The sequence below is a fragment of the Gossypium raimondii genome, chromosome 3, assembly GCF_025698545.1.
Source record: "Gossypium raimondii isolate GPD5lz chromosome 3, ASM2569854v1, whole genome shotgun sequence".
NCBI classification, from domain to species: Eukaryota; Viridiplantae; Streptophyta; class Magnoliopsida; order Malvales; family Malvaceae; genus Gossypium; species Gossypium raimondii.
In genome coordinates, this window is record NC_068567.1 from 59,940,308 (window position 1) to 60,083,278 (window position 142,971).

Genomic DNA, 142,971 nt, shown 5'->3' on the forward strand with positions numbered 1-142,971 from the left:
GTAAAATTTTAAGAAGATTGAGGATGGATTTGGATGGGCGGTGCATTTATCTGCAATTAGTGTAAAAATAGCGGTGGCGGTGAGATTAGATATTATAGTGATACTGTAGCATGAGACAAAAAGTAAGCTAAACACACCGGACCGTGCCGCCCATCCAAACCCACACTGAACGTATTTGTTACAAAAACACACCTTTACTAACACCAGAACCCCAAATACAAATAATGCAGACATGTATAGTTTGCTACTGATCGCATAACTTAGAGTTAATCAATCAAACTATATTAATGTTCGCCTCAAATGTTAACATACCAAAATAAAATCAACCAATACAAATTAATTACCCCCTCTACAGAGTGCTACATCACTAAGATGATAAAACATAACTCACTAACAATGACTACTTATCCAAAGAAAAAAAACACCAACAACAGTCATTTTCCTTTAATTGGAATCTAATGAGTAGAAATGTTAATGATAACACCATCTTTTTGTAACTTTAAAGACAGTACTGCAATTCAAAATAACTCGGAGAAAAAGCTTTAGAAAGAAATATTCACAATTAATATAGATAAGAAATTCAGTTAACAACTACAAGAATTGATAATGCAAATAATAACATTGTACAAACCTAATTAAAATTAGTTTCCAATACATTATGGCTAACTAACAACAACCTAACACAATTAAAGCTACCTCATATACAAAGAGAAGAATCATAGACTAGCAATTTTGATTTAACCTCCATTAAGCTAAAGCACCCGAGAAAGAAAACATTATGGTCTAACAAGATGAATCCAGATAGCAGGTCTTTAGACAGCAATTCCCCTTCTTAAATGTATATTTTCATCATTTGAAAACATAATCAGTATTCTTGCTCTTTTTTTTCACTAGTCCAAAAATATTCTCGCTAAATTCCAACTCATTTTTCATCATATCAGCACTACTACTACCCCTTGACAATTTAACCATATAATCTGTTTTTCATAGAGCAAAGCCCTAATTCACTGCGAGTCGACTATCTAACGGCTAAGGCCAACGGCCTCAATCCACAAAAAATAAAAAAATAAAACGCATTTCTCCTCCATAAATTAAGAAATACCAGCATTAACAAAATCAAGAAAACAAAAATTTTTAGTGATAATTTTTAGTTTCTTGGGTGCAATTCCAGTGTCAGAAAAAGAGAGGCATAGTACACTACAGTACTCTTTCCGAAAGAAGGATTTAAATAGATAAGAAAAACAAATAAATAAAAAAGTATACACTAGCAAACAGAGAGTCATCAGATTGCAATAATACGCAGTGTCATTAATTCAACGCGGTTAGTGACGAAAACATGTCAAGCTCAGGACACCGCAGAAGAAGAAAATCAAGCAACCTAGACGATAAAACCATACGTGAACTTATATTCAGAAAGTAAAACAAATTATGACAATAACTAAAAACTTAGAAATAAAGAAGCGCGAAGAAACATAAAAAGCATATAACTAAGCACTTCCTCAAAGAATAAGCTTCACAAGCCATTGACCTAATCGATTCCTAAAAAACATTGGAAAACTGTATATCAGAACAGAAAAAAAGGTAGAGAATCAAGAACAAAGAGTAAAGCCTTAACACAGCTATCAACATGCAGCGAGAGATATCGCCATGAAAGTTCTCAAAACAAAGCAACTCGACGGACATAAAAAAGGATTCATCATGAAAGTGAAGACGAAGCCAACGAATTAAGCAGTGGAAAGGAGGGCGTATGAAGACGGATCTGGTCTGGTCTTTTCTTTTCCCTCCTCTTGGAACCAAAAGGTGCTGTACGCCTGGATTATCAAAAGCGTCGTAATGTGGAGAGAGAAGAAAATATCTTCGCCAACTTACACGAATGACGAATCCTTGTTGATATGCACAAGGAAACAGATGAACCCATAAATAGAAAAAAAAAAAAACACAACAGGCTTTTTATATTCTCTGCAAACATAATTAGGTGAACTACGTGTACATGGACAGCTGTCTCTCTTTTATAATTAGGCTCTTTTTTTTTCGGCCAGTTCTGTCTCTCTTTTAGTTTCCCGAGTTATATCTAAAAATCTGGCTTTGACATTCATAACTGTAGAGATGTCCATACCCATGCCCTGGCCGGGCCTTGATTTTTAAGAAAAATAAGCTTGAATTTGAGCTTGGCCCGGCTCAGTTTATAAAAAAAAAACTTATATTATTGTTTAAAAAGCAATAAAATATGTAATTTTTATAATTAAATTTAAATAAAAATATATAATATTTTATTTTATTTAAATTTAGGTTTGCGTAGATAAAAAAATTTATATAAGCCCCACCCAGACCATCCAAAATAACTAAATGGCCATCATTTAGGTTCTTATTATATTTGTTTTTTTATACCTTTTTCAACCTTTAAATAGGAGAATAATGTATTTCAATGCTCTTGAATCTATATTCTCCTGCACTGGCAACAATGTCGATACCAACCGAGCTAAAACTCAATCGACTTTCTTACTTGAGAGATAAGGATTGTCACGTGTAAACATTTTATTGGTGATTGTTCCACTTATGTCATTGAAAATGTAATATTATAAATTGGTGATATGATATCGTAAGGTAATTTGATAAGTAATTGGTTATTTTGTCATATTTGAAGAGATCTAAATGTTGAGTGCCAACTGGTCTCGCTTTTGCAAAGGTGACTGATGGTGAACATGCACTTGATGGGATGATGTTGAAAGGTGATATGCAAAGGTGGTACAACAAGTATTGAAACTATATATTATCAATAATAAATAACAATTGATATTATAAATCAAAACGCCATAAAAAATACCATGTGCCTCTCTTTTTTTTAAATTTTTAAAATATTTCACTATATCCTTATAGGATAATTGTCAATCTTTTAATCTTATTTGTCTAATCTAAAATTACATGACAATATACCAAATATTTTTCATTTTATAATTAATAATCATATTTAAAATAATGGGATAAAGCAATATTTACTTTTTGAATTTGATAAATTTTCTTCATAACAACCCTGAAATTTATTAATTTTTTAATTTTAGCTCATGTGAAGACGAATTCTTATATTATGCTATACTATCACCTAAAAGTATTCTAATTTTTTAAAATTGTCAAAATTTAACAACTATACGTTATTTTATCAATATTCTTGTATAATTTCTTTTTCTTTTAGTCGGAAAGCAGCCTCTGCAGTTGAACTATATATTACTTTACAAATTTCAATCGAATAGATACTTAGTTAAAAGAGCTAATTGCATCATTTGATCTAACGGCATAATTTGGTTTTTTTGTTCGATAAAGACATCATCATCATCATCATTATTATTATCATTATTATTCATAAAGATCACTTTTTAAGTATGACATGTCGATTTTAATTACGATCAATCAAATAAATCGGTTGGAATCAAAGTATTTGAACAATTTATACAGTTACTAAAATTAAATTAAATTATATTTTAATATAAAATTAATTTTAATTTTTATGATATAAAATAAATATTTTATATTTAAAATAATAAAAATAATTTAAAAATCTTAAAATCTTATTATTTTTAAAAATATTTATAAAAAGACCTTAAAATTTTGTCAAATAATATTTATAAGCTACAGAATAAAGCTCATTTTATTAAAATAAGTCTAAAAATCATAATAAAAATTAATATGAAAAAATTGAAAAAGAAACTAAATTATGAACGATTTAAAAAATTACCCAATCGAATGATTTGGTTGTTTATAAATACTACAGGGCATTAAATCCAAAAAATATTTGAAAGAAGGAAAGGGGACAGGGAAGCAAATTACTAATTATAGAATTTATGTGAGACAAATAATTCTCAAAACAAGCAATTGAAAATCTCGATTAAATTCCATCTGCACAATGTCCAACCTTATCAACCCACCACAATCATAAAATAAATATATTATATTTGTAAATAAGACTTCAAAAGCTTTCATCTTGATTTTTCATTTTAGGGTCTGTTTGATTGCCAGTAAAATATTTTTCGTAAAATGATTTCGGGAAAATGTTTTACTTTTCTGTAAAATGATTTACTGGAAACTATTTTCTGGTGTTTGATTGAATCTGTGTAAAATAGTTTTATTGTTTGGCGATTTCTGAAATATTTTTCAAAAAATTGTTTTACATATATTGATATGTATTGATAAATTTTTATATTTTAAATTATTTTTACATATATTGCAATGATTTATTTATAATAATACTCAATTATTAAGTTACAATATTAATCGTTATTTGAATAATTAAAAAACAAGTTACTGGAAAATCGATAAACAGAAGCAATTTTCTACCGGAAATGAAGGAAGGAATGAAGGAGGCGATAGAGAGGAGAGCGCGGAAAATGTCTTACTGAAATTGAAAATGTAAGACATTTTCCCTAAAATATAACATATTTTCTCTTGTTTTGGAGTTCATTTTCCAAATGGAAAATGTTTTCCGCCAATCAAACGCTGGAAAAGTTGGAAATGATTTTCCGGAAAATTAATTCCTTCAATCAAACAGACCCTTATTATACGAATTGTAAAATGCATAAAATTAGTGTATTTTTTTTAATTTAAATAATGTTTAAATAAAAAAGAAAACCACGACAATTATATATGCTTTATTATATAATTCTATATTATTTGTAAAATCCAAATTGCCAAACAATGTTTTGTTGGAATTCACAAAAGTTGGTTTCTATAGTGTTAATATTTACCCAAGTAAGGCAAGTTGAACATTTAGTATTCCTAGTAGACGTAGTAGTCAGCTCTCGAAGTGTCTTTTGAGATAATGAAATATGATGTGAAAAAAAAAAAAAACATGTCGGCAAATTATTGAATTTTTAATTTTAATTTTAATTTTAATGATTAAATTTAATAACTTTAAATTTAAAATGTTAATATTGTTGCCTACTTTTGTCTTAACTAGTATGATTGTTCATCCATACGTCGCATTGGGTTTGTTGATAAGAATATCAATAAGGAAAGAGATTTAAGGAAGGCTAATTCACTCTAATTAAGCGAAGAGTCGAAGGAAGTAAGTAAGGAGGTTGAGTACACAAAAGAGAAGGGCTAAGGACAGTACAGTGGCTAGAATGCTTAAGGGTCGATCCTTTCTTCATCGAGCCAGGGTATATATAGTGGAAGTTTCGTGCTCGGAGATGACATCATTGCAGAGCGTATAGGAAGGATGTATGTGATGAGACTCATTCTGCCATTCCTTTTAGTTGACAGTATGTGGTTGTTGCTGTAACACCCCCAACCCGTATCCCTCGCCAGAACCGGGTTACAGAGCATTACCGGAGATTACAGATCAAACAGACAGAAATCTCAAACATTTTATATCATCAAAGTAAATCATCAAAGCATCATTTTAATCCAAATTATAAACTCTCCAAAATATATCTTATAACTTCATTTACAATCAAACCACAAAATAACTAATATTTAGACACTCTAGGTACATGCCGACACAGAGAAATAAACATCACCATATTTGAGTTCGGGATCGTTGTTGGATGTTAAATCAGTGATCAAACTTAAGTACTTAACCTGCGTATGGAAAACAAAACCGTACGCTGAGTAAAAACTCAGTGGTATTTCTATAATCCGAATTTTTTAAAAATAAAACAAATAAAATATGTATAATAAAAATGTTAAGCACAATTGAACATTTAAAATCACACAATACTCAATTGTCATCACTTGCTATATATAATACATTTCCATAATTTATTCACGTATTATTTAAACAATGGCACTATCCATTCCACAATCAATTTATGAATATATAACTCGTGTATTCCATGTATTTACAACATATTTCACATTCTATTTTCAGTTTACTATCTCACATTCTTAGCCCAAAGTAGATTTTATAAAACACATCGGATATACGGAATAAATACAGAGGTGCATTATTATGCACTAATGAACAGAGAGCACAAATGTGCTAAACAGAAAGCATTGTCGTGCTAGTAATCAGAGAGCACCAACATGCTAATAATCAGAGAGCGCGCTAAAGTTCCTTAATGGCATGCCACTAATATCCCAGTAGTTCTAAATTCCGTCTACTTGGGAATTAAAACTGAATTTTATACATATAAAAAATAATTCAATTATCATATTTGCACAATTTCAAATTTACACATATATATTCATAATATATATTCCAATTCAATTCAACCAATATAATTTCATCATATATCAAGACAATCCATTTCAATTGTAAAAACATAATAATTCCCACATCAATCACTTACTATAACATTTAATCAAAATACAACAATTAATAATTAGGTTCGATTATAGAAATACAAACCGAAATTTCGACCTATTCCTCTTCAACTATATTTTTTTCCTTTTTAGTCGAGAATTCGATACAACGCTAGCTATGGAATTAAAACAATTAAAATCATCAATACAACACCATTCAATCTCACATTAAATATTTTAATTTTTACTCAATATTTGCCTAAATTTTAATTTAGTCCCTGAATGAGACTAACTTTTATTCTCAAAACTAAATTCATATTTTCATTCCATTCCCACTTTAAACTAATTTAACTCTCTAATTTCACCATAAATCCCTAATTTTGAAATTCTCTCAATTTAGTCCCTACTATTCAAAACTTATATTTTATTTTACAAACCAACCCTTTACTAACTCCTAACTTGAAATTCAATGAATTTAACCCTAATTCATCAATTAATTCAACATGAACAACATCTAAAAATTTACTAACTTTCAAATTTTCAACTTAAATCAAGTAGTATTTTGTTCTAGGATTCCAAAACATCAAAATTATAAGAAAATAGACTAATTTGACTTACCAAATTAAGCTTGGAACTTCAAAACCCCAATTTTCCCTTTTCTTTCTTTCTTTTCTTCTTTCATTCTCTGTTTCGTTTTTCAATTCTGTTTCTTCATTCTTTTCTATTTGTTTGTTTTTATTATATAATATAATATAATATATATTCTTAACTTTTAAGTAATATTATTATATTATAATATATTTTAACTTTAGATTTTTAAATAAATATCTACTTATGCCGCCTCAACTTTAAGTAATGGCATAATTGCTTCTTTGATCCCTTTAATTTTTTTCTATTCGAATAGAGGTCTCGTCCCGACGAAGTGCCTCACAATGTCGTATTAACACGAAAAAATTCTGATTCTTATAAGTTTGAAGCTGTTTTGGATCTGTTTAGGGTTTCACCCGACCCTGAGGTACCCTCACCATATCAGTTAACTAATTATAAGTTGGCAAAAGGAAAATGAGAGAAATCTGACCACCACAAAAATATTGTGAAGGAAACCTAGTGGCTTATGCTCTAAATGTTGCCGAGAGCGTTGTTTCTACCAAACCTTCGTGTTATTATGAGGCAGTTCTTTCCTTCACAGTGACCTTGAGGAGGACATCTACATGCAATAGTCAGAAGACTTCAAATTTGAAGGTAAAGAAGATTATGTTTGTCTTTATAAAAGTCTTTGTATGGTTTGAAGCAGTCTCCTCGATAGTGGTATAAAAAGTTTGACTCTTTCATGTTGAGTATTGGTTTTTCCTGAAGCAAATCTACAATGTCTGATGATGATTCTTTTATATATTTGTTACTTTATGTTGATGATATGTTAATTGCAGCTGGTATTGGTTATCTTAAAACCATGCTTAACTCTAAGTTCGAGATGAAAGATTTAGGTGCAACAAAGAAAATTTTGGGGATGAAAATTTTGAGTGTAACACCCTATAAACTTTCACAATCAAATTAATTTAGTCATTTTATCTAATTAACCTTAATTAAGTCAAACTCACCTAATCAAAACCTAATTAACTACACAACTAGCTTCATAAATATTTATAATAAATATTTGCAAATCCGATTTATAGTAACGGAGTCCCGAAAATGTATTTTTTTTAAAAGATCACATTTGACTCGTAAATATTAATAATATTTACGAACTTACTCGTCGGATTTAGTGGCCTCGAACTACTATTTCCGACACCACTGAAAATCGGGCTGTTACAATTGCACTTAGGTGGCATTTGGTGGCCTAAAGGTTATGTTCTCTACTGAAGAGCGGGTGCCTTGAGGAATGGGTGGCTTGTTCATAGAGAGGGGTAAACAAGACCATTCCGAAGAGAGTGGATGGTTCATTTGTAGGGATGAGCAATTAGGATCCTTCCGGAAAAACTGAGATGTCTGGTAGAAGTAAACCTTTTGAGACGTTGGTGATTTGGTGACCTCCGAGACGATAGAGAGCGGAGGGTCGTTCACGGGTGTCTTTTCAATCACTTCTCATGTTGCCACATGTCCTAAGGCTGAGGGGGTATAACCATGGTAGTCAATTTCATTCTAATACTGTCCATTTCTGCCAAAATGATCCGCTCCAGTAATAAATTGAAACAATAAACTTTAGGTTTCGTTCTAATGCAAATTCAATCAATACTGGTCGTGCCAATGCATACTAATCATAATATGGTGTACCGGTCAATACAAAAATATATTTTTTTAATTTTAATTTATTTTTTAATTATTTTTTACCAAAAATATATTTTAAATTTAATTTTTTATTATTTATTTTAGATTTGTTGAATTATGAATTGTTACAAGGTTTAAATTGTAAATGGATTGTTATTTGAAATGTAAGAAGTGTGTATATGGCTACAGGGATTGTAATGAATTGCAAATGATAAAAAATGCCCTTGTGAATGTATTAAAGGATATGATACAATTGGCATGCTAATATGGTTAATTTGCGCGCTGTATGAGATATATGTGATAGTACGAAGATATTACTGATTATATAGGAATCCAACATTTGTTGCGGATTATCGAGTTATACTGGTGTGGTGGAGGAATGTATTGATATTAATTATATGATGTCTACGAGCTTTGCACTTCGGTGCCTTGATGTGTTATAGTTTGAGATCTTACGAGCAAATATGGTATGGTGTAGTTACACGTATATTCGAATCTATCTATTATAGTTTATCGGACTACTAGATTAATGAAAAACAGAAATGATAGTGAAATGATACGAGTCTCATGCTCAAATGGTTATATGATGAATAAACGATACAAATGGTATTGTATTGTGGAATTTATGTGTATGGTAATATATTGAATAGTATATTACATGTTACAATGCCATATCACTTTATATTATGTTGAACTCGCTCTATTACTGTAAAATGCTATGTCAGACTAAATTGTATCAAGTTATTAGAGTGATATGTTTACAAAATGAGCAAAGTTGAATGGCATGACATAAAATGGCATGGTTGTGCTTGTATATGAATTGAGTACTAACTTACTGGTGATTTCGTGAAGTTGTATATGCATGTAAAATGATGCCAAAATGTCATGTTTTGTACAATTGCGTTTCAATTAATTAAACTAGTTGAAATGTCAATGTATGTTAAGTTATTTTTATATGGAATGACTAAGCATTTGATTTGCGGAACTTGTCAGTCAGATTAACTCGAAGACCACACTATCCAACCTTTGATTCAGTTTTATTTGAACGCTTTATGTCTAGTTATGTGGCATTTATATAGGGTTAATAAATGTGTTTGTTTTGCATATGATTTTAATTTGAACTTTTGTTTTGCATATGATTTTAATTTGAACTTTGATGAATTTTGGATTTTGGTTGATAGTGGTTATATAAACACGTGAATATGATGGTAGATATATTTGATACATGATGTTGGGGATAAACTCGATTAAGCAACAAACAAGTAAAAATTAGCGGAAGAAATTAAGAAATTGAACACACAAATTTAACATGGAAAAATCCTCCAAAGATGATAAAATTAAATCATGGGCAAAAGATAATTTTACTATAATGGCAAAAAAATGAAGAGTACAAAATATGAAGATAAAAACTAAACCCCAAAATCCAAAAACAAATAACCCTCAAAACGTAAACATAAAATTATCCAAAAGTGTTATGAGTTCTAATCTTTTAATGCTTGTATTTTTTTCTAAGGTTGTAAAACAGTCTATTTATAGGCTAAATTCGTAGGTCAAATAATAATAAAATAATCTAGACTAATCAGAATTCGACTGAAATAAATAAACAGAGTTTAACTAGGAGATTATCTATCAAATTTGACTAAAATATGACGCATACTCAACAAATCTCCACCTTGACTTATATTTCCACAACGTCATCTTTGCCAAAACCTGCCACAGGCCTATTTTGAATTATGCAGGGAATTAACTGAGTCGAATCTGTATTTAGAAGCTAGAAGACTTCTAACCTTCGACTTGTGCACTGCCAAATCAAAACTAACCTGAGACTGATTTTCACGAACATGGTGCCCTAACTTTTCAAAATTGCATCTAAAAGAGAACCTCTCTTCAACGAAATGGTCATACATTTTTCCCTCCTATGATCAAGTTAGATTCGCTCCAAATGAATTGAGTTTGACCCCGTAACGAACGAGGGATGTCCAGTTTCACTGGTCACTGTAGAACCTTCCAGAATATAAAGACTGCCAATCATTTTACCTTTTAACAAAACGAGAGCCCAACAAGACACCTTAATGTCGCTCGACTTGATGTTGATTCTGCAACATTTTGAGTCTAAAATACTCAAGAAGATGAGATTCTTTCGTAAACCAAGTACATACCTGACATTTGATAGTATCCTAATCATCTCACTGTGCATCCTAATTTTAACAGTACCAATACCAATTACATTACTGTATGAATTGTTTCCCATGCGGACAACTCTACCTTCAACCGAACTGTATGTGGAGAACCATTTTCTGTTAGGACACATGTGGAAAGAACATCCCGAATTTAGGATGCACTCGGACGTAGGCTTAAAGCTATCGCTCGTTGACACTAATAAGAAATTATCATCGCTTTCATCGTCCAAATTAGCACCAGCTACATCTTACTTGTTACTCTAAGCAATCATTTTATTTCGCAGTTCATAAATCTGCTTTGACGTGACCTAACTCCTTACAATAGCAACACCTTTTATCTCGCTTCTTTGATGCTACTAAAACGGAAGCTTGTCTATCTACCTTGCTATCCAAATCAAACTCATTGTCGAGCTTGTCTTTACCCAACAACAATTATATGGGCAACGACACGGTTATTGTTCGGTTTCATTCTATAATTTCTTAATTCCTCCGCCAAAATGTCAGCATCCTCTTGTTGTTGTTCAGTTTTTATCTTTTCCGTAGTTCAGGTAATACTGACAATTTTTCTCTGCACAAGACATTTACAAATCACCCGTATTTATTACAATATAGACCTTAAACCTTAAACCTTAAACCATCTAACCATTTCATATTAAGCCTAATTGTCAAGTTCAACTGCCAAAATTGATATTAAGCCTTTATTTATTTATTTTGTGTAATTGTCTTGAGTATGATACATCTCCAAAGCACTTAATTGACAATTATATAGTACAATAAAAGTAAACAAGTAGATCATCTCATCTCTAGTATCCTTGTTTGCCTGGACATGCATTTTCATTTCTATTGTTCACTACCTGACATACAACACTCATTTGAAAGTTCATCAAACTTCTTTTGTATTTCATGAACAATTCCCAAATTGAAACATCATCTGGTGCCGACTATGATTTTTCTTTGGACATAAAGTTTGTATTCGGCTAAGGAATAAATCCTAAGAATGAATCTTAAGGAAAGTTATTTTGGAACAACGATCTTACATGTAACATTGGAAATTGTGTAGACACCTTAAGGTTTTAACTATACTAATTTCATATTCCTTGCTAATTCTATGGTGTGCAACTCTTGAATGATTTTATCAGAGGAGTGCATTCATTACTTAACTGGACAACCATCAACCATTATTCCCTTGGCTGTTGGACAAGTTGCTAACTTACAATGTTCACCTTCCGTGCCCCACCACGTCACACTTCTATTTTCCATTCCCACTGAAAAGTACAATAGTATTGCCATGAAAGCTACCCCAGCATCCAGAGCTGCCGAGAGAATGTAATTGTACCTTTGCCACCACTTCTTCCTGTAACGGAATACGAAGAAGTTGAAAATGGTTCCAACTAAAATCCAGGCATTGTAGTTTAATGGTGTTGCTGGTGGCATCATTCCTGTTGCTCCTAGAAGAACCGGAAGGTTAATTAGGGGAATCCAAGATTGCTTGGGAAATGTCTTGTGCAAGAGCCAAACAATGACGGGTCCTAATGCTCCTCCTAAAAAGAACCAATTCATAGCTGGATAGTTTCCTAGAGATCCAAAGATCCGCTTCGGGCCAACCAAACCCCATATAACTGATGCATCAAAGAAGACTCGATCACCAGGACATGTCCAGGGACTATCGGCAGGGAGGAGATCATCCTGGCATATGTTCTCGATAGAGTTCAGCAACCACCATGCCACTGCTATGTTGATGGTTCCAGCAAGAATTGTTCCTATGAACTAGATAAGCAGATGGAAATGCAACAAAAATAAACTGTATCAGCTGTTGTGCACTTAGAGAGATGACAGGGAAACCATAAAATCCTTAGATAAGTTAATATTAATTTCAAATGAAAACCATATTATCTATCTGATTAGGAAGATTTCATTCTGTTATCATTTGTTTTCCTGCTTTGAATCCTGTTTCCTTCTTGGAAGTCCTTTGAATTCTTAGTGATAGTTCTTCTCTATAAATATTTGTCAACAACTACTACTGGCATTTTATCTTCTTTCATTGAGATATATGTTGATGCATCATAGTCCATAGGTAGAAGAAAAGTACCTGAACTAAGAACATGGATCTTGGAGGTATCTTCATATAGTGTCCTAGCTTGAAATCATTGAGGAAGGAGACTGCTTGAGCCATGCTCATATAACCATAGGTTTTGAAGCAGACATTCGCTATAGGCCTTCCAGGATATATGAGACCCATGACATACTCTGTGATAATGTTCAAACCAGGTGTCTGTACATGATGAGTGAAAGCAGTATTAGGAAAATAGCAGATTTCCCAAGATTGGTAATATTATTAATTTGTCGTGATCTCGTCCTGGGGCTGGATGGAGTTTTAATTTTATTTTCTAAATGAATTGATTTACCTGGTTTGTTGTAGCAGTTATGATACTAATTGGAAGGGTGAAGATAAAGGCCATTGCACCAGCAAAGAGGAGTCCCCACCATGGCATCTGCACCTGGTCATTCAAGAAGATGCAGAGCACCAGTGATACTACAAAAGTTGCAGCAAGCAAAGCGTAAAACCACCAGGAAGGTATGTCCTTGTATTTTCTCATCAACCTTGTATGAATATCCTCCTTTCCCGTGTGAGAAGCACGATACCGGTCATATATCTCTCTGTTGATAACAATTTGACAGTAGTGATTTTTCTGAAAATCTAAATTTCTTAATCTAAGAACATGAATTACTTTTAGGGTTAGTTTGTCTTTTCAATAGGTTGACATGGAAAAAATCTCTGCTTCTGCCTTCTGCTACTGCAAATAAAGTTTTCCATAATTGGAAGAAATAACTTATTTCTAGCGTGGGAGTAAAGGAGGGGAGTAATGTTGAGAGTGATAGATATATATTTTTGGAAATATTGGTTTATGACTAAGTTCAGTTATGCAAATTAAAAAATGAAGTCTCATGTAAAGAAGCGTATAAGAATGACGAGTATAAGTTTACCTTCCATAGAAGAGGGCCACATGAGTCATTGTCGATGCAATAGTGGCAAAACCGAACCCATAAGTGAGAGCGAAGAACATGCTTAGATTAATTCGACCCTGCTCTTCATACTTGGCTAAATCAATCTCAAACTTGTCATTAACGATAGCTGTTATGTTGTACTTTTGTCCTTGGGCTGTAAACAAGTGAGAAGAGAATATGGGAAATCTACTAGCATTGTACAAATCTAGGCCCCAATAAGCTACAGGGATTGCTATGTAAATTATCAGTACATAGCCCACAAAAACATTAGCAATGGCAAAGAAAGGACTGATGAGTGGACTGAACAAGAAAGATGCCACAGCAGACCAATCAAGCGTGAAGGCTCCTAGTCCAAGTCCCCTCAGACCTGAACCGATTTGCTGTGCAGTAACTGACTTGGAGAAAATCCAGCAGATCCATGAGATGCTGGTAAGGGTTGTGAAGAGGTAACCCGGGACCAGGTACCATACGAAGCTGCAAATTAGTATAATGAGGAAGAACTTTGCCCTTGTCATCCGTCGATCATTTTTATCATCTTTCTCATGCAAAGCCCTGCAAATCCAGATCAAAGAATTCACAATTCAAGGTACCACTATTTTGCTTAGCCATATCCTGAATGCCTGCATATTAGCATATACAAGTTTAACATGTGATTTAATGAGCATATATACTTTCATTTTTTAGCATCATATGGTTTAAACATCATGAAGTGGAATGACTGTAGGATTTCCATGATCCAACAGACATGCATGACAGTATGAAACTGTTTCATGTCATTTATTAGTGATTTTTACTAAATATTCATCACTAATTTTAGGTGCTAATCTGAAAATGATATTACGCTACAAATCAAACGTGCTAATTTTCATTTATTTGACCTATTTGTAAACATATATATATATGTATGTATGTAAACATGCTTTTTCGGTTTCTCCACTCGGGTTCCTCCCATGCAGTTTTGTCAAACAAAACGGAATGGTTTTGCCGGCCCATTTGTAGTTTTGTTCGTTGACTCCAGCTGGTAGGCTTGTTTGAGTTGACTAGAGTCGCTAACACTAGTTAAATTATTCAATTTACTCTAAAGTGAAAATTTAAGGGTTAAAACTTAAAAGATTAAGTTATAAAATCTATTTAGTATACTACTTAAAATTAAGTATAAAATATAATTAAGATGTTTAATTAATATATTTTTTTAAAAGTAAAGTTAAAGTATTTAAAGGATAATGAAATAAAATAAAAATAATTGAAAACTTTTACATTTAAATCGTTACATGATCTAAGGTAAGATTTTTTTTTAAGATTATGATTTGCTAAATAAAAATGATTTAAATTGAAAAATAATATTTTTAACAATGAATACTAAAGTAGACTCGCTTTTGCTTTGGCTTTGAGCAAATGGGGATGAAAATCATGGTCCACCTCACGCGAAGGAGGCGCCGCAAGAGAGGGACATGGATGGCATGTGATACGATCCAATGACCATCTCCAGCGGTGCTACCATTGACTTACAACAATTACATACGCAGATATCAAAAATCAGGCCAACCAAGCAACGTATTGATAGTGTCCTATATTCCTTAGTGCTTAGCCATTATATGGTTGATTTTGCACGCCATATGAGCCAAAAAACGAATAGATAAACCTAAAAGACAAAGGGCATGCAAGTGGGAAAGCTCAGTAATGATTTAATATTCGAAAATGCCTTGAATATTGAACCATCAATCCCTGTAAACCTCTTGATGCCTACGGATTACACAGTGTCTTCTTTGTTGCTTCTTACATTTTCTAGTCCATGATTGAAGCTCTGATCAATTTTAGAGTAGACTTCACTGGGTGAAAAATAATATATTTCAAAAGAGAAATAGTTTTTTTAATTGAATATTAGTTTTAATTAAAATAATATATTTTTTAATAAAATAATAATTATTAATATAATGACATTTTTGTTTTGTACTAATTGTTTATGAAATGTTTAAATAAAACAACTATAAAAGAGATATCTAAATATTAAACTCGAGTCTGAGCAAATTTATTTATAAATATCTTACCACTATTTATATAGATATAATTTTAATATTTATTTATTTTTACTCACATAATGAATGTGACAAAATCTAATAATATGCTGCGATACCAAATTTACTGTTAATAGCGTATAGATAAGTTACACCAATGCCGGAAATTAGGAACTTACCGGAAAAGAGAGACCTGCACCAAAGTGCTAGGCCACCACATGTGAGCTGGCTCCACCACATACTTCCTCAGCAGCCCAGCCCAGCCATAGCCTAGTACCTGCACCAGTCCCCATCATGATAACCCATAGATTAGCAATAGCACTTTCTTTGGACTATCTTTAGTTTTAATTAGTGACATAAATGATAAATCCAGCTAATTAATAATTAACAAAGCAAACCCATGATTGATTGACTATGACAATCTAACAACCAACTAATAAAGCTTATTAATTACCAATTGGAATTAACTTTTTCCCCCAAGGACCTGGGAATTTGCTTTTCTTGCATTTGAAACCAGTAAAATTAAAGAAGGAATCAAATTTAATAACTATTCTTTTTTTACGAACAAGCAAAGCTTAGCTTAGCTATGTCATTTTAGTACCTGAGTGGTGATAATGAGAAGCCAACCGGCTAAGAACGATATGTTCCGACCATAAAACGCTTTGATAATGTTAACTATACCAATCGCATAAGCCGACCCGTTACCGAAAGCACTTCCGGCATTGGCAAAGATGCAAATGAGAACATGCTCTTTCATGTTGAATGGACCAGGGTTCAAAGAAAATCTTTTCGACCCGAAACCCGGGATACCGAACTGGGTTTTGGGTAAGACAGAAGCCATGAAATGGCCAATGGGAAGTGTGGAAACTTGGACTGTGATTTGGGTTATAATGAGAGGCTCTGTTCTGTAAGAGAAGAATTGGTTGAGAAAAGAGAGAAGGGCGCATGAGAACAAGCCTAAGAACCACATTCGGAAGGTCCATACAGGCAACGTCGGGTCATCGGTGTTGGTTACGGTTAGCCGGACTTGTTCGATAGGGGAGATCTCGTCGTCTTCGACGTCGTGGTTTCCGCCGCTGGTGGCATCATGTTTCTCAGGGTCTGGATATTTGGTGATGGGATGAGGGGCTTGTATTTCCATTGAACACAGGGTTAGAGCTTGGAAATGAAAGTCGAAAGAGATTGGGTAGAGCTTAGAATAGACGGTTGTATTTATTAATTCAAGATGTGAATTTGTAAGAGTAAATTATTGGGTGTGTGGGACTTTGGAGCCTCAACCCTCAACCGGCATAAAAACACATTCTCTTGTTCCATGCCAATGAGAAAATGAGTTTTTCTACTCAAATTTCCGATCACATAATTAAAAAATAAGATAAATAAATAAACCGACACTTTTAACCAAGGTTAAGTTTTTTTTTCTCATCATATTTGTGTGTTTTGTTTTTTTTTTTTTCACTTAATCCGATTTTTCGTTCACTATGCATTATATTGTAGTTAATTTAACATGCATTTATGTGTAACATATACTTATAATTACACTTTCTTTCTACTAGTAAAACTTTCAAAACAAATTCTCTCTTCTACTTTTTTTTTGTTATTTTCTAAAAGGACTTCATTAGAGAAAATACCTTTCCTTGTACAACTTTTTACTCAAATATAAAATTAATAATTTTTAATTCTAAGATTAAATATAAATATTTTATCATTTTATTTATAATTGAACAGATAAAATATTGTTAGAGTTTATATGACCAAATCTTGTTAAAGAAATAATACAATGGTAAAATCAATAGATCATGTAGGGTTTAAGGTATAGACTGTTGCACAAGTAAAATCCGTATAAAAATACACTTAATCTATTTTACATTTATTAGAATAAAATTTTCAACCTTTAAATAGATGTAATCGAAACTCTTCTTGTATCTTTTGATTTTCAATAATAGTGAATTTTCTCCATTCTCTATCCATGATTTTATTTCGAAAGAATTTTTACTTTATTTTCTTTATTATTATTTTGTGATGATTCTATATTACTACTATAAACGTTGAATATTATCCAACAAAGTTGGGGAAGATGACTAGGACTCATTATCTGATTGTCTATCAAGGTAAAAAAGAAGTATGCTAAATTAAAGGCCAATTCATATGATAATGTCGGCTGACATCAGAGTTGAAGTTGTGCCGTTACAAGTGGAACAGGCTGCGAATTTTTTCACTATTTCTTTTAATGAGATGAGAAAGACGTCATAATTAAATAAAGCATATTTTCAGTAAGAGATTATCAAAAGCTAAAAGTTTGTCAATTTATATGAAGAGATTTCCAATGAAGATATTATGCTTTCTCATTCTTAGACAACAAAAAGTTGGGAATTGTTTTACTTTATCTATACATAGCTTTAAGGGATTGTTTTATTTCTTAGAGATGCGGTTTGTGTATTTCAGGCTAGGGTTGAGTATTCGATCGGATCGAGTCGAATCGCGTAAAAAAATTTCGAGTTAGTTAAATTGACGAAATATATTTTAACAACTGAACTCAATTTAATTTTTCTTTCAAATCAAATCGAATCGAGTAAAAAATTTTCTAATCAAGTCCAGTCGAGTTAACGAATCATATTATTTATACTTAATATTGCATTTATATAGATCGATTATGTAACTAATAGACGAAATACAAAATTATTTACCTACATAAACAATATAATGATTTTGCTTTTAACTTAATGGGTAAACATTTATCAAAACGACGTAGTTTTGCCTTTTCTTATTCAGATTTTCGCATAACTTGAATTGTGTAATTAATATTCGAGTTAAACCAAAATCTTGGTTTTTATTAGAGTTTATCCGAATAACTCAATTAATTCAAATAACTCGAACTATTTAATTCAAAATTTAATTTTTTATTGAGTTTTTGAATCAAATCGGATTTTACTCACTATTATTTCAGGCCACCAAAAAACAAATATTAAATTTAAATGAAATAAAAATATTAAATAAATAGATAAATTAAAATGAATAAAATTGGTAAATATGAATTTTGTTTCAATTCACAAAAACATATTTATTTACATATTTGTAAAATGAAGTCATATAATAAAGGATTTTAGGTGAAAAAATTAAGCCCTTTTAAAATATGAGTCGTTCGAGTTTAAATATTTAAGGCTCAAGTCCGGTTTGTTTTTAAGTTTATAATATTTTATATTATGTTATTTTTATATATTATGTAATTTATAACACATTAAAAAATAAAACTATACTAAATATATAATACTATTCTAATGTAAACATCAAAATAATGTTAAGATGACTATATAAAATTTAAATAAATAGAAAATTATATAAAATTATTAAATATTAAATTAAAATAATATAAATGATTTTTTTAAATTAAAAATAATATTGGCGGAATTAAAATGGGTTTAAATTAATCTTTTGCAAATATAGACAAGTTTGAGCAAAATATTATGCCTATTTTTTAGATCTGGCCGACTTGAACAAAGATAAAATATGATAACATTATACTTAGATCAAATCAGACTTAACCCGAACCCAACCCGACTCAGTTCATGAACACCTCTACCAACCATCGCAAATTGTCAAAGAAGTAACTAATTAAATACTTTAAAACAGTTAAAAAGAAAATTGAATCTCCCAAAAAGAATGATCAATTTACCTGAGTGGTGATGATGAGCAGCCAACCAGCCAAAAACGATATTTTACGTTGATAAAAGGCTTTGATAATAGTAACAATCCCAACCGCATAAGCAGAGCCACTCCCAAACGCACTGCCAGCGTTTGCAAATATAGAAATAAGTACGTGTTCTTTCATGTTGAACGGACCAGGGTTCAATGAAAACTTTCTCGACCCTACACCCGGAAGCTTGAACTGCCTCCTCGGCAGCACCGCCGCCATGAACTGTCCTATCGGCAGTGTGGCTACTTGGACTGTGATTTGGGTTATTATTAGTGGTTCGGTTCTGTAGGCAAAGAATTGGTTGAGAAAAGAGAGGAGAGCACATGATATGAGGCCCAAAAACCACATCCGGAAGGTCCATACTGGGAGCGTCGGGTCGTCCGTGTTGGTAACGGTTAGCCGGACTTCTTCTATAGGGGAGAGCTCATCGTCATCGGCTGCGGCGTTTTCACCTTTGATGGCATGGTTTTCGGGGTCTAAGGTGGTGGGGTGAGGAGGGACTTGTAATTCAAGAGAGGTCATTATGAAGAGCAAGTCGGTGGTTGGCAGATTGGTTCCGTAGGAAAGACTAACATGGTTTTATACATATAGGATTGCCATTTTATCTTAAAACTATATTTTTTACTAAGAATTATATTTTACTCTCTACTTAGAAAATAGATAAATTAATTTTTATACATTGGATCAAAGAATAAATTGATTCTTTTATTAAAAATTTCATCAATTTTTACTGTTAAAAATCGATCCTTATACATCAACATGAGCACATGTCACTGCTTGATTATTCCGTCTATCATGCCAATTTTTAATTGTACATGGATTAATTTGTCATTTTTTATTAAAAAAAGGTAAAATGCAATCTGATTTTTAATATAGAGACCTACATGATACTTTTCACTTTCATGCACCTATAATGGAATAAAAAAAGTCCATAAGTGTAAGTATAACATAATCAAGTATTAATTTTTTTTTAATATTCTTCGTTCTATTTTACAATTTATGTTTGGGGTTCGTGACTATCTCTAGTAACAATGTCGTCTCCCAGATTCAAACCTAGATTATTTCTTTAAGAGTGCAATGTGTCTTACCAATAGTAAATTATTTTATAAACAGTTTCTATCCTATTATATTATATTCATATGATGTCCACCAACTAAAACCATCCATGTCACCTTTTTCTTTTTCATGCCATAATAATCAAATTAAAACTTTCAAGTAACCATCCATAAAAAAAATGGAAAAAAAAGGATGAGGGGACTGATTTTAATTAGTGGACCAAAATGATATGGAAGTGAATTAATATATACATATTTATTCCTCGGTAGGACAGTGGAAATGTGGAATATAAGCGGAGAAAGTAGACTCAATATCATTAATACATTCATACTTGTAACCTAAGTTTCTTTGACTATCGACTTCAAAAATATATAATTTTTAATATATTTATATATTTTTTCATTGTTTTACAATATAAAATTAATTTTATTAAAATCAAATAACATTTAAATAAAATTATTCTAAAATTTCAAATTTTAAACCTAATTCAAACACTTGAAAAAAATGATTTTTCAACCACAAAAAATCCAAATTGTAGGAACATTAGCAAGAGTGAGAGGGAGAGGGAGGCTAACCATAAAGATTAAGGGCGGTGCCAATCTCATAAGATTAAGGGCTCCTTTGGATATGTGGTGTGTTTATTTGTGATTAGTGTAAAAATAACAGCGGTGGTAATAAAATTAAATACTACAACAATACTATAACATGAGACAAAATAAAACTAAACGCACCGTATTACTAAAAGTAAACGTACATCCAGCAAAAATCCTAATTAGGTCCATCATATCTAATAACCTCCACTAACCGGAAAATCACCCAATTTTGAAAGACATAAAAGTGTACTTAATTACAATTGAAAAGACTAGTAGGTCATGTTTTATTAAAAGGTGGTAAATTGATAATTAATTTTTTAATGATGAAAAGATAAAAAAAAATTAAACACAAGTGGTTTATAACAATTGAAAAGATTGAGTAGGTCGAATTTTATCAAAAAAGGATGAATTCATAAAATTTTATAAAATTTTATAAAATTTTAATTCAGCTTAGATATTTCATTTCCGTTTATTTGAATTATTTCGATAACAAATAAAACATCCTACATTCACCAGTCATTTAAATTGAATATAGAATGCCATAAAATTAAAAATTAAAAAATCCTTCATATGTACTTTTCATGCATCAAAGATCATAATCTAAATAATAATCTCAAAACAACAATACTAGGATATTTACTAAAATATTATAACAAAAATAAAAAATTACCAAAATGTTATAACTTTTTTTTATTTACCAAAATATATATTATTTTTTTATTTACCAAAATATATAAAAAAAACAAAAAAAAAACCTGAAAAAAAAAATCTGACCTATGTGACGGGTGTACCTTGGTTACGCCAATGGGATTGGCGGCACCAAAGGTGCCAAAGCCATTGGCGGCACCAATGTTTATTGGGGGGGTCGGTGGTGGGGGGACCAGAAGGAGAGGGAAAGAAAGAAAAAAAGAAAGAAAGAAAAAGAAGGAAAGAAAAGGAAAGGAGAAGAGAAGAGAAAAAAAGAAAGAAAGAAAGAAGAAGAAAAGGAAAGGAGAAGAAAGAAGAAGAAAAGGAAAGGAGAAGAAAAAAGAAAGAAAGAAGGAAAGAAAAAGAAAGGAGAAGAGAAAAAAAAAGAAGAAGAAGAAGAAGAGGGAAGGAAGGAAAAAAAAGAAAAGAAAAGGTATTTTTTAAATTTAAAATTTTTAATATTTGTGTGTTTAAAATTTATGTTACGTACATTATAGTTATTTTATTATTTTGTTTAGCATATATATTTTATGAAATATATTTAGAATGAAAAAGGAATGGTATGTACATTGTATGTTGATTAGGATTTTTTATGAAATTTACTTAGGAATTTGAAATTTAAATTTTAGGAAAATAGCATTAAAAGAAAATGACAAAGAAGTATGTTTAAGAAAACATAAAATACGAAAAAAAATGGGAATTGTATATTTATCGAAAATAATAAAATGGGAATAAAAATGCGAAAAGTGTACATGTAATAAATTTCAAACATAATAAATTGAAATAATATAAAATTATAAAATAAAAATTACGATATTTTTAAAAATAATAAAATACGGAAAAAAATACGAACAAATGGCAAGTAAGAGTGTATTAGTAAATTTTTAAAAATTCAGAAATAAGTTATATAAATAATTGAAACAAAATGTACTGAAATAATATAAAATAATAAAATACAAAATAATATATTTTTCTTGAAAGTAATAAAATCGGAAAATAATAATACGACTAAAGGGCGGGGAAAGGGTTTATTTCGGGTTTTTACCAATATATTAGAAAAAAATATGAAAATATTATAATTTTTTTATTTACCGAAATAATGAGTTTTACAAATATATTAAAAAATTAAAATAACCAAAATGTTATAAGTTTTTTATTTACCAAAATATATCAAAAAATGCAAAAAAAGGGTGATGGTTATTTTTTACGAAAATTAATATGAGCAAAGGGCAGCGGTAAGGGTTATTTTTTACAGAAAATTAATTCAAATAACACACTAGATTAATAAATTTCAAACATTATGCACTGGAATAATATAAAATTATAAATTTAGAAATTATGATATTTTTTACAGGAATAAAATGCGGAGAAAAAATACGAATAAATGGCCGAAGTAAAAATTTGTTTCTAACTTTTTTTTCAACTTGCAGGCATCGCAATGGCTAGATTGATTCAAAGCAATATTAGACATATATCTGATGCGGCTAATAACGCGGTATGATTTATTATTTGTTAATTAGGAGTTCTATTTATTTTAAAAGGATATACGCATTATATACAAAGAAATTATGTTATCTGTAATTTAACACTATCAGGACTCGTTCCGAGTATTAAGGGGCCGCGTGAGTGTTTTAAAGAAATCTCCGGATGATCGATTGCTGCCGTACCTGGAGCTAGCCGGATTTGGGTCAGTAGCATTAATACGGTCGTCCGACTTGCGCTTTGATTTATTATTTGCGCTAGTGGAGCGGTGGCGTCCGGAAACCCATACTTTCCATTTTCCGTGCGGGGAGTGCACGGTGACCTTGGAGGATGTTGCAGTGCAGCTGGGGCTCCCAATTGACGGGAGTCCCGTAACGGAAGTATCGTCATCCACCGATCTGGCTGCAGTTTGCTATCAACTCCTAAGAGAGTCACCAGAGGACGGCGAGAAATATTTTTTCGGTATCAAATTTACATGGCTAAAAGCCAAAATTAGACAATTATCAGCAACCGCGACTGAAGCTGAGTTGATGTGCGTTGCCCGAGCGTACATCATGCATATGATCGGGGAAATACTTATGCCTGATGTAAATGGCGACTGTGTGCATTTGTCGTACCTGCCCCTGCTAGCTGATTTCTCCACTGCTAGGCGATATAACTGGGGTTCCGCCGTTTTAGCAACGCTCTACCGGGAGCTTTGTCGGGCGACAGAGCCGCAGGTTAAAGACATCGGCGGATGCCTCATACTGCTGTAGTTGTGGGCACTTTATCGGATGCCGTTTTTGGCACGCGTTAGTCACCAACCCTATCTGTATCCACTGCCACTCAGGTGATAAGACGCTAAATTGTCATTATTTGTAGTCATAATATATTAAGTAATGTTACCAACCCTAAACCCTATACTATTTTTTGTAGGTGGAAGACCCGTCCCGGCATCGGGAAGTCGTCTGATGTCCCGATATACCGCATGAGGATTGAACAGCATGCCCGGGAAGGGGTAAGCTGCTATTCTAATATTCATGACATCTATTCTATTTCTATATATTAATCACATGTTATCGGTCTAACTCGTTACAATGTTATTACTCATGCAGTTTATATGGATGCCATACCGGAGGCGGGAAATTACAAATGTCGTACCCTCGTCTGCACTCGTTGATTCCCACATATGGTGCATTAACACACCAATTATTAATTTCAACGTCATCGAGTGGTATCACGGCGATCGCGTGCTTCGGCAGTTTGGGTGCATCCAACCTATCCCGGATCTGCCGGCCCAGTTGGAGGATGATCACGGCTTGACAAAGAGAGGAAGAGTTCAATTGGACTGGGGAATCAAGCACCGGAAATACGTCGCACTGTTGAATGATCCATTTCGCCGAATTCCTCAAATGGTTATGGCTACGGACCTGCAACCATCATTGGAGTATACAGAATGGTACCATAGTTGCGGGAAGCCATATTTACTTGAAGGGCAATCGACTATAATCCCCCAGTACGTGCAGCAAGTTGGAGCATCAGACGACCCAAGCCCGATGGATCCAAATTCGACGGCATATTATTCTCCGCAACTGACAGAGCCGGAGCAGGACCCTCAGCTAGATCCCGGACATTCACAGTCAAATGTGGATTCACATGGCTATCGTCTGGATTTGGTGGCTGATGAATATTATCTGAGCTTCGCAAAGGGCGAATACGCCTACGAGTTTGAACTGTTTGGATGCCCCGACCGCACTACGGCATGCCTGGCCCGTCTGACACGTATCCGCAGCATTATGGTTCAAGTTCGTCGGCGGCGAACGAGGCATAGGACCTTTTCTCTATGTTTTCCATGCCCCCACCTGCGGACGATGAGGATGTTGGTCGTCACCCAGACCGTGAGCGTCGACCTCCGCAGAGGTATACCCCCCGGACAACACCATCGAACCATCGATTTTAGGGGTTTGATGCACTTTCTGTATAAAAAGCCATATTTGTATTTTATTTGACCTTACCTCTGAATTTTTTGTATAAATATCCATTATTATTTTTTTCATTATATTAAAGCTGAATCGAATTATGAATGACTCTATTTTTGATATAATCTTAATAACTCCAAGTGCGCACATGGTACAAAGCCGAATAAAATTACTGTTTATAACAAAATACAAAGCAAATCAATTTTGCCCCGATCCGGACGACTGACCAGCATGAAAGTTTCGGTTAGGGCATTTATTCCGGCTATGACCACTTAACCGGCATATTCCACAACGCTTTTCATCAAATTTTTCCTTAATACCCATCTCATTACGGATTCTGCTTGACTGCGGACGACCCCTTGGATTCCTCTTTAGCCCTCTGTCTGGGATCAGCTCGAAAGTCATCGGCGGCACTTCCCATGTAGATAGGTCCGGCAGGACGGGGAACTCATTCTCCCAGACACGCAATGTTTGCTCCAGCGTGTACACATCATCGACATATTTTTCAACATCAATGTTGACTTTAGCACACGCCGCCACGACATGTGCACAGGGATAATGAATTGTTTCAAACTTCCTGCACTCACACCGTCTGTTCCGGAGATCAACTCCGTAGGACCTATGTCGACGACCGATGTTCTCAGTAACTCGAAACGTTTCTAGTCGTCGTGAATATATTTTCACGTTCATTGACCTCGCCAACCGACGATTTATGACCATTGCATCCCTTACATGTTCGACAAACACATGTCCCGCCTGAATCTGGCCGACTTGCTACTGACCCATTCTTGGCATCAAAGTAGCCAGCCTGTAGAAAGTAGCAGAAAATACCGATGCAATCAGAAGATTACGTATTTTCAACAAGACAGCGTTGATCCCCTCGACTACGTTTGTGGTCATGTGGCCGTAACGGAAGCCCTCGTCAAAACTTTGAGCCCACTGCCCGGATCCATTGTGCGCAACCATTCTCGGAAAGATGTGTTTGTCTGCCCCTCCATGTCACTCTCAAGTCGGATCATTCTTTCCTGGAAAATATGTGGCTCTAACTCGTACGCTGCATACGTATTAACGAAAAATAAGTTTTAGTAAGTCGATAACATCAAACATTATAACTTATAGTGAAAATATAAGTTTATCATTTACCCATTGCCACGACTTGTCTCTTCCAGTCTGCATTCTTATAATCTTTATGGAAGTTAGACGCTATGTGATGAATGCAGTAAACGGATCTCCACGGCACACTGGAACGCTTAATAGCTGCAATTAAACCCTTCCCTCTATCGAAGATGATGCAAATGTTATCGTTCTTAATAACATACCTCCGCAGATTTGTGAGGAAAAATTCTCAAGACTCCATGTTTTCTTTATCTACGATAACAAATGCTATCGGGAGCACGTTTCTGTTACCGTCTTGAGCAACTGCAAGAAGTAGGATCTGTGTATATTTTCCATACAGCCATGTTCCATCCACCTGCACAAGTGACTTGCAGTGGGGAAATGCCCGCACACATGGATCGAACGTCTAGAACATCCGATGGAAAATCTTTTTTACCGGCTGTAACTGGTCATCCGGGCCGTAATATGGACTTGTCTGCAACTCAATCACAGTCCCCGGTACATACTCCCGCACAGCAGCTATCCAACCTTGAAGCTCGTTATACGATGAATCGTAATCCCCATATAGTTGCTCCATCGCCATCTGTTTAGCCATCCATGCCTTCCGATATGAGACTCGATACTGGAATCGTGCTTGCATTTCCGTAATGAGTACCGAAACTTTAATGGTCGGCATGTCCTTCACCATTGGCATGATATACGCACAAATAGTTTTCGAATCAAGTTTTCCATGATCTTATGTCATAGGTGTTGATGTGCATGTATGAGGACCAACAAATTTTCGTATCTCCCACAGCTGAGAACTTCTAATGAATGCAGCTCGTACCTGCCAATTGCAGCCTTCTGCTACCTTTTAACACTCCCCAACATATATTGTCGGAGTAGACACGGATACTTTATAATCCACCGATATCTTCATGCTGTACCATTTAATGGCATATACGCACTCTTCTTTACAGCTGAATCTCTGGCCTATGAATATATCATCATCATCAGATGTTACGGGCAGCCCGTGAGAATGAACTATTTCAGGGTACTCCGGAAACTCAGCTACATACGCTACGTCGGGGTCTATGAGCGACATGTGTGGCCCAGGATTATTGTGTATCACAATACGCCGCATCTGCTCCACGACCGAAGAAGTGTTAATGCCTTCATCGTTGTTGACATCTTCATCGTCAATATCATCAGGTACATCGTCAACATCGGATCACAGTCACTATCGACCTCTTCATCCCAATGATCGCCACCACCTTCTTCTTCGTCAGCACCTTCTTCTTCACCACCAACCATGTCAACATCGGGTGTAATATTCAGGTCGATATCGATCCCACCCATAGTTGATTCACTATCAACGTATGATATTGGAGCCACCATCCACGGTTCTTCAGCCCCGTCTTCTTCATCATATGCATTAACATCTTCATTTTGCTTCATACCGACTAACTCAGCAAATAAGTGAATCGGTGCATTTTTCTCACTCTCATTCCCACTGCAGAGATCGACTATTGTCTCCACGTCTTCGTCGTCTACAAGTTCCATTTCGACGAATTTGACCGGATTTGTCGAAACTGGAAACTTGTAGAAAATTTTTGATATTCTTCTCCCACAACGTCTATGAATTTTTGCATTAATCATTGCCTTCATTTCATCAAACGATACATTTCTATTAAATCTCATTGCTATTTGTTGCCGACATTCAAATACACATCCAACACTTGTTGTCAAGATGACTCCATCAAAATAAACGCATACAAGAAACTTAGCATCCATCTTCAATATTTAATCTGTCAAAAAAAATCTCATAAAAATTCTCGAACGGTAACTAAATTACTTAAAAAAATTTATACTCAAAATAATATACAAAATAATACACACTAAAATTATTAATTTTACTAAAAATAATAACTAACTAACTAACTATAATAATAATACTAGTTTTTTACTAACTAGTTTATTTTTGTAAATAAAATAATAAGTAACCATAATAATAATACTAGTTTTTTGCTAACTATAATATTACTAAGTTACATCTTAATACATTAATAACATCTTAATACTAACAACAACAACAACAACAACAACAACAACAACAACAACAACAACAATAATAATAATAATACTAACTAATACTATTATTTTGAGTTTTATTAATCTTAATAAATAAAGTAAAACAAAAAATATTACAAAATATACAAAATAATAACAACAATATAATAAATTATTTTTTTAAAAAAATACCTTCTTTTTCTCCTCTTTTTCTCTCTTTTTTTCTTCTTTTCCGCAGCAACTCTTCTTCTTTTTTTTTCTTTTGATTTTTCTCTCTTCAGCTGGATAGATGTCGTATTTATAATACGAGTAGTGCCGCCAATCAATACAGCACCATTGGTGCTGCCAATGGTATTGGCACCATTGGTGCCGCCAATGGCTTTGGCACCTTTGGTGCCGCCAATCTCATTGGCGTGACCAAGGTACACCCGTCACATCGGTCAGATTTTTTTTTGGTTTTTTTTATTTTTTTGATATATTTTGGTAAATAAAAAAAAATATATTTTTTGGTAAATAAAAAAAAGTTATAATATTTTGGTATTTTTTTATTTTTGTTATAATATTTTAGTAAATATCCCAACAATACTTCTATGAAAAAAAATTATAATATTATAATAAAGTAGAAAAGAAAAAAACCTGAGGGTCTAATCAAACGATGGCAAAAGATTCTTTCGGCTAACATTCAACTCAAAATAGTTACTTCTAAAAATATCAATCATGTGATATACAACTGTTATTTTTTCATTTCTTTAATTATTTCGGTTAAAATTAAATTAATCGACCGAATCGATTTAATCCGGTTAATTGGTCAGTAGTTAAATTTAGTTCGGTCGGAGATCGATTAATAGTTTTTTTAAAATTTCAGTTGTCGATTAATTTGGTTCGAAATCTTGGTTCGAAATCGAGTAATTAATTGAAATTAACCAAACTTAATAAATAATATCATGTGTTAATTTCAAGACTTATAAAGTGTTTTTAGTTACGTAGTGTTCCAATACATAAAATTTTGGTTAATTCGGTTAACATTCAATACAAAAACATATATTTCGGTTAATTTCAATATATTTTTGGATATGTCATATTTGTTTTAACCAAAAGATAAAACATATAAATTTCGGTTAATCGACCCAATTAACGAAATATTTCGCTTCGTTAACATTTTTTAAATTTTGATTTAGTTTACGATTAAATAATTATACAATTCTATTTAATTAATAATCGAACCGATCGTTTAAGCACCCCTACTTTCAAAAAAAAAAATCTTCAAATAACCCTTCCGAGATCCCATATATAATTAAACTATAATATTATGTATAACATAAAACATATCAACGTACGTTATATAAAATAAACAGTCTTAAAATATCTAATTTTATAAAAATATTTTTATACACCATTATAATAAGTAAACGAATGACTCAGAAGTCAACCTTAGCTCTGAATAGTTGACAAACAAAAAATAAAAATCTTAGCTCATAGTAATTCAAATGTGTGGGCCTTGCCATTTATATTTTTGTCTTTTGGAAAATTCAACTCCACAATTTGACCTTCCCATTCAAGTTAAACCGGTGGTTAAACTTGTCTTGTTTTTTGTTTCTTCGTTTAATTATTCTTTATCTACGTCAGTTTATAGCAGAAAAAGTAATCAATTTACTAATTTTTTAAGTAAAAAAGATAAAATATAGTCTAACTCATAATATCAAAGTCTCAAGTATTCTTTTGATTTTGAGAAAAAGACAAACAATTATGTCTACCACATTTTCACATGTTTATACTCACTCGTGCTCATAAGTCGTGACATGGTAATCGGTATCGTATTAGTATCAATTGTATTAGTTGAAACATATTATTTTAGTTCTCAACTAATATCAAGTAATTTAAGTTATGTTTTTATTTAAAAATATTCTTTTTACTATTTCGGTGTGTTTCGACCAATATTAATTTGTATCAGTAATATACGACTCGCACCGATTGATACAAAATTTTAATATTTTAAATTTAATTTTTATTTTAATATTAAAATTTTAGAAAATTGCATTTTAATTTAAAATATAATTATTAAATTAAGTTATTAGACCTAATTAGTAGTTTTTTAAAATTATATTTACATATAAATATATGTAATTGAGATATATTTACACATCTATAAAATATAATATATTAAGAAACTAAATATGCGTACATATCAATAAATTCGAAATAGTACTTCAATATTCTATGGTATTTGTATATACCGGTGTAAAAAAAAAAACGATACGTCCATTGATACAATGTTGATTACTTTAACTTGTAACTCAAGCTGTCAAGCATGAGTCATGCTAGCTACGACCATTCTTATTGGAGCTAGAGGTGTCTATGAATTAGGTCAAGCCGGGATAAGGCTTGATCCTAAATTTTTTCCAAAATTAGGCCTATTTTCAACTTGACCCAACCTGCCCAAAAAACGCTTTTGTTATTTAAATTTTTAATATAACATTAAAAATATTTTTAATTGAGATTTTATTTTATAATTTGTTTTTATTATTTAAATTGAATTCAAACCGGGCCAAACTGACACAGCCCATAGACAGATCTAAATGGCACCGTCTCAAGACCTTATTTACCAGCACTCAAAGTCAACTTAAATTTGGAACAAATGGGCTTAAGAAATTGGCTCGGACTGCAAAGTAGCCCATCATATTATGTCTATGAGCCCTAATCTCCTGTTGGGCTCCACTTGTGAAGTGGGTCTTTTAAGCTTCTAGGTTCAGTTATCACTCATCTCTTCGGCTCCATCAAAGTTTACTTTCTTTCTTTCTTTTTTTTTTTCTTAAATGATAAAATTCTTTTCACCCCACGTAACCATCTTAGTATTATATGTCCAACTTGATATTAAAAACAGTACGCAATTTGGACTGAATAAAAGAATACAAATTAGGTATCAAAAGAAAAAAATATAAATTAGAAGGAAAAATGTAAAAAAAGTAAAATATATGTTTTCAATTTAATAAATAATAAGAATAATGTCGATCAAGTCACGGTGAATCAATGATAATTTTTTTGTTGATTTAAGTTCTAGTTCACGGAATTTTAACAATTCGATACTCTTATAAAAAAATAAAAATAAAATTGTTATAAATATTTTATTATTAAATGAATGTAATATAAATTTTTTTTTGAATGAACGGTCGGTTTTGATTAAAACGGGCTTGAAAGTCCAAAACAAATACACAACAAAAGCAAATAGAAAGAGAAGTTCAAACAGTAAAGAAACAAGCAAACCACGGTGCAAATCTAGAAGCTTCGTCCAAACCCTTTAGTGACTAGCAAAACTTAAAACGACCAAAAATCATTCTGAGATCTGGCAATCAGAGATTTAGTTTTAGGGTAACAGGAGTTCTAGACCCAAAACCGCGAATAGTAGAGGAGGGCAACTACGGTGGACGGTTGAAACAACGGTCCAAATCTGCCATTTCCAGAGCTTGAAACAGAGCATCTTCAACCCAGAAAAAGTCTTTGGATCTTTTCATCCCTTCGCCCACCATCTCATGCGCCGCTGCATTCCCTTCTCTCGCAATGAACTCAAAACAACATGCATTAGGACTCTAATATTCATTAGAAGTAGAGTTTTATATTATTTATATTCTTATTTCTATAAATATACACTTTAGAAAAACATGGTAGATATCCTATTTATGAATAAAAATGCGTTCTCTTTAGATATTTAAATATTTTGATTTTTAAATTATTATAATTTGATTAAAATTACGAAAGTGTTATTAACCTACTAGTGTTGATTAAAAGGAAATTTAATAGGATCTAACTGAGTCTTATTAACCTACTATCGTTTAATGATTGTATTTTATCTTTTAAATCAAAATTATAAATATTTTGATTAGAGTGCCGTGATATTTTATAACATATATATGGTATCAAATTTTGGTACAGTGTATATCAAATAACTTTCAAGCATCGTATGATTTTACTATTAATTTGTAAATGTTATTATGAAAGTAGAATTATTTTAGCATGCTCGAGATAATAACTAGGGTGATGATGATGTTAAGATTCTTCAAGTATATTTCACAATAATTTATCTTATTATAACATATTTATTATAATTGTAGACTAATCATGACAAAATCATGAACTTATTTTGAAATGAAATACATGTATGTTTGCAACTATTATAATGGAAAAAAATATGTTAGTACTTGCATTATGTCAACTTTTTATATTGAGATGTGAGCTTTATGCCTTTATCTATATAAATGTTTAATTGTGAAATATCCACTTTGGATTATTTTAATGGTTTAAATTAGGCATAATTTTATTAGCCTAATGATTTAAACAGGCATAATGACTTATTTAACCCTCTAACTTTACAAAAAGTTATTTTGGCCCACCATTTATTTATTTTTATTTTTTAGCCCTTAAACTTGCGTTTTTGTGAAATCACTTAAAATGAATGAAAAATTAATGTTTTTAACTTTGTCGATGTTGCATACACGTAAATGACACGTCAACGTTTAATTAATTTTAAAATTTTAAAATGAAAAAATCATTTAAAAATAAAATCATTAATATTATTATAAAAATTATAAAAATATTTAATATTTAATATTTTTTAATTTTAAAAATTAGGTGTGTCATTCACGTGACAATTCATAAGTTAACAATCGTTAACTTTTCTATTCATTTTAAAGGTTAAAATAATGTTTTCTTTTTAAGTTTAATGGCCAAATAGATCATTATACCTTTAAAATACTTTTAGAATTACAGTTTTAATAACATTTTCATTTAATAGGTAAAAATAAATAAAATTATCATTATTACTATAATCCCTACATTTTAAAAAAATTACTTTCCAAAAACATTTTATAAAACATTAAATATCAATTTGGGTAATAAAAGTAAAACCCTTTGACTTTTAAAACCCTTTGACTTTTAAAAGGTAGCAGTCAAGTACTAACACATATTTGAAGATTTAAAGTTAACTTGAAGTTTCTAGAAATCCATCACCATTATTTAAATGGATAAATTTTAAAATTAGATACAAATTTTAATTTAATATAAAATTAGATATAAACTTAATTTGAAATTCATGCATATTTAAAATTTTAATTTTAATTTAATTATATACATTTTAAAAAAATACATTGATTTATTTTTATATTAGATATATAAATATAAAATAATGTTATAATTATTTATAAAAATTAAATTAAATAAAAAATTTACATATAAAGTTACATAAAATAAAAATTGATATATATAATTACAAAACTCGTAGTTGATGTATAATTTGAGATTTTTCTTCAATCTAATAATAATATTCTTATCTTGTTGTTATTCCCGGCTGTTTTGCTTATCCAAGATATTCGTAATTTGAATTATTCAATATTTGTGTCCATATTGTCATGTTTGGTTGGTTAATTTACTTTTGAAGAAAGCCAAACAGGAGACTCTTGGGATCTTTGATCTTGCCTTTGCTGGATAGATTTCAACAGGCTTTGCTTATTCTGATCTGGGTTTTCTTGTTTAGGCCAAGATTCCTTTTTTATTTATTTTTATTGAGGTAAGTAATTAATCTTTGGGAGTCCCTGGCTATTCTTGATACTTATTTGGGTTTGTTTCAAGTTTTGGGGAATAATTCTGATCTGGGTTTCTATCTTTTGGATCTCTAGAGTTGGTTCTACTTTCATTTGAAGCCATTTCATTTTCAAATCTCTTCTATCACCCTGTTTCATTGTCTATAGTTGAACTTGGATTGATAAAAAATATGGGATTTTGCTGTTGAAACTTTACATTTTACCTCCAAGACTCAGCTTTCCTCTGAACAATCTAAAACCCCAGTGGATTCAATAGAATAGTAGAAGAATCTTGATTGGTCAAATATAGTTAAAAAGCCATGGATTTAGCTCAGGAAGAACCAGCTGGGGATGGGGAAATGGAGGAATTGGTTAGGGTGTCAACTGCTAATATTCCTAACGGGGAAAATCATCTCCAGAGAACACATTTTCCTGGTATGGTGAGAAAGAAAGCTTATATTTTTGATGGTCTTGGAAATTATTATAACAAAGAGTGGGATCTTGCTGAAGGTAGTGGCCAAGAGTTTTGTTGGTACCATGTAGAACTTCCAAAAGGGAAACAAAAGCTATCTCAATCTGCACAATACCTTATAGATGTTCTTTGTCCACCACTCAAGCTACAGGACATTCTCTCCCTTGTTAGTAATGGACCATTTTGTGGGCATGTTGATGGAGCGCTCGTCTTTCGGGTTAATTCACCTGGTCCTCCCTCTAGTAACTTTACATTTAGGTTAGCTGCAAGGGTTACTGAGAATTCAGTGATTACCATTTCGTTGGGACGTGTTCCTAGATTAGGTTTCTCACCTGTTGGACAATCTCTTCTCTCAGAGATTCCCAGTATTGAAAGTCCATCTTATCATAGAGGAGAGAGGAATGAAGGGAGTGGGATTGTTATTAGAGAACATGTTCTCGAGTTCTTATTGACTATGAATCACTCCGAGGAAGCTGATAATCCTGTTCCAAAGTCTGTCTCGAACCTTGTTGTTCACATCATCGATACGCACATGGATCACCTACAAGATGTTGTTACTAAACTTGAGATGGAGCTGGATTCTGTGGAGCTTGAACTGGATAGAGGTAAATTTCATCCAAGACAATTTTATGTTAATTTGGTTTATAGCTTTTTTAGTGCTATGGAATGAAATAGTTTTGGATTCCATATATGAAATTCATATAACTGGTTTAAAGATGTTCATTAACACTAAATGAGCTTGTGAATATTTGAACTGAAAATGCAAGTGGCCTTGCTTTCATGAACTTTTAGGCCATTATACTGTTCGAATACTTAGGATCAATACCGTTTATGTACATTTTCCTTCAAACCACCCGTCCAAGTTCTTGTAACCTCTTTGTCTCTTTGGGTAAAAATTACAACATCCAAAGCATTTAGTGTAATTGCATTCGTGAGGATTCTTTTCCAATTACTGCACACTTTTTTTTTTTTTTTAAAGTTGTATGTTTTATTCTGGCAATGAAGTTTCTGTAGATGAAGTTTTAATTATTCTGCTTTAACCTCAGGTGGATTTGCTTTAAAGAAAGAGATGCTAGATGATAGACGGTTCCCCAAAATGCATCTAAATTTGCAACGTCTCCTGCAGGTAATTTCTCTTTCCAACTTCGCTTTTAAATGGCCAAGAGAGCGGAAAACAAGCAAGTTGCCTGATGGATGGTTAATTCTTACCTTAGACATTTCCTTTGAGGAATTATTTTAACTCAAAACCTCTATTGAAGAGCAATATAAAAACCAGAAAGGAACCAGGACGTTGTTAGGCTGGACTCAATGAGGTCCCTTTAGCATGTCGTAGCTATTAGAGTCTAGAGATTTCACATTTTAAGGTTACTAAAAATCTGGTGATAGCTTGTGTTTGTACTGTATTTTTGCTGATTCATCCATGGGGATGTGATTTGGTTGAAACTCCAACTTATTTTAAAATTACGAGAATTAAACCCTCTTTGCTTTTATGTATTCTCTGAAATGCAGGTGATTGCCCATGGGGAGCAAGTATTTCCTCGAGTGAAGGAAAAATGTTCTTCTAAACATTGGTTTGCAAGTGAAGACATCGGCTCCCTCGAAGAGCTTATTGGACGCTTGAGGAGGCTGAAAGAGAATGTAGGCTTTCTAGCAAATCGTGTCACTGCAATTCAGGCCGGTTTGGATAGCTGGCAGTCTGAGCAAATTAACAGAAAACTCTATTATCTCTCTTTCCTCTCTATAATATTCCTTCCTTTATCCGTCATCACTGGAGGTACCACTTCGATACTTGTTTACCAATACCTCATTATATAAGCTCTTATTTATTGATGTATCTTAGGTAAGCATCATGGAACACTTTGCTTTTTTGTTTATTTCAGTGTTTGGAATGAACGTCGGGGGAGTTCCATGGACTGTGCAAAAGGATCCTGCACTAAAAGATGGTTTCCAAAATGTCATGGGTCTTTGCCTTGCGATGTTGCTTCTGGTGTTGCTATGCTTCATTTTCCCTGCCCTTTATTCCCGATTGACTGCCTGGCTTCGGAGGAGGTCTTTGAAAAGAACTTGGTCATATAACCGGAGATCATTCCTCAAGAGAACCATCGGACTTCAAGAAAGAGGCGGTTACCTCAGGATTTGACAGAGTTAAAAGAAATTTGTTTCCCGGGTATTTCTGTTTGCTGCTTCATCGATCACATATGCGAAACTGTACTGTTGGATGCACAAATATTGTTTTCAATAGCATCATTTTGGCTGTTTTAAAAATAGGAATACTATGTTTATCACATCCTCCTATTTAGGCTAGTTGTGACGAAGGCGCTTTGTTAGAGGTGAGTCCTATTCTTTCGTCTGTTTTGTTGTATGTTGTATCATTTTTCCTTTTAAAGGTTCAACTGTGCAGGTGGTTCCATTAAAGTTTGACAGTAGAAACACAAATATTGTGAGTTTTTATTGCAATCTCGGTTTCAAGGTAATTGCAACTCACCGATTCTAACCTGTTTGAGTTCTTGTTTATAGATTTGTTGGTTTTTCGATTATGCTGTTGTTCGCTTTCGAGTCTCAGCTTTAGCTTTTAGTGAGGAATCAGGAAAAGTCGAGTTTATTATGCTCTGGAAACAGGAACTTGTCTGAATTTTTTAATGTACTACTAGAAACTGCTTAGTGGAAATGTTGAAAATGAGGTGAAATCATGGTCGAATTTACAAGGTTTTGCAGGCTTTAGGTTCGAGTCTCATCGGTGATTTACAATCCAATGTAAGTTCTCACTAAGACCTACGGCATGCTCCCTAAAAAGGGATAACTTTCTGTCACGTAAACATTTCATTTTAGAAATATGTGGCAGATTTTAGTACCAACTTTTGAAGTGAGAAAAATCTCCTGAAGTGTTGCTTGGTATGCATCAAATATGGAGTATTCCAGTAATGTTTTGAGGGCTTAATAAGCAATTACCACATTTACTGTGCAATTTTCCTTTAAAGAAATGTCAGTTAAATTTTTTTTTTCACCATGTTGTAGCTTCATCCATAATTTTCAGTGTCTTAAAGAAAAATCAGCCATTGTTGAGAACGTTTAACAAAAGGAAAAGCATCCAATCCCAATAAATTTTCTCGTCACCTTTCTCCTTTTTGGGAAAATAATATCTGTATATCAAACTTGAAATATTGTGGACAAAGTCACGAGGTTTATGGTGTGTCATAAGAATGTCATGAGGTTTTAAAAATGGTTACATCTTTTTTTAGGCTTTAATTTGATAACCTTTTTTTACAATAGAGTTCGTATATATATATTTTTATTTTGAATTTAACAATAGTACTAGAGGTGTTCATGGGCCGGGTCTATAAAAATTTCGGCTGCGTCTTAGGCCTGGGCCCGGCTCAAAATATGAACTTGAAATTTTATCTAGGCTCGGCTTGGGAAAAATTTTCAAGCCTGGGCCATTTTTTTAATAAACATCAAAAATTTATTTTAAAAATAAAAAGTATTTTAAAATTAAAAAAATAAAAAATAAATATTTTAATTATATTCGGGCCGGGCCGGGCTCAGGCTAAAAAAGTTGTGCCTGAGGCTCGGCCCATTTTCTAAACGGGCCTTTTTTTTGCCCAAACCCATATTTCGGGCCTATATTTTTACCTGAACCCTCCCATGTTTTAGGCGGGCCATCGGGTAGGGTCGGGTCGCCCGACCCATGAACGCCTCTAAATAGTACTCATATTCAAACCTAATTTTTTTTAATTCAAGTTAAACTTTGAATTTGACAATTACTCATATGTTGGGGGTAGAATTTTTTTTCTTAGTCTTTGAAAACCTTAAAACTCAAGCCTCGATGGGAACAGCTGTCAGTTTAGGCCCCAATATGAGAACAATTGTCAAATTTAAAGACTAACTTGACAAAAAAAATTCAAACCCCAATATGAGAACATTTGCCTAGTTTAGGCTCTAATGTGGGAACATAACTTAGACAAGAAAAAAAATTTAAACCCTAATGTGAATTAAGTGTCAAGTTCAAACCTCAAATAATGATTTAACGTGTTTAAAAAAAATGAATCTCACATGGGTACTAATTTTTAACTTAACTGTCTTATAAACATGACCGAAGTTTATTAATCATAAATGAAAATACAAATATGTATTTGAATTTAGGAATTTAAATAATTATAAAATGATATTTTAGATAGAATATGGGTACTAATTTTTAACTTAACTGTCTTATAAGCATGACCAGAGTTTATTAATCATAAATGAAACTGCAAACATGTATTTGAATTTAGGAATTTAAATAATTATAAAATGATATTTTAAATAGAATTTTGTTACTTGAAAAAAGAATGTTACTGAAAATTTTAAGAAATTAATATATAAAACTAGATATTCATCAAATATATGTAAAAACTATTCATAAAAAGTATTAATTTTGCATTAATACAATTGTTATTGTTTTACACTAATATATTAAGTTTATAACCCAACATATACTCATTGCTTGGGATATTTTTCAAATTCATACCAATTTAGTAATAATAATCATAAAGAAAAAATACATAAAAAATGGAATTGTTCTTATAAAATTTATATAACTTATGAGATCAATATTGATATAATGTGTAATTTGATCGAAATAATTATACATATAAAATTTTGATTATTGTGCAAATGAATGCATAAGATTTTAATTTTCATTAAATTTTATACATTTAAAGAAAGCTTCAATTGCATAAAAGACTCTTAAAGAATTAAAAATAATAATTAAACTATTCTCAACTTTTGCACCTAATTGAGCTTTGAATTTACTGAATTGATCAAATTGACCCTGACATTAATTGCTAATTTCTAACGGGATTACTGATGTATCTGTTGAGTTAGCCATTGAATGACGATCCACGCCAATAGCGATTATTGATATGACACTGCCACAACATCAAAAATAAAAATTTTAAAAAAATTTATAAAAACTCAAGTTTAAAATGAACAAATGACAACCAATTTTCTAAATTATTTTAAAATTATAAAAATATAAAAATATAATTTTATGTTTTGTCAATGCTTGAGATGGTGGCGAATCAGTCTATTTTGACCAACGAACTTCGTGACATCGTGGCTGACTACGCAATATGAGCAAACAAAAGGGATACTTTTGGATTGTTAGTTAGAAAGGTTTTTCCTTTATCGTATGTCCTGCTTCTGTTTTGTTGGGAAGGTTCATTTTGATACATTGTTATCTATTGCAGACATTTTTCAGAAGTTGGGTTCTTTTAATGGGCAGCAAGAAGAGAATCAGAGTGAAACTGATGGAGGGTCAAACTGATTTAGCTACAAACAATACAGTTTTGGTTCCTTCCAATAAGAAAATTACGATGGATAACAATAAAGAAGGAGAGATGGGAAATGGGGTTATGGAAATAATAAAGAAGAGAAAACAAATAGACATGGAGAAGCAACCAAAACAAATGAATATCAGTGGTTTGCCTGAGTTCCATGTCAGTGTTTTTAAAGACTTGGCATCGAAAGATTCTTCTGTGAGAGATGCAGCACTGGAAAAGATAGTGACAGAGTTGCAAGAAGTACAGAAGGAATATGATAGGCTCAATGATAAGGATAATTTGGTTGATGATGATGGTGGTTTGAAACTAGATGCTCAAATGGATGATGGCTTGGATAACTGTGCATCATCCTTGAGATATGCTGTGCATCATCAAGAGAGGTTTGATATTGCTATCTTTATTCTTTGAATCCATGCTTTACACTTGTATGAAAACTTAGCCTGAAAATTCTTTCTGTAGGATGCTTAGACAGGGTTTGGATACATGTTTTGCCACTGGTTTTGCAGTATGTTAGACAGGGTTTTGCATTGGGTTTGACTGCTTTGGTGGCTAAAATTCCTATCATTAAAGTGGATTCCTTGTTAAAACTTATAGTTAATTTATTGGAAGTCTCATCATCGATGAAGGATCAGGTAGGAATGATTCCCCCTTTATATATTGGTTCTCATCTCCTCACATAATGCTCAACAACTAGCTTCTTATACTGCAGGATGTAAGGGATTGCCTCCTGGGTTGGTTATCCGCTTACGGTGCACTTACTCAATCCGGGAGACTCGCTAAAGAGTGGCTTTCTGATGAAGATACTCTGCACATCAAGGAATTTATGAGTGCTATTATCTTCCTTTCTGGGAAAAAAATATATTTGTAAGAGCCTGCAGTTTCAGTCATTTTAGAAATTGTTGATGAGGTAGTCTCTGATCAAATATATCATTGTGTTTAACATGATAAGTAGATGTTTGAGTCTTTATATAACACTTTTGCTGAAGCATTGTTCGATCATATTCTTGAAGCTCCAGGAATAACTCAATGGTTTCAAGATGCCATTCAAGTCGGAAATCCGGGTGCTTTGTTTTTAGCTTTGGAAATTCATGAAAAAATGTCCATTGACAGCACTTCGTTCGGCGAGCTTTAGCTGAATTCATTCTGCCGGAGCAAACTTTTTTCTGCTGGTTACCTGTCCTCTATCGGTAATTGCTTGAAGGGAAACAACATATTGTCAACCCCGGATTCATAGTTGGTGGCCTTTTCCTGGTAAATGTTCTCCTACCTGATACCGCTTTACATACTGAAGATGCTGTATTAGTTTCTTGTTCCTTAAGAAAACGCAAAAGGGATCGGAAGTCTAAAGAAATTGCGAAAAGCGTCCAATGTTTCTGTGAGATTGTTATTGAAGAATCTCTTCTGCAATTATCTCATGATAGTAAACACTTAGCATTTGATATTCTGCTTCTTCTCCTGCCAAGGTTGCCTTCATCGTTTATACAGATTGTTTTGTCCTACAAAGTTATCAAATGCTTGATAGACATACTTTCCACAAAAGATTCCTGGTTATATAAAGATGGACGGAATTTTCTTAAAGAATTATTAGTTTGGGTTCGGAATGATGATATCCGAAGAGCAGCTGTTATTGTTGCCTTTCAGAAGCACAACAATGGGAAATTTGATTGCATTACAAAGACGAAAACAGTAAGAGATTTGATGGCAGAGTTCAAAACAGAATCCGGTTGCTTCCTGATTGTTGAGAACTTGATTAACTTGTTTTTAAATGATCATGCTTCTAATGAACCTACAGATCAAAGTCAAACAACTGGTGAGATTGTTGAGAACTTGAATAACTGATTGTGGATGATGCTGATTTTTTGAAGGGATGGATCATAGAATCTATTCCTAGTATTTTGAAACGTTTAAAATTGGACCCCGAAGCGAAATTCCGAGTGCAAAAGGAAATATTGAAGTTCCTTGATGTTCAAGGTCTATTCTCTGCATTTCTTGGATATTGAAGATCATTGAGGTGAGAAACTACTCGGATGCTGAATTGAAGAGAGTTTTTGATCTCTTAAAAGCTATGTTAGTGGTGTATTTTGACAATAAAAAGTCTCCAATAAAATCTGGTTTTTTGAAAGAAATATTCAGAAGACATCCCAGGATTTTCCGTCGACTCTTAGGCTCACTATAGAAGAAATGCGGCTGTGCAAAATCCGACTTCTACGTGTCGAGGCACTTGATTTGGTGATCAAAGCATTGAAGTCACAGGCTCCATTGAAGAAAGTTAGTAAAAAAGATGCCGGAAAAGAAGTCGAGAAGAATCCAAGTTGATACATTTTGTGGTAAAATTTTCCAGATGGCATCAACATTAGACCTAACCAAGGCTTTTTTGAGATGTTTGAGACCAGATGCTCATGCTGCTTGTGAACCTCAACTTGGTCCCCCTTTTTTTTAACTTGAAGAAGAAAAAGCTCGAATGAGAGGCAACTACTAAACGTCAACACATATTTGTGGAGACAACCTTGAGAAGATAAGCCTGATTTCAGCTTTCTTTTCTTAATTGATTGCATAGGAGATTTTCTTTTAACAGCCTGTTTTTTTATTCGGATTTTAAAAGTGATTTTATAAGCCATATTGAACCATGTCAAATCTAAAACCTTTTATTCAACGAGGTGATAGTTCCAATAATTTCATTTAACTTTATTTTTTCCTTTTAGCTTAATTATTAAATTAGTCCTTTTTATAAATTTTATATGATAGTAAGCGTACAACACTATATATCTCTGCGAAAGTAACGATATTCATATTACAAATCTGATTAGGACCTCTCATTTTTTATTAGAAGCTTGTTGTGATTTAGTTTTTATGTAGCAAGTATGGGGAAAAAATTCTTAATTGTTGGTACCAAAAATAAAATCATTGATTTGGTGGTGCTGACTGCAATAAGGGCACGGTGGTATGTTAACAAATTGGCCCACTACAGAAACAAGACTTCAGAAGTTCAGGGGCTTGAGAACAGAACAAAAGACGGGGGGTGTAACACCTCTAACCTAAATCCGTCGCCGGAACAGGGTTATGGAGCATTACCAGAGATTTCAGATCAGATAACAGACATTTCATATAATTTATTAATCATATCAGAATCTATTCATAATTAATCATATTGTCACTCTTATGAGCCATCGAGGCCCAAAATATGCATTAGAAATGAATCGAGACTAAACCGAGTACTCAGAAAATTTTTCGCAAAATTTCAAAATTTTTTCTAAAGTGCAGGGGACACACGCCCGTGCGGTTAGGCCGTGTGAGCAAGACACGCTTGTGTCTTAGGTCGTGTGGGCATTCGAAATAGGGCACACGGCCGTGTCCCAGGCCGTGTCCAAATTAGGGTGGTTACTGACTTAGGTCACACGACCAAGCCATATGTCCGTGTGCTAGGCCGCGTGAACATACTAACTTGCATAAATAAGGTGCAGGGGTCACACAGCCAAGCCACACGCTCGTGTGTTGGGCTATGTGAAAATACCTGAGCATTCTGTTTTGAATTTTAAAGATGCAGGGGACACACAGCCAGATCACACGCCCATGTGCTAGGTCATGTGCTACACACGGCTGAGACACACGCTCGTGTCTCTGCCCGTGTGGATGAAAATAGGCCAATTCTAAGGACACATTTCTCACCCAATTTGACTTATACCTATAATAACATTTTAACACATTCCCAAGCCAACACAAAACATTCAAATCAAGCCAAAACTGAGTGATATGCATGACTTATCATCACATGTATTCATGTATTTAAACTTACCTAGTTGACCCAATTCACATATATGCATATTTTACTAAATATTCTAACTCAATCCAATCATCCATGTGATTTCTATCATTTAATCATTTCAAACACACACATCAAACATGTTTAGGCCATATATATACATAACAAAATATATCAAACACAAGCCATACCAATGGCTAGTTCCAACCAAACTTTATATGCCATCATTGGCTAAATTTAGTCTATACATGCCATTATAACCAAAATTAGTTTGTTATATATATCGAAAGTCAGAGGGATAGTGTGATGTAGCTCCAACCAGCTTCCAACCTTTACGAGCCCTCGAGTACTATAAGACAGAGGAAATATAACAGAGTAAGCATTTAATGATTAGTAAGTTCGTATAACGGAAAATTAACTTACCATTCGTTTACATCTAAGGTAAGCACACAAAATTCATCCAAAGAAATTTTGGCATTTAGCCTAAACATATATAACCTCAAGAAACATGTTAGTCATTATTTCATGTGAATATCAAGAAATAAGGATGAGCTCATCATGTAACAATTTTCATATACATAGGCTTTCCACATCATATATCCATATAACATGTACATTTCCATAATAATTCATCTCAAGTTCAGATTACTCCAGGTCAGAACTTTGCTTGTTGAATTTATTTGAAATATTGATGGATACACATGTAGTACAGTCTAAGTGTACAAAATTGTATTCTGTCAATTCATATTCGAGAATGCTCATTAGAGCACATAATCGGGAAGCGCTCTCTTGAGCCATATAATGGGAAGCTCATGTGAGCCATTAACGGGAAGCTCATAAGAGCCATAATCAGGAAGCTCATGCGAGCCAATAGTTGGTAGCTCCGATGAGCCATTAACGGGAAGCTCCGGATAGCCATATATCTGGAAGTTCAAGTGAGTCATATCGGGAAGCTCCGGAGAGCCATTAATTAGGAAGCTCACAAAGATCCTTTAATCGGGAAGCTCCGAAGAGCCATATATCGGGACGCTCATAAGAACTGCGGTGTATCCACAACACATGCAGGATTACAACTGATCCGGATGCTCCGAAGAGCTATTAACGGGAAGCTCAGAAAAACCATATAACGGGAAGCTCGAGAGGGCTAATAATGGGACGCTCTTTTGAGCTATGGTGTGTCCGCAACATATGCAGGACCACAACCAACTCGGGAACCCTGTATCCAATCGAATTTTATTTATTCAAACGAGACTTAACATTTATCGGGCATTGTCGAATATGTAATTAATTTCATATACATAGCAATTACACAATTCACATATACAACATTCAGTTTAAACATGTAAATATTCACAATTTAGTTACACGAATTTACCTTGACAATGTTCGTGTTCGTAAGCTACTAATCTGATACTTTTTGTTTTCCTCGATCCAATTCTGAACTAGGTCTATTCAGATCCAATTAAGCCAAATAAGCTTGCTTGAGTTCTCTTCTCTTAGCTAGGGTTTCCATGTAAAATAACTTGGGAAAGATGATAATATGATGATATTTTCTTATTTTATTAATTTATCATATTTTCATCTCTTTTTTTTCCAATTTAGTTCTTTTCTTTATTAGAGTTTCCATGGAAGAACCATCATACTTATCTACTAACTCCACTTAATGGTCTAATTGTCATATAAGGACCTCTAATTTTGAATTGCATAGCTATTTGATCCCTTTAGCTACTAGAACTCAACTTTTACATTTTACGCAATTTAGTCTTTTTTATCGGATTAGACATAAAATCAGTAAAATTTCTTTACGAATTTTTCATGCGATATTTTAATCATGATGCAGATCATAAAATAATATTAAAATAAAATTTCTTTCGGACTCAGATTTGTGGTCCCGAAACCATTGTTCCGATTTCACTGAAAACGGGCTGTTATATGGGGACTTAATCATCTTCTGAAAAGAGATGCAACTATGTTGAAGAGACAATTATCTCGCTTGCAAACATATCTGGGCGGGATTAAATATATGACGAGATTGCCTGATATTATAATCATCGTTGATCAGCAAGAAGAATATACGGCTCTTCGAGAATGTATCACTTTGGGAATTCCAACAATTTGTTTAATCTATACAAATAGCGATATTGATCTCGCAGATATTTCGATTCCAGCAAATGATGATGCTGTAGCTTCAATTCAATTAATTCTTTACAAAGTAGTAGAAATACCATGAAAGTCATTATCGTATTAGGCTAATTAGTCGTGTTGGATTACATTTTGTTTTTTCTATTAAAATATAAGTATAATAGTTTTTATACCTAAATCAAAAAGTAAATCAATTATTTATATTAAGATTTTCAGTTCTATTTCTATATTTAAAAGAAAATAGAATCAAAACATTGACATAGCAATATGATTTTTCGCAAGGTCTCGTTTTGGGTATTAAATTTTAGAGATATTAGAATAGACAACCACAAACCTCACAAACCAATATGAAAATGCCAACAGTAATAATATAATTTTTTTGCAAGATGCGATTATTTTTCCCATTTTGTTCCACATTGTAAAATCGAAAGTGTCATTGAGAATATCTAAGCTTCACATATTACAATACATAAATGGATTTGTCAACTCCATCGGCAAAATATAAATACATGTGATGAAATCATACTGTTGTCAAAGCTTTAGATAAACAGTAAGGTGATGTAAGATCCCTAGTCCACAATTATCACAGACGGGTCGCAGCAGCAATCATCCAAGAGACAGCAACAACATAAAGCTGCAAGGCTGCAACACAAAATTAAACAAAGTTAGCTAGCTGATTAACAATATTAGATCGTGCAGGATTTATTAAAAAAAAAAAGTTGATGTATATTTATACATACAATCCCTCAAGAAAACCTGGTTCTCTCCTGGGTGGCGGTGGTGGGGCACCATAATACTGAGGAGGTGCCATTACTGGTGGAGGTGGCCCTTGATTATAAGTATAACCACCTGCACCATATATTAAATACACAGGTAAAAGGTAGTTAAAATCAAGAAAACATTCGATTATTATAGTATGAACTAAGAAAGCAGAGACATGCATGCACCTGGAGGAGGATAGGGGTGGCCGTACTTGTAATCACTCATATTGCCAAACAAAAACACTAATTAATGGATGAAATCGTAGGATTGGGGTTTAAGGGCAGGCAGGGTTTTATACAAGGCAAAAAGAGAGCTGAGAACTTGGCAAGAGGGTTGGCTGGATAAGAGAATATATGGTGTCGGCAAGGAAAGGAAAAGAAAAGGTCTCTGTAACAAGCTGCAAAAGCAAAGTAACGAATAATACAATGTCTGTGGTTGTATTATTCTTATTCCGGTGTGTTTTGATGTATCGTTTTAATAAAATATAGATGAATGTAAATATATATATATATATATATATATATGTTAATGTGCAAATATAGATAGTGGATTGAGACGTAAATGTGAAAAATATAAATATATATATGTTTTGTCTTCGTCTATAGGCAATCCTTATCTCTACCCTCGTTATTAAGAAATTAATACAAGGAACAAAAATAGTGGCAATGAAAGGGCTGGGTATAAAAGCAGTTGAATGCTTTCTATTTTCCACTTTATTTCCATTTCGAAGTTTCGTGAAAGGGAATTTTCGAATATTTGTTCAAATTCGGGCATTTCCTGTGTCTGCTAAACCAATATTCTTTACACACTGTATACGAATTTTCTATTTGGTTTGTACTTTAGGGTTTTGTGGTAATGTGAAATCTCTTTATTAAAAATTAAATTGTATTTTGATTCTTTTATTTAAAAAACAAATAAGTAGTATTTGTACGTTAGATCAAAAAATAAATGAATCATTTTTGTTAAAAACTTTATCTATTTCTACTTTTAAAAACTTGTGTAGCTAACATAATAATAAGACAGTTACACGTGGTGTGTTACATATACCTGATTCTAATGCATATGATCCAATTTTTAATAGTAGAAATGGATGGAGTTTTTAATAAAAGAATCAGTTTGCTTTTAATCTATCGTACATGGACTAAATTGTCTTTTTTTTTAGCAAGGGGAACAAAATGCAATCTGACCTCCTAATACAAGAGGATATTAAAAAGTTGGAATAATTTTTTTTATAAATTCTAAAATTATTTATGAATTTTGATGATGTTTAATTTGGAGGAGTTGTAAATATAAATTTTAAAATTTTAATTTTAATTTTAAAAATTATTGATATCAATATTGACATACTTAAATAATAATATTTTTATTTTAAAATAATCAATTTTATGTATTTTTAGTGTATACAATTAAATCAAAGTTTAAATGTTTAATATGTAAAGTGATAATTGAACAGGTGGTGGTAAATTTCTCTTAAAACCAACTAGAGTTTTATAAAAGAACAATTAGGATTAACCTTGCCTCGATTGGGACACATGACAACACGAAAATTAACCAAAGAGACCTACGGATAACCCTCCGCCTTATCTTGTTAGGATGATTGTTTAGTGACCAATCACTTGCGTGCTTTATACCATCCACATGAGGGACCATTCATCTTTAATTAATCGATTGGACTCTCTATTAGGTCATCCGCTATTAATAGAAGCATTCTTTTTAAGTGGAGATCACCGAATAATTATGACACTTATAAATACTCTCAAAACATAACATTGAGAGCTCTCCTTCCTTCTCTACAAATCTTAATAGACCTAATTTTCTATTCTCTGACTTTTTCGACTCTTGGCTTGTCTTAGATAAATCAATCTTTTTTAAAACCATCCTTTTCCTCTTTTTAACTCTCGTTAATATCATGTATACGAGCGTAGATTGAACACAAAAATAAACTCGTTTCTCATCTTTCTCGAAAAGGCCTAAACCGTAAAATTCCACCCTTTTACCGTACACGAGCAAAATTCTCTCAATTATGCTCTCGTGTCATTGCTGACTTAAGCAAGCAATTCCACCCTTGCTTTATTGAATTTTTTTCCCTATTCCTTAAAAAAAATTTTATTCATATTCCTTTCTTTAAACAAATTAGATTATATGTAAGTAAAATTTTTATGAGAAAATATATTTATAAAAAATATTTATCGAATAAACTATAAGCAGAGTAATGAAGGGGTTTTAAAAAAATTCCAATATCAGTATAATAATTTTTAAATTTTTATTTTTAAATAAATTAATATCTAATTAACTCAAACCCACTAAATTGTTATTAGAATACGCTTGGCGCACACCATTATTGATTGACAATTAAGCTCATTATTTGAGAGAGAATATAGCATTAATCTATTATTTTCTTAAATCCTTTAGCATATATTCTTTTCATTGAATTTAAAAGTTTGAAGCTCAACAATTAATAAGCGTTAGATATAATGGTAAGATATATATATATATATTTCATTCTCAAATGAAAATATATATATATTCAAAATTTAAAGATAATATTAATGAGAGCGACAATCATGAACTTCAAATATAAACCGTAATGAATATAAAAACATCAAATAATAAAATTAAAGGCTAATGTGATAAAAAAAAACTCATATAACTACGACATTCACCTTTCTTAAAATTAATCTAAATTCGATTCATCGTTATAGAAAAATAAATATCTAACAACTATGCCTTTAATCAAATGGAATCATTTTATTACATTAATTCAGCAAAATTCCTTTTACTTGTTTATTCACTAATTTAAAATGATAGCTATAAAAAAAATTCAACATTTACTTTTGTGCCGAAAGTGAAGTTAATTCTTTTAAAATAGAAATTTAATACTTATTAGTTCTCCTCTCCTTAAATAAACCATGCTAATCATATTATATATATTTTGTAAGGTCTTAAACTTTCGGTTGACGTGGATAGTTTATTTAACTGATATTTGATTTAGGGTAAATTATCAAAATAGTCACTTTTGTTTATCTCAGATTACATTTTAGTCATTTACGTTTTAGTCACTTACGTTAATATGTTGTAACATTTTAGTCACTGAGCTGTAAATTTCCATTAACAGTATAACGGTAAGTTGACATGGCACGCTAAATCATCATTTCAAATAAAAGTTTTAGGTTAAATTATATAATTGGTCTCCACATTTTTTTTCGTTTTGAGCAATTTAATTTTTTCTTTAATGTTCTTTTTAACATTTTCTTTATTTTCCATTCTCTTCTACTTCTCCCTTTGTTTTCCTCTCTTTTCCATTTCTTTTAATATAGTTTTTCTATGTTTTCCATTTGTTAAAACTAGTCCCTTTACTTTTATTTTTTTGAACAATTTAATTTTGTATTTTCCTTTTCTTCTTTCCGCCCTTTAGTTTTAATAAATGAGAAATATAGAAAACTACATTAAACAATTGACTGTGTATTATTTTTATTCTACAAACAACATTAAAAGATTGACATGTCTATTCTTTTTGATATTTATTTTAATATTTTACTATACCCCTATAGAATACTTGTCAATCTTCTAACACTGTTTGTGGAGTTTAAAAACTCCACTGACAGCGTACCAAATAATTTTCATATATATATATATATATATATATATATATATATATCAATTAATACACACTAACAATGTACGATTTTTTTAGACTTCACAAGCAAGGTCAAGGGTTTGGTATATTATCAGTGGAGTCTTTAGACTTCACTAGTAGGATTAGGGATTTAACAAGTGTCCAATAGAGATATAATAAAATATTAAAATAATAAACACATGACAATTATTTGAGACTGCTTATGGAATAAAAAAGGTATATTGCTAGTGTACGAATTATATATATATATATGGTGAGTGGCGATCTCTCCTTTTTTATAGTTTTAATTATTCATTAAATTTATTTTTTAACAAAATCAAATTAAAGATATATTATCAATTTTAAATAAAAATCATTTATATAAAAAATCTAATTTTAATTATATTAAATGCATTTATTACAAATGTAGATATATAAAATTTTAACAATTATCTTTTATCAATATAATTTTTCTAGAAAATAGAAATTATCCTAACAATTAGATCAATATACTTTATTTTTAAAATAGAAATTAAAAATATTTTTAAATCATGTATTAATAAAAATATATTAAATTAATTTATAGTTTATTATGTCTAACAATACAAATATTTAAACTCAACTGTGCATTTATTAATAAAAATAAATTTGTATTAATTTATAGTGTATTAACATATAATTTTTAAACAAAACTAAATTATATTTAAATCCTATTTTCATACATAAAAATTATCACAACAAAAATCTTGATCCATATACTTTATTTTTTTAAACATAAATTATCCAGGAGATAAAATAAAATTGATAATTTAAGATATTTAAAATAATAAGTAACATAATAAATATATGTTTGCAAACATATAACATTTTTCAAATTAAAATATTAAAAATATTTTTAAAGAATTGAAATAACACTTTATCAATAATATTAAAACTAAATTGTTTTAAATAAATTTTTGTATACCTTTTGAAAATTTTTCAAATTTTAAAATTTTCAAAAAAAATATTTAACTCTCAAAAATATTTTTAAATGCAATTTAAAATGATTTATTAGAATTTTATTCATTTTAAAAGTTTTAGATAATATATTAAAATTCAAGTCTAAAAATATATTTTTAAATAATATTTATGTATGAAATTAACAGATTACCAATTCATTTAAAAAAAACTAAAACCCTTATAATTGCATAGAACAAATTTTTTCAAAAATAATAAAATAATATGATAATATTTTTCCTTTTATATTTTATATAATTTTTTTTTTATAAAATGATTCGGAGCCCAAAGAAAGAACAGAAATTTAATTATCCAAAATAGTCAAACGGAATTCGGGCCAGGCCGAACTTTCCCGTTAATAAATTGTTGTTTTCTTCATATACATTTTGAAGAAGGGTAAACTACACCTAATACCATAAACTATTACTAAGTTTACGTTTTGATCATTTAACTTCTAAAAGTTATAAAATAGTTAACTAAACGATTCAGAAATTTTTATTTAAGTCAGTGAACTGTTCAAAAGTTTTTATTTTAGTCACTAGGTTGTTAAGTTCTTTTTTAAAAGTCGGCTAGTGAGCTTTAATTGACGATTCGACGATCGGTATAGTGGATTAGTACCCATCGACAAGTAGAAGAACATGTCTTAAATCTAAATCGATCTAATGGTCAGTCTCAAAGATTAAAGAATAAAGTTATTTGAATTTTGATTCACTTATGACGCTCAAAATTGTTTAATAAAAAAAATTAAACTGTAAAAATGAAAGGAAAAATAGCTTTTAATTTATGCAGACGGTGTAAACAAAGAAGGTCATACAATAAAAATTTTAACAACCCAACAACTTAAAAAAAAAATCCAAACACCTATTTAAGAAAAAAAATCAAATAATTAATTACATCTTCCACGCAACGAGGTCATCTATTTGTTATTTTACTTTTTGGTCCAAATTTATCTAGTCTTTATCTAGTTTGGGAAAGTGATATATCAAAAGGTATTTTTATTATTTTTTTGAATAACGTTGAATGATTATTTTTAGTGGATTACAAAAATAGGACAAAGTCCTAACAATAACGAAATTAGGTAGACTTGAACTCTGGTCACACCTGGAGCAATGAACACCCTAACCATCAGATCAACACATGAGATTCAGGATAATGTTAAATGATTGATCGGGTTGAAGTTAATAAGACAATAAAAGTTTTATATAATATATTTTTATTTTAATAAATGATAGATTATTAGTTTTACATTTGACATTTACTCTCCGATCAAGTGGTTTGAAGTGATTTTATTAAAATCGAGTTATCGTCCACATCTAAAGTTTGGTTTCGTGATTGCATGAATAAAAATATTAGATTCGAAAAATGAATTTTTAAAAAGAAATTAGGAGGTTTAAAAGTTAAATTTATTATATTTTATTTTAAACATTAAAATAGTATAATTTAATTAATTTTAACTTTTAAGATTTTAAAACGAGTTTAGGTTAACCTATTATAAATATGATCGATTTGGATAAAATTTAATATTCATATTTTGGAGAAGTGACAAGAGATGTGAGGAAGATGTATAAATTAGAAATAGGAATTTTATTTAATATTAAATTTTCTATTTTTATTTAATATAAATTTGAAGTTTTAGAAATTCTTATATTTTAATATTTTAAATAATTTAAAATGATTTTTAAAATGATTTTTATTTTTAACTTTAAAGAGTTTTAATTTTTCACTTTTTATATTTTTATTGAAAATACAAAAAAGAAGAAAATTTTAACTTTTAAATCATTTTGTAATTATTTATGTATTTTTAAAGAGTAAGGATCAAATTGACAAAACCAAAGTAGATATTGAGGGCTAAAAGAGTTATATTACTTTTTTTATAATAGCCACATCAATAATTCTAATGGAAAAGTTGATTGAGGAACCAATATTTTAAATAAAAAATATAGAGACTAAATTTTAAAATTTAAAAGAGTATAAGGACCTTTAGTATATTTAAGTTTATTTGTAAACATGAACGAATTAAATTTATTATTTGGTCCATTATGAATTTAATGACAGGATAATTTTAAAAAAATCTAATTTTGAGAAATTTAGTGATTAAATAAAAAATTATAATTAAGTTACTAAAATACAGAGGATGAGATTAATTTTCTTGTTTTGCCCTACATTATATCAAAATTCGGTTAAAATCGAATTAACTGGCCGAACTAATCTAATTCAATTAATCAATCGGTTAATCGATTTAATTCGGTCAGAGGTCAGTTAATAAATTTTTAAAATTTCGGTTATCTGTTAATTCAATTCGAAATCGGGTAATTAATCGAACTTAATAATTAATAATACAAATTATATGTAGTTTTAATTTGGTTAATTAGATCAAATGAATGTTACCAATTTATTTTTTATATGTTTTATACTTGTTTCAGCAATATATATATAAATTTCAGTCCGTTAATTTTTTAAAAATTTAGTCGATTAACAATTAAAGAATTAAAAATTTTAATTAATTCAATTAGTACTAAATCAATTCGATTAACCAACGGTTAACCGTTAGAACACTCCTACATTACATAATGTTGACTGTAATCGTACTTGTAGTTATCCATGCTTTTTCAAATATTGATAGTCTTTTTCATGCTTTTCTTCATTAAATATCCAACACACAACACTTTTGATAGTGCCATTTTTTTGCCTTTTGATTATGAGTACTTATCCATTCATTGTTAATAAATATATATTTATTATAAAATTACATATTCATTATTTAATTTTATAAACAAAATAATTATTAATTAAAAATAAATTAAAATAGAAAAACAAAACAATATGTCTATTAATTAAAAAATTAAAACAATATGAAATAAAAATTATAAATGTGTTTAGAAGGGGATTGAATATAAGACTTAAAGATAAAATCATTATTATTTAACTGTTTAATCATCTAACAAAAAACTAATTATATTGAAAAATTAAACGTGCTTTCTCACACTCTCCTAAAACGATTTATTTCTCTAAATTAAAAAGAAAAAATCAACCTATTTTACCAATAGACTTTTATTTTCAATATATTTAAGTAATTTGGTGATTTATGTTTGTTTTGGGTGGGAATTGATAGAGACATGGTTAGAGGACAATTATTTACCAACTAATATTGAAGCAGCAACAAACAATTTGTCGTCATCAATAGTTTTTGCGAAGATTGCTTGTCAAAAAGGCAAAGGCTAATGCTATTATAGCTTTCAACTTGATTAAAAATCTCATGTAGGCCCTTGTTTTTGAGAAACATATGAACTTGTTGACAAAAAATATATATAATTAAAATAAATTCCTTATATGCTTTGTCTCTAAATCACTAACATAACGGGGTTTTCTTCTCTTACCCGCAACTTCTTTGTACAAGTCACCTGAAGAGCCATAGATAGAAAATTTTTTAAGTCGTTTGTTTTGTTATTTTTTGTCCACCAGCGATGTCAATCTCTACATTGGTTATTGCCCTTTTTTCCTTTTCTTTCCATCACCTCTCTTTTATTTTCCTTCTTTTCATTAACTTTATATGTTTTTTCTCTTTTTAGTTTGTACATTTATTTGTGAGTATCTTTGTTGTCTTCATAAGTCGTGATGGATAGATGACGGTGTCTGTCGTCTTTGAAATTCCACCGACCTCCAGCAATTTCTCTTGAAAAGTGGATGACTCTATTTTGAGAGTAATTCTAAGTTTAGACCTATGTTGTTTTAAGTTTTGTGTTTTTTTCATTGTTTAATAAATATTTCATTTTAAAAAATAGACACGTGTAACCATCTTAACACTGGTCATGAAATTTTTTTGACAATCCGTTGAAAAATAAATAAAAGCACAACACATTTGTGGAGGAAAAAATTTTCGTTGCTAGTGTATATATAACTAGAAGTTTTATTGTGAGCTGCTTAAAATTATTAAATTCACACAGATTTACTTGTTGCATTAAAGGTCTGTTTAAACAACACGGTATGAAAGTGTAATTACATTATACTCTCTTGTAATTACAAATTATTATAATTCTCTAGACGTGCTTGGTGACTGAGCGTAATTATATTGTATTGTAATTCCCTATGTCATCTTCGGTAGTATAAATAAAAAAATTTTGGTTAGTAAAACTCTTATCATAAAAGAAAAAGATATTTTCTTAAAAGAGAGTAATACATTTTTAAATAAATAATTAATTTCTCATCGAATTGAAATTTTTATTCAAATAAACACTAAGATAATAAAAATGTATATAAAAAAATGAATTTTCTGGTGAATAAATTTGAGAAAGGGACTCTTCAACCCTGCCTTCTTTTTCTTTGATAGCTTGCCATCCACGAAAAGGAAATGGAGTGATGATGATTAGTAATGGGTTAGAATCTAACACCACTACATAGTTATCCCAAAACTTATTTCATGGGTAAAGTTGTTGTGGGTGAATTAATTGTAAATGTAAAAAGATAGATTAAAATAAAAAATATTTTTGAATTTTTGATTTAATTCATCTATTAGATCGAAAATTGAAAATTTTAAATGATTTATTTAATTAAACTGAAAGAAAAAAAAAACAATAGCAAAAGTCATAAATATTCCTTAACAAAGAAAAGGTCAATCAACGTTGACAGTCGCCATTGAAAGGCAGAAGAAAGAAAAAGTGGGAAAAAGGAAGTTCCATACTTTCCTCAAGCATTGATTCGCCAATCACCTTGAAAGTGGAACAGTGGGTATAAGAAAGAAATAGAACAATCCCAATTTCCAGCTGCTTAAACTCTGAATTGCAACATCAGTATTGATAAGATTTGGAAAAAGAAAAGAAAATGGGTAAAATCAAAGCAACAGCATAATAATAACATTCACAAAATCATAATCTCGTATAGCATAAAAAAAACAAAAAACACAGTGATTCAAGTGGAAATAACTTAAATTATACCTAGTATAGCAACAGGTATTGTAATACCAATTGAAACTAATGAAATATACTTCCAAATTCTTTGATTATCAATCAAACTGAACCTTCGATTAAAAAAAAATCAAACTGAACCTTGTGAACCTTTATTTCCCACTTTAATCTCGCCGCCGGCGCCGGTGCTGCCTCTCATTTCACCGCTAACCGCCACGCCAACGCCTTGATACTGAGGCGGCACCATAACACCTCCTGGGGCAGTATAATAAACTCGCCTGTCGTACGCTGCCATGTGTGCGTATGAAGAATCTGGTACTCCTCCGCTTTGCGGCCTCACCATTTGCTGTGTCATGCCGGATATTGGCGGGTGTTGGGTTGGTGGAGGTTGTGCCACCATGTTGTAAACGGGTTGCTCCCGGTAGACTTCGGATGGCATTCTCTGTACGTTGGTGTAGTAGCCTTGACCGGCTTGTCCGGTTACCGGTCGAACCATTTGTTGCGTTGCTGGTGCAGAAGCTGGAGCTGGAACTTGTGGAGGCGCGTGGTAGACGGTGGCCGGAGCATGTCCTTGTGCTGGGATCATGTAGACTGGATGTTCAGAGTGCGGAGGTTGGCCGGGGTTTGTAGTTACGGTTGCAGGGAAACCTCCGGCAGAAATTGGTTTATCCGACCAGAATCCAGCTGTAGCTGGTACATGTTGTTGGAAAGTTACCGGTCTGTTCACCGGAGGCGCTTTTTCAGGCATCTTCTGTGCGTAGTATTCCCCTGTATAAGCCATGGAAGCAGCGTCTTCAGTCTTCTTTCGATACATAGCGAGCTGTTCTTGATCCCGAATTTGAAGCCTCTGCAATTCCTGTAACTGTCTCTGAATTTCAACGGGATTCAAAACATGATCTGTCCCCACGACTTCCGGTATCGGAGGCGGAGGCGGGTTCACCGGTTCCACCACGGGATCACGGATTTTCACCGGCGGAGGTTGAGGGATCCCCTTTTCAATCCCAAACAAGGAATCCAAATTGTTTGGTGGAATCACAACTCCACCCGGAGTCGTGCCGGAATTGAATGCCTCTACGAACCCTTCCCGCTCCGATTTCGGCCCTTCGGAACCGAAATTCCCTAGGTCAGTCGCCGGAAATATGAAAAGCCGCATCCTCGCTGGCTTAGCCGAGGCTCGATAAAGCCGATCATACTCATGCATCATGTGCTCGAGATCATCATCATTAGTGACAGAAATAAGGGCGTCAAGGTCTTCACCGGGGAGCTGGTACTTGAACGAAACCTCACCGTCGCCACCGCCGCAAAGAGCTGAGAGCTTGGAGATCATGGAGGAGAATTTGATAGTGCGTTCAACAGCTAGGATCTTGGTCTCTCCACCGATGTAAGACAGCTGATTGTCATGAGGGCGAGGGTGGATCTTACCTCCATAGCTGCACATAAACTTGGCCTTGTAATTTTGAGCATGTTGCTGTTGGTCGTCCCATGGCGGCGGATTTTCGAAGTCGATTTCTCGGGACCGTGGCGAAGAGTTGCCGGAGTCTGGGTATGAGTTATAAGAGTAATTCTCCATTAATAAAATAAATTAAAAGAGGGCTTACTGAGAAGAAGAGTAAGGTTTACACTTCACAGAGAATGCATGAAGCCGAGACTAATCTATAATCCTCTGCCGTATGGAGGGAAAAGAGGGAAGAGGGGATATGATGACCGACAAGCGTATGGGAATTGCGTGCTGTGACAAATGGGCGTGGATGTTTAAGGGTTTATCCGGGACAGGTGGCATGCATTGAGAATGATAGGATGAAGAGGAGAGTGCCTAGTGGGGATAGCAAGACTTTGAGGGGGTGTCGGTGGGGCCCAGCAATTTCATTGACTGAGCGTGGCACTGAACAATCAACGCGCTCTTTCTCTCATTTCAGTTTGGTCATGGTGCTAACTGTAACCATGATGCTGCACGTGGCATGTGGGTCCCAAATCTTTGTGCCCATAGGACACGTGTCCAACTTCTACAATTCTCCAATTCTCGCTTGCATATATTGCAATAAATAAAATAAAACTACTCTTTTTGTTTTTTTGTGCAAAGTATGAAAAGTTGAGAAATAAAATAATTTGAGAAAAGAACAAATACAATATTTATAATTATAAATATTAAATCCATAAGTTGTACACATCATCTGTTTTAACCTTTTAACATCATTTCAATATTTGTAATTTACCTATTTCTAAAAGTTACATAGTATAGGCCAAAGAATTCAGATAAATAAAACTTGAATGTGATAATACTATTTTAGTGGAGATTTTGTTAGTTGGTGGAGCTGGTTCTAGTAGTTTATCTGAACTGCAATTAATTAGTTGCCACTTTAAACGCAATTGAAAAATCAAAATTTGATATGTACAAAGATCGCAGAATATGATTACAGATCAAATGACTAAATTTGCAAATTATAGTGACTCCAAGCTTCTACTATTTATAGATTCACTAAGTTCAATTCAAGGAATACTACATGCTAATAGAAATGCGAGTACAAAGATTGTTTGTTAATGTAATTGCTTAAAAGCTATTCATTTCTATAAAAAATAATCCCTACTAGTTACAGCCTTTAAACCTCAAAATGAGTAAACACCAAAATTGAAAAAAAAACTAAAAAGGTTATATTTGTAATTTAGAATTTGCTAGTTATCAAAGTCTCGTCGAAGAAAATAGTGTGCCGAACTGCAATATCAATGTGCTTTTCATGTTATTGTGTATTGATATGGAGTTCGCCATTCTTGATCCGTTATCCAATTAAAACTAACATGATCCTCTATTATTTAGTAACTAAACTATACGATTCGCATATGATGGGTTCAACATCATCATGTAGACGGTCCCACACTCAAAAGTCACGTGTTAACATGCGTAGACTTACTTAATACGTCACATCTAAAGACCATGCCTTACAAATAAAAAAAATTAACCTCCATGAAAAGGAGACTCACGAAAACACTCAACATGTACCATAACTTATTTCACAACCTAACCAAACAATAGTTGATATATTTTATATAATGTATTATATAACAAAAATTATAATATTAAATTAAAAATTACTTAGACGATGTGATATTATATATATAAATATAAGCAACATTTTATTTCCAAAGATGATATCAACATCACGAAATCTAGACGTCTCACTTAATCGTGTCGGTTCCGTTACAGAACTGTCAAAAGCATTTATCCCTACACCCACTTTAATTACTGCCACTTCAATTTTCAACGCCATTAATGGGGGTTCATTCATGCACCCATCCCCTTCATTCTCACCTAATAATTGGGCGTCTTTTGGTTATGGGGTTTGACTTATTTAAAACATGGCTACAATCTTATCTGCTGTTCAATCATTGGTGAAATTTGGACGCATGTGTCAAACCCAGAAAAGAGAAGTTCAGAACAACATATTCTTACATAATGAAATATATTTAAAATATAAAAACATTACTGCAAAAAGCTTCAAATGAGACTAACCAAATGTTCTTGACAAAGTTCTACTGCAATGATTGGTGCATAGTTCAGACATGAAATTGCAGCGATCCTTTGTTACTGAGATTCAAAAGAAGTGTGTTCGGATATACTCAAAATTTTAAAGGTTCTTCTATATATTTAAATGATTATACCTTTATATCTATGTCCGGAACCATCAGCAGCTGTTTGCAATTTCCTACAAAATAAAGTGACCATTGTCAATGAATACATATCTAATAGTTTTATGAGATGCCTTTTATGTAAACAAAATTTAAGCTTCTGAGTTGACTGAACTGAAAGTCTGAAACTAAAAATTTATGATTCTACATTGAATGAAGTATGTTCAACAAATTAAAATGGAATTTCACTGATACGAATCTTTTACCAAATCGGATTCTGATAAATAGCTTTAATGTCTAGTTGAAACAGTTTATAGCTTTCAGACGTCCTCTTCAATACAAAAGGCAACAGCAATGGAACAGTATCTCTCTTTCAATTGATGATAGAAATTCCCGAGCCGCATCATTTTATATTTCTGCATTATTTCAACTCCTCCCCTGGAGCAAGACTGAAGCTTTGAAGAGCCTGAAACATAAAAGCGTTAATGATTTCCACCAGGAAGAACCAAAATCAAACTAAGCTTACCAATGGCTAAAAGAACCAGGTTTTAGAGAGAAAAAGATGAGGAAGAAAGCATGATAGAAAAAGCATGATTAAAAAGTTCGATGAACATACTAGCAATAACTTTAGACCAAGAGATAAGATCGATATTTCCAGAGAGAGTTTGGAGAACTTCACAATCTGGCTCCGTGAGATCTATTCACAAATGAACCATCCTGTAAGAACGATGTTAAAGTTCAAGAGTTTCTTCCAATTTGTTAACTAACTAATCATTGTGGTGAGAAAACTCTGACAAACTTTCATCATTTCTTTGCAACCGCCAGTTAGATACCCCAATTCCGAATATAATTTGTCACTGCTACATAAAACTTAACCTACACAAAAGCTTCAGCTATCCAGCATGTATGCAATTCAGAGCAATGCTTTAAACAACCAACTTTTCTTCATCCCATTCAGGTACAGCAACGTCTTCCCTCATCATAACAACATAATCATTGGGCACACTAGCACCTGCCTGTGCAAACAGCTCCACCACAGCAGGCAACATACCATAGTACTTCTTCAACCCATTTACTAGTGGTTTCTCGCTTTGAGTATCTCGTACGTGCCAGACATACACAGGAGGAACTACATCATCAATCGTTGCCTCCTGCCATGCATGCTGCCCATCCCTCATCTGATGCTTGTAGGCTTGACAATTTCGAACCCTGTGACCTTTAGGTCCTACCTGTAATTCTGAACAGTATCCACAAGTTTGGACAGCATATGTTTCCATAAGTCTTGAGGCTCCTGAGCGCATTCTCTCCCATGCCTCCATCCCACGAACAGCAGTACCTGTACCAGATATCAAACAATTTTGATCAAGCCTAGTAGCCAAATAGAAAACTATAAGGTTATATCTACGCCAAATTTGCATATCGTATAACAGATCACATTTGAAACTACCTTGCTCCTGTTTTCATCCAAAATTTCAAGAATAATTATACAACGATTAACCGGAGAAGTTTTCCAAGAGATTCGAGTATATTTGACAATATGAAGCAGAACTATTCAGATAAATAAGAAATCAATCATAAGTTGAGAACCAAAAGTATAATAACTACAATAACTGACCTTGTAGATCACAAGGCTGCATGTCCACAGACTTGTTATCGTCACTTATATTGTTTCTCTTCTGCCAAAAGCCACATGCATAAATATCTTTGCCAGGTGCATCTTCTTTGGGGAATCTCTTCTCAAAGTCAATTACCCTACCAGAAATACTGTAAGCAGGAAAGACTCTTCTTCTAGTTGGATACTCAGGTAGATCAATGCCTGCTTGGACACACAATTCTAGAATAGCTGGAATACGATCCACTTGAAGCCGTTCATTATGAGAGACAGCTCTCCCTAGCCTGTCATAGAGATGAAAAGATTCCACAAGAGGCAAGACGTGTTCAATGGCACCTCTTCTCCAACAGTGCTCCTTGCTTGCTGCACTACCCATAACATTGCAGGTTCTGATCTTATGTGGTCGATGGCCAATGTGAACTTCACCACATACACTGCACCATGAGAGAAAGACATAGAATAGAAACTTCATCAATATCTATATGGCCAGAATGAAAATAACAAGCCTACATATTTAAGAAAGACATTTCTGGGTTTAATACGTTTAGCCTCCTTCCACGGTATGATAGTTCACTTTTGATATTTATAATCCACCTAGAACAAGCCATTGTCAGCATATACATATACATATTTCTAGTCTGTTTTTACCTGCATGAATATATGGCAATACTCTGGGCAACCTTAGAAACACAAGTGAATAGTTGGATTCGGTCAGCGTTAACTTGATGAGCAACTGGGATCAATTCCTTAACCAATAACCCATTTTGGGGTGGTTGTAGAATCCTTTCACGCACTATCTGTCTTTCTTTCCTCTCTGCTCTACCAATACGTTTCAATTCATTAATATTTGTCACCCACGGTTTTCTCTCTGTTTTCTTGAGCTTCCTTGGAAACTCTGTGCAAGTCTGTCTAATAATGTGGAACCCATGCCGATGCTTTAACTGATTTCCAACAATTGAGTTCGTGGAAGAATTTCGCAAAGCTAGTTCCCGCAGCATCGTCATGGTCCGAGTTTCTCTTGGCAACATAGCTGTTAATAAGACTTTAGTTTTTTTCTTTTTGCTCTTTCATTTAGACATTTTCACAAACATTTTACAAGCAATGTAAAATACAAATGCCAAATTCCCAACGTGTATATATGACAATATTTACATGAAAATCAATAAAATGGAACACCATGAAAAGACAGAGAGAGAGCCTAACCTTCAGACTTTAGCGAGTTAAAGTCACCGCCAATCTTTCAGAGAAGGAAATCTTGTTACATAAACAAACGCTCAATTATCAGAGCAGCCTGTTTGTGTAGAATGTTGGATGAATATATATTTATAGTATTTAAAAAAAAAACTAAAACACCTAGTCCGTAGATCTGATCTGTTTATTAGTTGAGTTATTCGTCTAAATTCAAAATTTAAAAAGAATTAGGTAAAAATATTAGGCCTGAAAAATAGATTTAGACAAATAAATTAGACCCGTTTAAAATATAGATCAAGCTCAAATTTAAATATTTAAGGCATAACTCTAATCTAGCTCATTTTTAAATTGGTTATTATACTAATCAAAATTAAACCTTATGAATAATTTTTCTTAATCGCTCACTTTTAAAATTGTCGGTGAGTAAATTATTGAGATATCTATTTGCTTAATATTAAAATCAGGAGGTGGCGGACAGGTCTTTTTATAAAAAGAAAAGTAAAAAGTTCAATTGCCCCAATTTAACTACTTTTTTAGACAAGGCCCAACTGAAACACTTAAATTTGAGAAAGAAGAAGGCGAACAGATTGGTCCAACAATCCAAGAAATCGGGCTTTTAGCTAATAGAAGTTCCTAAAAAAACCTATGGGTCAAGCCGTAACCCAGAAACAATGTCACCTGCTTCAGCTGTAAGCCAGTAACCGCGATTCTCGTCGCCCTTGCTATCACCTGCAAATAACTCTCCCTCCCTTCGTCCGAATTTCTCTGAAAAAAATCTCAAATTCCCTTATTTGGGTTGATATATAGTATTATATATATATATTTACAAGAATGGTAGCTTCGCCTATTTCAGCTTCTTTCAATCTCTCTCTCTGTACTCAAACCAGACCCACTTCTATTTCATCCCTTTCTCCCAGGTACATGTTTTCTCTGAATTTTAAATTTCTTTTCTTTTTTCTTTTTACTTCAAAAATATTTTAATTTTCAGAAACTCGACGAAGTTGATAGTCTCTGCATTGCCATCCCCTTATGGAGACTCTTCTACAATGGGTAACTTCTTTATTCTTGAAATTCAATTAATTTCTTATTGACCTTTAATCTTGTCTTAATTTAAGTTGCACCCTTTGGTCAGTGCTTTGTAGACTATAATTTTGTCTTATTTATATTCAAGGTTTTTGTTTTTGGATATTTTGAATTGCTTGCGATATCTGCTTTGTACATATAAATTGTGTACCTTTGTTTCAGGGTTATCTAGTAGAACTGCTGGGCTTCCTATGAAGATCAACAAGAAGGGCTTACTTGAATCCAATCCAAGGTTTCTTTATCTTTTTGCTGTAATTAACATATTACTGCTTTGTGTCTGTATTGGTTTTGAAGGATGAATTCGTTGATGGTTTAACGAAGGTGTCCCTTATACATTGTTAGGATTTTGCTACCTTCTAAGCTATATTGTATGTTAGCTATTGGATGAGACAATGTTCGCACCCCTCTACCAAACATACCATCAGTTGCAGTTTATATTATATTAGGCATCATAGTTCTTTTTTATGTACAGCTACGATGCAATACAAGCTAAAACGGGGAATCCACCTGTGATGCCAGCAGTAATGACTCCAGGGGGGCCTTTGGACCTTTCAACTGTGTTATTCCGAAATCGTATCATCTTCATTGGGCAACCAGTCAATTCACAGGTTGCTCAAAGAGTTATATCACAGCTTGTGACTTTGGCAACTGTTGATGAAAATGCGGATATTCTGGTCTGGTTATAGTTTTACTAATTCTGTTTCCATTCTCTATTTTTCCATTTTTGAGTAGGTTGTAGGGCTTCTTTATATCCAGATTTACAGAACCTGCTCTTAGTTTATAACTTTAACCTATACCATGTCAGGTGTATTTGAACTGCCCTGGCGGAAGCACCTATTCAGTCTTGGCAATCTACGATTGCATGTCTTGGGTAAGATTCTAAACCTTTTTTTATCCCATTCTTCTGTATTTTTCCTTATTACTCTGTGTTATGAAATATTAGTACTTCTTCCAATGAAAAGGGTGCTGCATACTTTTTTCAATTAGTCTTATTTTGCAAGCATCAAATCGTCTTTATTTCAGATAAAGCCAAAGGTGGGCACAGTTTGTTTCGGAGTAGCTGCAAGCCAAGGAGCTCTCCTTCTTGCTGGTGGAGAGAAGGGAATGCGTTATGCAATGCCTAACGCTCGTATTATGATACATCAACCACAAAGTGGATGTGGAGTATGATTTAACTTTATTTGCATTTTAGTTGCTGCATTTTGAAAAGAACAATTGGTAAAGTAGATAAGAAGATTTGAAATGGATATTACGTATCTGGCTGACTTGTTCAATAGGAATGGTTATTATTATGACAGAAGCATTAATTTGTCGAAATATTCATGCAAAAACTCTAATTTAATCATTTCATTATTTATTCTGATTAAAGCTTTGAATTATTGGTTTGATAAATGCATGCTTTCTTGGTATTTAGGTGTATGTTTTGCTGTAGAAGATAAACTCTTATTTCTTGTGACTAAATTTGTGGCATTATATAATGATTTTGAAGTTCTTGAACTCTCACGTCTTAACTCAAAATGTTATCTGATTTATCGTGCATTTATTGAAATTGGTACCTTACATTATTTCTTATCAAAATTGATCTTATAATGCAATATTTTTTTTCTTGAAGGGTCATGTTGAAGATGTCAGGCGCCAAGTGAATGAAGCGGTTCAATCTCGCCATGTAATTTCCTCGTTTTTAATTTTGCACTTTTTCTGAGTAACCACCAATGAACCAAGTGGATCAAACTCCGTTTAATGCTTTCTGAATTTCCCCGTTCCTATAACTGTGTTCTCTATGCTAATACGAATACACTCAAAGCACCAAAATACTCTACCAAACTTTTTTAGCCTTTTTTCTGCTACTTTTTTTTTGCAGAAAATCGACAAAATGTATGCGGCTTTCACCGGCCAACCACTTGAAAAAGTGCAACAATACACAGAGAGGGACCGCTTCTTATCTGTTTCTGAGGTAATGTTGCTTTCTGGTTGTGTTAAAAAAACATGACGCTTGTTCTTGCTTCTTTTAAGCATGAGAAAAGATGAATGACCTTGAGTTCGAATCGATTTTCCATTTTTAAGGGCCCATATTTCCCTGTATGTTTAAATGGAAGCCAAGACTTAACTAACGAGTGTGCTATCTTGCTGTGGTGTTTTCTCTAACAGGCTATGGAGTTTGGACTCATAGATGGTGTGCTTGAAACAGAATATTGAACTCAGTTTGGGGGTTTTTTAAGTCCTCCATTGCAATGCTGCTATTCATTTGCCACAAATGATATTCTAGAGCTTACTTTCATAGTTAATGGAGACTTTAACATTGTTATGAATTGGCATGTATAGACTTACAGACCAAGTATTTGAAATTATGATTTTTGTTTCGGTCTCTTAGAAGGATAGTAAAAGTTGTGTGTTAAAATGAATCAATTTTCATGACACTGACAATTACATGAATTCTGTCAATGATCAAATGCCTAATCGATTCAAACTTAGTACTTGAAAAGTTAAAATCTGCTATTACTCTCTTGCATAAGTTGCAAATTTAGTCTTTATATTGTAATTCAATCAATTCATTTTGCTATCAGTCTCATACTATGCTCAAGTTGTCTCGAATTTAACTTTTTTTGGCTCTTTCTATCGTGATCAAATGGTAAAAGTTAAATTCATTAGCTAAATGTCCGTAACTTTTTGTGACTATCATGTGAAAATCACTTGCAGATATTGAACACAAATTAGAATACAAGGACTACTTCTATAATAAACAGAATTTAACCTACAAAAATTCTACAGTTCAGTGTTTGGACTTTCATGTATGAAACATACATTAAATTGAAACATATAATAATATGGATATGGTTTTAAGATCATCTAAAAACCTTTTTAGATACATTTAAAAAAAAAAGGAACAGAAATATGCTGAATATACATACTCACTCATATTGGATATTCAGATTCACCCAAATATAAGTAAACAACAAGCTCCCTGACGATCTAGCAACTGCAACACTAAATGATCCCAATTCAATTCACCCATGACCCTAATTTTGTAGGACCGTAAATGTCCAATGATGCATAAACAAAGACAAAAGACAAGCTACTATTCAACCTGTGATCATAAAAATTACATAGCTTGGAGATGGGATGCTTCCCATAAACAATGGCTTTGCACTATAATTTACATAATCAATATAGAAGATGCCATCCCTCTGAAATTCTACAACAACAAACTTAAAGCAACGAGTTCATTAATTTAACGCATATAAAGCTATGGATTTTTCATCATTTGGCAATCTAAATGCACATTGAATCCAAAAAGACAAACACCCTACCTACTGACCACCATCCTCCGAGAACCTACCATCGAAAGGTGTCGATGGGTGGGCGGCGGCAGTTCCCGAACCGTTCTGCAACTCAATCACAAGCCATCTAACAGCTTTACTCATCTGCTCCAAACGGACGGCACTGATGGGGGGCAGGCCAGTCGACCGCTCCGACGAATTCCCGGTGGCTTCATCGACCAAGCACTCGGATCCTATCCTTTGTTTGATTGACTCAACAAACTCCTCAGCTTGATCGCAAGCCAGTCCGAATGTTTCCCATTTTTGTTTAAAGCTTTCCAATGCCGTATCGGTGGATTCCGTCTTTTGGGCAGCCGAAGATCCCTTAGTTTCGAGGACATTAGCTGCTGCTGCAACGAATTCTTGGTAGGCTTTGTTTAAGGAATCTACTATGTTATCCATTACTCGCAGATGGTCGTTGATTGAGAAGGCTGTTTCGGGTTGAGGCGGAATAGAGAATAGTTTTTTTACCAGAGCAGCCTTCCGCCGATCGTGGAAGAGAAAGAGAGCGTAACTAAGAATGATATGGGCCTTTTGTTTGCAATATTTGGGTTTCGTTTTTTTGCTATTTGTTTGTGCTTATTTTGGGTCAGAATACTTCGTTGTTACGGTTTGCTTACAACTGCAAACAATAACGTCACCATGTTCTCACTCGCAAAGGACTCTTCGAGCTCAATTTGCATGTGAGCGAACCCCTTCTTTCTATAGTTTATAAACAAAATGCAAGAGACTTGTCCAAATGATAAGTTGATTTAAAACACCTTTTATTTCAAACAAAGTTTACACCAAAGTATTAGCTATAATAAGTTTTTGTTTTAGGCACTGATAATTGAATTATTCAAAGATTTATATTTAAGTTATCGGACTATTAAGATCGATATTATATGACTTTCTCTATTCGCATTATCTAGAACTCAATGATTTAAATAAAAATTTTGATTAGTTCAATAGTTTAAATAAAAACTTTAAAATAATTCAGTGATTATATTAAACTTTTTTAATTAAGTAATCAAAACAAAAACTTACTAATAATTTAGTGACTAATATATAGTATTTTGGACTTTCTTCGACCTTTTGTTATATTGATTTTCATAAAGAAAATTTTAAGTTTCAAAATTATAAAAAATTCCAAAATTTAATAAAAAGTATAATAGTATAATATAATATTTTAAAATTATAATTCTTTTATCTTTTATTTTGTTTTGAAAGAAATTTTCAAATGTATATGCTGTTAAATTTTTGTGTTATAGTTTGGAATTATCCAGATTATCAATAAAGTTTTAATTTGATTTGTTGAAATTCTTTTAATTTAATTTTAATTAATTAAAACTCGTGAACTCTATCAACTTATTTGTTTGGGCCTGATCTTACATGGGACCTGGCCACTGTTTCATTTGCAACTTCCCCATTTATGAAGTGTTGTTTTACTGAAATTTTTGTACTAAATATTAGAAGTTATAAACCCCAATATTAAGATATTTTATTTAAATAATAAATTATACATCAAATATACATATGTAATAATATTTAAATTGGTGTCGATTTTATGAAAAGTTTATAAAATCCCATCTGCACCTATACATCTCGTGAAAGTGTCCCACTCACTATGAAAATTGACGAGTATAATATGCTCTAAAGTGAGTATACATATTCAAATATTGATAAGCATAGATTTTGGTACTATACTTTCTAATGAAAAGAAAAGGAAAAAATAAAAGCAATGAGTAAACTATAATAGAGGTATTTTTTTGTCATTAAATTATTAAAAATTATAAAATGATCATTCAACTATTAGTAAATTTTTTTAATCACTTAATTATAAAAAATTACAAAATGATTATCTAATTATTCAATCAGGCCCAGCCTTGGGGGTAGTCTGGAAGTGCGGCCGCCCAGAGTCTAGGGCCGGAAGCAGTCCAAATTTTTTTTTGAATTTTGTTTTCTTTAAAGGAGCCCAATTTATTATATTACATTTTATAATTTTTTGTAAAATGGGGTTCTAATTTATTGTTTCGCCTAGGGCTAAAAAATGTCAAGAACGATATTCAACTTTGTCTCCTTTTTTTTCACAAACTAGCTAATGTAAAAATGGAGACACAAAAAATCCAACATAGTTTGGTGACCAAAAATAACAAAACTGAATAATTAAGTAATTAGTTTGTAACTTTCAATAATTAAATAATTAAAAAATAATTTTACTAATAATTGAGTAATCATTTTATAACTTTTCATAGTTGAATAACTACTAATATAATTTACCCAAAACAATTTAACAACATCATTCAAACAAAAATTATAAGCGCACAAATTGTGCGGGAGATCAAATGAACAATGCTTAAATAGGTACGAGAGTGTTTGTGTTTTAGTGTCGAAGACTCAAGATTCAACACGCAAAGGCACAATCTCGTCTACACGCATGCTTAACATCTGTACAAACAAAATCTTCGAAAAATAATAATTTTCCCCTCAAAATTTTCATTTCAAAGGAGCTCAAGAACTATAATTCTCAAATTGAACAGTAATAAATAAATAAATTCAACCAAAAAAAAATTAACTCTCACTTGTTCCCATTAAATTCCATCCAAATATCGAAAATGAAAACTAAACATGTTTATAGTGCTGAAAAACATGATGATAAGAAAAATAAGTAGATAAAAAGAAAAGAAAATGGAGTTACCTTCTCTAATCATCAAAATCAACAATGGAATGGTCGAAGATATCGATCATGTCCTCATTAACAGGGAACGTCGTATTGGCCGTTATCCTTTGCTTCACGGAATCAACTAATTCTTGAGCTTGATCACATGCCGCTTTGAAAGTTTCCCATTTCTTTTTGAAACTTTCCAACGCAGCATCCGTTGCTGCCGTGCGCTCACAATCGGAAGACGCCTTTGTTTCCAACACAGCGGCGGCGGCATCAACGAATTCTTGGTACGCATTCTCTAGGCAATCCACAACCTTCTCCATCACTCTTCCATCCAACAATCAAAATTCAAAAATGGCATTATAATTTATTTAATTATTTGTTTGATAGAATGAAAATTGAATCCACGAACAAAATCCCTAAACCGTAATCTAAAAAAAAAAAAAAAACTTATTTTCATTGATTAATAACGAAAAAGATGGAATAAACTTGTTCTAGAATAAGATCAAATAAGCGCATTTAGCGTAAAAGAAATTGCATGAATTACCTTTAAATCGAGAAGCCGTCGAAAAGGTCGACGAAAAACGCAGGAAAAAGCAGATATTTAAACTTGAAATCAGTGGAAGAGGCAGGATCTTTGGCAATACTTGGATTTTGGCCTTTTCTTCATAAATGGAAAGTACTCGCCACTTTTGCCAATTCCAAATTTCTTTTGAACAATTAATATAAAGGTATGATGATGAATTTTATATTTAATATTTATTCTTTTTTCATTTGATTTTATTTTTTAATTAAATTTTACTTTTAATTATTCAAAAAAAGTTAAATAGTTTTTTAATAGGGATGTTGGCTAAAACATTAATGTTTTAACTATGTTGGCGTGGCAATTGGCATAACATTTCACATATAGTTTATGCTAACACTATTTGTTTTTATATGTTACATTGATAAATAATTTAAAATTTATAAAAATATTAAAAAAATAAAAGTTCATAAATTTTAAAAATAACATGAGTTACACGTGGATTACCATATGAGTTGTCATGTTTAAAAGTTGAACATTTTATTCAATATTTCAATTTAAATAAACAACAAATTAGCTTTTTTTAAATGTTATGATCAAATTTGACTATTTTTCAAATGTCAAGAATCAAATTTAGCTAAAAAGAAAAGAATAATAGTCAATTTGACAAAAGATATAAACATTAAGAGCTGGATTTTTCATTATACGTAATATAAATAACAAATGAAGCTTTAATTGAATGATAAAAGTACAAATGTGAAAAACTAAAGAGGTATGGCTCAAATCCTATTACGTAATTATGTATTTATTTTCTATTTTCTTATATAAATTGACAAACACGAGAATATTTTCATCTTTTCGAACTAAGTTAATACCAGATTAACCTGTTTCACCAATTTAATCGAGAGATTATATAATAAGTATAGATATAATCACAATTACAATTACAAATAATGCATCGTGAGATATATTTAAACCTAAAGTAAAATCAAGATATACAAAATTTATAAATAGTATGACTTAAACCAAAATAAATCTCGAGCCTCCGTATGAAACTCTTAATTGGTTAGTGGCAAAAAAAAATACAGTTTTTAAATAATTTTTAATTAAAAATGTGAAATAATTTAATTGTTATTTTTCTAGATTAACTACATAAGTGTTTTACTAATATATATTTTCTATATTGATTTGTCCATATAGAAAATTTAAAGACTATAAAACTTTAATAAGCAAAATATTAAATAATTATTAATCAGATTCATGAATCTAAATTAATGAACATAGTTTTAATTTTGAATGAAATTATAAAAATATTAAAATAAAATAAATTCATACTAAAATCAAAACAAAATGCAATGTTGATACCATATCAATTTTTGTAAACATGGACCATGTATATCATTATTAGAACACTGACAGTTTAATTCGACTAAGTTTGGTTAAAACAGGTTCTAAGTTATCGTATTTTTGTATATTTAAAATTTTATTTTTAAAATTTAATTTTTATACTTTTAAGATTTCATATAAGTTTTTAATACATATATTTATTACATAATTTTTCACCTAGATCAAAAGTTTCCACAAATATAATAATAAGGTTAAAATATGTTGTTAGCTTCTGTACTTTGATAATATGATATTTAGTCCTTATACTTAAAAGTTAAAAATTAAATCTTACATTTTCTATTTAAAATGTCAGTCTAGACATTAAAATCATAAGTATTTTCATCAAAATTTGTCAAATTTAAATAATGTTAAAATTAGTTCAAATTATGACATTTTAGTAAGAATATAAAAATAATTTATTATAATTTGTTGTTAATATTTTAATATATAAATTTTAAATTTTAAATATTTTGAAGCAATTAATATTAATTATTTATAAAATTTAATTCGAATATAAATTATATTTTAAATATTAAAATATAACCAACAAATATTTAAATATATAATATTATATATAAATATTACATACCCAATATAAATATTATATAAAATACTTTATAAGGGTTAAAATTATCTTTTGTTCTTAAAAGCGTTTTTGCCAAAAGTAGAAGCTAAAAAAATACATTTATTTTGGGTTCGAAAGTACTTCTAAACTCTAAAAGTTGTCTATTTTGTATTGCTTATAACCCCAAAAGCATTTTTTAAAAGTAATGTTAAACTAAGCCATAATCATGCTAGCAGGGCAGTTGTGTGATAATTTTTGTGGCAAATCAATTTGATTTATGAATTTTAAAATTAATAAAAATTATCAAATTAGTCGGTTAAATTATTTTATTTCCTTTACACCATAAAAGAAATTGACTAATGAAGTACAATTCAGCTTTAATAGAATATATGAAAATATTTTTAAAAACTGCAAAATGATTGAAGGAATCCTGAAATATCTTAAGATAATCTTAGGATATCATGGGCAACTTTAAAACATTTTGAAAGCTAAAAGAAATCTAATGTCATCCAAATTGTTATTTAATTTCTGATAAATTTAATATAATTAGTTTAATTATATTTTTACATGTTCTAATGAATTTAAATAAACAAGAATATTACATAATTTAATATTATAAATCGTAATTAATTATATATTTGACATGTTCAGAGGAATGTAAAGAAAAAATTATGGTTAAAATGGTAAAAATTCTTAGCTTACAGTTTGCAACATTTAATCATACACTACGTTATTAATAATACTATCGTTTTTGACTAAAAATAATGAAATAATTAAAATATGAACTTATATGTTGACTTGATGATTATGATGTGGTTTATGTAATAACGCTAGTTGTATTACTTGTTAGGATTTTACCATTCTTTTATAATTCACCAAAAATTAATATAAAATAAAAATATTTATAAATATTAAAAATAATCAAAATATCACTATGTAAGTATACACTATATCAAAGTTAATATCACATAATTAACACAATATTAAAAAGTAAAATTCCTTAAAAAAACAATATCACTTGATTTATTAACTCAAATTAACCAGTGGAATGATGCTTTTAAAAATAAAACCAGTGAAATTTATGGAATATATAATTAAATTTATTTATAAAATAAAAAATAAAAATTCAACTGTAAATCAAATTGATTTACTTTTAATCCCAACAAATTCGATAACCTAACAATAAATACAATCAGAAGAAAGATTTGATGCCTCACTTTTCAAAAGAACTCTAATCTCATCCGAATTGCTCTATAGTTTATTCCATTTCTCTCTGAATCTTCTAGTCTTCGACCCTTTGAAATTCTAACACTCCATCACTCCCAAATTGAAATTTTATAGAAATAAAAGAACACGATATCATGAGGAAAAGAAAAAGCACTCATGTCGAAGAATATCATCGAAACAACTCACAAGCTTTCGATGGAGAAGATGAGGATTTGCTTAGACTATCATTGTCTAATAATACAAGGAGTGACTATTTTAACAATTAGTGACATTTTTATTTGGTCAAAACTCATAAGCCATTTATATAACATTTAACGTAGTTTTAAATATTTTCGATATTATAATTGAATCCATAGACGGTTGGGACAATGTTCGGTTTTTAATGTTAAATCCTGTGGTATTTTAGATGATATCTCTTTTTGAAAACAAAAGGTACCATAAAATTTTGATTTGAATAGAAAGATTAGATATCGCTAAACTGACTTTTGAAAGGAATACTGCTGTTTGCTAGCTGTTTTACATAAAAAATTTCCTTTTCAATATTGTATTAATTATGTGATATTAAATTTGATATTAGTGAAATGATACTTTTAAAAATAAAACCAGTGGAATTTATGAAATATATAATTAAATTTATTTATTAAAAAAAGTGATTTGATAATTCTATCCCTAAAACAATTTTAACTTGAAATCAAATTGATTGACTTGATAAATATGATCAGAAGAAATATTTCAAAATTTCAAAAGAAGTATAATCTCATCCAAATTAGTCTATAATTTATTCCATTTCACCCTGAATCTTTTAGTCTTCAACCCTTTGAAATGCTAACACTCTATCACTCTCAAATTGAAAATTTATAGAGATGAAGGAACACGATATCATGAGGAAAAGAAAAAGCACTCATGATCATCGAAGCAACTCACAAGCTTTCGATGATGAAGATGAGGATTTGCTTAGACTATCATTGTCTAATGATACAAGGAGGACCGGAGCTAGATTGTCGGAAGAACATTCTAGTATTCCTCCACTCTCATCCTTGTCGGTGATGCCACCGCAACCATCATCATCTCAACAACAAGCAGCAGTCGCAGCCGCAGTTTCATTGTCCATGCAAACGCTGCTTTCTCAACCGATTCATCCTCTCACCTTATCAACTTCTCATATCCTTTTTAACTCTGGTTTTATGTCACCTCCGGCGGCTTCTTTTGTTTATTCCCAGGAACCTGTCTTGTCGGTGCCGGGGTCTTCCTCTCAGGCTGTTCTCAGCTCCTCTATGTTATCTCAATCTTTGTCTCAGGGTCCGGACTTATCGGTACCGGCGGCTGCCCCTCATAATCTTATCAACTCATCGTTAATATCCCAAACTTTGTCTCCTGGTTCCCTTTCTTACCCTCAAGAACCTGTCTCGACGGCGGTGGCGGCGCATGTTTCCGTCACTAGCAGCAGTTCTCCTCGACCTTCACGTGTTCGGAGGAACCCTACACAAAACCTACGAGAAGGTAAAAGCGAGACGGTGGAACCACCATTCCCATGGGCCACGAACCACCGAGCCACGGTCTATAACATTAACTATTTGTTATCCGAAAAAAACATATCCAAAATCACCGGTATTGTTCAATGCAAGAAATGCGAGAAACAGTACTCCATGGATTTCGATTTGAAAGAAAAGTTCAGTGAAATCGGGAGCTTTATAGCTGAAAACAAGAACTCCATGCACGACAGAGCCCTTCTTTCATGGTTGAACCCTGTCCTACCCAAATGCAAGTACTGCAACCAAGAAAACAGCGCTAAGCCGGTGATTGCCGACAAGAAAAAGGACATAAACTGGCTGTTTTTGTTTTTGGGACAGCTGTTGGGATGCTGTACTTTGGAGCAGTTAAAGTATTTCTGCAAACATACCAAGAATCACCGTACTGGTGCTAAAGATCGGGTTCTTTATCTTACTTATCTTGGACTCTGCAAACAACTTGATCCTAGTGGCCCTTTTAGCCGATAAAAGCTTCATGTAAACTGAGGTGACAAGGTAACTCAGTTTAGGATCCTGCAGGTTGTCTTTCTAAGCATTTTAAATCTTCATTTTATGCTGTTACTACATGAGTACTTCACTGTTTTATTAATGGCTACAGCATGTATTTCTTGTGTTAGTAGAAATAATTTGTAGATTTCTTTTATTTTATTATATATATATATATTACTAATACCCAGAATTCTTTTATTTTATAGAATTTATATCTTCTTTTGGAGAGGTGGCGCTCGTGAGGACCAGAAGTGACGGTCCATCCTTGTTTTATTTTTCAAGTGTTTAATGATTATGTTAATTTAAAAAAAAAATAGTGATGATATAGTTCAGTTTATTGAATGTAAGAAGAGATGAGGTTTCACAACTTCTTATACATTATTTCTTTAAGGTTGTTTTTAGATTTTCTAAAGTTTATATATTATTAATTTTATTAATTTTTATTTTTGAATTTTATTTATTTTAATATTATATTATTCTTTAAAATTAGTTATTGTTTAAAATTTAAAATTTAAAATTTAAAATAAAATGTAAAATATAATTTATCAAATAATTTAATTATATTTTATTATTGTTGAATTTTGAGCTTGAACTCCAATGGAGGAAATAGATAAATATTGTCTGCAAACCCTAAGTTATAAAGAAGAAAATGGAGTTTTAGTCATTTAAAAGATAATTTAAAATTTTATCACTAAAAATATAAAGAATTAAAAAACTTTTGTTCACTTTATTTCCATAATTAACTTACTTGTCAATAAATTATACACTAAAATTCTTGTCTCTCCTTTTTAATCGGGAATAAAGCAAACTTGATATCTAAACATAACTTTAGTTATGATGGATTTTGGGAAAAAATTAGGCACTAAAAGAAATGATGTACTTTAGAGCGGAAATGATATTTTAAGTCTTCAATTTTTTATTTGAAAAGCAAGTTTGCTTTATTTTCTTTTTTTTTTAAATATTTTAATTAATCTGTGAATTAAATATAAATTAAACTCTTTTAAATATACTAGACACGTATACATATTAAAACTATAAAATTAGAAATTATTTGTTAAAAATTATATACAATAAATAATAAAATACATAATTTGGAATTAATTAATAATAGCACTTGAAATTAGAGGTGTTCATCGCCCGGCCCGACGGCCCGCCCGAAATATGGGAGGTTTGGGTAAAATATAGGCCGGAATATGGGCTTGGGCAAAAAACGAGGCCCGATTAAAAATGGGCGGGCCTCGGCATAACTTTTTAGCCGGGCCCGCCCGCCCGAATAATAAATATTTTATTTTTATTTTTAACTTTAAAATACTTTTAAAATACTTTTTTAATTTTTTAATTTTAAAATTTTTTAAATTTTTTAAAATACTTTTTTAATTTTAAAATATTTTAAAATACTTTTTTTAATTTTTATTTTAATTTTTAAAATAAATTTTTGGTATTTATTTAAAAAACGGGCCGGGCCGGGCCCGGGCTTATGAATTTTTTCCCGGGCCGGGCCTGGACAAAATTCTAGGCCCATATTTCGGGCCGGGCCGGGCCTAGGACCCGGGCCGAAATTTTTTTCTGGGCCCGACCCGAACCCGGCCCGGCCCATGAACACCTCTACTTGAAATATATACATTATTAAAATAAAAAAGTTAAATTAAAGTAAAAAAATTATAAAATATATTAGAATGAAGTTTTGGTTGAGTGAAAATTTTAAGATTTTACTAATTCAATTGATGCGGGTTGAAATCGAATCGTATGTATATTTTAATTGGTTTTATTAAAATAAAAGTTTAAAATACCTTAAAATAGTGTAATTTATTTTAATTATGAAATGATATTTTCAGAATTTCTTAATTGAGTTAGTGACCTAGTTGAGGTGACACCAACTCAATAAAATACATTATAAGTAGTATAGATGTACAAGTAATGAAGGTAATAAATCGTGCATGATAAAATTAAAATGTATAAAAATATCAAAAAATAGTTTTAACTGGTAAATTAAAATTTTATTAATATAATTGGTGTGGATTGAAATCTCACCATAAATATATTTTTAGTGGAAACTCTCAAGTATGATTCTAAGCGCTTACTCTTGGTAATTATATTGAAGCGCATAATTGATTAAAATCATGTGTTTCTATTTATTGAGGATTTAAAATTGAATTAGAGATTAGAAAATTCTATTATTATTCTATTAATTCCATTTAATATTAATATATAATTTAATTAAATAAATTATGATATTTTTATTTTAATTATGGAAGAATATTTTCGTAAGTTCCTAACCGTGTTGGTAATCCGGTTAAGGATGACACAAACTCAATCAGTAGCTTAACTAATGGTATAGATATGCAACTGATTAGCTTAAGTATAAATTGAATGTTTTATCAATGCAATTAGTGTGGGTTCTATATATTTTTATTAATTTTTTAAAGTGAAAAGACTAAAATATTTTTTACTAATATTATTTATTTTAATTACGTAAGAACATTCCCCTAACTTCCTAAGTATAAAAAGCTTTATTTTAATTGTAAATTAAATGTTTTATCAATGCATTTAGCGTGGGCTCTGTATATTTTTATTAGTTTTAAATGAAAAGATTAAAATATCATCAAATGATATTGTTTATTTAAATTATGAAAGGGTATTTATTGATAACACTAATTCAATTATAAGCTTAAATGATATACCTTTTTTATTTAATCCTTTGTGGTACAACTACGAATTCTAAATGAACATGTCAGTGCAGTGCGCATAACTCATGTAGAGGGGCCAGTATGAAAAATTTTCGAGTTGCAACTCAATATTCAGCTTAGTTTCATTTAAATGCATTTAAAAATTAAAAATAATCATATAATAATTTATTTGGCCTTCTTACTTTATAAAAAAAATATTATTTTGTCGTTCTATTTAATTTTAAAAGATGTCAAAGTTTAAGTGAAAGACTAAAATGATATTTTTTTAAGTTAAAAGATATATAAATATGAATAATGTATTTAAATTTTAATTTGTACATGGGTTTATTTTTTACGTTATGTTTATTTTAGGTTTGTACTTAGTAATATATTTAGGTATGCGCTTGGTTAAAGTATTTTTAAAATATATTAAAATTCTATCACATGTGCATGTGTATGAAAATCACGGATTTAGAATATAAATTTATGTTTAAAAATAATATATAATAAATAATGAAATGTATGATTTAAAACTACTTAATCATAATAACATATGTAATATATATGATATAAAATAAAAATAGATTAAATTATGTGTAAAATAAATTTTAAACACATAAATAAATTAGATAAACAATACTAAATGCACTATAATTATTTATCATGGTTTTGTTAACAATTGCGGGTTAGTGTCCGTTGACTTATAACACCAACTTTATTAACAATATTAGTAATACTAGAAATCATATTATACGCGTATATGCGTGAAACCACAAATATAGAATACAAATGCACGTGTAAAAATAATATACAATAAATACTAAAAATATGACTTGAAACTAATTAATAATAATACATGAAATATATACGATATTAAAATTTTAAAAATAGATTAAATTATTTATTATGTTGTTGTAATTAATCTCGAGTTAACTTGTGACACAAATTCTATTAAATATATTATTAATATATATATATATATATATATATATATAAATTATGGAAGTAGTAAAATATACATAATAAAATTAAAATATGTAAAAATATTAAAATAAAATTATTATTAAGTAGTAAATTAAAGAATTGACGTGATTTGAAGTTTGATATTATGTATATTATTATTTAAAAATAAAATAAAATACTCTCGACTCTAATTATGGAAAGGCAGTTGGAGCCAATTGAAGATAACACTATTTTAATCAAATTAATGCCGTATCACATTCACAGAGTGGCACTCAGTTGTCCGGAGTCACGTGACTTGTTAAGATTAAGTAACCCCGATACGCCGACGTACTGAAGGAGGAACATAGCGTAGATAAAAACACGCTGAGAAAAGAAAAGAAACTAAAAGATCAAAAAAGGAAAGGCTGCGAACGAGCGAGAGGCGCGAAGACTGAGGAGAGAAACAAAATTTTCATTCAATCATTCTTAAATCTGTTAAAAAGACATAACGGAACCAAAAAAATAAAAATAAAAATAAAAAAGCAGAGAAAAAAAAAGAAAAAAATAAGGAGGCAATGGCAGCAACGGCCGCAAATACGAAAACGATAACGCTATTGGCGTTGGGAGGGAGCTTCTTGATTCAGAAATGACAATCCGAAACGTTAACATTTGTGTTTTTTTGGTAAAACATTTTGCTATTATTTTAAGTGACGAAATCTGATTGGATTCTAAGAATTTTGGTGGATCGAAAATGGATCCGATGATCGAACTGTGCGACATTATAGCGAGACGTCCGGAGCAATTTAGAGACAAACTAGCTTGGATTTGCGGTAGATGCCCGCAGCCGGAGACGTTACAGAACGACTCGCCGAGGGCATCAAGGTCGCAACTCCATGCGGTGATTGGCGTCGCGCGATTTCTTTCTAAATGTCCCCATTCGAGGGATGACCGACCTATATCGGTGACGCTAGAGTTTATTCGGGCCATTCCGTCATCGTTCCATCGTTCCTTTTGGCCGCAGTCTTACAACAACGATGCAATTTCTTCATTCTTCGTTGATTTCTTGAAATACATTTCTGAAACCGCTAATGCATCTCCCGATCTGGCTTCCGAGATCGCCGAGTATTTCGGGGAGGTAGTTACTACCTCCGTCAGTAACCAGGAAGGAAACGGAAACGATACGGCAATTTCTAGGGCTTTCCTGCTGGCTTTGTCAAATAACTTCCCGCCAGTTTTACAGTCTGATGCTGATCAATTGATAGATCACCTTTTCGATCAATTATCTACGTTACTTACGGCGTCACAGGGGGAGATTCCAGGAACCTTGGATACTCAGGCTGCAGCCAATGGGAGTAGTGTTTATTGGAATAGTTATGCTGATCACATGAATTTCAGTATTGATGGAGGTGGGACTATGTTTGCGCAACAAGTTGCTTCATTCGAGGACGAGTCCATGGAGAGCTTGGAGAAGCAAGAAGTTGCTTTTAAATTGATTGCTCATACTTTGGAAAAGGTGAGCATTGATCAAAAGCATTTGGAGCAAGTGAGATTAATTGCAAAGAAGCAGCTTCAATCTATGTCTGCATTCCTAAAGGTAAATGCCAACGGAAGCCTTGTGCTGTTCTATTTATTTCCGTTAAATTAAGGCACCCAAGTAATGCATTTTATTGGTAAAGTATGAAGAAATGGGTAACTTGTACTCGTTTTGTAGAATAAGTTAGCATTTGAACCTTGTAGAAGCAATGTATATTGAAAAACGAGATGGTCACAACTTTTGACTTGGTATGCAGATTAGGAAGCGTGACTGGAATGAAAAAGGACAACCTTTAAAAGCCAGAATTAATGCAAAACTATCAGCTTTTCAAGCTGCTGCTAGGATGCAAATTAAAAGTCTTGTCTGTCTTGATGTGGACGCAAAGACCTCTAAGAAATTGGTGCTTGAGACTCTTGCATTGTTGATAGATGCTGCTGAAGCTTGTCTGCTCTCTGTATGGAGAAAGTTGAGAGCTTGCGAGGAGCTATTCATTTCCTTGCTTTCTGGAATTGCACAAGTTGCTGTCTCTAGGGGAGGGCAGCCGCTGCGTGTTTTGCTCATTCGTCTCAAACCCCTTGTGCTGGCTGCATGTATGCAGGTATGTTTTGTAGCTGGTTTTAGATTCTAAGTCTCGAAAATATACTTATAGATAGATTTTTTTCCCTTTTCTGTTTTTATTTTCGTAACAATGTGAATGTAACAGGCTGATACCTGGGGCAGCAGCCAAGGAGTCATGTTTGACGGTGTTCTGAAGACATGTTGTGAGATTATTGAAACTGGCTGGGCCAAAGACCGAGCTCCAATAGATACATTTATCATGGGATTAGCTACAAGCATTCGTGAGAGAAATGATTATGGGGAGCAGGTCGGTGGTATAATATTAACCATTGAATTATTAAGTCAAACAGAGAACTGCATGTGCTTGTGTGTGGGCCTAATGCACTGAACAGAGTTATACATGCAACATTTAGACAAACATACCTTCTCTTGATATGTGGTTTATAGTCTTTGTTCTCAATTTAGTTTAAAAGTCTATTCTTTTTCTTTTCTTTTCATATCTTTTTGCCAGAGCATTCCGCATTTGCATGTATAGAGGTTGCCTTTTACTTTTGTTTAATATGGATCAGTAATGTTATCTGTCGCCTATTATATCTTAGTAGGCTATTTGCCTGTTTAGGTGGTAGGTATGTATGTTTCCTTTATTTATGCTTATACTTAACAAATAGCTATTGCCCCGTTTAAGTTTACTTCTTCGCTATGTTTACATGGTCATGCAAATTTCAGGATGATAAAGAGAAGCAGGAAGTTCCAGCAGTACAGCTTAATGTAATACGTTTGTTGGCTGATCTAAATGTTGCTATCAGCAAGCCTGAAGTGGTGGACATGATACTTCCTATTTTTATTGAAAGCTTAGAAGAGGGTGATGCTATAACTCCAAGCTTATTGCGACTTCGAGTATGTATTTTGTAATTATAAATTTAAAAACTTCTTTTTCTGCTATTTAGGTACACAAGTAACTGAAAGATTTGACTAATACTCTTTCTTGTTTAGATCACACGGCATGGTTTCTCAACTTTGACATGTACTCAATTTACTGCAGCTTCTTGATGCTGTATCTCGCATGGCAAGTTTAGGTTTCGAGAAGTCATATCGGGAAACAGTTGTTCTGATGACGAGAAGTTACTTGAGTAAACTTTCGAGTGGAGGGTCTGGAGAAAACAAAACTTCGGAGTCAGAGGCCACCACAGAACGTTTTGAGGTGTGCATTATTTGTGAGATAGAAGTAACAATTTAGCTGTCTGGTAGTTTTTCTTATTGGTTTGGTGCTCACTGGTTCAATCACATTCTAGACTCTTCCTGCGGGATTTCTTTTGATTGCCACTGGTCTTAAGAATGCTAAATTGCGCTCAGACTATCGGCATCGCTTGTTATCTTTGTGCTCTGATGTAGGCTTGGCAGCTGAAGCAAAAAGTGGCAGGTAAATATTTTCTGATTAGCAATATATTTGTCTTTCCTTATAATTTATGTATTTTGCTGTCTCTCTGTTTTATGGCTTGCTTTCTGCAAACTTCTTTTTTTGCTATCCTCATAATACATGTTCCAAATATTTTATTTCCAGTATCTCAAATCTTGCAGGAGTGGAGCTGATTTTCTGGGGCCCCTACTTCCTGCTGTTGCTGAAGTATGTTCTGATTTTGATCCTACAGTAGATCTGGAACCTTCTCTGCTGAAGTTATTTCGCAACTTGTGGTTCTATGTTGCTCTTTTTGGGCTGGCACCTCCTATTCAGAAGACTCAAAAATCAGATTCCTCAACATTGAGCAGTTCAGGAAGCATGAGTGCTATTGCACTTCAAGCAGTGGCAGGACCATATATGTGGAATGAACAATGGTCTTCTGCTGTCCAGCGTATTGCTCAGGGGACACCTCCCCTTGTAAGTTGATTTTCAAGATTTCTTCCATGAGCACATTTCATTTTCTAAATCAGTTTCTTTTTGTGCTAATTATATTTATCAGACTGGTTTATGCTTAATTTCCTAATAAATCTGACATTAAGACATTGATTAAGTTGCAATTGTCAAGTGGAAATGTTATTGATCAGCTGGATGTGCAATCACTAGTTGAGATGGCTACATAATCTGCTGAATGTTGGGAGTTTTTACACATTTAAAAATTTTCTTGTTGGACTGACTGGGAAGCGCAATGCCTCTTCTAGGCTTTTGCAACTAATTCAGTTATATCCATATAAAATCTATGCTTCTAGTTTTATTTTGGAATATGGTTGCCCATTTTAATTTGTCTTTAGCTTGTGTTCACATCAACTCAGTTTTAGTTCTGATTCTGAACAAAAACCTGCTTTTTTTCCCACTACAGTTGACCTAGGTTTGTATGTTGTCTAAATGATTGTGAGGCTTTTCCAAAAGTAAAGTGCCATTTTCATTGACATTGTGTTTCTTTGCAGGTTGTGAGCTCTGTGAAATGGCTTGAAGATGAGCTGGAACTGAATGCCCTTCACAACCCTGGCAGTCGTCAAGGGAGCGGCAATGAAAAAGCTGCTGTAAGCCAAAGAACAGCTCTTTCTGCCGCATTAGGTGGGCGAGTTGATGTTGGTGCAATGAGCACAATTTCAGGTCTAGTGAACTTCTTGCTCTTGATTGTGGATATACCTATTTTATCTCCATGTTCAATAATTTCTTGTGTGATAACATCTTGTTATTTGGTCTGTATCATTGTTTTATTATTCATTAAAGAAGAGGGGACGGGGGCATTGTTTTTTGTAGTAGGCTCATTTCATTGATGCCTTTTGGCTTTCTTTACAGGTGTAAAGGCAACCTATCTTCTTGCGGTGGCTTTCCTAGAGATAATACGTTTCATTAGCAATGGTGGCATCCTTAATGGTGACACTAGTGGTGGCACTAGTTTTACCGCTTCTAGAAGCGCCTTCAGTTGTGCCTTTGAATACTTGAAAACTCCAAATCTTATGCCTGCTGTTTCCCAGTGTTTGACAGCAATGGTGCACAGGGCATTTGAAACAGCAGTGTCATGGCTGGTATGTCTTCAATTTACTTGAAATGTTTGGGGCATTGTTTTATTCATTTTTTTAATACAATCTTCATATAAGGAGATTTTAGGTGTTAATGCATCTTTTACTAATTTGGTGTTGTTAAAATTATAGTTAATTAATAATTGTACAATCAACTAGCTTCTGTTTTAATAAGAACAAATTCCTTAAGATGTTGGGTGGCCAATCTTGTGACTGTCTTGCTCTACAATTATACACTTACACTTCATTCTCATGGCTTACTTTCCTTTTTAGTAAGAAACAAGAAAAACGAGTTTTAGCGAAGAGTTATTGTAAATGGCACCAGAGTTAGACCTAAACGCTTAAGAAAATCAGTTATTTACTTATTTAGGATCCTTTCTTTTTTCAAAAGGAACGAACAAAGATAGAATTAGACCGATTCCCTAAATGCCTTTCTGGATATTTATCCACGTCCTGACTATTCATGAAATGTGAGAAGCAGATGAATAATCATCTACTTCTAGAAGAAATTGAAGAATTTCTTAGGAATCCTACAACCTATACAAGGATCTAGCTTCTTTTACACATTGTCCAGTCATAGTTTCCAATCGGCTTTAGAAGAATTCAACAATCACTTGGAATAAAAGATGTCACCCAAGTGAGTAAATTGGTTACCTGGATTTTTCTCAAATTATCTTCTTCTTCATTTTTTTTTCAAATTCTTCTAAATAATTACATGTGTGTATAAATTTTTACATGCTTGAGCATTCATGTAGTGTTAGTGTTAGTGTTATTTTTCTTTTTACTTTTTTTTGTGCTGTCTTTTTTAGTCATTATTGTTGTCATTTTCGAACTTGCCACATAACATAAGTTGAAAGTTATCCCCTCAATTGTTGCGTTGTGTGGCTAGAAATTAGCATATTTTGTATTTATGTTAACATTTTGTGTTGTAATCATATTCAGAAATTATATATAAAATCTGACAAGTGAGTCGTGCTATATAAATTTTGAAACATTAATGCATTCATATCTTGTTGGTATTATATTCTTTGTATTGTGTTTTAGTTATTTCTCTGTATTGTCTTGTGTTCATTTTAAAAAATTATAATTTTAGACATGTTCATGTATTTGTATCATGGATATGTTATTTTTGTGAGTTGTTATTTTAGTTGTCCATCCATGTTGTGTTCTTGTGTGACACTATTAGAATAACGCTCAATTTTGTGTCACATTTTGTTTTTAATTTATTGAATAAAAATTAATGTTACAATAATTAATGGTTAAAATTAAAATATTGAATAATAATATGAGATGAAGTATTTTTTAAACAAATTTAGGCATTGAATAAAAATTTATCATGATTAAATAATAATATAGAAATACCATGTTAAATGATGTTATGAGTTATGGATTAACTATTAAGGAACTAATTTTCATATCAATCTTTTCTTTGCATATAAATTAATTAAATTTGCGTATTTGTGTTGTTTTATATCTATAGCTTACACTAAAAGTTTCAATAAACCAAAGCAACAAGAGGATCCAAGCACTATTATAAATAAAATGTCCCGAAAATATGCACACCGGAATGCACATGATTTGGTTTTAGGAAAGTTACCTTTATCCTAGATTTGGTTTTCTACATTAATTTGATTTTAATATATTTACACCCGAAGTTGAGAGGATTCCATATTTTCTTTTCTTAATCACTTTAAATATTTCATGTACTCCTAAAACAGATTGTTGAAAAGTGTACAATATGTGTTGTTCCTTCAGGTTTGCTCGTCCTTTATAGTGCTGTCTTTTGGATATGCTTGATCATCTGTAGCTTTATCTTATTATCTTATCCCATAAGCATTCTCTTGCTTTTCTTGTGAGTTTTCAAGTGAGTGCAATTTCTCGACAAAGTACGGCAAATTTGGTGTCATTTAAGTAATTTATAATTCCTACCAATTAAGTTAAATTCTCTTGGACGACCTTCCTGAAATGGGACAAGTGCGTAACCCCCTTTTCTACCAGTGTAGTACTGGTTACTGTCCTGCTCTTTTATCTCTTCCTTGTAACACTGTGTGTATTTGTACCATGTGATCCCGCTAATTGAACCTCATGAGTTTCTTGACATGTGTTCAGGAAGACCGAATAACTAAAACAGGCGATGAAGCTGTGATTAGAGAATCAACCCTTTCCGCACATGCATGTTTTCTAATAAATAGTATGTCGCAGAGGGAAGAACACATTCGGGATATAGCTGTGAAACTATTGGTTCAGCTTAGAGAAAAATTTCCTCAGGTAAAGCTATATATTGATGATATCCTTCTCATCTAATGGTTATTCTACATTTTATTTTCCCAGTTTGCTCCATAATCTGAATCGCATATTTGAGACAAATGGAATTGAATATGTGCAGGTTTTGTGGAATTCATCTTGCTTGGATTCCTTGCTTTTTTTTGTTGAAAATGAGGCAACTTCTGTTGTCAATGATCCTGCTTGGGAAGCAGCTGTCCGTTCTTTATACCAAAAAAATGTTCGGGAATGGACTGTTGAATCACTCTCATATGCTCCATGTACTACCCAGGGTTTACTCCAGGTTGCTGAATGAATGACTGTATATGTTATTGTTACTCTTTTGCTTATTGTTCTCGTTCCTTTAGTATGGAATCCTTCATGGCTAATGTATATTTTTCCTTATGCACTGAGTTTTGAATATTCTGTCATTTACTACTAGAATGCGTTGTGTAGGCTCTTTTCTTTTCATTAAAATTTAGATTTGTCTTAAATTTCATATATGGACACACCTACTGGGGTGATGGCCAATAAATTTCAATTATCAACTCTTTTTTTTCATTTTCTGGTTTCAAGGCTGTTCTTTTGGTTTCCCCCAGTCTTAAATTGACTTGGATTTGTTCTGTTTTTCCATGGTTCTTCTAATTAATTGTTTGTGGTTCCAAATATATCCCACAGGAAAAGCTTTGTAAAGCAAACGCATGGCAGAAGGCACAGCATACAACTGATGTGGTGTCTTTATTATCTGAGATAAGGATTGGTACAGGAAAAAATGATTGTTGGACTGGAATACGGACTGCAAATATTCCTGCAGTCATGGCTTCTGCAGCTGCTGCATCAGGAGCGAATTTGAAGTTGTCAGAAGCCTTCATCTTAGAGGTGCTTAGTACTGGTATAGTCAGTGCAACAGTTAAAAGCAACTATGCCGGAGAAATTGCTGGCATGAGAAGGTTGTATAATAGCATGGGTGGATTTCAATCTGCTGCACCACAACAAGGTTTTGGTGGTGGCCTCCAAAGGCTGATCTCTGGAGCATTCTCTCAACCACAGCAGACTGAGGATGAGGCATTCAATGAGGTTTCAATTTCAAAGTTTGTGCGTCTCCTTCAACAATTTGTTAATTCTGCAGAAAAAGGTGGAGAACTGGATAAGTCACAGTTCCGTGAAACTTGTTGTCAGGCAACTGCATTGCTTCTGTCAAATCTGGTAGAACTATCAGTATTTCATATATATATATTTTTTATTTTTTTTCTGCAGAAAAGTATTTAGAGACCCATTTCACTCTTACCCTTTGAAAATGGTTCATGTCCAGGGTTCTGATAGAAAATCAAATGTGAAGGGCTTCTCACAACTTCTACGTCTTCTCTGCTGGTGTCCAGCTTATATTGCTACCCCTGATGCTATGGAAACTGGTGTTTTCATCTGGACTTGGCTGGTTTCTGCTGCTCCGCAGTGGGGTTCTCTTGTCCTTGCTGAACTTGTTGATGCATGGTTATGGACAATTGATACAAAACGAGGTCTCTTTGCATCTGATTGGAAATACTCTGGACCTACTGCAAAATTAAGGCCCCACTTGTCCGCTGGGGAACCAGAGGAACTGCCTGATATCAATCCTGTTGACCAAATAATTGCTCATAGATTGTGGCTGGGTTTTTTTATTGATCGCTTTGAGGTAATTGATAATTTTGTATCCTCTCTTTCAGACAACTCTATTCCATGTCCTGATGTTTGTGCTGTTTGTTTATCATTGAACAGCATGTGAACATACATGGCATATTATGTGTGTATGTGTGTATACATGTGTGCTTTTTCACCTTAAAATGTTTTTGCATTTGACATTTATTATCTTGTTTCCTACAGCGCCAATATCTCTTTGTTTATGCACATTCTGGCATGTGATGCTACTCCTTTTTCTATGGCTACATCTCTTTTTCTTGTTTGAGTTGTATAGGTAGTTCGTCAGAATAGTGTTGAGCAACTTTTGCTCATTGGTCGGATGTTACAAGGAACGACCAAACTTCCCTGGAGCTTTTCACGTCACCCAGCAGCAGCCGGCACCTTTTTCACCTTCATGCTTCTCGGTCTTAAGTTCTGCTCATGCCAATCCCAAGGGAATTTGCAGAATTTTAGAAGTGGGATTCAGCTGTTAGAAGATAGAATATACCGGTAACTGCCCTTGACTTTCTTTCTTTCACTTTCGATCTGCATCCTTTTAGTTCCTTTTATTTGATTTTTCTTTTTGGATTATTGACTTTTATTTCTTGATTCTGGAGATTCTCATTCACTTTCAACCTAAACCTTTTTAGTTCTTTTTCTTTTGATTCATTCTGGGAAAGTCAATGACTTGCATGTCCTGGTTTCCAAAATCTCAACACTTTAGTTCAGCAAACTATTCTTAAAATTGGTTTTTGCCCCTTAGTAAAAAACTTGAGATTAATTTTTTCAGTTTTTACTTTCAACCTAAACCTTTTTAGTTCTTTTTCTTTTGATTCATTCTGGGGAAGTCAATGACTTGCATGTCCTGGTTTCCAGAATCTCAACACTTCAGTTCAGCAAATTATTCTTAAAATTGTTTTTTGCCCCTTAGTAAAAAACTTAAGATTTATCGTTTCAGTTTTTGATTAGATACAAACATAACTTACCCTTGTTTTTTCTTTTCAAAAATTGTGTGCCATTGAACATGTTATAGGGGCTCTTAGGATGAATACTATACATGAATTATGGCAGTTTTGATAGCCCAAAATGTTGATAAAAGGTTGGTGTTTTAAAGGCAACTGTTCTCATTTTCCAAATCGGGCTATTGTTTGGCAACTACTGAGACCCATTTTATTTAGCCTTCACCTTTAAGAAGTCTTTGTGCCAAATGATGGTGGAGTTCAAACGCGTGGTCCATGTTTACATATGTTTTCCAAGATATTTATACCAATTTACATAGCTTCCATGTCTTAACATTTAGAAATGCTTATGATTTCCATTTGTGAGAAGCTGCCAAGGTGCAATAAATATCAAGAATTTGGAAAGAAATTCAATTGAAGATAGAGTTTGGGTTCTAAAAATCTTAGGTTTCTTTCATCTCCAAAACGATCAAGGACTTTGGGCGTTTGATATGTAGGGGTGAGAGAATGATTAAGGACGACTCAACAACCAAGGTTCGGCGTAGTGGTTGTAACCCATTCTTAGGAGGTAAGGTCCTTAAGGTTCGAAACCTCCTTCCCCTTTAGGTTTTCCTCATATGTAACAAGAGATACTAAGTTAATAAGAAAAGCTAAAAAGAGAAAACTAAAGGCTAAGAAGAGAAACCTCTTTCATATATTACTAATGAGTAAAGAATTGTACACATTTACCTCTTTCGTATATTACTAATGAGTGAAGAATTGTACATATTTATAGTCTACGACTAAGCTAATTAAGGAAACAAAATATTTACTTAATCAATAATTAATAAAATATCCTACGAAATAAATCAGATTGATTTTTCGATCAAAAGCACTATGTGAAATATTCGGTTTTTCCTCTTTCTCTTTCTCTATCCCTATCCCATAGGTACAGCATTTGAATCAATAGAAAACCTTTTCCTCCTATATGAATCAATATTATTACATTCCAATTCCTTACTGATACCAAATATAATCACTGGTTACAAGGCAAAAATCAGTGAATTAAATTCCTATAAATCAATGAATTAAATCCCTATGTTCAAGGGATCTATTTTCAGCACTCCCCCTCAAGCTGGATGAAAGATGTCTTCCATAGGTAGCTTGCTAATTAGGCCATCAAAACTGCTTCTTATGAAGTCCCTTTGTCAGTATATCAACATTTTGACTGGTGGTAGGAATGTGTGGCATTCAAATTTGTCCTTTATTGAGTTTTTCCTTGATAAAATGCATGTCCACTTGTGCATATTCTGTTCTCTCGTTTAAAACTCTATTGCATGTGATAGAGGTGCTGCTTTGTTGTCACAATAAACCTTCATGGGTGAAGAATCTAACAACTCTAAACCTTTTAATAGTCTTTTAATCCACATTACCTCACAAGTTCCACGAGCAAGGGATCTAAATTCAGCCTCTACACAGCTCCTTGCTACTACACTTTGTTTTTTGCTACACAACTAGATTTCCTCCAACAAAGGTGCAGTAGCCAGAAGTTGTCCTCCTATCAGTTGTACTTCCATCCCAATCAAAATCTGTTTGAACCTTAATTTGCAGATGTTCACGCCTTTTACGTAACAGTCCCTTTGCAGGAGTCCCCTTTAGATATCTTTAGATTTAATATCCAACGTCAAAGTGTTCTTTTCCTAGTGAGTACATGAACTGACTTACTAAGTTCACAGCAAACTCTATGTTTGAGTATGTATAGGATAAGTACATCAATCTACCAACAAGCCTTTGATAGTCTTCCCTATTTAACATATCTTCTTTTTTGTTTGGCTATATTTAAGTTGTGCTCAATAGGTGTCTCAGCTGCCTTGCAACCAAGCATACTTGTTCCACTAAGTCAAGTGTATACTTGAATTGATTAACAAATATACCTTCCTTAGACCTAGCGAACTCCATCCTAAGAAAATATTTCACCTTCCTCGAGCCTTCTATTTCAAATTGGCTGCAAGTTTTTTCTTCAGATTTTCCAACTCTGCACTGTCATTATCTGTCAAAATTATATCATCCACATAAACAATCAAAATAGCAACACCATTTTTCCCTCAAGGTTTGGTTAATCTAACATTGGAGCAGTAGACGGATCTTTTTTAACTTTATGAATATTTTTCCTAGCATAAGCCAAAAACTCATACGGATTTTGAGTCTATTGTAATAGTTCTTATGTTTGCATCTTGTTTATGCTTGTCAATAATAGACTAAGATTTCCTCCGTTTACAACATCTTGAGCAAGTTTTTCCTAAGTATTTCTAGCATCATGGAGTCGTAGATTATATTCGATAAAGGATTCGAAGAATTTGAAATGCTACAAAAATCATTTTTGAGTGAATATAGATTTTTCTAGTTTGAGGGTTATAATACTTATATCCCTTCGTATTTGGAGCATAACCTATAATGACGCATTTTTTAGCTCTGTGATCAAGTTTTGAGTGAATCTTGGTGGGTAAGTGGACAAAAACAATGCAACCAAAACTTTGATCGGTAAACCCAAATGGATCCTACATTCCGGAAAAATGGTTTAAAACACTTCAAAGGCGTGATGTATTTTAAAATTCGAGTGGACATCCTATTAATCAAATATGATGCAGTTAAAACAGTCTTTTCCCACTTAGGAATATGCATAGATAACATAGTAGTGCAAGCAACCTCAAGCAAATGTTTATTCTTTCTTTCAGCAATTTCATTCTATTTTGGAGTGTCACGACAAGTAGACTAATGTTGAATCCTCCTTTTTTTTTGTTTTTTAAACTCCCAAAATGTCATTAGAATATTCAATTTCGTTATCAGACTGTAAGATGCAGATTTCTATTTAAATCTGATTTCCAATAATGTTATAAATCTCTTTAAACAATTTTCCCACTTCAGACTTCTCATTCATCAAATCAACCTAGTATGACCATGTATAATCATCGATGAATGTCACAAACCATTTTTTCCTAAACAAAGTTGTAATCTTTGAATGTACATCACTATGGAAGAGATAAAATAGTTTAGAAGGAAGATAGGGTTTTGAAACATAAGTAGAGCAGTGACTCTTAGATAAATAATAGCTTTTACAAAAAAAGAAAAAAAGAAAAAAGAGCAATCCTTAAAATAAAGTGGGAAATAAATGTTTAAGATAAGGAAAATAAGGATGGCCTAATGTATAATGCCAAAGCATAACTTGCTCATAAGTAATGTTTTAACTAATATTGCTTAAGCCTTGAGCCTTTTTATTACCGGAAATTCTCTCATCAAAATAATAATGACCATCTCTCATCCTAGCTGCTAACCATCTTCCTTGAGTTTGGTCCTAAAATTCACAATGAGATTCAAAGAAAACAATACAATTAGTGAGAGTCTTCGGATAGTTTGCTAACAAATAAGAGATTGCGAGCAAGTTTAGAAACATGAAGCACAATCGTAAGGCCTATGTTTTCTGTGAGTTTAATTAAGCCTTTCCTTGCAATAGGTGAGAAACTACCATCTGCACTTCGAATTTTTTTCATTGCCAGGACAAGGAGAATATGTCATGAATAAGTGTGAAATACTAATCATGTGGTTGATAGCTCCTAAATCTATGATCCATGGAGAAGGATGAGAATTTGAACAATAAGATAGAGGATTTGAATTACTACATGTTTGAGCCAAGGAAACATTGTGAATGTTAGATGATGGATTGAAGTTTAGCAGTTTCAAGAGAAATTCAATTTGCTTCTTGTTAAAGGTGTTAACTGCATTTGCTAAGGAGCTTCCATGGTTGCTTCTATCCCTTGGTATGTTGCTCTTCCTGTTTGCTGGTTTTCCTTGAAGTTTCCAGCAAATTTCCGAGTATATGTGGTTTGTTGTAATAAACACACCATGCCTGGGATTTCTCATCAAATATTCGCTAGTTGTTTTGGAATGATCAGTGTGCAGCCTGATTACCAATTGGATTTGTATGATTCTTGGTATCCGCAACAAACATTTCAGTTGAACTTATTGTCTCTTTTCACCCCAACATAACATAATGTTTGGTTTACTGTCTCCATACTTCTAAAAAAAGAACTTCTCCAATGGGAGGAAGAGGTTTCTACCAAGTATCCTCCCCCTCACTTCATCAAATTCAACATTCAATCCAACCAAAAACTTGAAAATTCTACCTTTCCCTACAGTTTTATTATGAAGAGTATAGTCATATGAACTTTTCCAGTCATCATTATTAAATAAATCTAAATCTTGCAAAAGACCCTTAAGAGCATTAAAATACATTGTCACGCTACCTTCTCCACGCCAAACTTCTCCAATCTTTTGTTGTAGATTATACATTTGGAAATAGTTTCCAAGATCAAACTACATTTCAACTGCATTATCACAGAAGTCCTTTGCAGTAGAAAAACACATGTAATTTGCACTTATTTTTTCATCCATTGCGTTCACCAACCAAGTCATGATCATGGAATTTGCATCACAAATAGCACATGCTGGATCTGTCTTCTCGGGGGTTGGAGTCTTACTGTCAAGTAGCCCCTCTTCATTCTTTCCCAAGGTACATCTGGACATATTAAGACCAACTTAGGAAATTTCCCCCATTGAGGCGAATGATGGTGCTGTGGACTGAATGAGATTTCATGTGAGACAGTAGAATAGGGTTGGCTTTGGTAGCTCCAGTGGAACTTGAAAAGATTTCAGGCATGATGAAAAAATAGGCAAGGGAAGCAAAACATGAAAAAAAAAAAAAAAAGAGAGAGGTTAATCTGTTTTGTATAAAAAAACTGAAATTCAAGGATAAAGGCTGAAACAAAGAAACAAACAATTCAACAATGAATGCTGAAACGAAGGAAAAAAATAAATCAGTGATGAAAGCTGAAACAAAGAATGCTGGATATGGGTTCTGATACCATATAAGGAAAGCTGAAAAGAGAAACCTCTTTCGTATCTTACTGATAAGTGTGCATACTTATAGTCTACAATCGAGGCTAATTATGGAAGCAAAATATTTCCATAATCAATAATTAATATAATGTCCTAGAATCTGCCCTAAATCTAATCTCTGATTACAAGGAAAAACTCAGTGAATTAAATCCTTGTAAATCAATGAATTAAACAATATATATATTCACATATACAATGATACTGTTTTTACTGAACATGTTTGGCGTTGCTGCAGCAACATGCATTCTATTTACGTTTGTGTTCCAATATTCAGTTAAGCTTACTCGCACACTTTTGCAGTTCTATTTAAAGTTGTTTTTGGTTCATGTAGGGCCTGTTTGGGCTGGTTTGCCTTTGAACCTCAGTTCTATGACATGAACAATATGAATTTTGCTCAGAGTGAGGCTCAATCTGTTCAGTATTTTTGTAATGAGATGGTATCTCAAACTGACTCCAAGGTCCAAGCACCTGAGAAAGGGGACACTGTGGTTCATGCTGTAAGATGGTCATCATTTAGTTTTCAGATGTTTCAACCTTGATTAAGATATTCTGTTTCTGGATTGTTCTGGTTAGTCCTAAAGTTAAATTTTGCAGAATGAGGATTATCACCCAGTCTGGGGCCAGATGGATAATTATGCTGCGGGAAGAGAAAAGCGAAAGCAGCTGCTTCTAATGCTGTGTCAGAATGAATGTGATAGGCTTGAAGTTTGGGCACATCCTGTTTCAAAGTATTTTCAGCAGAATATATTTGTTGATATTTGATGTGACTTTATTCTTTGGGATCCTTTTGTTGCATGAGTGTCTTCATTGTTTTAATAAAATTTTGTTGCTTGTATTTATATTTATATTCAGGGAACCCATGCCTGTTCGGCCCAAACTCACCCCAGAGAAATGGATTGAACATGCCAGGATTGCTTTCTCAGTGGATCCTCGGATTGCTTTTGCCTTGGCCTCAAGGTTTCCAACAAACGTGTCTCTAAAGACTGAAATAACCCAGCTAGTCCAGGTATGCTTTGCTTGCATGGAGTTGTTGGAATTGGAATGGAAAGAATTTGAAACTTCTGTGTTGCTATTTATGATGCAAGTAGTAAGGAGATGGTCTTCATTCAGATTGTACGTTGTCATTGTGGATTTTATGCTGAGCATTCCAGAAACATTCATTGACTTGTCCTTTCCTCTCTTTTGCTTCCATTGTTATATTCTTTTACCATCATGGCATGATCTTACTTGATTTGTTTTCATTTCTCATACAGTCAAATGTATTGGACATTCGTGAAATACCTGAGGCACTGCCGTATTTTGTCACCCCAAAGGCAGTTGATGAGAATTCAGCACTTTTGCAACAACTGCCTCACTGGGCTGCTTGTTCAATTACAGTAGCTCTTGAATTCCTTACTCCTCAATATAAGGGCCATCCACGTGTCATGGCTTATGTTCTAAGGGTTTTGGAGTCCTATCCTCCTGATCATGTAACCTTCTACATGCCACAACTTGTGCAATCTCTGCGATATGACGAAGGGGTGAGTGATCAATGATGATATGGACATGTATTTATATTGTGTTTTATTGATGAGGTGCAATGCTAGGATGTTAACCTGATAACAGGATGAGTCTTAGGTGTATTTGCTTGGTGGTTATGTTTTGATACAAGGTGCTCAGTAATACAAGTCAATTTGAGTTTGATATATACTTTCAACTAAAAGTTATTAATCAATACTGCCTCCATGACTGCAATTAAACATCATGTGGATACAACAGCATTGTGCATTTATCAAAATTCAGCATTTGGTCGGAAACTGATTTTGCTTCTTCTACCCAGTCACCATCTAAATGACCTTAATCTGATTAGCCCAATTATCCTGTTGCTTACACTGTCTAGTACATTTTATTTTTCTTTTAACACTTCTTACTTTTGGCATTAATGATTGTTCTTTTTTGCAGAGGTTAGAAGGATATTTGCTTAGAGCAACTAAAAAAAGTGACATATTTGCACATATTCTAATATGGCATCTTCAGGTGTGAAAATTTTATAAATTTCCTCAATTAGATGGTATGCTTTGTCAATGAGCTTGTGATGAAACATATGACCATCTTCTCTTTTCATTACATCACTTTATTATCATATGAAACTACTGAGCCTGAATTTATAACTGTAGGGTGAAGAACCTGAAGAAGGGCAAGAAGCCGAAGAAAAGGTTTGTCCATCTCAGTGTTCTCTTTTTCCTGAAAGCATGTTAGAACTTGCCTTAATGTTTGGAAGTAATACTGTACATTGGCTTGGAAAAGTGGCTGGGTTGTGGGCTAGAGGTGGGTTACTCGGGGTTGAATCACAACAGATCTGATGTTATAATTATCCTGTTCATATGATCTATAAGAAGAAAATAAGAATGAAAATTAGAGAAAGGTATATAAAGAAATAATTAAAACTCTTATTTGCAAATATACCGGAAATTGACTAAAAAAAATGCTTTGTCGCATGGAGGATTAAAAAAAAAGAAGTTTGCTTATTTGTTGATGACATATATATACAGAATGGTACAATTGAAATCTGGCTTTAGACCAAAAAGAAAAATGGTAATCCTCTAGAAATAACAAAAAGAAAAAGTCAGTGCTTCTCTTTTTCAAGTACCCTTGATTAAGTCAAATTAACATCGGCTCCTAGAAATCCCCAATTTCCATTTATTTAAAACAAAAAAGGGTCATTGGCCTTGTTTGATTGTTGCTTTTGATTTTTTTGCTTTTTGGGTAAATATTAAAAAATGATTTAATTTATGCCAAAAGAAAAACATTCAATTGGGACATAAATTAAAGTAACTGTTTTTATAAAAAGTAAAATCATGCATTTTCTTCTTAAAATTACACCCTTTAATTCTTAATTTTATTTGCTTTTAAAATTCAAACATGTTTTACTTTTAACCTGATAGAGGCATAAATATAAATAAATAGTAGAAACAACAACAAAACGATACCTAAGTGAAGAAGTGGTGATTGTTTTACTCAGAGCAAGGTTAAATCCCCCATTCCCAATTTACTCTTTTCTTCTTTTTTAAGAAGAAGAAGAAAGAAAGAAAGAGCTAATTACTTAATGAAAATCATTTGTTAGAACTAGGTTTTCGTTGATCATGTTTAGTGAGAAGCCTTTAACTGGGTCAGTTTGGGAACCGATATAGTCCAATAAGACTTAAGGGTGAGCATTACCTGATCATGTTAAGAGTGTCTGGTGACTCATCTCAGATTAGGAAATGTTCTAATAGCTTTGAGTTTAATGTTGAAATTTTCATAAACAAAATGGTTCAGATACCATTAATTTATTAGGAAAACTTGTAAAGTTCTATTTATAGCCTTCCATTCTCTGGCCATTGACTTGTGTACATTCTCTCATTCCAGAATCTTGCGTTTCAAGCAATGCTACCAGCTGTTCGGCAACGTATTGTTGATGGTTTCTCACCTGAGGCCCAAGACGTGTTTGAAAGAGAATTTGACTTCTTCGACAAAGTTACATCCATTTCTGGCGTCCTATTTCCTATTCCAAAGGAGGAACGCCGGGCTGGCATCCGGAAGTATATCTTCTTAAATGGTTTTGCTTGTGTCATGTCTGTTTTTTATGTTGCAGTTAAAATTGGTGGTTACATGCTTGCTACTACTACAGGGAGTTGGAGAAAATTCAAGTGAATGGAAAAGACCTTTATTTGCCAACCGCTCCTAATAAGCTTGTTAGGGGTATTCGAGTTGATAGTGGAATACCGTTACAATCGGCTGCAAAAGTTCCTATCATGATCACATTCAATGTCATTGATCGAGATGGTGATGAGAATGACATAAAGCCCCAGGCTTGTATTTTCAAGGTAAACTTGTATCTGAGTTGGACACAAGTAGACAGAAAATTCTGGTTCAAATTGCCTTCTCAATTGTTTTCTTCTACCAATAAGTTTAAGCCCAAAAACCTCTTAGGTTCTGTGTCCACCCTTGTGGTGCTGCTCTCTTACCATTTCTGTGGAGTGGGATACACTCTGAGCATCCTCCAGCACTGAAAGAGGGTTTCCTTGGTTTTCAGAAGCTGTGCTAGTTTTGCTTCTCTAAATTTATGTTCTGATTTTGCTGGATGACACAAACCCCAACTCTCTTTCTCTTATTGTTGAGTATCCAAACTAAAGCCAATTGGTAATAGGAGGACTTAACTTGAATATAAGATCACAGGAAACCAATATTTAACAGATGTCGGACAACACCACTTAAAACTCCCCCTCATTTGTAGCTCACCAAAGGCAGCCTTGGCTGTGTTGGCAAAGGCTGAGGCCTTTGGAATTTTTAATGCCTAGGTTCAAGTCCTACCTTGTGAAAATTATGAGAGTGCTAGTTAGTTAGTTAAGTTATTCAATTCAGTGCTTGTAATGATTGATTCCGATTGGACTAAAAAAGAAAAAAAAGAAAAACAAGGGCTTACATGTGCGCAACTTCATAGGGTCACCAGCAGCACATTGTGTAAGGAATGAACAATAGAATACACCTGTTCTCTGATACTCTGTTAAGCATATAACCTCAAATAATTGCTAGGAGGTTGAGAGCATGACTTGTATATTACCACAAGAAATTCTATACTTAGTAGATGTGATATAATAACACATAACCTTATTAAGATGGTGGTTGCATTTATGTACTTCTTTCCAGTTTGTGGGATTTTCAGTTCCTCTTATATATGGTCCCAGATTCCAAAATTGTACTTTGTTTAACTTTCTAGTTATTCTGGTCAAAATTTTAGAGTCCTGATTTCTTACATAAATAATGTTTTCATTTTCCTATATAATTGGCTTTCTATTCAAGGTTGGAGATGATTGTCGACAAGATGTTCTTGCTCTTCAAGTTATAGCTCAACTAAGAGACATATTTGGAGCAGTTGGACTTGATTTATATTTATTTCCGTATGGTGTTCTCCCAACTGGCCCAGGAAGAGGTATAATTGAGGTGAGTATATCTTCTATTCTGTTAAGCTTTTCCGCTCATTTTGCTTCAAGTTCTAGTTCTTTCATTAAATACATTAATACTGTAACACTATCTAAGGATTGCTTTCTCTTGTGATTATTTCGGAAATACCTAATTTAGAACAGCTAAACAAAATGATGAAAAGGAACTTTGAGGGAATATAATGCTCTCACAGCAGGGTGTGGTCTACACTACTACTATTTTCATTCTTGCATTTGTCTGTCTTTAAGAGTTTTACCATCACAACGGACAATGGTTTTTAAAAAAGGTTGTGTAAATAAATGTTATTTGAACCAGACCGGATTGGACATTCAGACTGGGAACCGACCGGGGTATCAGTCTAGAAGGTGCTTTTGAACCAGTTAGACCAGGAATTGGTACGATCCGACTAAAAACCGGTTGAACTAACAATTGAATTGGGAATGTTTTAATTTTTTTTAATTTTTTAATTGGACATGTAGGACTGGTCAGACTGGCGAACTGACCACCAGTCCGGTTTAAAAAATTTTGGTGTAAATAGAATATAGAGAGTACCATTTCTATTTTTATCTTGTGCCCCCAATAATGCGCACATGGACAAATGTGACAATATGATTCAATTTACTACTGAAGTCATTTGTGCATGTGCCATGTTGCTGGAAAAGAACTGGACAACTATTCCTAGGGTACTTTAATGAAGTCTTTACTTAATAAGTTCTCGTTTTTCTCCCTTGGCTTAGGTTGTGCCTAACACACGAAGCAGAAGCCAAATGGGTGAAACAACTGATGGTGGTCTGTATGAGATTTTTCAACAGGATTTTGGGCCCGTTGGCTCTCCTAGCTTTGAAGCTGCCCGCAGAAACTTTTTAGTTAGCAGTGCAGGTTATGCTGTAGCTAGTCTTCTTCTTCAACCGAAGGATCGACACAATGGCAACCTTCTCTTTGACAGGTATGGCTCTGCTATTTCCTTGACTTTAGAAATTGTATCTTGTGCTTGGTAGAACACTTAAGTATAAATAATTAATATTAAAAACATGATAACCAGATGATTGGTGGACCTAGTTACCTGAACACATAATCACAAACAAAAATATGAATCAGACCTGGTGTTTTCAGTTGATTTGCTTTTAGAAAACTTGAAAATGTGGATGCCAATTAGAAAGCTCTTAGGATTAGTCAAAAACTCGAATATGAGTGACTGGAATATATAAGCTTTTATTGGTCGTTAAAAGCTTTATTCGTGCTAGGATTTTTCAGATGAATAGGGAGCTGGACCCATTTATAAACTACAACAAATTTACAGGTCCTACACCTTAATAAGCCATCGACTTTATCTTGATTAGCAATAATACCAAAGATTAAATCTGGCCTATGTTGCTTGGAAATTTCATTTTTATTTAAGTATTTATGTCTAACACTCATGTCCGAAACATGGGAATGAGAATATGATCCCAAAGATCCTCCAAATATATGAAATAAACTTAGAAAACTCTGACCATACTCATCTCCAATATATACCTGTATCCAACACTTGTATCCGAGTCCGAGTAACATAGAATTTGACCTAAAAGAACCAAAAACTCAAACCAGTGTGATATGCACGTGAATACAGTGCGGGGAGGCTGGTTCACATAGATTTTGGTTTCATCTTCGAAATATCACCTGGTGGAAATATGCGGTTCGAGAGTGCACATTTCAAGCTGAGCCACGAGATGACTCAATTACTCGACCCATCTGGGGTTATGAAGAGTGAAACATGGGATAACTTTGTAAGGTAAATGACCTTCTTTGCATACGATCTTCTTTTATCCCCTTATTGTATCCTCATCAATGTAAATTTTGAGTTGTTTGTGAAAATGCTTGGCAGCTTGTGTATTAAAGGATACCTGGCTTCCCGTCGATATATGAACGGGATTATCAACACGGTGTTGCTGATGCTCGACAGCGGATTGCCGTGCTTCAGTAGGGGAGACCCCATTGGAAATCTTCGCAAGAGATTTCATCCCGAAATGTCTGAGCGTGAAGCAGCCAATTTCATGAAAAGTGTATGCGTAGATGCATACAATAAGTGGACCACTGCCGGCTATGATCTCATACAGTATCTGCAACAAGGCATTGAGAAGTAAATGGAAAAGGGAAAATCATCTTTTTGCATTTGCGTAAATATTTTTAATTTTCTAATTATTCTTTTTTTTTTTTTAATCTTCTATGGTTTCGATTTTTCTTGAGGAAATTCCCACCAAAATAATGATAGGAAATAATCATAACAGCAGGCATAATAACAGCCTCCCTCACGCACACATACGTTGTGATGTTGTTGATGAGGAGAAGATTGTAAATATAATAATTTTATTATAATAATAAGAATTGAGTTCTCTTTGTAACATGGTAGGGAATTTCCTTGTTAGGTAATTTTTTTTAAAAAATTACGCATCTTTGTAATTTTCGTTTTATCAAATGAATATTACAATTTTGTACCGTCTATGTCTATTCATATTTTATGTTATACAAAGTCATGAGATTCTAATAATTGAATTTCGCATTTATACAATATTTTCTAGCTAAAAGAATAAGTGGGATATTTTCTTATGAGTAAACTATAATTACTAGTAACGTACGTAGGTAAAATTACACATAAATGTCAATTTTAAAAATATATATATGTGGGAAATAGGCTTCTTCTTTGGTTATTTAGGGAAATTTTAATTGGATAAATCAATACGTTGAAAAAGTGTGTCCAACAGAGAGCGATTTTTGCTAACGTGGCATTCTATAAGGCGTGCTTTTACCGGAAAAACATGTCCTACATGACAAATTTTTGCTACATGGGGTGTCATGTTAGTAGCTTGCACCATTTAGGGTTTTTAAAATCGAGCTATTTGATCAATTTTTAAAAAGAAAAACAACTATTGGATTGATATATTAAAAAATCGATAAAAAAATGATGATTTTTATTCTCGAGAATTCTAGGATAACTTTTCAGTAAAATACTTTTAAAAGCATTTTAAATTTATCTTGTCTTTTCCATATCAAATGGCAAAGTCTTTCTGTAAAATGGACGCTGGGAATCTCGAGCATAATTTTTCGGAAAAAAGGTTCTTGTTAGAAATTTTTTTTAGCCATATTTGATATTTTCCAGCACTTTGAAATATGTTTAATATTTGGTGGTAGAATTTTTTATAAAATGGAGATGATATAGAAAGGCTTTTTAGAGTTAAATTTCGAGGAGAAAATTTACATGTTGAGAATGTTGAGAAGAAGAGTGTTGATATTAAAATTCTAAAATTATTTTATTCATTTACTCGAACAAAGTTCATAGTTGTTGCAATATAAGTTGGAAACTTGATCCGAAAAACTTAGTTCAAGTAAGTAAATAATTATTTGTCGTTGTTACTTTATTTATCAAATTTGGTTAAAAAATTTTATATTACATATTTATGTTGTAACAATATATCAAAATAATATTTTTATAAGAAAATAATAAATATTCATTTTTGTATAATATTAAGGTATTTTTTTATAGTGTGTTAAAGAGGTTTTGTTTCTAAAAATGACTAAAATAATTAGAGTTGTTATTTATTACGACTGTTAAATTTGTGACACTAAAATCAGATCATTTTTGTATCTGCCTAATCTATAGATTTAGCTTTTAGAAGGAGTGTCAAAGTCTCACTTCAAGCTAGAGGAGAATTTTGAGCTTGAAATATAGATACCTAATGTCATGAACCTGTAAGATATGATACATTTGAGCTAAATGGTGACGTGGATGTCTATAATCCGAGCCACTAAAGGCTCATGAGATGTTGGATGGTCGAGTCCAATTTAGACAGGTCTTGATTCCACCTCATTGATTTTTTTCTCCCGAGAAATACGGGATGGATATCTATATTCCAATTTACAAACAAATGAAGATCAACATCCATATGAATCTCAAAGCTCGGAAGGTTGAATTGAAAATGAGACCAGACACACCCGACATCAATAACCTATAGAAGTGTGTAGACTTTATCCAAGCTTTCGTGTTGGGTTTTGGCATTATAGATTCCATTACTCGATTTGGGATTAGACAAACTATATGACGATTCATTCAAAATCAAGGATGCCAAGACACTTAAAAGAGACCACTTGTCTCGTGTTGTAGGAAGGCTATTAAATAAAGGTGGTAAAATAAAGTTTGCTATCGAAAACGCAACCAAAACCAAGATTGTCATTGCTGACACCAAGATTGATATATTGGGATCTTTTGCCAACATCAAGACTATTGAAGATTCTCTTTGCAACCTCATTTTAGGTTCCCTTGTCGGTAAGGTTTACTCGAAACTTAGACTAAAAGGTTTTGATCTTTGTTTCATGTGAATAACATGTTTTGAGATTGTGTTCTTTTGAGTTATAGTTTTTAGTTATCAACCATAGCATACCTTCCCAAACAAAGATCATTTTAAAGGATCTGAGTTTTTTGGAATGAAATTTTTAATGGAGGCTTTGAATGAAATTTATAAAGAACTATCATACCTACCACCCTGGCCTAACACGTGGCAGATCCAGAAGACCCCACGTGGACAACAAAATTTAACCTTCACCTCTCTGTTCACTCGATTTGTCCTCAGATGATCCACCATCTGAATCTGATGAAGACCATCCACTAAACACGGGAAGCACCTCCTTACACATATACTCGTTCACTATGGTCTAGCACTTTTCAATGTGAACACTCTCTTCAACAACCAATGAGACCTACATATGTTTAACAACCTCATACTGAATGAATAACATACTGGGCCTTATGGTGCACGCCCTTCACGTACTCCATGATGGCTATCTCCTTTACAATGGCTTGTCATGTCACGCTAACAGACAAGAGGATTTCTCTATAAATACCCTCCCAATCGATGAGAAAATAGATCTTTTGAGTCCTTAAACAATTCTTAAGCATTTATCTTCCTCAACCTTCTCCCCAGTTTTCTCCCTATCCTCTTGTTTTTTCCAGCTCCACCTCTTAAAGTGAACCAACCTCTTCAACATTGTCACATCCTATTATTCATCCTCCTCTTTGTTTTACATTGTATCAACAAGTAGTTAATACAATGAAATATATTACTTTCTTGGTACATGTTAGACTTATTAAACAGTAATTTAAATTCTTGAACATGATAAAAAATAGTTAATATATTATTTGGTCCCTGAATTTCGTTCAATATTTAATTGATACTTGAGCTTAGCTTTAATATTAATTAACTTTCGTACTTGAGTTTTTTTCTTGTCCTAATTAAGGACTTAAGTTTGACTTTAATATTTAATTTGGTATTTGAGTTTTCTTTTGTCCCAATTAAGTATCTATTTTTTTTTACTAGAGCATACATGTCAAGCATTCATTATATCATATGATGTCGTTTGGTTTAGATATCAAATTGAATATTGTAGCTGATAGGTACCAAATTGAATACTGGAACCAAAATTAGGTACAAGATGATACATTAAACCTAAAAAAAATTGGACAAAAAAAGAGTTGATTGCAACAAACATCCCTAAACTTCAAAGCATTCTAATACACAGCCCTAAACTATCAATGTTATATTAATTAGGTCTTCTTTTTACTAAAATCATTAATTTAACTATTAAATGATCGTTAGATCTTATGTGACACAATTCAAAACAAAAATTGTAAAATAGATGCTTTGGAAATCTTAATTTTCAGGTTTTCAAGACTTTTATAAAACTTTTATCGTTTACTCTTCCTCTTTTTTTCAGTTTACTTTGTTTTTAGTTTTACTTTTAAAAGTTATGTAATAATATTTTGTTTATTTAAAGTTTAGCTATATAAGATTTAACGTATCATTTAACTGTTAAATTAATAATTTTAATAACGAAAAAACCTAATTAGAAAAATGGTAAAGTTTTCTCTTTGTTTGCATTTGCATAAAGCTTTTTCCTTTTTTTTTTTTTTTGTCACGATCACACCCTTACAATTCCCATCCTGTTTCAATCCAAAGGGTCACATCTCAAACTCCATTTTCTTTGGGATATTCTTTTATTAAAAGAAAGGAAAATAAAAATATTTAAAAAGAAACTATTTTCTTCACCTCATATCTAAAACCTTACCAAACACAAATGTATTTACTAAACTACCCTTACTTAGTAGTAGTATTTCCTAACTGAATCTGACCGTTGCTCGTTCCATCACCGCTAACTTCCATCGTCTTCTTCATCTTCAGCTTCTTAGCTTCTTCCCTCCAACCAAAGAATTTACCAAAAAGCCCTTCCATTTCCTCCAACGTTTTCCCTTGCGTCTCCGGATAGAACATGTAGAAAAACAAAGTCGCCACCATGGCGACCCCGGCGAACAAGAAAAACGCGCCTCCGATCGATATAGCTTCGTACAACGAAATGAAAGTCATGGAGATTACGCCGCTAGTCACCCTGTTAACCGCCACGCCCATACTCGCTCCCTGAGCGCGTAACCTCAACGGGAAGATCTCCGAGCTGTAAACCCATGTGATGGGTCCCATCCCTATCGAGAACAACGCCACGTAAGCCAAAACCATCGTGATGCACAGTCCGATAGCCCACGGTATCTTCTCGTGTGAATGGTCGATGATGGTGAGTGAGAACCCGAGTGTCGTCAATGACGCCACCATGCCTATTATGCTGCTGAGAAGCAACGGTCGCCGTCCGATTCTATCGAGTAAGAACGTCGCGATCAAGATGGTTATCGTCTTCACGAATCCAACGGCTACGGTGGCGAGTAACTTCCCGTCAGATGAAGTGATACCAGCTTTTTCGAAAATCGTCGGACTGTACAAAACGACGGCGTCTATGCCGGAAGCTTGCTGGAAGAAATGAATCCCAATGCCGCAAATCAACACGTGCCTAACGGCGGGTGTTGGGTATAATAGTAATTCTTTCCACACGCCTTCGCCGTGGCTTCGCTTTTGGACTTTAACGACGTCGTCGGTGCATTCTTGTGGGATTCCGGCTGCTTCTTTGATTTCACTTAGTCTAAGTTGAGCTTCTTCAATGGAGTCCGAAGTTTTGTCCAGAACTTTCTTGGCTTCACCGAGTCGGCCTTGCATAACCAGCCAACGCGGTGACTCGGGCATAGCTAAAACACCCACAGCCAAGAAAACCGACGGGATTGCTCCGACGCCAAGCATAAACCGCCACCCTAAGTCAGTTGGTAGCTTCGAAAATGCATAGTTGGATACGTACCCCAGTAATATACCACCATTAATGAACACCTATTAAGAAAAAAGAAAGAACGATCGATATCAGCTCCGTTTATATTAATGAATCAAAATTATAATCAACGTAACTCGGAAGACCCACCTCGGGGAATGAGGTGAGGAAACCACGGGAGGAAGCCGGAGAGACTTCAGCTGTGTAAACAGGAGCAATCATAAGAGCATATCCAACTCCGATTCCGGCAACGAAACGACCAACCATTAAGAAAGCATAGCTCGTTGCGAAACCCATAAGGAGTGCCCCTAAGAAGAAAATGGCACCGGCGAGCACAATAGTGTAACGACGGCCAACCCAATCGGAAGTCCGACCAGCCGCACATGAACCAACGAGAGAGTACACGTTAAGTATACCCATGAGGATTTCCTTTTGGACGTCGTTGATTTTCAAGTCCTCTTGTATATAGATAATAGCTCCACTCATTACCCCAATATCTGCACATTCAAATCATGCAAAAATCAATACATAAAAACTTACCCAAAATCCCAAACTTTTGAACATTACTTACCATAACCAAGTAAGATTGAAGTTAAAGAAGCAAGTATAGCACAAGCAAAAGCAAACTTGTTTCTTTTAGGTTTCTTTACTGCAGGTTCAAAATCTGCAAAACTTCTGTTGTCTGCCATAACTGGTCGAGTGGAAACCACACCGTTCTGTTCCCCCATACTAGCCATGTTTGTTAGCCTAGAAAAGGAAATGGAAAAAAGGAAGAGAAAACTGAGTTGTCTGTATTAGAAGGAATATACATATATAGTGATTAGAGATTCAAAGCAGCCATGAATCTCTCCCACGTTTGCTATGCAGAAGCCATTCTTGAGATGCAGAGTTTGCTTAAATAGACCAATGGGTTATGTCAATATGGTGCGGTCCATACTCTGTGAATTGAACACTCTCCCCCATTACGTTAAAACCTTTGCCCTTTTTTTTTGTCTGCCTTGTTCTCATCGGTAACGCTGTCATAGGGTAAGCTCATGTGAAAGCTAGCTGTCGTTATAACAATGGTACCGTTAGATTTCTTTCTACAAATGTTAATCAAAATTTATAATTTTTAATTTTTAAGGATTAATATATAACCGGGTTGAGTGTAATAATAAGATATGTTGAAACTTTAAAATTAATATTATTAGAGAAATAACCATAAACCCGTGAATCTTAAAACAAATATAAACCGATATATACCCTAAAAGTTAGTATTTGTGGGGTTTGACCAAATAAATAAATTCTTATTATTTTAGATAAATTTGGTGTAGTATTTTATATTTTCTTTTTCCTTTTATTTTCTAAAAGAATTTATGGATGTCCTAAGTGGTGACAGAATTGTGTCCTTTATTTATTTATTAGTGGGAACGTGTTTTTGGTTATTGTCTTCGCTTTCTTTTTATCAGGTTGAGTTTCCATGGGTGGTAAGAACAATAACCATCACCACAAAACGACATTTGGGGTAAAAAAATGTCGGTGAAAATGGAAATTCAGAAATTTACTGTTTTAAAAATATTCTCATCAAGAATTTCAACATTGTTTGTTGCTTGTCGGATAAGAATTTCGACCTTTAATTTTTTTTTTCTCAAAGAAGTTTTGATTTAATATTTTATATGAATTTTAATTTTATTACATAAATTATTTTACTATTATTATACTTCACATGATTTAGACAAAAGGTGACACGAGAAACAACTTGAGAAACATTCATGGACAACTTTTCGTCTTACGCTACCCAATTAGTCATCAAGTGACCAACCACTCATGTGCTTCGGAACTTCCATATGGCCAATCATTCTAGGTCTTCCGTTATTAGCAATTGTGCATTTGTCCTCAAGAAGAGACTATTAATGGACTATTGAGACCTAACAACCTCGTACTATTTTAACAAAAAGAATGTCAGAGCAAACCCCCACTTGAAGACAACTAACACATAATAAATCTACCACTTGACCGACCACACAAGCGGACCACAACCTATATAGTTGGTGACATGGCACTATCAGGTGTGGGGACATTCCCCTATATATACCCTCAGGGCACAACGAGGAAGGGATCTTTTTCCCAGCTCTTTAACTCCCTTAAGTTTTATACCTTAACATCACACTTTCTCTCCTCCTCAATCTTCTACTTATTCCAACTCTTCGTCTGACCCAGGTGAACCAACCTCCTTGTCACCATCACTATCTTCCCATCGTCTCCCTTGTTGTATCACGGTATAAGCCGTCATATTGTTTTTATATCTATACTTACTTATATTAAGCTTTTGACTAAGGTTGGTGTTACAAGTCAACCGGACACCAACTCAAGAAGGAAATTACAAAAATATCATTATATATATAATAAGTTATATTATTATGAATATTTTTTTCTTTTTATATTTTATATGAAATCAATAAAATTTTATTTATAATTAGATTTGAACTCATGAAACTCTATAAAAAAGCGAAACAATGTATTTTTAATTTTAAAATTTACCATTACAACTAAAGCATCATTTGATTTTAATATAAACTTTTAGTAAGTATATTTATCACACAATATTTTTCACCCACATCGTAAATATGTCGTAATTTAATACTTTTTTAATTCTTTTTATTATTTGATGTTCTTAAAAAATCTCCATAAGCATTAATGTAACACCCTGAATGATTTATTTCTAATTCTGTAAATATTTAATACGAATTTGTATTTGCTTTAGTGGTTAAGTGTTTTTGGTGTGTATGTGAGGTCTTGGGTTCAAGTCTCTACGTGAACGTAGTTAATAATTTTTTTTTTTTGCTTCGGTGGTGGTTAGAAGTTCAATGGTAGTGGGATTCTAAATTAGTGGGTGGTTCTAGATGTGGATGTAGTAGGATTTGGGTAAAATTTGTTTTCCCAAAAATTTCTCCCTTCTTGGAAAAGAAAACTGACGTTTCATTTTCTTCCTTCTCTGTTATTTTTCCCCTTTTCTTTTCAATAGAAATTTCCTCATTTTTCTTCCTCATTTTATCAAAAATTGTTCTTCCATATTGTGGTGTTTCGTATCATTGTGGTTATACGTTTGGTAAGTAAGGGTAGTATGTTTTGCTCAAGTAGGGAGTCTTTCTTTAATTCGTTTATAGCGGTGTTGAACTTTTCGTTGATGTTGAACTCATGTTTTGGCAGCAACGAATCACGAAGAATGGGACTCTCCTCTTGCGGAATCGTAGTTGAAATCATTCGGAGTGTTGGGGTAAGTGATGAACGTTTGAATTGGACTGTTGTCGGTTTTGGTAGTTTCGATTTAATCACGAATTATAACTAATTTTGGAGCTTGGTTTGTCAGTTTTAGGTTCTGGTGATTTCGGGTGTGTGCTCGTATCAAAATAGATGTGTTCTCAAATCGTGAAAAATGAGGTTTCAGCGAAAGCTGAAAATGCCTACTGTCGACGCCACATGGGCGCGTGGCAAGTCGGGTGGGTAGCCCTGTGTGAGACACGACCGTATGTTTGATGAGGGCATGGTCATACTCAAGACACTACCATGTAACGATGTGGGTGTGGCCGTGTGGGGCACACCGATGAGGCCAAGTTGGACGTATGGGCCCACACGAGCATGCCACATGGGTGTGTGGGTATTGGGCCAGGCCGTGTTGGCACACAGGCAAGGCCAATCTAGATGTGTGGGCCATACGGACATGTGGATCCACACGGACATGTGGGCCTATAATTCTAAAATTTTCTCTAGGGTCGCACGGGTCATTTCGATCGACTGTGGGCCTACCGTAGGGTCGGTAAGGGCTAACCAAACCCTAGTTTATGTAATCTGATATTTTGATGGTTGCTCTAAGTAGGACACTAATATGCATGTCTGATTATTCTGCTACTTATATATATATATATATATCTGATATCTGAATGCGAGCATGTCAAGCATGATATTTCTGTATTTGTATACTATTTCTGTATTTTGTATCTCTATTTGGGGTGGGGTTTGTATATGTGGAGGAAGTGATTTGTATGGCGACATTTCGTCTATATTCTGGTAGCTTGATTGCATGTTATATGCAATGTGTCGCATCGACACTATATGGTGTGTAGGGATGGGTGGCTGTTTTTAACCCCACATGGTGTGATGGGATGGTTGAAGATGGTGTGTAAAAGTTGGGAGTAGAACTCACTGCTTCGCTCATTTATCTCGCTAATCAGATCAGATTCAGTAAAGGACTTTAGTCCGAGTCTGAATATAAATCTGACCATGTATGTGATATTTGTTTGTAATGCATGTCTATTTCTATTGGGTTACACACTGGGTTTTTGAAAACTCACGTTTGTTTGTCTCTTTTGTTCAGGTAATCCACAGACTTAGGCGGATCGGTGCGACGGAGTCTCACGGTGACCATAAGATTGTAAACTGACCTTAAATATTGGTTTTAATTAAATTAAAGATTATTTCTGGGAGTTTTGTATTTATTGGACTCTCTGGACTGTTGGTTTTTAATTAGGTTTTGGATGCGTTTATAATCTTTTATTGCGATGTCTGACTGAAATCTCGATTTTACAAAAACAAATATTTTTCTAAAAATAAGAGTTGGATTTCCAAAATATAACGATTTTAAGACTACCGCTGTAAATTATGATTTGGCAAGTAAATTAATTAAATATCTTTTCAATAAAAGTTATAATAATGATAATAGCTTACAAAGCTTCAATAAATTTGTACTGCTTTAAAAACCCTTTTATTGTATCATCACCAGATTTGGCCATAACGTCTAGGTCGGGTTTAGGGTGTTACATTTAGTGGTATCGGAGTTAGGTTACAAAACTCAGGCTATGAATTTTGGTTTCCAAAATAGTGTTTCAAAAAGAATTAATTTTTAAATAATTTTGGATCATTTGAGAAAGTATGTGCTACACCGAGTCTCCGATGCCGATCCTGTAAATATTTCTGAACTTAGATAGAAATTTCTGAAAAACTGTAGTTAGTACTTTCTGAAAGCTATACTGAGATAGTGAGAGACTAAAATCTTTAAAACACTTTTGAACTTCTGATAATTTACGGATAAAATATATGTTAATAAATACTGAAACTGACGCATAAAATTTTATAATGTAGATAAATTTTAAAATACACAATGAGCGCTCGTGGAACTCGTAGACATGGTATTTGTGGCCGTGGTAGAGGTCGTAGGGGGGCTTGAGCTGAGTCTTCCTCTCTGGACAATATGCCAAATTTAGACACGAGTGAGACACCAGTTTCACCTGCTACTGAGACTGGGTCTCAAAGCCATTCGGCTGGAGACGATGCACTGTCCCAAGCCATGTTGATGGTATTAGAGAGGGTCATTAGACCCCATTCTGGATCTAGGGGTCATAGGTCGGTAATTGAACGGCTCCAATCCAATGGAACTGAGCTGTTTAGGGGTGTCACTGAAGTCGCCCCTACTGTGGTCGAGTATTGGTTGGAGGCCACCGAGAGGATTATGAATGATATAGACTGTACTCCCGAGCAAAAACTTAAGGGTGCAGTCTCTTTGCTTCGCTACAAGACATATCAGTGGTGGTTATCGATTGAAGAGGGTACTCAGCCTGATCATTTGAACTGGGACTTCTTCAAGACTGCCTTTCAGGAGAAGTATGTAGAGGCGAGCTATGTGGATACTCGTAGGCGTGAGTTCATGAATCTCATGTAAAGTGATAGATCTGTGTCCAAGTATGAAGGCGAGTAAAGTGATTTTAAGGTTCTGAGGAGGAAGTCCATTCCGATAGTATATGTTCTGTGGCGGTACCATGGCATTGAGGAAGCCGCGTGGGAACCTGATGACTCAATGCGTCAGCAATATCCTCATCTATTCTGATCAGGTAAATTTCGAGGTTGAAAATTCTTTTAGGGGGTAGAGTTGTAACACCCTAAATGATTTATTTATATTTCTGTAAATATCTGCAACAAATGTGTATTTGCTTCAGTGGTTAAGTGTTCTGGGTGTGTGTAACAACCCGATTTTGACCCTAATCGGAATAGTGGTTTCGGGACCACAAATCCGAATTAGAAAAATATTTTAATATTATTTTTAGTGTCTATTATATGTTAAGTTATAGGTGTGAAAAATTCGTGTGGAAATTTAATCGTTTGAATGTTCAATTTGATAAAAAGGGTTTAATTGCGTAAAATAAAAATTTAGGGGTTAAATCTAAAACTACCTAATTGTTGTTGTCTTTTAAAAATGGGGGCCTTAAATGTCAATTAGACCATTTGAAATGATAGTGGGTGGCTATGGACAATTATATCCTTATGTTATATGAAATATAAATAGTTTATTAAAGGTTAATAAGGTAAATAAATAAAACAAACTAATATATGTTAATTAAAAACAAAACAAAGAAAAAAAATTCAAGGTTATCATCTTCATTAGCCGAAAGTAAACAAAAGAAAAAAAGAAAGAAAACCTAGCTACATTCGGTCATATAAAAGCTTGATTGAGGTTAGTTCTTTGTTCGGTTTTTAATAATTTTTACGTTTTTGAGATCGTTGCTTTGTGTTCTTCAAAACCCATGTTTTAATTTTGTGAATTGTTGATGATTTTGAAATGTGCCATTGATGAATGCTTAGACTTTGTGATAGTTGATGATGAAAAATGAAATATATGTGATAGATTGATATGTTTTGTATTGGAATTTTTAGTGAAATTGAGTAAATAGGGCTAAATTGAGAAATTAAATTTTTGGGGGACTAAAATGTGAAATAAATGCAATGTGTGGACTTGTATGAGAACCATGAATATTCGGCCCTTGTGTGGTATGGGCAAATTTTGTGTAAATTGTGTTTTATGCAATAGGGAGTAAATTGCAAAAAGTGTAAATATTAGGGGCAAAATAGTAATTTTCCAAATTATGTGTTTTTGGACTAAATTGAATGTGTTAATAAATAAATTATCTTATTTTGAATATATTTAGATCGAGAACCAAAGAAATCGGAGTTAGATCGGGGAAAAGCCAAATTAGTCGAATAATCGTCCGACTTCGATTTTCCATCGTCCGAGGTAAGTCTATTAGCAACTAAGAGTTATTAAGTTAATATTTATACATGCATACTAATTGTATTTTATTTTTAGCTATAATTTAAAGTATATTGTTTGAATAAATTTTGAAGTATGGATGATATTTATATATATATAGCATGTTCAAATATACAAGTATAATCTTGTATAGATTTATGGGTTCAAACGAAGGTAAGAAATGTGTATAAGTATAGTTGATATTCGAATCAGCATATACATAAATATATATATGTAAATCTTTTGTATTGAATTTAGGTAAGAAAGTTATATATGCATATGTTAAATTGAATATAAATATGTAAATACATGAACAAGTCTTGAATTTAGATAAAGGTATGAGTAAGTATATATATATATATGTATATAATGCTCGAATATATATACATATATATAAAAGTTATTGAATTTAGTTAAAGTATGAATGTTGTATATGTATAAATTCTTGATTTTAATCAAAGGTATGTATAATATATATATATATATATATATATAGGTTCAACATATATATATAGGTATATACATGTATAAACTCTTGGATTTTATTAAAGATATGTAACCCATAATTGTATGTGTAGTTTCGAATAGATATGTATATGTGAGTTGTAATTTATATGTATATGCTATATTTGAATGAGCATGTTCACATATATGTATATGTTCTTGTAATGAATTTTAAGTACGAGTGTTATATATATATGCATAAATGAAGTTCGAATATGTATATATATATATGTACATCTATTGTATATTTGATGAGCTATAATTAAAAGTATATGAATTGAAATTAATTAAGTATGAATATTACATATATGCATATGTGTGAGGTTCAAATATACGATTATGTGTATATATAAGTTTTTGAAATAAATGTAAAGTATGGAATTTACATATGCATGTGTGTGGTTCGAATAGATACAAATACTTGAGTTGGATTAAAAGTATAAATTATAAATGCTTGTATGATTCGAACATGGATTACCAATTTTCTTGGGATAAAGTTGAGGTTGTGAATTATACATAAATGTTATGAACGTGTGTTGCTATTAAGAAATATACGAGAAATCATCTTTGTATCTGTGAAATTAAAATTTTCAGGCTAAGCGCCTAGCAGGCTTAATGCCAGTGAATTAATTCGGACTTTAAGTCTAGCAGGCTAAGTGCCGGTGATCTGAACCAGGTTATAAACCTAGCAGGCTATGTGCTGGTGATATGAACCAGGTTATAAACCTAGCAGGCTATGTGCCGGTGATCTGAATCAGGCTATAAGCCTAGCAGGCTAAGTGCGGGTGAATACGTTAATTTAAGTGATTATAGGCATTTGATATATATATATATATATAAATGATTTTGGATTATATATAATGAATAAGTATATGAATATTTATTTATACGTATTCGATGAGCTTATAAATGTTTCGATCTATGAGTTTAGTGAATAGGCACATGTATTGGTTGATATGAAAATTGTTGAATATACAGGTATGCAATCGGCACATGTGGATTAGAAGTATAAATGTGCATTTGAATCATGTAGTTGATAAGTAAAAATATAAGCTTTTGACATATGTATTTGAAAGATCATAGACATGCATTCAATGAAATGCAAATGATAAGTATATTTGGAAATTTCATATGCAATTAATGATTATGTATGTAACTTGATTTTAAGCATATAATGATTATACATATGTTAGTTTATATGTATTTTAAATATGCTATAAACTTACTAAGCTATAAAAGCTTACTTTGATTGTTTTTGTCCATTTATTTTATAGATTTTGGAGACGCGTTACGAGCTCGGGGATCATCAGCATAGTCTATCACACTATTGACTTCTTTTGGTATTTTGTTAAAAATTTGAACTCGATCTTATGGCATGTATAGGTTTGAGTATGATTTTGGTTAGATTTGGATTGTAAAATATAAATAGCCATGCGAAAATGGTTTAATTTCAATGTTTGTGATCAGTTTGCTTTTAAAAATGGTTGTGTTTGTTTGGTAATGCCTCGTAACCCTAATTCGGCGACGGATACGGGTTAGGGGTGTTACAGTGTGTGTGAGGTTTTGGGTTCAAGTTACTGCATGAACGTAGTTAATATTTTTTTTGTTTCGGTGGTGGTTAGAAGTTCAGTGGTAGTGGGATTCTGAGTTAGTGGATCATTATGGATTTGGATGTAGTGGGATTTGGCTAAAAGTTGTTTTATCAAAAATCTCTCCCTTCTTGGAAAAAAATTGACGTTTCTTTTTCTTCCTCCTCTGTTATTTTTCCCATTTTCTTTTCAACAGAAGTTTTCTAATTTTTCTTCCTCATTTAAACAAAAATTATTCTTCTATATTACAGTGTTTCGTATCATTGTGGTTATACGTTTGGTAAGTAAAGGTAGTATATTTTGCTCAAGTAATGAGTCTTTCTTTAATTCATTTATAGTGGTGTTGAACTTTTCGTTGATTTTGAACTCGTGTTTTGGCAGCAAGGAATCGCGAAGAACAAGGCTCTCCTCTTGCGAAATCGTAGTTGAAATCGTTCGGAGTGTTAGGGTAAGTGATGAACGTTTGAATTAGACTATTGTCGATTTTGGTAGTTTTGATTTAATCATAAATTATGACTGATTTTGGAGTTTGGTTTGTCAGTTTTAGGTTCTAGTGATCTCGGGTGTGTGCTTGCATCAAAATCGAAATAGGTATATTCCCAAATTACAAAAAATAAAGTTTTAGCGAAAGCCAAAAATACCTACTGTCGACGCCACACGGGCATGTGGCCAGTCGTGTGGGTGGTCGTGTGCGAGACACGACCGTGTGTTTGACGAGGGCATGGCCATGCGCAAGACACACACAGTCGTGTGACAATATGGGTGTGGCCGTGTGGGCCAAACGGGCGAGGCCAAGTTGGGTGTGTGGGCTCACACGGGCATTTCAAACGGGTGTGTGGGTATTGGGCCAGGCTGTAGGCACACAGGCAAGGCTAATTTAGATGTGTGGGTCATTTCGATCGATAGTGAGCCTACCGTAAGGTCAGTAAGGGCTAACCAAACCTTAGTTTATGTGATCCGATATTTTGATGGTTGCTCTAAGTAGGACACTAATATGCATATCTGAGTATTTTGCTACTTTTATATATATATATATATATATCTGATATCTGAATGCAAGCATGTCAAGCATTATATTATTGTATCTATATACTGTTTCTGTATTTTGTATCTGTATTTGGGGTGAGGTTTGTATATGTGGAGGAAGTGATCTGTATGGCTACATTTCGCCTATATTCTGGCAGTTTGACTGCATGTTATATGTAATGTGTCGTATCGACACTATATGGTATGTAGGGATGGGTGGTTGTTTTTAACCCCACATGGTGTGATGGGATGGCCGGAGATGGTGTGTAAAGGTTGGGGGTAGGACTCACTGTTTCTGCTCTATTTATCTGCTAACTGTATCTGTATCTGTAAAGGACTTTAGTCCGAGTCTGAATCTAAATCTGACTGTGTATGTGATATCTGTTTGTAATGCATGTCTATTTCTGTTGGGTTACACACTGAGTTTTCAAAAACTCACGTTTGTTTGACTGTTCTGTTCAGGTAATCCACAAACTTAGGCAGATCTGTGTGACGGAGTCTCACGATGACCACGAGATCGTAAACTGACCTTAAATATTGGTTTTAATTAAATTAAAGATTGTTTCTGGGAGTTTTGTATTTATTGGACTCTTCGGACTGTTGATTTTTAATTAGGTTTGGATGCATTTATAATATTTTATTGCGATGTCTGATTGAAATCTCGGTTTTACAAAAATAAATATTTTTTCTAAAATACGAGTTGAATTTTCAAAATATAACGATTTTAAGACTATCACTATAAATTATGATTTGGCAAGTAAATTAATTAAATATCGTTTTTAATAAAAGTTATAATAATGATAATGGGTTACAAAGCTTCAATGAATTTTCACTGTTTTAAAAACCCCTTTATTGTATCATCACTAAATTCGGTCATAACGTTTAGGCCGAGTTTGAGGTGTTACAATTAATTACTTCCTTGATTTGTGAAACCAAAAATTTTTATTAATCTGTATGATGAATCATGTGTGGGTTAAGAATGAGATAGAGCATTACTTGCAATTTGCTGTTGATATAATGATTGATGTTCTTGCTAAAGCCTAAGAACAAAAATTATTGGATTGTGTGTCATCATGTTGCAATAATAGTCATATATGGGTGTATATTCCTCCATTTTTAATAGTCATATATTTGTTTTTTTTTTTACACAATGTTTAGAGTCATAGTCCCTCTTCAACCCATAAATATGAGGATAATGCATTTTAGTGTACTTGAACCTCATCATCCTGTAATAGTAACAATACTCATGCTAATCGAGTTAAGACTCAATCGATTTGTTAATATTAATATAGTTATTAAACATAATTTTGTGTTATATTATTAGGTAAGATTAATTATGTTTTTATATTCTTGATATTTTAGATGCCATAGCATAATTGAGATATTTATTATTCTAATTATATAACATTCACTTTTTAAAAATATCTCATTTTTTCAAATTTAAAATATATATACTATTTATAAATCCCTTGCTTAGTTTATATCACCCATCAGTCCCAGTTGAATTAGGAAATTATAATAAAAAATAATTTTATTTACAAAGTAAGTTATATGATTATAATGATTTATCTTTTAATATTTTTATAAATTAATAAAAAATTTGTCCATAATGATATTTGTACTAGAGATACAATGCATATGATTTTTTTTTTTTTGCAATTTTAATTTCTTACATTAAACTTTAATAAATATATTTGTTATATAAAATATCCATCAACATCATGAATGTACCATATATCTAATTTGTTTTACAACTTTACATTTATCTGAATAATATAAAATTTTATTATGTCCCCTACCCCACAACAAATGTGTACCAAAAGATTCTTCTCATCAATGTACTTAACCTAGCTTGATTAATACACATAAATAAACATACATAAAATTACGTGAAAATATAAAAATATATCAATCCCGAGTTTAATTCTTAATTTTAAAAAAATATTTTATTTAAACATTTCATATAAAAACAATAAAACACAGTATTATCATTATAATAATATTCATTATTTCCTTAAAAATGGTTTTAAAGTAATTCTTATAATGGGATTGATATAAAGTTAACTCATGTTGTTGGAAAAAAGGGACAGTTTAGAGATATATATATATATATTATTGAATTTATGGATTAACCATGCAAAGTAATGGAAAATGACTAGAAAATAAATAAATAAATAAAGTAATCAAAACTACCTAATGACAAATATATACATATATATGAAATTAACCTTGAAAGTAAAAAAAAATCAATCATTATGCAATCAATTATTATTCTTCGAAACATTTTATATATGCATAAAAGAAGTCAACAACTTCGAGTTTTTTAGGGAAGATCAACCAAATTAAGTTACTTTCAATCTTTTGTTTCATCCAGGTCACCGAAGTATATCAGTTGTTTGCTAGCATAATTAATAATATTAATTATTTTTTATTTATAAAAACAGGGTAAAACCCGAACAATAAATATGATTACTACGATTTGAACCCATATTATACGTAGGGTTAGGGGTAAAGCTAGAAAGCCTTTTAATTTTTAATAGTTTATATCTTTTTAAATTTTAAAAGGTTAAATCAAAATTTTATCATTTTTAGGAGGGCATGTGTAATTTTACTTTTACTAATTTAAATTTTCATTTTAAGGGAGCTGGGGCACCTGCCAACCCTCTAAATACGCCACTGCCTGGGGCGTTGAATACCTAACCATCATGTTATGACATGGGATTCTAATGATATTGATTATTGGATGATATATCTGTTCATTTAAAATTGGATTAAGTTTCTAAACAAATTATTAGTTAGTTAGTCCCATAATTATAATTAATTAAAACATATGTTGCATTTTGATTCATAGCTTTTGTCGTGCCTAGATATCTTAATTAACCAGCTAGTTTCTGAAAAATTTGTGTTCATATTTGTTAATTTTTTATTAAAAATATAATCCATGGGTAGGAAATTACTTAATATTCAAGTTATTTTATAATTAAATATTTTTAGTAGTTAAGAAATGAGTAAAAGTATCGTGAAAGCCTTTGTACTAGGAGTTGAATTACATTTTATCCCCTTTATTCAAAGAGCAAATGGGTCCTTCTATTAAAAAATTCATCTATCTCTACTATTAAAAACCGGTCCCTATACGTCAGCATGAAGTGCATGTGGCATCCTACATCTAACTGTCTGGTTATTTCATCTATAATATCAGTTTTGAATAGTAGAAACGGATGGAATTTTTAACAGAAATGACTAGTTTGCTCTTTAATCTATCGTATAAGGGTTAATTTACCTATTTTTTAATAAAAAGAGAGCAAAATACAACCTAACTCCCAATACAGATGCCACTACAATACTAAATAAATCAATTTTGTATCAGTGTTATTTATATCAATTAGGACATCTCGTTTCCCAATAATAAATTAGAATTCTAAAGATGAATTTATATGAAAAAAAAATTATATAAAATTAAAATATTCCTTTTTTTTCCATTTTATTTTATTTTATTTTAAGTCAAGCAAGCAAGTCAACTAGGAAAGGAAGGAGGAATGGGCAGCAAATTGGAATGATTTTCCACCAATTTGTTCAATTGACCCCCAAAATTATTGTTCCTAATTCCTCAGTCAACAAAGACAGCCCTCTTTATTGCAAATTGCTTACTTAACTTGAATAATTCTTTGTTTTTTATTCTTATTTTTCATCAATATTTCCCAACTATATTTACAAGTTTGCACGTATAATTTGTTTTTTTATTCAACGTGAACTAAACGTATTACTTTCTTGTTTCTTCAACGTGAAGGAATTAGGAATATGTATTTGTAAAGGAGAAGCAAAAATTATGTGTCTTCTATTAATTAAATATTTAACATTCGTGAAGTACAAAACATTTTATAAAAAACCCAAAAATAAAATATCAAGCATATATTCTAAAAAATACCAATACAAGTCGATTGAGTCTTAGTTCGATTAGCATGGGTATTGTTGTCAATGTAGGAGGATGTGGGTTCGAGTGCATTATCCTCCTATTTTATAGGTTGGGGAGGGACTATAAGTATCATTGAGGTTGAAAATTAGTGGTGTGAAAAAATACTTTAGAAAAGTGATTTTGAAAATTTTGATAGTGTTTACCATTGTTGTCCATAAGTGTTTTTGAGAAGATAAAATGTCTATTTTGGACATGGTATTGTAATGTAACAGATTTAATGAGGGGATAAAAAGATAATTTTATTGAAAAGCACTTTTCCAGATGCCAAAAACTATAAAATTTTGGCTTAACTTAAAATCCCAGTTTAAAATTAATGTTTGGTTTGAAAAAATACTTATTAATCAAAGTTTTTTGTTTGAAATAATGATTTGGGTCTAAAAATGCTTTTTAACCTCAATAGTAAAAACGCCCATAACATGTCCTTAGTCTTATATATTTAACGTCCAAATGCAATATTACAAATTTAGAAAAAAGGAATGAGGTTACTCGAACTCAAACCCTAATATGTAATATCATTCTCAAGGTATAATCACTAGCGGATCTTGAGACTAAGTTTTGGAGGAAATAATTAAAAATTTCAAAATTTTAGAAATTTAATAAGATTTTTTTAAATGAGAGTTTAATTATAAATTTTACAAGATAAATGAGAATTTCCAAAAATTTTAGACGAGCTTAATTAAAATTTCAAAATTTGAACCACCCTTAATCATCATGGTCCGCGTTGGGTATAATAATTTTATAAAATTAGATTAATTATTTTAAAGTCTTAAAGTTGATAGAGAAAAGTCATTAAATAAAATGTTTGTTGATGAGTATTGTCTAGTAGAAAAATTGTCCAAATAAAGATGAAATAGATGACGAAGAAATTTGACTATTTTAAGTGCACAATTGGACTAGCAAATGTAACTTTTCAATGTTGAAACCATAAAAGTCAAGCACATAGAACTTCATTATTGATTCTTTTACTCAATTTTTAATTGATACTTTGTTTACTTACATGAAATCATAATTTGACCGATTAACAAGCAAGTTAGATATTTGGAACAAACTCTTGGGGTTGCACCATATGCTATTATTCTATCCCCTTAATAACGTTAACCCAAGCTGTGGATTAAGGGACAAATGGATTTAAAAAATTGTTGTCATCACAATCATGAACGGGTTTAGTAAGTGTAGAACATTCTTTTTAATGAGTTAGGAAATTTAAAAAATTTTTAATAAAATGAGATAGGTTAAAGGGGGTGAAGAGAAAATTTCAGTCCATTGTAAACGGTGTTCGAAAAATCGAAGAGAAATTCTTAATAAGTAAATATTGGTAGTCGGTTTACTTCTTTAGAAAACACTCGTAACGAGTGGATTAATCACCGTTATCCTGATTCCAATAGAAAAAAGGTTGGTAGTTGTTAGACAGCAATGACTTCCAACTCGAAACCCATGTAAAATCTGGGTTGCCTATCCACGACCCGGCCAGACCCCACCAGATGGATGTGTGTGAGACGTACAACGAGAAGATAGCCAGTAGAACTCGCTGTCTCAATTCGCATATACCCGGAACAGTACATGTGTTCAGCATTCTTGAGGTCTGCTTAGAATGTTAGTCTTATGAATAATGGGATCAAATCATGAACAATGATAATATATATAAATACCCAAATGTTAGGTTATAAAAAATATCATGAAAAGAGTGAAAGGTTATCACGAAACTACTCAGTTAGATTAATATTTTTTTATATAATAGGAGAGGATACGAAATGTACAAAGATCAAAGCAAGGACCTTATGTCGATTAGAGTATTCTATCAACAGGAATCCTTTTATCTTTACACCACGAGCTTAATTAATACAAAAGATGGTGAAATTGCATTTTAATTTCTTAAAATTTATAATGTTTTAATTAATAAAATGATAAAATTTCTATTTTAAACCCAATTCAATTCCGGTCCGATATAAAATCATGTCTAGCTTGGTTTAAAATTTTGATTAAAAATTTTAACTTTATTGACCATTACGTAAAAGGTGTTAAGAAAAACATAATACTTAAGTCAGATAGAAGTTGAAAACAATCCTTAATTATAGAGAGATTCTGCTAGCTGGCCTATTTTCATGTATGTATCTATTAATCAAATACACATTGTTGTTAATTTATACATTAAGGTCACCTTCATGCTTGGGATTCACATCTTTCAACTTTATAATATAAACAATTTTGTTTTGCCAACCTTCAATTTTGTTGTCTTCTTTTTATGTAAATTGTTTAATACAACATAAACTCAAACTACTTTGATTTTTTATATATGTAATTATGTATACAAAATTATTTTTTAATTTTTAATTCAATTATATACAAAATCACGTTACCCATTATATTAAACTTCAGGTATAGTTTTGCAATTTGTCCTTTTTTATATATATTTTCAAACGCTCTTTTTTCAACGTACTACTGAATTTAATATGCAATTGTACATATAAACTCTAATTGTGGTTTAAATGTATACTTAAAACTTTAAATTTGATTTAATCATACATATTTTAAAAAATAAATACATCAATTTATTTTTATATTAGATAATATAATTATTTAAGTATGCAATATATAGGGCAAAATACCATAAAATGCCTTTTTTTTTTAATTTACCTAAATGTGCCCGGTATTTTATTATTTACCGGAATGGGCCATTTTCCCCGAAATCGCGTCCACGTCAGCGCGATTTCACGGGACGTGTCAGGAAAACGCGTCCCTGAGGGCGTGCTTTCTGTCCACGTAAGCAACACGCTCTGACGTGGACGCGTTTTGTAGCCACGTAGCACGCTTCTGGGGATGCGTTTTCCCCGCGTGTGTACAGTGTCAACGGCCATTTTTTTGACCGTTGCCCCCCCCCCCCAACGGTAAAAAAAAACCTATAAAACCCCCCACCCTTTCATTTTTTTCACAAATTAATCTTCTCTCAATTAGTTTCTCAATTTCCTCTCAATTTGCTCTCAAATCCATATTTAATCTCAATTTGCTCTCAATTTCCTCTTAAATTTCTCTTAAATCCCTATTTTTAATTATTTTTAAAAAAATCGTAAAAATTTTTCCAGGACCTACTGTAGCAAAAGCATAAACCCATAAACACGAAATGTACAAAGATCAAAGCAAGGACCTTATGTCGATTAGAGTATTCTATCAACAGGAATCCTTTTATCTTTACACCACGAGCTTAATTAATACAAAAAGATGGTGAAATTGCATTTTAATTTCTTAAAATTTATAATGTTTTAATTAATAAAATGATAAAATTTCTATTTTAAACCCATAAACATGAAACCTAATCCAATTTTGAAAAAATTATAATTAATTTAATTAAGAAACCCTAAACCCTTATTTTGTTTAATTTTTTCTCCAAAACCCTAAAAATCCTAAAAACTCAAAACCTAACGTGGGAGAAACGGGGCAAAACGCGTCCCCAGAAGCGCGCACTGTGGCAACAAAAAGCGTTCACGTCAGCGCGTTTTGCTTACGTGGACAGAAAGCGCGCTTACGTGGACGCATTTTGTTGCAACGTAAGCAAAGTGCGCCCTCAGGGACGCGTTTTCCTGACACGTCCCGTGAAATCGCGCTGACATGGACGCGCTTTCGGGGAAACTGACCCATTCTGGTAAATAATAAAATACCGGACCTATTTCCGTAAATTTTAAAAAAAAGTGTTTTTTTTTATATTTTGCCCCAATATATAAACATAAAATGGTGTTGTATCATGCTAGAAATTTTGTGGCCTAAATCCCGTCACTTGTTGAAGTTCGCTTGCCATAAATCCCCATTAAGCACAAAATTGGATTGGGGTTGCGATCGGGGGTGCGGGGGTGGATACGGATCATACAACACCAGTTGAATCCGTATAGAACTATTCTTCTTCTTTTTGATTTTAATTAGAATAGGATTTTTCAACCCTTTAAATAGATGTAGTTGAAACTCCTCTTGTATCATTCGTTTTTCAATATTAATGAATTTTCTCCTCCTCTGCCCAAAAGGGTTTCCATGTAAAATCCGTGTGTGTTTTTTTTCTTTTTCTTTGCAATCATTCTACCGACATTATCGACATTTATTATAACATATCAATAATTGTGTTAATAATTTACAAGAATTTGATCAAATAAAATTTCATGTATGCAATTGCACATTAAATTATAGTTTATGTATAGTTTTGAAATGTATCCCTTTCTATATTAACAGTGTCCTCACAATAATTTTTAAAAATGAGATTACTGGGTATTCTTTTACGATAGTATTATTGGCTCATTAAAAGGAGATTATTGATTTGATGTAATTATATATATATATATATATATATATATATATATGAAACTTCGATTTTGATTTAATTAATATATACAATTATTTTCATATTGATTTAATATAATTATTTGTGTATACAATATATCAACATAAAATAATACTAATTTCTTAATTAATATTATAGTTTAATATTTCCAAAGTAGAAAGGGGTAACAAAGCTTAAAAAACTACAATAATTTGTTAATAACAGGATTCTTAATGCGGTTATAATTAATTACCTTAATCGATCCATGTGGCACTTCACATGACGACGTACCAAATAATGGAGACATTGACCCGAAAGATTGGCAAAACATAAATATCTAAGATAATCTAAACTTAAGTTGGTAAAATAAATAAAATGGTCAAGTCCTATATTTAAATATTTTTATTTATTCTTTATTATAATTTTTTTATTTCAAGAATAATTAAAAAGAGTGATTAACTTCATTTTAGCTGTAACCTATTTTGTCCTACTCTCAACTCGCACCCCTCCATGCTTCCAAGACGGTGGGCAACTTGTTTCGTCAATTCATCAAATAAATAATAATATCATAACAACATTTATAAAAAATAAGGAATAATAACTTATTTGGTCCTTCAACTTTATAAAATTCATTTTAGCTCTTTATTTAATTTTTCACTTCTTTAACTTTTGAATTTGAGTTGTTTATAAAAAATTTTTAATATTTAAAAGTTTAAAAATTATTAAATTTATTATTAATATTATTAAAAATATAAGCATTATATCTTTTAAAAAAAGTAATAGCTTATGTGGCATACATGTGGATTTCAAGTCAGTAAGGTTAACTGACGTTCTTCATCAATTTTGGGATAATTTGTCAAACAATATAAGTTTAAGGACTAAAAAAGATAAAAAAAAAATAGAGAACTAAAATATTTTTTTATAAAATCGAAGGACCAAATAAATCATTATACCAAAATATAAGTATATAACTACTAACAAGTAGTAGAGGTGTTCATGGGTCGGGCGGCCCGGCCCGGCCCGACGGCCCGCCCGAAATATGAGAGGGTTTGGGTAAAAATATAGGCCCGAAATATGGGCTTGGGCAAAAAAACGAGGCCCGATTAAAAATGGGTCGGGCCTCGGCACAACTTTTTTTTTGAGGCCTGCCCGCCCGCCCGAATAATAAATATTTTTATTTTTATTTTTAACTTTAAAATACTTTTAAAATACTTTTTAAAATTTTTAATTTTAAAATTTTTAAATTTTTTAAAATACTTTTTTATTTTTTAATTTTAAAATATTTTTAAAATACTTTTTTAATTTTTAATTTAATTTTTAAAATAAATTTTGGTATTTATTTAAAAAGCAGGCCGGGCCGGCCTGGCTTATGAATTTTTTCGGGCCGGCCTGGGCAAAATTCTAGGCCCATATTTCGGGTCAGGCGAAAATTTTTCAGGCCCGACCCGCCCCCATGAACACCTCTAACAAGTAGCGCATGTCAATATCGTGGGTACCATCCATGTGCGTCAATTATAATATTTATATATTTACATAATGGTCCTCTTATAATTATTTTACATACAATTTTTTAAAAAATTCTAAATTTTCTTCATAAGAAAGATTCTAAAATTTAACTAACTAATTTTTTGTATGATAATAATTAGTATTTAATTAGTTTTACTAAAATAGTATTTAATAAAAATAAATATTAAAAATATTAAAAAGTAGAAAAAGAGATTAAATTTAGCTTTTCTTTGAAATATGTATATTTATGTTTATAGTATAGCTTAAAGTTGGGAACTTTACTAACATGTGTTAAGTGGATTAATAAGGAATATTTTACACTAAAAAATATAACTCGTGTTTGAGTCTTAGAAATAACATTCTCGATAAGGGCATTCATGAACCAGGAAAGGAAAAAAAAAGTGCTATTTGGATCTCATTTTTCTAATTGAGTTGGTTTCGTATCGAATTGATTTGTGATACCAACTCAATCAACCATGTTATACATAATATTGTTTTATTAAAAAATAGTCTTTTAAGTAATTCTTTTCCTCAAATTTATGTCGAATTAGCTCGTTAACACTAAAGATTAAGACAATCGTTTTGTGAAAAATAGGGTTTATATTTGAGTTAGTTAAATTTATGGAAGTGACTGATAAGTACCCTACTTTAAGCTCGACCCTCGTCTTAAGTATGAAACAACTTTAAAATTTATGATCAATATATACTCTTTTAATGAGCTTACAGAATAATAGACTCGCTCTAATCCAAAATCTTAGGGGGCAATAAAGTAAGGGAAAGGGAAAAGGAAAAGGAAAACAATTTCCTCCATTAGGAAAATGAGATCCAAGTTGACATGAAATTGAAAAGGACAAATGGTGTGATTAGAGGGAAAGGGTGTGCGGTTATTAGAACACTAGAAAAGTGTAATGGATGTGACATCAATGGCTTTATTGAAATTTGGGGTATTGGCTTCGTTAGTCCAACTCACGTGTCTTTGAATTTTGGTTCACTCGCTCAACGAATATCTCTGCCGATGGATAAATCTGTTTACGTAAAAGAGTCTTCCACAACACAACCATAAACAGACTGCCCACTCCATCCTTATTCTTTATTATTTAACTAGTAATTTAGATTGAATTGATAAATAGTCAAAATTTATCTCAAACTTAATAATTAAATCTAAACATTGGGCTTGCAGACCCGACTCCACTAAAATGAATTTTTTTCATTTAAGTTTTTCAAAATTTTAAAATTTTAATTCAGTAAAAGTAAATTATACTGTGACCCTTAAAAATAATAAAAATTAATTTAATCATTTAAAATTATAAAAATAGAGACGATTAAAATAATGAAATTATTTTTTCTATTATAAAAATGAAAATTTAATTTCGGCTCCAAAAAGATTTTATGACTTCGCACTTTATCTAAACCTAGACAAATAATTGAACCCAAAGGAATAAAATGCTTTTTGAGTGTAAAATTATTTGGATAAAACATCTAGATTTAATGGTAAGGTGGAGGAGTTATGGATATTTTAAAATTTTAGATTTGTTTCATTTTATTAATCGATAATAATTAGTAGCATAAGAAGAGAGCCAAGTTCGAGCCTCGGCTTTTTGACATTGTATTCGCTTCAAAATTTTAATTTTATACTTAAAAAATTTATTAGCTTAAAACATGATTTGGCTCTTAAAATATATTGTTCTTTGCACTTTAATACTTAAAAGTTTTTTAACTCAAATTGGTCCCTAAAGCTACTTTTGCTAATGAATTTAATCTAATTGACATTAATGGTGTTAAAGTTGATTGACATATTTCCCAAATAAAATGCAAAACGTGGGTTTAGGATTAATATCTATATATAAATTCAAAAATTGAAAATTATAAAATATCTCAATATAATTTTTAAAATTTAGAAAAATTATAAATGGAGAATTTAGTTAAATTTTAGAAAATTTCAAAATTTAATATCTATATAGTCTAGAAATTTGACATATTTAAAAGTTCTTTTTTCGCAAAAATACCAAAAATATATATTGAAAAATAATTAAATAAAGAAAAATAAAAGAATATAAATTTTAATGTATATATATACATTTTAGAAAATAATAATAATTATCCTCAAAAATATATTTTTTTGCAAAAAACAAACAACATATAATTTCTAACTTTTTATTAGAAACTAAAAGACTGAATTGATTAATAGAAAATAACATTAGGTATCAATATAAAAAAATCAAGAAAAATAATATATTTTAGAGATAAATCATGGTTTAGGTCAATTTTATTTTAATTTTTCTAAATTTATGATGTAATTATTTTGAATAATTTTTCCAGCATAAGGTTTGCTAACCAGTCACCACTACAAGAGAAAAGAACCTTATTAATAATTAATTTTCACATATTTTCCAATTTCCCTTCATTCATTCGTTGCAGTCAAATTCACCAAATAAATACATGAGTTTGAAATTTTGGTAATATAAATTCAAGTCAAAGCTGTAGGGTTTGCCTTGCTAGCTCCGTCATTGATATACTCAAACCCTCTGCTGTCCCATTTCATCAATGCTTGACGACGACGACAGAATCAACTACCCCTTGCCTACACTATGAACTTTGTAACTCAAATTTAATAATTTATGAATATCATCCAAAAATAATTTTAAAAATAAAACTCATTTAACTTTGTTTTAATAATTTTATTTTTTATTCCACAAATAAATTAGCATGTGTCTTTTTTTTAAATATTATATTGTATTTTTATAGAACACTTGTTAATCTCAACTCAGCTCGAGTTTAAAAACTCCATTGGCAGTGTTATAAATATTTTAGTCATTGAGCTGTTAATTGTCATTAACGCTGTAACGATAAGATGACGTGGCACGTTAAATCATCGTTTCAAATAAAAATTTTAGGTTAATTTATATAATCGATCTCCATTTTTTTTTCGTTTTTGAGCAATTTAATTTTTTTTTCTTTTATGTTTTTTAAACTTTATTTTCTATTTTTTTTGCTTCTCCCTCTGTTTTTCTTCCTTCTTCATTTCTTTTAACATAGTTTTTCTATATTTTCCATCTGCTAGAACTAGTCCCTATACTTTTATTTTTTTGAACAATTTAATTTTTTCGAGTGAGGCGAGCCTGTGGACTAGTTTTAACAAATGAAAAACATAGAAAAACTACGTTAAAAAAACGAAGAAGGGAGGAAAACAGAGGGAGAAACAAAAGAGAATGGAAAAAAAAAAGGAAAGTTAAAATAACATAAAAGAAAAAAAATTAAATTGCTTAAAATGAAAAAATATAGGGATTAATTGTAAATTTTAACTTAAAATTTTCATTTGAAATGATGATTTAACATGTTACATCAAGATACCATTACACCGTTAACAACTCAAGAACTAAAATATTACAACACGGTAAAGCAAGTAACTAAAACTTAATATTTCAAACATAAATGACTAAAATATAACTTGAAGCAAACAAAAATAATTATTTTGATAGTTTACCTAAATATAAAAATATACATTATAAGTTAACTGATAAATAAAAATTGTATTTTAATTAATATTTTATTATCACATGCTATAAACAATTTGCTTTTGATGTTCACTGCTTACTTTTCCACATGGTTATCTAGTTATCATGCATCCCCATCTTCATGCCATTTTAAAATATAAAAATATATAATTAAAAATTATTATAAAAATATTGTATTTTTAAAAGAATTGTTTAAAAAATATGATAATTTTTCACCGATTTACGTATAAAATAATTTTATAGAATCAAAAGCTATGATGAATGTCACGTAATATTCTAACCTGACACCGAATCATTGAAACTGTTCCATCGTGTTTATTTTCTCATTTGTTTGGCACTTTCTTTCTTTTTTTCCGACCCGAATGGACACCGCACTACCGCAGCAGTCCTTCGCCATTCTTTTTAAATTTTGGTTTGGTTGCAGTACGTAGCGATTGAAATTGGAGTGTCCAGCTTTTAGGGTTGGGGGACCAACCACAAGGCGTTGAAAGCCGCAAGAGCGGGGCATGCTTGTGAGTTAGAAGCTTAGAATTTGATTTCCCATGCTCTGTTTTCTTCATCAATAATACTTTGATTGTTGGCATTTTGTGTGAGCCAGAATCTGTAAAAGCAAGAGTCTTTTTAGTCAATTTAGTCTCCCCATGCGTAGCTGTATTTGTGGATCAAATCATAAGTTGGGTTGGTCATGGTTTTGTTTGGGTTCAACTTAGGGTGGAGATTTTTTTTCTTCAATCTTATCTTTCAATTCGTTGAATATTCGCATTATTGTTCTTTTACCACAGATTTGGCACAAGTCCATGTGTTAAGGAAACGTGTCAGCGAAAGCGTCATCAATAGGGGATAAAAAAAACAATCATATTCAAAACAGTCCATGATAACTTATGTGTTGAAAATTGTGGGTGGGAACGTAATTATTATAAGTTCCCGAAAACATTAAAGGCCAGTTCTTTATTACTTTTGAAATGTACTTTTGAAAAGTGTTGTGGAAAAGTACTTTTGAGAAGTGCTTTTGAAAAATTTGATTTAAAATTTGAGTGTTTAACATTGCTGTCAAAAAGTACTTTTGAGAAATAAAATGTCCATTTTAGACATGTTATTATCAAATAACAAATATGTATTTAAATAATATTTAAATTAGTTAATATTATTATATTTTAGTAATAATATAAAAATTATTATAACTTGTAAATATTTTTAAGCAATAAATATTGATTATTTATAAAATTTAATTAGAATATATAAACTATATTTTAAATATTTAAATATAACCATTAAATATTTATAATTAGTATTTTAAAAATATTTTTTATTTTAATTAATGATTTTAACACAATTGTAATTAAGCACCAAGAAAAAAAAAAAATACTATGTTATTGGAGGGTGAAAGAGTAATTAAGCACCAAAAGTGCTTTTGGGAGGAAAAGCTAAAATTTTAGCTTCACCTTTTCACTCCTTTTTCGAAGTCTTTTCAAAAGACTTCAAAAGCTAAAATTTCAATTAAAAGCAATTGTTCTTCATGCTTTTCTTTCAAAAGTACTTTTAGAGTCAGAAGTGCTTTTTTTTAAGCAATGAAGAACTGGTCTCCTCTAAGTTTTTACCCCTTGCGACAAAGAGAATCATACTCATTATAGTTTCTGATCATATATGATCTTTTTAATATAATGCTTAGAACCACCTATAGCCCCTCCTCAACTCATAAATAGGAGAATAATGCACTTCAGCGCACTCGAACCCACGTCCTCCTACATTGATAATAATATCAATACCAATTTAATTAAGACTCAATCAACTTTTAGACTACATCTTTTAATTTCATTTTCTTGATGTTTGTCTATCTCAAAGTATTCTCAATTTAAATTAAATTTTTATTTAAAAAATATGTGGCTCATCAATGAGAAAAGTAACACTACCAAACAAACTATTCTTTCTCTCTCTTCAACAACGATATCAGATACCCATTTCTTAATTTCCTTCCATGAAATTTATATTTAATATAAATTTTGATATATTAATAATTCGAGTCGTATCGCATTTGACATGTTTATGTGCGGGACAATTTTTTAAAAAAATAGAGAATCAAAATTTAATTATAAAATTTTGAAAATCAAAATATAATTACATTATTTATTTATTTATAATTTTGTTAAATTTGAGGGATTAAAATATTTTTGTTTTTATTTCTGAGGGATCATAGTGAAATTTTATTATATTTTAATTTATTTTATATTGTTGTTCATATTCGTGTCCTACTCTTTATCTTTATTTAATTGTTTTTTTATTTGATGTCGTTTTCGTATAACGTAATCTTAAATTACCCCATCTAAATACAATCACATTCACCTCATAATTACAATATTGAAATTAGGAAAACCCATTATAGGCAAGAAAATTATGTGGTTTGCATTTTATATATATAAAAGATACTATTGATAATAGAATTTAATATTTATTTTATTTCTTAATTAAAAATTAAACCTATGTAATTATATAATAAAAATATATTATATATATTATGTTAAAAATATTTTTTAATTAATAAATTCATTATTTATATAAGAAAAGCCAAATATCAAGGAGGACTTCAATTGTTGTAGGGGTTGTAACACATGTACTTGTGTGTCACGAAACTGTTCTCACATCACCTCGAGGAAGTGAACTTCACCAAAAACTCAACTTGGAAGTAGCTTGTTGTAGAGGCCGCAACACATAGCATAGACGTTGCGACACTGAGATTCGAAGTCACGATTCAAAGCTCTCAAGGTTTTGACTCTAAGCTCAAAAGATGAAGCTGTTGAAACCAGTGGCCTGTCATTTCAGTCGTAACACCAGCAAGGGTGTATCGTGACAGAGCCTCCCATGCCCCCTTCGTGTCAACTACCATGGGTGTCGTGATGCTAAAGCCCGGGTGTCTTGACACTGGAGTCTGACAAGTGAAAAAATTATAAGGGTAATTTTGTGTCTAAAAAAACTCAATTAACTATATTTTTTAAGGGTGTTTTTATCAATATTAGGATTTACAAATCATACTATTTAAAGTTTTTTTTATGAAAAAACAAAAAAAAAAAAGGTAAAGAAGAGGAGACATCCATTTTTTTATTCCTTCAATCATTTAGATTCCTAGGTTTTTTTCTAGCTTAGACTTTATTTTGTTATTTTCTTTATTTTGCTGCACTTTGCTTCACCTATATATATATAGTTACAAATTACTCAAAGATATTAACACAATTTAGGCAGCCAAAATCTTTCAATATCAAAGTTATATAGTGCTTCATTGGAGTGCCTTTAGGGTATATATTGATTTTCTTTTCCTTTGGATCCATGAAAATTGGGAGGGTTCCATGGTCAAAAAGTGAAATAATGTTTGTGCTTATCCTAATTAGTAATTTGGGCATTGGCTGCTAATGATTACTTGGATAATCAGTATCTTTATTAATAAACAAATATATATGATGGACCATTTACTTGGTAAATCAAATATATCAAATGAAGTCATCGTTTCAAATAATCATAATAAATTTAAATTTGGCTTTAATCTTAGTTTAATTAGCATGAATATTATTATCAATGTAAGAGGACATAAATTTAAGTGTCTTGAAGTGTATTATTTTCTTATTTATAGATTAGAAAAGACTATGAATAATTCTAATTAGCATTATGTTAAAATAACAAATATTATTAAAACCTATACAAATTTTGTTTTAAAAATAATGATAATTAATTAATTTTATCTGCATTACCTCTATATAAAAGGAAGTCTAAATACAATGAATTTTCCTAGTCACCTTCGTGCTGTAGTCTGTCGGTCCATTTATTTTTGCATCCAATACTGATATTATATTCAAAAGAGGATAATAATAATAATAATAGACAATAGTGTCCTGAATAAAGAGATAAAAGCCTTTGAATTTGATTACCCTAAAAAGTCAAAGATTTAGATCCTACCCCAAAAGTCTATTTACTCTACCCATACTCATTAGTTTCTTATTTTTTAGGTTAATTACACCATACATCCTTAAATTACAGTCCTCATTTTAAATTGATCTTCAAATTTCAAAATGTTCTAGCTACATATCTAAACTATTTATGCTATATCAACGAGGTCCTTTTATTATTAAAATCAGTAATTTAATTGTTAAATGACAAGTCAAATCTTATGTAGTTAAATTTAAATAAATATAATGTTGTCACATAAATTTTAAAAGTAAAAACAAAAGAAAAACAAACGATAAAAGTTTTGTAAAAATTTCAAACACCTCAAAATTAATTTTCATTTTAAAGTATGTCACGAAGATCGGACGTTTATTTAACAATTAAATTAATGATTTTAATAACGAAAGGACCTAATTGATATAACCTTGATAGTTTAAGGATATCTTTAAAATGATTTGAAGTTTAAGAAATAATTTAAAATAAGGGCCATAGTTTAGAGATGTTTGGTGCAATTAACTCTTTTTTTTTTTTAAATTTGGTAATTGAATTTAGAGTTTGTTGTTTTGATAAAATGAATTACAAATGAGACAAAAGAATGCTTTATTTTTATCTTTGAATTATATAACAGGAATACGGGTTATTCAATGATATGCAGGAGCGATGTTAGAAAATATTTTAGGGTCAAAATTAAATTATAATTTTTACGATGGTAAAAATATAATTTTACCATTTCAATATCCTATGTTTTTATAATTTTAAAGAATAAATTAAATTTATATCATTTTTACGAAAGACTATGCAGTATTGATAACCTTATTTTATATTGTAATTCATTTGTAAAACTTAAAAACTTTATAAAATAAAACAATTATTCAAGTTTCCAAGTTGGATAATAAAAGATTAAGAAGGGAAAAATTCTTGGACTGCCTATGGAAATATATGGCCTTAAGAGTAAAAACTGGAATTTTTTTAGGTTTAAATTAGGCCCAATATTTATAAGGTCTTGCACGAATGAGAGTAACCCAAATTTAGCCCATTTGCTTGCCTTTTAATTCATCTCTTATCATAATTTTCATTACTTTGTTTAAAATTAGCCCTTTGTATTAGACATGATTATGGGTCGGGTCATTAAACCCGACTCGAAAGTTCGCTTGAAAAGTAAAAGGTTTGAGTAAAAATATAAGTCCTAAAAATGAGCTTGGACAAAAAATAACGTCTGTTTAGAAAATGAGTCGAGCCTTAACTAAGGCTTGTTTAGCATTACTTTTTAAAAGTGTTTTTAAGGTCAAAAGTACTTTTCAAGCAAGAAGCAATGCTAAACAAACAATTTTTAGAGTCAGAAGTGCTTTTGAACCTAAAAGCAAAAGCATTTTTTTTAGTTTTTGCTATTAACAAAAGTACTTTTGGACCAAATGACAATTTTAACCCTTATAATATATTTTATATAATATTTATATTTTTATGTAATTATTTTCCTATTAAAATTTATTTTATATTTATAATATTATATTTTTAAATTTTTATTGGTTATATTTTATTATTTAAAATATAGTTTACATATTCAATTAAATTTTGTGAATAATTAATTTTATTTTTCTAAAATATTTAAAATTTATATTTCATATATTAAAATATTAACAAAAATTATAATATATTATTTTTATATTCTTAGTAAGATATCATAATATTAACTAAATTGAACATTATTTAAATGTATGTTTATTATTTTATAACATCATGTTTAAAATAGACATTTATTTATCAAAAGTACTTTTTGACAACAACACTAAACACTTAAATATTAAACCAAGCTTTTCAAAAGTACTACTCAAAATCATTTTTCCACAGTACTTTTTAAAAGCATTTCTCAAAAACAATGTTAAACTAGCCCTAAGTTTTTTTTGCTTGGGCCAGACCCAACCCGAATTTGTAAAAAATAAAAAAAGAAACCGTTGCTTTGCTACAATTTCACTATTATACTGCTACTATTTAAATTTCTTAATTTTTTAAAAATAAATCTTTTAAAATTTAAAAAAATCAACTTATGATGTTATAATAATGTCAACATTGCCACATGTTATTGTCAGAAAGTGTAATGTGTACCACACTTAACATCGTTACAAAAAAAAAAAAAAACTAAAACCCTTGATGGAATAAAAATTCAGATATCAACTTGGGACAAAAAAGTCATAAGTACTAACTTGGGATAAAGTGACAAATTCAAGAGCTAAATGAGTAAATGTTAAAAGTTAAATTTTTAGAATTAAAACTAAATTGATATAATTTATAAATATCGATGGTTATAGTTGCTATTATGTCAATTTTAAAAGCTACTATTGTTAGTCGATCGATAACCAAAAAAGACAATTGAAAAGTTGGATGAATAAATAGGGACCATTTTATAATTTTTCATAGTTAGGTGATCATTTCGTAACTTTTCATAGTTAGATGACCAAAAAATAATTTACTAATAGTTAGGTGACTACTAGTGTAGTTTATCCAAATATTTTTTACAACAGGTCCGAGTCCGACACACGTGTGACTACTAACACATAAAGGTGCTCATTGGTCGGGTTGAGCTTAAGTATAATATTAATATATTTTATGCTTACTTGAGCTTGATCCTACCTGAAATATGGGCCTAAAATTTTACTTGGATCTGCCCATACTTACAAAAAACTAACTCAAATCCATATTATGCTTGCCCATATTATTTTTTAATTTTTTTAAAAATATTTATATTATATTATTCTAATATTTAATAATTTTATTTTGTATAATCATTTTAATATTATTTTAATGTTTATATTAGAATATTATTATATATTTAGTATAGATTTATTTTTTTAATATATTTTAAATTACATAATATATAAAATTAACATAATATAAAATATTCTAAATGATCGACCGATAACTCAACCCATTAATAGCTCTACTAAGGGTAAGTTTAGATGGGCGGTGCGTTTACCTGCAGTTAGTGTAAAAACAGCGGTGGCGATGAAATTAGATACTGTAGCGATACTGTAGCGTAAGACAAAAAGTAAGCTAAACGCACCGCACCGCACCCAATCGCCCATCCAAACCCACCCTAAGTGAGTTGCGTACTATCAATTGTGAACTTCAGGTTTCCCTTTGTCACTAAGACTTTTAGAATCTGTGTGTTGGCGTAATGGAATAGTTAGGTTATTCACCAGTTTAAGTATAGTCTAGATTCGAGTTACACTAATCTAGTATTTATCCGCACTGCTGTTACCTCTTTGTCCTGCTCTTTGTAATTCAAATATATATATATATATATATATATATTTACGACTTTCATTATCTCACAGCAACTGCCATAATTCCCTTCAAATTCTACTCTCTTTCTTCGTCCCCAATTGTGCTAATCCTCCGCTTCCTGTAGGCGATTAAGGCTTTAATTCCAGTTTTATCTGCAAATTCCGAAATTCATGGATCTAACGAGCGAGGTATCCTAGTTCTTTCTTTCTCCCAAAATTTTTAATTTCTTTTTGTGTAATTGTGTTATTATTTGGTATTATGGATTGAAATATCAACGTTGTTCGTTTGAATTGTAGCTTCTCAATTAATTTAGGGTTTAATTTATTCATTTTCTGCTTTGAAGAATGGATAGTAGTAGCTGTTTAGTTTAACTTAAAAAAAAATTCTTTAGCACAATTAGGGTTTGCTTTATGTCAACTGAATACTCAATAACTATGGAGTTTTGAATGTGTTTAGGTGGGATTAAGGTTGCTTTTTTCTCCAATTAGTTCCCACATTATTGTTCGGACGGCATGGTAAGTTCTTAGCTGAATGAATCACTTTGTAGAAACTTGTCAATCTTGTCACCTTTGATTATGAGTCTGTTGCTAATTGTTGTGAATTGGGTTTAACAGTTGTACAGTGGGGACTGTTTTACCTGTTTACTCAACGTTTAAAGCAATTGAAAGCAACGATCAAAACGAGCAGCGAAAATGGCTTCTTTATTGGACAGGTTATCATTTCTGTTGCAACTTTTGCTTTGGCTTACCGCTACTTGGAATTTGACTGTCTCTTTATCTCTTGTTTAATGTAATTCAAATTCTACAACAGATCTTCCCATTAATAGCTCATTGTGACTATTGACTCTTCATAAATCATAAATATATTCTTAAGTTAAAAAATTACAAGGAATTTGTTTTTAATGGGAAAGTTAATTTGGAAACAAGCGTAATAAAGTACAAAAATGCAACTGCCATATCAGATTTGTGTAAACGCAGTGCAAAACTGATTTTGTAAACATCCTATTGACTTGACCTTTTGAGTTTTAATCTGTTTATTTGTGTGCAGCAAATGTATTGATTGGTTAAGTGGCTTGAAAATGGCTTGCATATAGCTGCTGCATATGATTTATAATCAAAATAAATTATTGCAATAGCATTATTCACCTTTGTTTTTACGTCATATAAGTTCTAATTTTTGCTTGCAGTTTATGGATCTTTTAGTGTTGCTGAAGCGTTCTCGGACAAACTCTTGTCCTGGTACCTTTTCCTAAACCTAAATTTTGCATGTGGCTTTTGTTTTGGTGGTGCTATGTCTTTTGATTCATAGAATCGTTTCACATTTCATAAGGTGCATTTCTTGCGTGTGGTTGATTAAACTTATTGATGATCTGCAGTGAAATACATATTATCCTGATTTTCATTTTATAGATTCCCATACATTGGAGCTGAATTATTAAGGCTTTTTTAAAAAAAGAAAGAAAATATTTGCTTATTTATTTCGATATTGTTTCATCATTTTTCTAGGTTTGGGGCATTTTCTTTTAAGTGTTGCTCCAACATAAGGAAGCTCATTTTTTTTCCTCACCAGGTTTCCTTTCTACTACTATGCAAAGTTTGCTTTTCTGGTTTGGCTTCAACTTCCATCTGCCAATGTAAGCTAAAATTTTGCTTCTATTTTCAAAGATAGGATATCTTGTTACTAGATCTTGCATGCATTGTTTTCAAGTGTATCCTTTATCAGGATACATCTTAATTAGTTAGTATGATTTGAATATTCTTAATTTTGTTCTTTCTATATGCAACCGATAAATTGAAATTATACAGTGAGCAAGGTGTTTATCTTAACTAATTGCTTTCTAACAGGGAGCTGAACATTTGTATATGAGCCATCTCCGTCCATTTCTACTGAAGCACCAATCTAGGCTTGATAAAATATTGGGGTATATTTACAATGAAATGGTAAGATCTACAATTTTACCATGGAAGGTTATGAATTTCTAGTTTCAGAGTGCTCATAAAAAAGGAACTTGTATACTGTGGCTTATGTAAATTATTTCCACTCTTGAGCCCCTGGTTCCACCCTCTTTTCTCACATTCTTTAATTGCACCGTTCCTGTCAACTTTCATTCTTATTTCCTAAGAGAAACAAGCAATCTGTTAATTCAAGGCTGATTTTGCTGCCGAGTGCTGAACTAGATGGTCTCTATTTAGACTTGAATTTAAACGAGTAATTGCAAAATCTTAGAGTTCTGATAGATTAATGGAATTGCAGGTCAAAATCATCAGTGCACACCAAACAGAAATCAAGTTTGCAAGGCTGCTTTTTATGAAACTCATGGCATCAGGTACAGACTTGGATTTTAATTAGTTTTATTGAGTAGTACTAAACTTCATCCTAAATACGTTTAAAGTACCATCCTGTAAGTGTTTCTGTCAATTCAACTCGTTATTTTGTTTTTCTCAATCAACTACTAATAATTCCTTCTCGTGATAAATTTGATGGACTCTGAAAAGAGAAACAGATCAATAAGGGTAAAAGCATCCTTTGGTCTCACATTTTCTTTATGTTGCCAGTGAACCAGATTGGTTGCGATTATATTCAGCCTGTGCAAAGACAGTCAAATTGTTCCATTGAAGGCCCAAGAGACGCTGATTCTGATAGGCAATCTGAAACTGAAGATTGATACTGTCACAATAAGGTTAAGATTTGTTTGCATTAATATTTCTCTTGTTTTTTAGAAATTTAAGGTTCAGGCTATACAGGATAGGCGTCCCTTTCGAGAACATAAATTGCTGTATTTATTGCTCCAATGCCTTCTACTTCTTCTTGTTTTCTTTCTCCACCAAATATGCTTTCTCTGCTTCTGGAATTGCCAACATAATACTATTCAGCTTGAAATTCATCTCCTCAACCTTTTCCATTAGTCTATCATTTGTAAACATGCCACTGCAAACATTTTTTATGGTTTCCCAGCTTTCAATTAATGGTAAACCAATAATAACTGCTGATCCGATACTGCCCCATGCTATAGCAATGACCGCCCAGAATGTGAAATAGCCAACACTAAACTCCCCTGCATTCGAATTTTGTGTTAAGAAAAAGCATGAGCTGCAATGGGTTAGATTCTATTTCTGCTGCAAATATAATTTACCTGCAGGAATAGTGAGTAGAGGCCACAGCATAACGATGACAACTGTAAAACCAACACCCCATTTCACTATCCATGATTTGGCTGTTTTTAGTTTTTCCTCTTTCAACTCATCTTCATTCAAATCACTCTCTTCCTTCTCCACCATTGTTATCTGCCTTGTGGTGTCCCAGGTATAGTTTTGAGGCCATAAAAGACTGCACAGAGCATGAATGGCTCCACCTGCAAGTATGGAAGCCAGGTTTCCGGCAAGCATCGGTGCATTTCGACCGGTTGTGTCGAGGTTTACTCGGCCATATTCAATGCTTGCCACCGATAACCAAGTGACAATTCCCAAAATGCAACCGGTAATCGTCCCTACAATGGCCCCAACAGCATTTGCTTTCCTCCAAAGAAGCATAAAAGCAATTGGGAGAACTGCTGAACCAATAAGCACTCCCATGGCAAGATACATCCAACCCAATGAAACTCCAGCCTTGTTTAATATTACAGCAAACAATCCCATGAAACATCCAAAGCCTACCACAACAGCCCTTGAAACACTCAGGATTCTCTCCCCACTGGCATCTGGGTTTATATAGGTACGGTAGATATCATATGTGCATAACGAGGAAACAGCAATTAGCTCAGAAGAACCAGCCGATGTAACAGCCCTGCTCGCGTTGAAACAAAAAAACAAGAGAATGGTACATTGAGGTTTATCCCAGTAAACATGATCCATCAGACCATATTGTCATACAAAATTATTGTATTTAGGTATTTACATGTCTCTTAAACACGTGCATACTTTTGTGCATGAGATTTTGTGTTTGAGAGTTGCGTGCTGTTGACAGAACTTTGAGAGACTTGTCAATGCTAACAATTCTGAATTATGACAAACTTTGAGAGACTTGTTTATGCTAACAATTCTGAATTATGACAAACGGCACGACGGATATAAAGGTAGTGAGAGAAGCAGAGTGCAACTTACATAAATAGCATGGTAAGTAGAAGTACGGATCCTCCTTTTCCCATCAAAGCTATGGCAGTAGCAGGAGGAACCAGTCCACGGCTTGCCTCGTCAGCTGTTAGTGGTAGATCAAGGGCAAGGGCTCCAAGACCCAATGATGTTGCCAAAGAGAATGGCACAGCAAACCATACAAGCCCTCCCAACAAATACCCTTTATGAGTTGATGAAGGTCGAGCGGCAATGGCACTCACCCAATATCCCTAAAAACTTCATGTCAGCCACCATATCACTAAATGTAATTGAAAATTAGTGTAATCGTTGGTGAGGCTTACATTGTCAACAAAAACAGTGCCAAAATTGCCCACAATGTTTATAATCCCAAAAACAAGACCCCCAGAACTCATTATTGTGAGATAAGAACCTTTGTAGTTCCCAGCAATAGGACCACAAGATTGTCCATTGTGGGAAATTGGCTCCTTACATGTTCTTAACTTGCTAGCAACTTCCTGCAAATGGTGGTGTATGATGCTGGGGCTACCAAGCTTGTCACTAGCTGTATAAACTAGGTATACGAAGATAACCAAAGCCACATGCACTGGAATGGATTGAAAAACATTAACAAAGGGTCAAATTTTAATACATGTATAGGTATATGCCTAGAAGAATGTTAATGAAACTAGATGGGACTATGAGAGCATGCATACCAATGACAGAGTGTATGTAGCTAGCCAAGAAGGTAGCTTTAAGCCCTCCTGCTAATGTATAAACAATTACCCCAAGTGGTATTAAGAAGCTAGCGGCATATATGTTCACCCCCGTAAGTGCGTTCACCACAGAACCACCACCGAGTAGCAACATCGCCGTCACGATGATGTTTGTCATAAGGCAGAAAGTAAGGAAGACGAAATGTGCAGCTTTTCCCCAGCTGAGGTATGTTGAAAGAGGGAGCTGAGAGTTTAAATACGAAACAATTTCGTTTTGTATTGATGTGATAACCGATAGTGCTTACCGAGCCTTTACAATCTCGCAAACCGTATGAGCATGGGGAGCCTTCCGTTTGATCTCGATAGCCATAACACCGAATAATAGTACCTGTTGATTAGAATAGCGTTACTGTATAGGCAAGTTGATGATTGTTCATAGCAGCAACAAGTATGGAACTTGCCTGGATTGTAGCACCACTAGCATACCAAAAAGGTCCACTAATTCCATACTGCCAAGCAACATTGGAACTTTGCAAAATGGTAGCAGCCCATGTCCACTAGAGACACATTACAAGCATATCAGAAAAACGAAAATTGTATCAATTTGCAGATATGATGGATGGTATTTGATAGCTTACCTGCGATACGATCACGCTCGCGATAAGCCCCGTTTTGACATTCCGGCCGGCTGTATTGAACCATTCGGACGTGTGGCGTGAACCAACATATCGCTTCTCTAACCACACCTGATTACAAAAAAAAATCAAATTCAACATCTAAACACACACACATACACGAACCATCCAGTATTAACATCCAAGAAAGGCTGTTGGATCAAATTGAATTTTTACCAAAAAGGAAGTGAAAAAAGCAAAAAAAGCACCAAACCCAAGAATCACAGAATAGCCAAGGCCTTGGTTCAGCACTGCTTTGCCTTCAAAGAAACTGTTTTGCCTTACACACCCTATACCTTCTTGGACATCATAGTACTTGCCTGAAAACTCAAAGGGAGGACACTTTTGGCTCATACTTTGATATTAATTTTCTTCTTTATATTTCCTTCTGGTATCTGAGTATTTATTACACACACGCTTAGGCTTTTGCCTTGTTTCATCCGATATCTGCTAAAGTCAAACTAAAACTCTCTATTTTGTCTTTGATACCTTAACCACACGTTATATTCATTATGAATATATCTGGCCTTATATTATTTGCTCCTGTATAGTGGGTACTGAATCGTTCTTTTACCATTTTTTTCTGTATCTGAGTGAATCAATTAAACTATCTAATTGTTACCTTCTCATAAATCCCATTTCCTATTCAAGCCATTTAACTTAACTAATATAAATATATATATATATATAGCTAGGTATTTTGCCATTAAATTTTGCAGATTAGCCACTTTATTGTTGAACTTATCCATTAAATTCTCTTTTTTCTAATTTTTACTTTTATTGGAAAATAAATTTTTAAAATAGTTTTCTATTTTTAAATCTTAATTTTTTAGAATCAACATCAAATTTATAAAATGTGTAAAATTGGAGGTTAAATTTATTGAATTTTTATAATTATGACCAAATTGATAAAATTCTTAATTATTGTGCCAATAAAAAAAACAGATCACTTCAAGTTAAGTGCTGAGAGCGACGTCGTTTAGCGTTTATTCACCTCTTGTCTCTGTCAGCTTCGTCACCATGAACGAGGAAATGCCACCAACTCATCTCTCTCCTTTCCTTTGTTTTTTTTTTTTAATATTTATTTTATGCTAATTTATACTTTACATCATGCCCTTTAGTTCAAAGTTCATTGTGTTGAAACTTAGCA

At 32.2% G+C, this 142,971-nt stretch overlaps 14 protein-coding genes, 1 long non-coding RNA gene and 1 pseudogene across 21 annotated transcripts; 7 read left to right on the forward strand and 9 right to left on the reverse strand.

Annotated features, from left to right (window-relative positions):
* Positions 1-11,550: 11,550 nt before the first annotated feature.
* LOC105795135 (oligopeptide transporter 4) lies at positions 11,551-19,937 on the reverse strand. Of its 2 annotated transcripts, none has more exons than XM_012624627.2 (6): positions 19,371-19,937; positions 15,880-15,977; positions 13,665-14,237; positions 13,085-13,337; positions 12,769-12,951; positions 11,551-12,446 (listed from the first exon to the last, which is right to left on the reverse strand). In XM_012624627.2, exons 1-6 carry the CDS (start codon positions 19,911-19,913, stop codon positions 11,832-11,834), a joined length of 2,265 nt encoding a protein of 754 aa, XP_012480081.1. In that variant the 5' UTR covers positions 19,914-19,937; the 3' UTR covers positions 11,551-11,831. The 2 variants fall into 2 exon arrangements, with proteins under 2 accessions (XP_012480081.1, XP_052484622.1); XM_052628662.1 differs by lacking the exon at positions 19,371-19,937 and adding an exon at positions 16,302-17,003.
* A 5,428-nt stretch (positions 19,938-25,365) lies between these two features.
* Positions 25,366-25,887, reverse strand: LOC128039999 (uncharacterized). Its single transcript, XM_052628965.1, has one exon. The coding sequence runs from the start codon at positions 25,885-25,887 to the stop codon at positions 25,366-25,368; it is 522 nt and encodes a 173-aa protein (XP_052484925.1).
* A 7,745-nt stretch (positions 25,888-33,632) lies between these two features.
* On the forward strand, positions 33,633-36,870 carry LOC105795136 (uncharacterized). The gene is made up of 4 exons (XM_012624629.2): positions 33,633-34,979; positions 35,421-35,500; positions 35,884-36,148; positions 36,255-36,870. Exons 1-4 carry the CDS (start codon positions 34,223-34,225, stop codon positions 36,512-36,514), a joined length of 1,362 nt encoding a protein of 453 aa, XP_012480083.1. The 5' UTR covers positions 33,633-34,222; the 3' UTR covers positions 36,515-36,870.
* A 2,668-nt stretch (positions 36,871-39,538) lies between these two features.
* Positions 39,539-42,393, forward strand: LOC105795138 (uncharacterized). Of its 2 annotated transcripts, XR_008194112.1 has the most exons (4): positions 39,539-40,072; positions 40,152-40,324; positions 40,402-40,599; positions 40,703-42,393. XR_008194112.1 is itself a non-coding variant. In XM_012624631.2 (3 exons), exons 1-2 carry the CDS (start codon positions 39,627-39,629, stop codon positions 40,204-40,206), a joined length of 501 nt encoding a protein of 166 aa, XP_012480085.2. In that variant the 5' UTR covers positions 39,539-39,626; the 3' UTR covers positions 40,207-40,324; positions 40,402-42,393. The 2 variants fall into 2 exon arrangements, 1 of the variants encoding a protein (XP_012480085.2); XM_012624631.2 differs by having other exon boundaries at positions 40,402-42,393.
* A 3,617-nt stretch (positions 42,394-46,010) lies between these two features.
* Positions 46,011-46,759, reverse strand: LOC105795139 (uncharacterized). The gene is made up of 3 exons (XR_001134210.2): positions 46,542-46,759; positions 46,335-46,443; positions 46,011-46,236 (listed from the first exon to the last, which is right to left on the reverse strand). It is a non-coding gene; the product is annotated as an uncharacterized LOC105795139 (long non-coding RNA).
* A 9,062-nt stretch (positions 46,760-55,821) lies between these two features.
* LOC105795140 (uncharacterized) lies at positions 55,822-57,811 on the reverse strand. Its single transcript, XM_012624632.2, has one exon. It carries the CDS (start codon positions 57,437-57,439, stop codon positions 56,000-56,002), a length of 1,440 nt encoding a protein of 479 aa, XP_012480086.1. The 5' UTR covers positions 57,440-57,811; the 3' UTR covers positions 55,822-55,999.
* A 1,161-nt stretch (positions 57,812-58,972) lies between these two features.
* Positions 58,973-62,521, reverse strand: LOC105795141 (APO protein 3, mitochondrial). Of its 2 annotated transcripts, XM_012624634.2 has the most exons (7): positions 62,306-62,521; positions 61,751-62,132; positions 61,106-61,536; positions 60,107-60,826; positions 59,757-59,956; positions 59,524-59,567; positions 58,973-59,449 (listed from the first exon to the last, which is right to left on the reverse strand). In XM_012624634.2, the coding sequence occupies exons 2-4, from the start codon at positions 62,128-62,130 to the stop codon at positions 60,417-60,419; spliced, it is 1,221 nt and encodes a 406-aa protein (XP_012480088.1). In that variant the 5' UTR covers positions 62,131-62,132; positions 62,306-62,521; the 3' UTR covers positions 58,973-59,449; positions 59,524-59,567; positions 59,757-59,956; positions 60,107-60,416. The 2 variants fall into 2 exon arrangements, with proteins under 2 accessions (XP_012480088.1, XP_012480087.1); XM_012624633.2 differs by lacking the exon at positions 62,306-62,521 and having other exon boundaries at positions 61,751-62,285.
* A 393-nt stretch (positions 62,522-62,914) lies between these two features.
* Positions 62,915-65,778, forward strand: LOC105795144 (ATP-dependent Clp protease proteolytic subunit 6, chloroplastic). The gene is made up of 9 exons (XM_012624638.2): positions 62,915-63,210; positions 63,282-63,343; positions 63,539-63,608; positions 63,849-64,050; positions 64,182-64,247; positions 64,400-64,540; positions 64,989-65,042; positions 65,238-65,330; positions 65,525-65,778. Exons 1-9 carry the CDS (start codon positions 63,125-63,127, stop codon positions 65,570-65,572), a joined length of 822 nt encoding a protein of 273 aa, XP_012480092.1. The 5' UTR covers positions 62,915-63,124; the 3' UTR covers positions 65,573-65,778.
* A 650-nt stretch (positions 65,779-66,428) lies between these two features.
* On the reverse strand, positions 66,429-67,242 carry LOC105795145 (mediator of RNA polymerase II transcription subunit 32). Its single transcript, XM_012624640.2, has one exon. The coding sequence runs from the start codon at positions 67,093-67,095 to the stop codon at positions 66,685-66,687; it is 411 nt and encodes a 136-aa protein (XP_012480094.1). The 5' UTR covers positions 67,096-67,242; the 3' UTR covers positions 66,429-66,684.
* A 1,997-nt stretch (positions 67,243-69,239) lies between these two features.
* Positions 69,240-70,026, reverse strand: LOC105796225 (mediator of RNA polymerase II transcription subunit 32-like). The gene is made up of 2 exons (XM_052627806.1): positions 69,885-70,026; positions 69,240-69,664 (listed from the first exon to the last, which is right to left on the reverse strand). The coding sequence occupies exon 2, from the start codon at positions 69,658-69,660 to the stop codon at positions 69,376-69,378; it is 285 nt and encodes a 94-aa protein (XP_052483766.1). The 5' UTR covers positions 69,661-69,664; positions 69,885-70,026; the 3' UTR covers positions 69,240-69,375.
* A 3,875-nt stretch (positions 70,027-73,901) lies between these two features.
* On the forward strand, positions 73,902-75,035 carry LOC105796029 (uncharacterized). The gene has a single exon (XM_012625674.1). The coding sequence runs from the start codon at positions 73,902-73,904 to the stop codon at positions 75,033-75,035; it is 1,134 nt and encodes a 377-aa protein (XP_012481128.1).
* A 4,027-nt stretch (positions 75,036-79,062) lies between these two features.
* On the forward strand, positions 79,063-100,999 carry LOC105795146 (phosphatidylinositol 4-kinase alpha 1). Its single transcript, XM_012624641.2, has 26 exons — positions 79,063-80,258; positions 80,455-80,796; positions 80,902-81,063; positions 81,483-81,653; positions 81,799-81,957; positions 82,049-82,176; positions 82,335-82,632; positions 83,160-83,328; positions 83,518-83,747; positions 85,851-86,009; positions 86,128-86,307; positions 86,682-87,209; positions 87,316-87,675; positions 87,955-88,169; positions 93,882-94,047; positions 94,145-94,278; positions 94,403-94,556; positions 94,804-95,070; positions 95,492-95,566; positions 95,707-95,745; positions 96,938-97,110; positions 97,200-97,395; positions 98,372-98,512; positions 99,250-99,458; positions 100,122-100,283; positions 100,377-100,999. Exons 1-26 carry the CDS (start codon positions 79,416-79,418, stop codon positions 100,633-100,635), a joined length of 5,919 nt encoding a protein of 1,972 aa, XP_012480095.1. The 5' UTR covers positions 79,063-79,415; the 3' UTR covers positions 100,636-100,999.
* On the forward strand, positions 100,757-102,865 carry LOC105796030 (uncharacterized; annotated as a pseudogene).
* A 1,641-nt stretch (positions 102,866-104,506) lies between these two features.
* Positions 104,507-106,635, reverse strand: LOC105795147 (polyol transporter 5). Its single transcript, XM_012624642.2, has 3 exons — positions 106,254-106,635; positions 105,833-106,179; positions 104,507-105,744 (listed from the first exon to the last, which is right to left on the reverse strand). Exons 1-3 carry the CDS (start codon positions 106,417-106,419, stop codon positions 104,638-104,640), a joined length of 1,620 nt encoding a protein of 539 aa, XP_012480096.1. The 5' UTR covers positions 106,420-106,635; the 3' UTR covers positions 104,507-104,637.
* Positions 106,636-136,271: 29,636 nt separating this feature from the next.
* On the forward strand, positions 136,272-142,911 carry LOC105795150 (HVA22-like protein k). Of its 3 annotated transcripts, none has more exons than XM_052628666.1 (9): positions 136,272-136,552; positions 136,821-136,879; positions 136,979-137,076; positions 137,551-137,602; positions 137,934-137,997; positions 138,209-138,304; positions 138,618-138,690; positions 138,920-139,044; positions 142,767-142,911. In XM_052628666.1, the coding sequence occupies exons 1-8, from the start codon at positions 136,535-136,537 to the stop codon at positions 139,027-139,029; spliced, it is 570 nt and encodes a 189-aa protein (XP_052484626.1). In that variant the 5' UTR covers positions 136,272-136,534; the 3' UTR covers positions 139,030-139,044; positions 142,767-142,911. The 3 variants fall into 3 exon arrangements, with proteins under 3 accessions (XP_052484626.1, XP_012480103.1, XP_052484625.1); XM_012624649.2 differs by lacking the exon at positions 142,767-142,911 and adding an exon at positions 139,668-140,329 and having other exon boundaries at positions 136,273-136,552; XM_052628665.1 differs by lacking the exon at positions 142,767-142,911 and having other exon boundaries at positions 136,278-136,552; positions 138,920-139,257.
* On the reverse strand, positions 139,033-142,267 carry LOC105795148 (urea-proton symporter DUR3). 2 transcript variants are annotated; one of them, XM_012624643.2, is made up of 9 exons: positions 141,999-142,267; positions 141,786-141,893; positions 141,609-141,704; positions 141,453-141,535; positions 141,148-141,368; positions 140,776-141,038; positions 140,465-140,703; positions 139,498-140,147; positions 139,033-139,419 (listed from the first exon to the last, which is right to left on the reverse strand). In XM_012624643.2, the coding sequence occupies exons 1-9, from the start codon at positions 142,173-142,175 to the stop codon at positions 139,163-139,165; spliced, it is 2,094 nt and encodes a 697-aa protein (XP_012480097.1). In that variant the 5' UTR covers positions 142,176-142,267; the 3' UTR covers positions 139,033-139,162. The 2 variants fall into 2 exon arrangements, with proteins under 2 accessions (XP_012480097.1, XP_052484624.1); XM_052628664.1 differs by having other exon boundaries at positions 142,036-142,181.
* Positions 142,912-142,971: the final 60 nt, after the last annotated feature.

What these genes read in the sequence shown, in the direction of transcription:
- LOC105795145 (XM_012624640.2), bottom strand. Translation starts at nt 67,095, where the DNA reads ATGGATAACATAGTAGATTCCTTAAACAAAGCCTACCAAGAATTCGTT.
- LOC105795136 (XM_012624629.2), top strand. Translation starts at nt 34,223, where the DNA reads ATGGATTTAGCTCAGGAAGAACCAGCTGGGGATGGGGAAATGGAGGAA. An exon ending in GGAGCTTGAACTGGATAGAG is followed by an intron (nt 34,980 to 35,420) that starts GTAAATTTCATC and finishes CTTTAACCTCAG; the next exon opens with GTGGATTTGCTTTAAAGAAA. An exon ending in TTTATCCGTCATCACTGGAG is followed by an intron (nt 36,149 to 36,254) that starts GTACCACTTCGA and finishes TGTTTATTTCAG; the next exon opens with TGTTTGGAATGAACGTCGGG.
- LOC105795140 (XM_012624632.2), bottom strand. Translation starts at nt 57,439, where the DNA reads ATGGAGAATTACTCTTATAACTCATACCCAGACTCCGGCAACTCTTCG.
- LOC105795150 (XM_052628666.1), top strand. An exon ending in ATTATTGTTCGGACGGCATG is followed by an intron (nt 136,880 to 136,978) that starts GTAAGTTCTTAG and finishes TGGGTTTAACAG; the next exon opens with TTGTACAGTGGGGACTGTTT. An exon ending in TCGGACAAACTCTTGTCCTG is followed by an intron (nt 137,603 to 137,933) that starts GTACCTTTTCCT and finishes TTTCCTCACCAG; the next exon opens with GTTTCCTTTCTACTACTATG.
- LOC105795146 (XM_012624641.2), top strand. Translation starts at nt 79,416, where the DNA reads ATGGATCCGATGATCGAACTGTGCGACATTATAGCGAGACGTCCGGAG. An exon ending in CTCAGGGGACACCTCCCCTT is followed by an intron (nt 82,633 to 83,159) that starts GTAAGTTGATTT and finishes GTTTCTTTGCAG; the next exon opens with GTTGTGAGCTCTGTGAAATG. An exon ending in GGCAACCTTCTCTTTGACAG is followed by an intron (nt 99,459 to 100,121) that starts GTATGGCTCTGC and finishes ACGTGAATACAG; the next exon opens with TGCGGGGAGGCTGGTTCACA.
- LOC105795147 (XM_012624642.2), bottom strand. Translation starts at nt 106,419, where the DNA reads ATGGCTAGTATGGGGGAACAGAACGGTGTGGTTTCCACTCGACCAGTT. An exon ending in TTCAATCTTACTTGGTTATG is followed by an intron (nt 106,180 to 106,253) that starts GTAAGTAATGTT and finishes TTGAATGTGCAG; the next exon opens with ATATTGGGGTAATGAGTGGA. An exon ending in TCCTCACCTCATTCCCCGAG is followed by an intron (nt 105,745 to 105,832) that starts GTGGGTCTTCCG and finishes TTTTCTTAATAG; the next exon opens with GTGTTCATTAATGGTGGTAT.
- LOC105795141 (XM_012624634.2), bottom strand. Translation starts at nt 62,130, where the DNA reads ATGTTGCCAAGAGAAACTCGGACCATGACGATGCTGCGGGAACTAGCT. An exon ending in ATTGCCATATATTCATGCAG is followed by an intron (nt 61,537 to 61,750) that starts GTAAAAACAGAC and finishes CTCATGGTGCAG; the next exon opens with TGTATGTGGTGAAGTTCACA. An exon ending in GCAGCCTTGTGATCTACAAG is followed by an intron (nt 60,827 to 61,105) that starts GTCAGTTATTGT and finishes TATCTGGTACAG; the next exon opens with GTACTGCTGTTCGTGGGATG.
- LOC105795135 (XM_012624627.2), bottom strand. Translation starts at nt 19,913, where the DNA reads ATGACCTCTCTTGAATTACAAGTCCCTCCTCACCCCACCACCTTAGAC. An exon ending in GTGCAGGTCTCTCTTTTCCG is followed by an intron (nt 14,238 to 15,879) that starts GTAAGTTCCTAA and finishes CTGGATTTGCAG; the next exon opens with GGCTTTGCATGAGAAAGATG. An exon ending in GTGGCCCTCTTCTATGGAAG is followed by an intron (nt 13,338 to 13,664) that starts GTAAACTTATAC and finishes TGTTATCAACAG; the next exon opens with AGAGATATATGACCGGTATC.
- LOC105796029 (XM_012625674.1), top strand. Translation starts at nt 73,902, where the DNA reads ATGAAGGAACACGATATCATGAGGAAAAGAAAAAGCACTCATGATCAT.
- LOC105795138 (XM_012624631.2), top strand. Translation starts at nt 39,627, where the DNA reads ATGGGCAGCAAGAAGAGAATCAGAGTGAAACTGATGGAGGGTCAAACT. An exon ending in GCTGTGCATCATCAAGAGAG is followed by an intron (nt 40,073 to 40,151) that starts GTTTGATATTGC and finishes TTCTTTCTGTAG; the next exon opens with GATGCTTAGACAGGGTTTGG.
- LOC128039999 (XM_052628965.1), bottom strand. Translation starts at nt 25,887, where the DNA reads ATGGTCATAAATCGTCGGTTGGCGAGGTCAATGAACGTGAAAATATAT.
- LOC105795144 (XM_012624638.2), top strand. Translation starts at nt 63,125, where the DNA reads ATGGTAGCTTCGCCTATTTCAGCTTCTTTCAATCTCTCTCTCTGTACT. An exon ending in ATTTCATCCCTTTCTCCCAG is followed by an intron (nt 63,211 to 63,281) that starts GTACATGTTTTC and finishes TTTAATTTTCAG; the next exon opens with AAACTCGACGAAGTTGATAG. An exon ending in AACCACAAAGTGGATGTGGA is followed by an intron (nt 64,541 to 64,988) that starts GTATGATTTAAC and finishes TTTTTCTTGAAG; the next exon opens with GGTCATGTTGAAGATGTCAG.
- LOC105795148 (XM_012624643.2), bottom strand. Translation starts at nt 142,175, where the DNA reads ATGAGCCAAAAGTGTCCTCCCTTTGAGTTTTCAGGCAAGTACTATGAT. An exon ending in CTAGTGGTGCTACAATCCAG is followed by an intron (nt 141,536 to 141,608) that starts GCAAGTTCCATA and finishes TCTAATCAACAG; the next exon opens with GTACTATTATTCGGTGTTAT. An exon ending in TCTACTCACTATTCCTGCAG is followed by an intron (nt 139,420 to 139,497) that starts GTAAATTATATT and finishes ATTCGAATGCAG; the next exon opens with GGGAGTTTAGTGTTGGCTAT.
- LOC105796225 (XM_052627806.1), bottom strand. Translation starts at nt 69,660, where the DNA reads ATGGAGAAGGTTGTGGATTGCCTAGAGAATGCGTACCAAGAATTCGTT.